This window comes from Pituophis catenifer, unplaced genomic scaffold, assembly GCF_029215685.1.
Source record: "Pituophis catenifer annectens isolate HBS135680 unplaced genomic scaffold, rPitCat1.0.hap2 SCAF_1, whole genome shotgun sequence".
Taxonomy (NCBI): domain Eukaryota; kingdom Metazoa; phylum Chordata; class Lepidosauria; order Squamata; family Colubridae; genus Pituophis; species Pituophis catenifer.
Genome location: NW_027256881.1, coordinates 239,399,296 through 239,543,474, shown reverse-complemented (window position 1 = coordinate 239,543,474; position 144,179 = coordinate 239,399,296). Strand labels below are relative to the sequence as shown.

General features: G+C 42.6%; 1 protein-coding gene across 1 annotated transcript; it reads left to right on the top strand.

The window, feature by feature from the left end:
• Window positions 1-42,537: 42,537 nt before the first annotated feature.
• On the top strand, window positions 42,538-115,929 carry LOC139327488 (acyl-CoA (8-3)-desaturase-like). Its single transcript, XM_070957327.1, has 12 exons — window positions 42,538-42,780; window positions 66,571-66,681; window positions 74,401-74,598; window positions 90,761-90,862; window positions 93,918-94,046; window positions 94,650-94,710; window positions 97,949-98,022; window positions 103,335-103,432; window positions 108,941-109,037; window positions 114,042-114,121; window positions 114,246-114,371; window positions 115,836-115,929. The coding sequence occupies exons 1-12, from the start codon at window positions 42,538-42,540 to the stop codon at window positions 115,927-115,929; spliced, it is 1,413 nt and encodes a 470-aa protein (XP_070813428.1).
• Window positions 115,930-144,179: the final 28,250 nt, after the last annotated feature.

Sequence of the window (144,179 nt, the reverse complement as noted above, 5' to 3'; positions counted from 1 at the left end):
GACCCCGCACACTTGCCAGCCGAACCGAGCCCAGTTCCGGGGAGGGAACCAGGAGACACAGGAGCCCCGTCCGTCCAGGTCGGGGACGAGGAAGAAGTGAGACTGCGCAGGTCAACTAGGGTGCCATCGGGCGGGAAAGTTTAAATCTCTGTCAGGGGCGGTGCGACTGCCGGAGCGAATATAAGGAGAGCTCCGGCAGCGCGCGGCCAGTCTTGTCTTGTCTTGTTACTGTAGCTAATAAAGTTACTAAATGTATCGAGCTGGTCACATCTTCATTTCCTGCGCCTGATCTAACACTTTACCATAAGACTGTCCTTAAAGAGTACTTGGAAGTTTCAGCTGGTGCAAAATACAGTGGCATGGACAGTTTGGGGCATGCCTAAATCTGTGCATTTACATCTCTGCTGTGTAAATTTATTAGTTACCAAATAGTTTCTGGGTTCAGTTCAAGATGTGGTGATAACCTATAAAGTCCTACATGGCGTGAGGTTGGGTTATTTGAGGGAGTGCCTCTCCCCAGTGACATCTACATATCCAACCAGATTCAATGAAAGAAGCTTGGTCTGAGTTCCATCCACCAGAGGCTGTCATCTGGCAGGAGCCAAGGAGGAAGTTATTTTCTGCTGCTGCACCCACCCCAGGGGTGAAAGGTTCCAGGTAACAGAAATTTTGAGTAGTTCGGAGAACTGGTAGTGGAAATTTTGAGTGGTTTGGAGAACCAGCAAATACCACCTCTGGCTGGCCCCAGAGTGGGGTGGGAATGGAGATTTTGCAATATCCTTCCCCCAAAAGCAGGGAGGGAATGGGGATTTTGCAGTATCCTTCCCCTGCCATGCCCACCAAGCCATGCCCACAGGACCAGTAGTAAAAAAAAATGGATTTCACCACTGACCCACCCTGTGCAATATTTTTTTTTGTATTACACTTTCTTAAAATTGTTTTTATTTATAACACAACACAATATAACAAACGCAAAGCACAAAACACATAATATATATTCCCTTTTTACAACTGTTTCATAACAGCCATCTTCTAATATTTACATTTTCCCCCAATTCCCTTTATACTATTCATTTTCTTCTTGTCCCTTTCTCTCTTATTTACACTATAATTCCTAACAAACATAATATTAATTTTGTAGATTTTATACATTGTCCTATAAACATTTTACATTTATAACTTCTCCCCTGTCCTTATTGTTCACTATTTCTGGTCTCCAGCCAGTTGTACCATTTGCTCCATATTACATAATATTTCGTATCTTCCTTTTCTTTAAGTTCTTTTTTGTTAATTTTACCCTATGCAATATTATTCCCTCCAGGAGTTCCAGAGGAGAAATGGAAAACTGAAGTCAGTTCTGAAAAGCGGAGCTGATGTTCATTATAAAATGAAAAGCTGGCAAGTAGACCAGCTCTTTGATAATTCCTCTCCTGACAAGTGTTCTAGACAGCTGCTTCTTGCCAGGTGATCACTAAGGAGTATGGGGTGGTACAGTGGTGGGTTTCAAATTTTTTTACTACCGGTTCTGTGGGCGTGGCTTGGCTGGCGTGGCAGGGGAAGGATACTGTAAAATCTCCATTCCCTCCCCAATCCAGGGGAAAGTTACTGCAAAATCTCCATTTCCTCCCGATCAGCTGGGAATTGGGAGGCAGAGAATAGATGGGGGCGGGGCCAGTCAGAATTTTTACTACCGGTTCTCCGAACTACTCAAAATTTCCACTATTGGTTCTCCAGAACTGGTCAGAATCTGCTGAAACCCATCTTTGAAGTGGTAGGGAACAATTCCCAGTCCCCTGCCATAAAGATAATTTTTATTGTAAACAGTCAATATTTTAACTAAATATCTCACACCCTGAACTCAACAGGGTGAACTGCAGATGGGGCCATCTTAAAAATGCAGCTCATTTTAAAGATATTGTTATTTTTATATCAGCTGTTTATCTGTTTGTTTGTTTGACTGAATAAATCTATCCCGCAATGACTCTTTCACATTTCTCTTTATCTCTGCAGTAACCCACCCTGGGTGCCCTGGAGTAATAAATAAAAGGCACCCTCAGGGCCAATCTCCTCTGTGGCCCTAATTCTGAGGTAATGGTAGCTGTGCTGAATAGCAAATGGCCAACTCAGTCTCCTTGCTTCCACCCTCACCCCCACTCAATACTGGTTTCTCCGCACCAGCTCTCTAGGAACTCAGGAAAATCCTTACCCTGCCCTGGGTCTGGCTAAATACAAAAAAGGAAAATGAAAGAAAAACTTTGGGAGTCCCTAGCTCAGTCCAGCTGTGGCAGGTGATAGACCAGTGACCTGCCAGCTGTGGCAGGTCACTGGTCAATTGCAGAATTTAAAGAAAAATCAACTTGATAAAAAAAAGAATACCGTTCTATACACCCACAATACACCCACAACACATAAACCAACATGTGGTTTAGACACAAAGAAGCCTAACACAATTCTAATTAGAACTAGAGCTAAAGATATAAGATGCTGTGGCACAGTGGTTAGAATGTAGTTCTGCTGACTGCCGGCTGCCTGCAATTTGGCAGATCGAATCTCATCAGGCTCAAAGTTGACTCAGCCTTCCATCCTTCCGAGGTCAGTAAAATGAGGATCCAGATTGTTGGGGGCAATAGGCTGACTCTATAAAATGCTTAGAGAAGGCTGTAAAGCACTGTGAAGTGGTATATAAGTCTAAGTGCTATTGCTATTGCTAAATAACTTCCAAGGTAAGCCCTCACTCAGAACTCCCACTAACTCCCTCAAAAAGCCACCCAAAACTCTTCCCGCCAAAACTTGACAGAACCCCATTCTTTTCCTATATTGACTGTCAGGGGTCTGATTATAGTCTGATTCTTTATTCCTGCAATAAGGAAATCCTTGGGAACATTTTCACTGGCTACTGTGCAGATGCACAATCTATATCTGTGAATTCAGAAATGACCATTCGAAATTCCTGTAAGGTATTTTTATTTATTTATTTTAAGAGGTGTAGCGTTTCCTGCCTAAGCAGGGGATTGGACTAGAAGACCTCCAAGGCCTCTTCCAACTCTGTTATTCTGTTCTGTTGAAATGTGCTAGTGTAATTTAACAAATTAACAAGAAAAACTTAATAAAACACTGGTAGTGCAATAATACATACACACACACACACACACACACACACACACACACACATAGACACACACACACACAATACAATACAATAGTGACTAAAATAAATTAGATTTTAAGAGGAGAAGAAGTAAAAAATCTAAATAATATTAATATAAAAGTAGGTCACTCTTTTAACAGATAATTAAATCTAGAACATAAAGGCACATTCTATTGTGTTGCATCACTGTTCAATGAATATACAATGAGAACAGTGCTGCTAACAACTACACACAATAATTACAGTGAGTACCAGTAACTTGTTCTTCCTGCTGACCACATTTGGGTGTTACGGTGTGCTCTGATCTCAGGATAAACAGATTTGAATTCAACAGAGTCCTCAGGAGGGGTAGGGTGGGTGGTCAGAATGATGAAAACCAGAGTTGCATTATTAACATAAGCTCCACATCATTTCTATGCTTATTGCAACCTTGCATGCATATTCACAAGGTCATGATGATGTGATACTGTTTGTTATTAAAAGAGCAAGATCCCTTGGATCCTGCTATCTGAATTCTATTGAACTGGAAACTTAATTTACACAATTCCAGTATCTTTCATTCAGTTCTGAATATGGTAAGTTTGTCACTTTGTAGCAAGAGCAAATTAAAAAGTTAGTGGACTCAAATCCAGTAGAAATGCAAATGAAGATCTTCTCAGTTTAAAATAGATACTTGTTGCTGAATATGGGAATGAGACATAAAGAAATGGCAAGGAAAAAAGGTAGGGTCCTGTGCCATGGACCCTACTGAGAATCTGGTGAAACCTACATACCATTTCTCAGAAAAATGTATTTAAATGCCAAAAGTAGCAGAAATGTAATATAGTAATATATCTGTTTCTTTATAAACCCATCTGATAATTTCAGATAATGAAGTTTGTTGAAGTTAACAAGTATTTTTGGAATCTAGTGGCCAACCTAGATCTCAGTTTCAATAGTGAAAATACAGTTCTATCTTTTTTCCCATCCAAGGGAAACAGGTGGACCTGTTCCTACCAGGTTATAAATCTCTGGTAAACTAAATTGTGATTTTCAACTGCTCTGAAGCTTAGTGTTCACATCTTTTTTTATTTAATTTAGTTCATTATTAAATTTATCTATAAAAGATAAATTAAAGAGAAATTAAATGTATCTAATTGCCTCTCTAACTATTGAGTAATTTTTAATGGAGGATTTTCTAAATATCCGGCCCCTGTGATAAACTCTTTGAATCTCTTTGAAGCTAGACATATACAAAATAACACAAGGCAATCAGAACAGAACACAATGTCTCCAAAGGCTGGATTTTATATTGCACGTGGCAGTTGCCATTCTCTCTGGGAAAAACATTTCTTTCTGACTCCCAAGAATATAAATTGTGTGAATGTTGTAGACCTTACTGCATCAGGGTTTCCTTATTTTACTTATGGATTTGATGGATTTGGCTGGTTGGAAAGTGATTGTTGACCAAAATATGAATTTTTATCTGGGACAAACTATAGAATGTGATTCCCATGGAAGGATGGTGTCAATGTGAGAGGAATGAAAAGAATATTATAATAAACTTACTTGTCCTTAACTGGATAAACACATTACCTCTGAAATTCAATCTTACCTGGAATAAGTTAGGAAGAGTTATTCCTGAAACGAGATGGATTGTTTTCTGACTTATGAAACCCAGATTTTGCTGATCATAGAAAAGCTAATGGAAGATTACCAAGGGAATCCTCAGGGCTGTGGACCCAACTGGATATTTTCAATAATCTCTGAAATATATTCAGTATTGTATGTCTTACCATTGGCATATCATAACCAGAAAGTAAATTCTAACTGAAGATTAAGCATAATCAAAGATGATCTTTACTTGAAAGAATATATCATCATCATCATCAAATTGCCATTTATACTCAGTGGAAAGTTTTTTCTCTAGTTTGTCAGCAATTTCTAGCCATTGCTTTTGAATGATACTTATGATTCTTTACTAATGCTACAGCTCAGTTGCCTGCCATAGAGGAATATATATATACGTTCCTTAGTTATTTCACTGTCTGAAAACATTCTGCTTACCAGTTTATTGAAACTGTTATTCACAGCAGCTGTCCAGCTATGCTCCCCATGGAAGCAGTTTTTATTTTACTGAATTGTATTGATTGAATCATTAGTCCTCAGGAGGATTTTGAAGTATTTTAGCTTTCCAGGCCCATTCAAGAAACGAGATGAGGTTTGTTTGTTTGTTTGTTTGTTCAATTTCTATCTGAGCTACCCATTTCAGCAAACAACTCTGGGTGCCTCACAATTCAAAAACATATATTGCAATTAAAATCTTTAAAACAATAAAAAAAACATTAAAATGTCTAATTCAAGTATGTACAAAGCAAAACATCTGGCCTGTTAACAATAAAGCCAGAATTCTATTCTAGCAAGACTTGTAAATATAAATCCTTACTGACTTTGGGGGATTATTGCATTGTTCAAGGTACTTAGTGATAATTACTGCGCAAAGTGTCTGGCCTGTAGCTCCCTGGATCCTTTCATTTTCTTTTTTCTTTTTTAAACCTGGGATATTTCATTGCTTCCAGTCATTTGGAATTCACCATCCTTCAGGATTTCCCAAAGATAATACCTAAACATTATCTAGATCTTCATTTTGCTCTTCAAAACTAGACATTTGTTCTAGAAGACTGAGTCAAAATATGAGTTGATTCAATCTCCTCTTTTGTTAGCATTTTTCTGTCTTCACTGAGCACCTATTATGCCAGATCTTCTCTCTTCCTTTTATTCTAAACCCATCTAAAATATATCATCACCCTCATTATCCTTCATCAACCTCAGCTCATTCTGGCTAGATGTATGAATTTTGTTCTTGTGAGCTGGTCCACTTTTCACCTAGTACATTTATCTTTTCTTGTTTTCAGATATTTACTAATCTTGTTATGTAGTCATATTTGCTTTTTTCATAATCCCTCCTTTTCTTCCCTTTTTGGAATGGTTTGTTTTATCTCCTTTTTCAGAAAGTCCCAACTATCTTGAGTTCTTTTCCCATTAGGTTTTCCAGATACATAAATTGCCGGTCTCCAGATACTGTATACTTCAATTTATCTGGGTCCCTTCTAAAACAAAATGTGCAGTACTGGATATAACATTCTATATATAGTTTAACCAATCCAATAAAGAGGAATTATGATTTATCTTGATCCTAACACCACCATTCTCTTGAAGTTACCTTTTTGCTGCTATATTACACTGTTTGCTTTTCTTCGAGCAAAGCATAATACCTGCAAATCCTTTCATGTTCTCTCAAGCCCACCAGGTCTCCATCAACTTTTAATGCCATTTTTCCCCCATTCATATAAAGGACTTTCATTTCTTGTTGAAATTCAGCTTGCTGAAAATAATTCTTGTCTATTGTTTCATCTTGTCAAGATGCTCCTGATATTGATATTGCTCCTGAATCCTGATATTGTCCTATATACTGTTGCTATCCTTCACCTCACATTCTATGTTTATGTTAGCTGTAAATCTAATGCACATACAGTATTTTCTAATCCCTCATCCAAGTCATGAATAAAAATACAGAACAACATGAGCCTAAGATTAAAATGGGAAGCCGCCACAGGCAATGGGCAGGCAGCCACGGGCAATGGGCAGGCAGCAGTGGGTAGGGGCTTCACATTTTGACCTCTCTCTTGCCTTTGTGCCTGGACTCCAGCTGCCCCCCCGACCGTGCCCCAGAACCATTTGACAAACACCCCCCCCCCCGCACCCTCCCCTGCTGTATGAAAGCACTGATGCTCTTCTGCCCCCCCCCAGGCTTTGGCACTCACCCTGGATCACTCCTCCCAGCCTTGTCTGACCCATCACAGGTGCCTCTCAACATGAGCGATGTCGATTTGGCCATGCCCACCCAGTCAAGTGACCACCCAGCCACACCCACCTGGCCCTTTGAAGGTGACCATAATGCTGATCCGGCCCTCAGTGAAATTGAGTTTGACACCCCTGCCATAGATGCAAACTCACTTACCATAATTGTTCAACCATCCTTTTGTTCAACTATTGGTAGCATAATCCATTTTATCTGTTGTCATCTTCTCTATCAGAATCTCATGGGAGACTTTCTTGAATGCTTTGCTAAAATCAGGGTATACTTTATATATCCATTTTTGTTCAACTAAACTAGTAATTCTGTCAGATAAGAACATGGTTGGTTGGTTGGTTAGTTAGCCAAACGGTTTGAATGTATGATTGATTGTTTTACTCTAGGATGGATCTCTTGGATTCAAACCTAGCACATCCTTTTATTTTCTTGTACAATTCAATGATTGAAATTTTTGTTGCTGATTTGGTTGACTTGGGGATTGTTGCTAAATTACAATTTGATACAAGTCTTTGACTGCTAATGCTTGGTAAAAGAAAGGCTTAACCTAGAAAGGTTCTGTTTCCATAAGACTATGCCCAAAAGACCTCTTATTCAAAATAGACCCATACCTTTCCCATTGTTTTCTCCAGAAAGAGCTGTAGTTGGCTCCTGATCTAAAAAGTTTAATCTTTAAATGTGGTATGAATGGATGGAGGATTCCATTCAACCTGCATCACTCTTTTCCCTCCCAAGTTCCTGTGAGAACTCAGAAGATGAAAATCTATGAAGATTCTTAGTCATCCAGGTCATGGTTGTCCCAAAGATACTTTTTCAAGAGGCAACTGGACATTTTTGCTTTTGTTTTTGTTTTTATTTAATTAATTTTTTTTTAATATAAACATTCCATCTTCCCTTAAACAGTGTGTTGTCTGGGTACAAATATCTCTGCGCAATAACCATCAACATTTACAACAGCATTCATTACATTGATATTAATTCTCTGCTCTTAACAATTGTAATATTGAACATAGTAAACCTATTCATTTTTCACTCTTAACATATCTTCTAATAAGAATCTAATAATAATATTAAGCCTAATAAGCTTAATAATCATAATAATAACAATCATCATATTGTTTACATCTCTATCTTATGATATTTACGGGACCGCCTGCTGCCACCAATAGCGTCCCACCGGCCAGTACGCTCTCATAGAGAGGGGCTCCTCTGGGTGCTGTCGGCCAAACAGTGTCGACTGGCGGCCCCTGGGGGAGAGCCTTCTCTGTGGGAGCACCTGCTATCTGGAACGAGCTCCCCCCGGAGATACGGAGGATCCTGGATCTACGCACCTTTCGCCGCGTTCTCAAGACTTTCCTATTTCAACAGGTCGGCCTGGCCTAACTTTTTCTTTTCCCTTTTTAATTCAAATGATGAATTTTAAATTTGTCTTAAAAAATTAGTTGTTTAAATTGTCACGGGCCAAATTATTTAATCAGATTTTATACTGTTTTTAAATTTTGTAATTTATGTGTTTTATCTGGTTGTTCACCGCCCTGAGTCCTGCAGGAGTAGGGCAGTATATAAATCTAATAAAATAAAAATAAATAAAATAAATTTTCTACTCTTCTTTAATCTCCTTCTTTTATTACCAACTTCCATTTTTATTCTCTAACCACTGATAAAATAATTCCCATATCGTATAATATTCCATTTGTTTGTTCTCCTTAATTGCAAGTGTTAATCTGTTCATTTCTGCACATTCTAATATTTTCCTAATCACCTTCTCATCAATAGGGATCTCTTCACTTTTCCAATTTTGTGCAAATACAAATCTAGCTGCAGTTGTTTTTTTTTTTAATTTTTGATTTATATGCCGCCCTTCTCCGGAGACTCAGGGCGGCTTACAATGTGCTAAGGAATAGCCTTCATCCTTTTGTATATTTATACAAAGTCAGCTTATTTCCCCCACAACTGGGTCCTCAATTTACCTACCTTAGAAAGGATGGAAGGCTGAGTCAACCTTGAGCCTGGCGAGATTCGAACCTGCAGTAATTGTAGGCAGCTGGTCTTAATAACAGGGTGCTTTAGACCACTGTACTACCAAGGCTCCTTGGTAGCTCCAGTTAATACATATATATTTAAATATGCAATATTTCAGAGTTTGCAGTAGAAATCAAATCCAGAAAGCACACAGATGAACTGATTCAGAGGATTCATTAACTTATTTATATACATAACACATGAAGTAAATTTACAATACCAACAGCAGAGTTCACAAGCAGAGGAGAGTTGCAGACTTGTTCAGACTAGTTTCATTTTAAGTGAGGCTGTAACAGCCCTGTCATGATGCCTGGTGCCTGTGGGGTTTGGGTTGGGGAAAACAGACTTTGACCAAACTCTAGTAAGACCAAGTGTTTTGGGGAGTGTGTAACTTTGAGAACCAGGATTTTGACATCTTTAGTTCTGAGTGGGGTTGTACTGCACCTGACAGATGCATGGTACAACTTGGGAGTTCTCTTGGATTTAAGAGTCCTACTCAAAGAGCAGGTGGCAATCATGGCTAGGAGAGCTTTTATGGAACTTCATGTTGTGTGCCAGTGGCTCCCTTTCCTGGATAGTGAGTCCCTGCGCTCAGTCACTCAAGCCCTGGCCATCTAACATCTGGACTATTGAAATATGCTCTACGTGGAGCTACCCTTGAAGAGTTGGAAACTTTGGAAGCTTCAACTGGCATAGAATGTAGCCACGCAAACAGTTCTTGGGATACTAGGATGGCCTATCTTACATTACTGTTGCATGAGCTGCATAGGTTGTCAATTCTGGCTTAGGACCTGGTTACTTACAGGACCACATTCTGCCACCATTTTCCTCCCACCGACCGACCCGCTCCCACAGAGAGGGCCTCCTCAGTGTGCCGTCGGCCAAACAATGTCAACTGGCAACCCCCAGGGGGAGAGCCTTCTCTGTGGGGGCTCCTGCCCTATGGAATGAATTGCCCCTGGACATACAAAGGATCCCTGACCTCCACGCCTTCTGTCGTGCTCTGAAGACCCTATTATTTCAGCAAGCCGGTCTGATGGGATAAATGATTTTAAATTGGGTTTTAAAAGTGGTTTAAAATGGTTTTAATTGGAAGTTTTAATTTTGGCCAAAGATTGAATTGTTTTAATATGTTTTTTAAATTTTGCCTTGTATGTTGTTTTATCATGGCTGTTCACCGCCCTGAGTCCTTCGGGAGAAGATTGGTATGCAAATATAATAAAACTAAACTAAAACTAAATTTGTTTCTGGGTTCAATTCAAGATGCTGGCTATCACTTTGAAAGCCCTTTATGGCATGGTTCCATGTTACCTGAGGAACTGTTTCACCACAATGGGATTTGGCGACCACAACAGGACCTGATCATCAGGCCTTGCCCAGTTCTTTAAGGCAGTAACCCCTGCTGCCCTGATGAGTGGGATTATGCTCACTGATGTTTGGGCCAGTCTTGGCTCCTCAAGTGAGTGAAAATTCTGGCAGGAGACACAAAGGTGGAATGCCTAGTAAGTGGAGATTTGTTTGCAATATTTGTATGATGCTAAGCCCCTCAGGGTTTAAAACACATTTTTCACTTTTCATTTTCATGTGGGTTAAATATTGCTCCAGTTAGGTGATTTACTTCAGGTGGCAGTCCTGAAGGTGGTAGATGGTTGGGGTGAGAATTACACTTAAGCAACTAACAGGTGGGTAAGTACCCTATGACAGTGGTGAGATTCAAATTTTTTTACTACTGGTTCTGTAGGTGTGGCTTGGTGGGTGTGGCTTGGTGGTCATGTGACTGGGTTGGCATGGCCAACTTGATGTCACTTATGTCGAGAGGCACTTCACCTGCCCTCTCGTGACCATGGGGATGCTGCAACAGTTGTAAGTGTGAAAAATAGTCATGTCACTTTTTTCAGTGTCATTGTAACTTTGAATGGTCACTGAATGAACTATTGTAAATTGAGGATACAAAAAGCTTCTTTGCTTGCAAAAATCTGCCCTAAATACCAATCAACAGATTAGAAATGCCTGGAAACCAGAGTTACAAATCTGGCAGGGTGCCAGAGCACTTTGAGGAATTAAAATAGTTAAAATGCAATGATAATTATCAGCAGCCAACTCTTGCTCATAAAGTGAAACCCTTTAGCAGAGAGGTCATTTAAGCTCTCCAGAAAGAACACACCCAGGAGAAGCAATCCTTAGATCCATTTGCACCACTTATAGATACCAGCTGGTCTCACTCACCTCATAAAATATCCTAAGGAAATCATCCAGAGTTAAGGAAAGATCACATGACCCCCGGAAAGGCAGTAAAAAAATCAGTGCCAAGCTTGCATCCTGCCTCTTGGAAGTAGACCCCAAAAGGACACTTTTAGAACCACTAAAGCAGTGAAGGAAGACCCCCTCCCCAGATAGAAAAAGCACTTGAGATAAGCCTAACTACAAAGAAAGCAATTAGCACTAGAATGTAGCAAAAAAGCAAACATAGTAGCTGTTGCTTGTTAAACCAATTACCAGAACAAATAGACACAGGAACTAGCCAGATTTCTGAAGCTGCTTCTTTTCAGGAACAGAGATTAACATTTTTCCTTCCAAACAAAGCTGAATAGGGAAAATTATCCTATCAATAAACACAGGATTAAACATCACCAAGCACAGAATTAAACTTCACCAAAAAAAAGTTTTAGACCAAAAGTCAGAAAGGGTATGTAAACTCATGTTTGAATGTCAATCTTTCTAGCTAGCCAAGAAGCCTTGCTGAATGTCACTCATCTTGGTTCCTTGTCATTAAAAGCATCTTTCCAGCAGCTCTGCTTCATTATTCAATTATTTCTTCAAAGTGCTGATTGTTGCAACAGGGGAGTATTTCCTCCCAACAGCAGTGTAAAAAGCTTAAAACAACCCTTTCCCTTTAAGAAAGTCAAGCAAAGTACCAGCAAAGAAAAAAAAGTGCCAGCAAAGAAAAGAAAAGAAAAACTCCAGAGAAGCTCAGGCGACAGTAAGTCTAGGCATACTACCAAGAATGTAATAAGGATTAATGGAGAGGCAGTTTCTGAAAGCAGGGCAATAAAGATTAGGCTAGAAACAACACCAGAATGCTGTAATTCTTTACAGGATTAACCTTGTAAAGTGGGGGAGGGAAGGAGATTTCTTCTAATAACCGGTTCTCCGAACTGCTTAAAAAATTAATTACCGGTTCTAGTGAATAGGTGCCACCTCTGCCTTATGGCCATTCTTTTGTGGAAGGTGAGAGTTACAGTGGGAGTAATTGGTGTAGAGGATGTACCCTCATTTGCCTGGACCCAGGTGCCAGGCCTAGTATATACTGCCTTATATGTCTGGTTTAACTGGCAAAAGAACCACACCACTGGGGGCCAGAAAGGTTCTGGCTGTAGAGTACTCAGAGTGTACAGGGGTTTTCTCACTGAGAACACAGCTTTTAGTGCAGTGCAGCTATGTTCCTGACTTTGTATGATGTGATTGGATTTGAGTTATTGTGAGTGCTTGGTGCTGACCAGTGGTGGGTTGCTCCCGGTTTGCACTGGTTCAGGAGAACCGGTAGTAAAAATCTGTCATCGCTCGCAGAACCGGTGATAATGGCTGGCTGGCCACGCCCCCAAACCAGTCCCCTGGTCACCGCTCATTCGCCCCAGCCGCCATGTTCATCACTGCCATGTTTTTCACGCACGCGCATCCCATTGCCTTGTAAGTCCAATGGGATGCGCATGCACGAAGAACATGGTGATGACGGCAGCAGCTTTTCCCACCAGTACTTTTTGGTGGCCTGAGGAGAAAATGGCTGGCAAAGAAGCCTTTTTGGAGGCTTCCTGGCCAGTCACTTTCCAGTAGCGGTGGAAGCTGACTTGGGTCAGCTTGCCTTCCCGACTCTGGACCAGCTATCTTGGAAGGTAAGCAGCCGAACAAAGTGGCGGTGGTGGGGAGGAAGGCAGGCAAGCAGGTGTGGCCACAGGGACTGCCTGGAAGGCAGGCAAGTATGTTGGGGCCACCCAGCTAGCTAGCTCCCTTCCCTGTGGCCCTGCCATGCTTTCCTGCCTTCCAGCCCGGCCAGTGGGTGGGTGGGCGGCCCTTCAGTCAATCGTGAAGAGCTGGAAGACGTTTCCTTAGATCTCTGCCAAATTCATTGTTGGAGCAAAATGTGGCAGCCATGAGCTGTGCTTTCCTCCAAGTCTCATCCAAAAAGCTCTGTGCAGAGAGAAGCACCTGTTTCCCTCTGCTGCCCACAGTGCTTAGAGGAAAGTACAGTTCATGGCTGCTAAATTTCACTGTGCTGAGCCAAACACTTTCCCATAAAGAGCAACGGAGAGAAACAGCCACTGACCTGGAGAACTTGTGGACTGGAGCAGCTCTGTGTGCTCTCCACTGGCTGTTTCTTCCCCTTCGCTAGTGCAGCACAGCGAAATGTAGCAGCCATGAGCTATGCTTTCCTCCAAGTCAAATCCGGAAAGATCAGGCTGGGAGGGGTGCCTTTTTCTACACACAGGAACTGCAGGGAGCCTCCCGTGTGTTGCACCCACCTCCCAGCCTGTGCCTGCACCTCCGTGCTTCCAGTGTCTCCCGAAGCCACCGCTGTTGGAGCCGCGACAGGGATGGGGGCAGCCCAGTAAGCTGGACACCTGAAAACAGTGTGGAGGTGTAGGGCGAAGGCTGGGAGGGGGGGTACAACATGCAGGAGGCTCCCCACAGTTCCTAGGCTTGTCTGGGCTGCAGGTGAGTCCACTGCCCTGAGCCAGTGGAGGCCGCACAGGGCACGGCTGGGAGCATACTAACCTTGCCCTCCCCGAATGCCAGATTCTGCCATTGCCATTGCCCCTGGCCTGCCCGGCTCACCCCCGGCTGGCTCCATGCTCATGCGGGCTAGCATAAGCATGGCTCTCCAGGAGCTCGGCAACAACAACACCAAAAAGTTATCTGGTCAGCCGGCGAGAAGGAAACTGCTTCGTGCTTTCCCTCCATTTAGATATTGTCTATCCACTGCAGGACAAAGGCCTCTTCCACATGTTTCCAATCAATATGGTTCTTGCCTAATGCCTGCCAACCACATTTAACATGCCATTCAATTTCCTTTATTGTATCACCTTCCATTAAGATGTATTAGGCAAGGTATACTTAGTGGTCTACTATGTCTAATTCTTCTCCAGATATTTTTTTTCTTTCTTTAGTGAACTTGTTAAACATAATCTGGCTCTTTTTCAGGTTTATTTTTAAGCCAAATGATTCTTCTGCTTTGGGCAGCTCTTGTATGTGTCTTTGTAGCACTTCTGGGTCTTGTGAGAAGAGAACAACATCATCTGCAAATTTTAAGTGATTTAAATAGGCATCATTGATTTTTATTCCATCTTTTGCCGAATCTAGTTTGTGAAATACTTCTTCAAGGCATGCTGAAAAAAGGATAGGTATCGCCTTGTCATATACCTCATTCTATTTTGATTTCCATTTTAAGATCATTAAGGCAAATTGTTGCCATTGTTTTTTCATATATTGATTGCAGGAAGTTTTTGTAAGCAGTGTCTATGCCTTGGTTGAGCAATGCCTTAATTATTGCTTGCTGGAATACTGAGTCAAATGCCTTTTTGTAGCCAATGAACGCCATGCCCAGACAGATGGTGTACTCGTTGTGCATCCATTGTGCTGTAGCCACTTCTGAACCCTGCCTCCTCTTTTGACTGTGCATCATTTAATGTTCTCAATATTCTTTTTGCTATTATCTTGGTGAAAATCTTGAAGATGACTGAAAGAAGGCTTATTGGGCAATAGTTCTTTAAATCACTTGGGGCCCTTTCTGTGTATAAGAATCACTTCAGCATTTTTCCATGAATCGGGTATATTTTCTTCTCTGAGGAATCTTGAGTATAGTTTTGCTGATATCTTGTGTAAACTATGACCACCGGCTTTCAGCATTTCAACTGTAACAGTCATTTCCTGAAGCGTTACCATTTTTGATTGATTTTATGGCACTTGATACTTCCTTCACTAGGATATCTGGCATTTCCTCTTTCGTGGGTGTCATGTGCAAATGCCTCATTCTTCAATGAAAGAAACATATATCCAGGAGTGTCAAGAGTTAACTCATTCTCCTCTTTATAATGTATTCCTCACTAACCACTCCCCACTTCTAATCCCGCCTCCCTGGTATAAAAGATGATGCACACTCTTTTCCCTTGCTTCTTTTCTGCAATCACTCTGTGAATAAAGAATGCCTTCTGTAAATAAACTATCTTCTATTTGAATATAAGAAGTCTGAATTTATTATTGAGTCTGATCCTCGAATTACGGCAACAGTGGGTGTTGTTACTTTTGATCTTTGTATAGCTCTGAATCAAGGGTGCTATTCAGCAGGTTCTGACAGGTTCTGGAGAACCGGTAGCGGAAATTTTGAGTAGTTCGAAGAACCAACAAATACTACCTCTGCCTGGCCCCAGAGTGGGGTGGGAATGAAGATTTTGCAATATCCTTCCCCTAGGAGTGGGGAGAGAATGGGGATTTTATGTTTTATGTTTGTTTTCTGTTTTATTTGATTTGTATACCGCCCTACTCCCGAAGGACTCAGGGCGGTGAACAGTCAAGCAATAAAATACATAAATACAAAAATTTAAAAAACCAGTTAAAATCAAATTAAATCATTTTGGCCCAGACAAATTAAAACACCCCAATAATTTAAGAACAGATTTAAAATTTATATATTAAAAGAGGGAGGAGATTAGGCCAAGCCTGCTTGATGGAATAAAAGAGTCTTCACAGCGCGGCGGAAGGTGCGCAGATCCGGGATCCTCCGTATCTCTGGGGGGAGCTCATTCCAGACGGTAGGTGCCCCCACAGAGAAGGCTCTCCCCCTAGGGGTCGCCAGCCGACATTGTTTGGCTGACGGCACCCGGAGGAGTCCCTCTCTATGAGAGCGTACTGGCCAGTGGGAGGCTATTGGTGGTAGTAGGCGGTCCCGTAGATAACCAGGTCCTAAGCTATGGAGCGCTTTAAAGGTGGTAACCAAAACCTTGAAGCACACCCGGAAGACCACCAGGAGCCAGTGCAGATCGCGCAGGAGAGGTGTCACATGGGAGCGCCATGACGCTCCCATTACCACCCGCGCGGCTGCACTCTGCGCCAGTTGGAGCCTCCGGGTGCTCCTCAAGGGGAGCCCCATGTAGAGAGCATTACAATAGTCCAGGCGGGAGGTGACGAGGGCATGAGTGACTGTGCGTAACGAGTCCCGATCCAGAAAGGGACGCAACTGGCGAATCAGGTGAACCTGATAGAAAATCCTCCCAGTCACGGCCGTCAAGTGCTCTTCTAAAGACAGCCGTGAATCCAGGAGGACGCCCAAGTTGCGAGCCCTCTCTGTGGGGGCCAGTGATTCGCCCCCAATAGTCAGAGATGGCGTCAACTGACTATATCAGGACATCGGAAACCACAGCCACTCGGTCTTGGATGGGTTGAGCCTGAGCCTGTTCCTCCCCATCCAGATCCGTACGGCCTCCAGGCACCGGGACATCACTTCAAGGGCATCGTTGGGGTGATCCGGGGTGGAGATGTACAGCTGGGTGTCGTCAGCGTACTGATGGTACTCCACCCCGAAACCATGGATGATCTCGCCCAGCGGCTTCACATAAATGTTGAACAGGAGAGGCGAGAGGACCGACCCTTGCGGCACCCCACATATGAGGGGCCTCGGGGTCGACCTCTGTCCCCCTGTCAACACAGACTGCGACCGGTCAGAGAGAAAGGAGGAGAACCACCGCAACACAGTGCCTCCCACCCCTAGCTCTTCCAACCGGTGCAGCATGATACCATGGTCGATGGTATCAAAAGCCGCTGAGAGATCTAACAGGACCAGGACAGAGGAGCACCCCCTGTCCCGAGCCCTCCAGAGATCATCAACCAACGCGACCAATGCCGTTTCCGTGCTGTACCCGGGCCTGAAGCCCGACTGGAACGGATCCAGATACGTTGTTTCATCCAGGTGCTGGGGGAGCTGTTTCGCGACCACACTCTCAACAACCTTCGCCACAAAACGAAGGTTGGAGACCGGACGATAATTTACCAACATTGCCGGGTCCAGGGATGGCTTCTTGAGGAGAGGCCTCACCACCACCTCTTTCAAGGCGGCAGGAAAGACACCCTCACCCAACGAAGCATTTATAATCCCCTGGAACCAGCCTCGTGTCACCTCCCGAGAAGCCAGCACTAACCAGGAGGGACACGGGTCCAATAAACAAGTGGTCACATTCAGTCTACCCAGAATCCTGTCCACATCCTCAGGGGTCACAGGATCAAATCATCCCAGATAACATTCTCAAGACCTGCCCCTGTCCCTCCTCCTGAGACTACCCAGTCGGAGTCCAGATCTTCCCGAATCTGAGTGATTTTGTCATACAGATATTGAACAAAATCCTCGGCTCTACCCTCCAAGGGGTCCTCCCGCGCTTCCTGGTGGAGCAGGGAGCGGGTCACCCTAAACAGGGCGGCCGGGCGATTATCTGATGATGCAATAAGAGCAGCAAAATAGCTACATTTCGCTGCTTTTATCACCACTAGGTAATTCCTAATATGAGATCTTACCAGTGTCCGGTCAGATTCAGAACAGCTGGCCCTCCAACTACTCTCTAGGTGTCTTTTCTGGCGCTTCAACTCCCTCAGCTCCTCGGTAAACCAAGGAGCTAAATGAGATCGGCGCCGGGTCAGAGGCCGCAAAGGCACGACCCGGTTCAGAGCTCCAGCGGCCGCCCTATCCCAGGCAGCCACTAGGTCTCCAGTCGGGGCATGTGCCAGAGCCTCAGGGAATGGCCCAAGCTCCATCTGGAACCTATCAGGTTCCATCAGGCACCTGGGGAGGAACCATCTTACCGGCTCCGCCTCCCTGCAGCGGGGTGTAGCGGTTCGAAGGTCGAGACGAAGGAGAGAGTGATCAGACCATGACAAGGGCTCGGTGACTATATCCCCTATCTCGAGATCACTCAACCACTGTCCAGAGACAAAAACCAGATCCAGCGTGTTTCCCCCCGTGTGAGTAGGGCCATGAATTAACTGGGTCAGGTCCATAGCTGTCATGGAAGCCATGAACTCCCGAGCCACCTCAGACGCCTCGCCCATGGACGGTAGGTTGAAATCCCCCATGACCATAAGCCTGGGGGTATCAACCGCCACCGCGGCGATGACGTTGAGTAGCTCGGGCAGGGCTGCTGCCACGTGGCAGGGAGCCAGGTACGTGATCAGCAAACCCATCTGAACCCCGTGGCCCCATTTCACGAGGAGGGATTCACAGCCGGTCGTCTGAGGGACAGTGGCCTCCCTCGGTTTCAGACCTTCCTTAATGATAACCGCTACCCCCCTGCCCCTCCCCTGTGACCTCGGCTGATGGAAGGCAAGGAAACCTGGAGGGCACATTTCAATGAGGGGAACCCCCCCCCCCCTCATGGCCCAACCAGGTCTCCGTAACACCTGCCAGGTCCGCACCCCGCTCCTGAATAAGATCACAAATGAGGGGGGCTTTATTTACTACGGACCTGGCATTGCACAGCATCAGCCGAAGGCCCGGGCCCTGAGGGTCTGTGCAACCTGGAAAACGGGTGGAGCTTTGGGGGCCGGAGCACGCCATCGCTCGTAAACAGTGAGTGCGCGCTCCCCTAACATGATATGGCCCCCTGCTCCCACCATATCTACCCCTCCCACCCACAGTATTGATATTCAAAACACTATCCGGATGAGCTCTAACCCCCCCCTCGATCCCGGGCCCACCCCCCCCACCGTGCTTCGCAGCCAGACCCAACCCCGACCCTCCCCCTTGTGGGTTTTCCCCCAAACCCACAACCTGAGTTCTAATTTGACCCTCCCCCTCCCTGAGACCCCTTAAAAATTTAACTAAAAAATTTGATAAAAAAGCCCTCAACCCCCTAGTTTTCACATGCCACCTCTCTGGGTCCCAAAGCCCATCATTGAGGTGGGCCCTCGATAACGATGAGGGCCACATCTGCGAGAGGGGGGAATCTCGCAGCGCAAGCAAATCCGCAGTCGTGTACATCTCCCAGTGCAGCGATGGAGGAAGGGAGCTTAATCAGGGGTCTCAAGATGTATCATGGGGCCATATTGTTCAATGATGTACCATTGGTATCTCTACTGTCCTCCCACGACAGTAGGAGGGTTCTGACAATTTCAGCCAATGGGAAAGCGTCCAGTCTGCCCTCTCATGGCGGGACCCTCAAAGGGTCATAGATCGAAAAGTACTTCTCCCAGTGGCGAAAGTCCTGATGTGATAAAGAACCCCTCAGCAGTTGCATCAATTAACTGACCCATGGTCAGAGGGAGATAGTTTATCAGTCAGTCAATCCGTGAGTCACGCCAGGGGCAAAGACAGAAATCCTTGGTAAAGTTTTATGCTCCAGATCGTATCCTAGTCAGTCCCGATGAAAGAGAAAAAAGAAGGGAAGGGGAAGGAGGGAAAACGGGGTGGAGAAGGGGGCGGACTCCTTCAGTCAGGGCGGATAACAGGCCCTTTATTTGGCAAACAAAGTCCCAGGAGGGGGTAGGAGGAAGGAGGTTGGTATGCGTACAAAGGGGAAAAACCCCTCCGTTGCCCACCAACCCTATCTTCCTCAGATTCTTCCGGGATAACAAGCTGCTTCCGAGCTCCAGCCCCCATTAGATGCCATAGGGGGCCTCCAGGTCCTCTGCAGCCACCACAGTATCTTCCAGGAAGGAGTCTCTCATCTCCAGACTCAGCAGACCGCTTATGCCCTCTCCATTCTCAGTTCTCACCCCCCAGCAAGCCCCTTCCACCGGCAATGGAGATGAAAAAACAGCGTCCAGTATCCTTTCCCTGGAGTGGGATGGGAATGGAGATTTTGCAATATCCTTCCCCTGTGACACCCACCACGCCCACCAAGCCATGCCCACAGAACCAGTAGTAAAAAAAAAATTGAATTCCACCACTGCTCTGAATAGAATTTTCCAATTATTTCTAACATTTTCTGTCTTGTTCTACACAAAAAGTCATCTTCATGTTTTAGTGCAAAAAACCTTCTTTCTTGTATTTATAAGCTTGCATTTTGCTCTATTAATCCCTTTGTTTTCTTCAATTGCCTTTTTCACAAGCTTCATATTAAACTGATGTGTTTCTCCCTGGATACATTTTCTTATGGTTTTGCAGTGTTCAACATGCTCCAGTTTATTATTGAAACTTCCGGTATTCTTCATTGTCAGTCATTTTTTCATTAAATTGTTATTGTTGTACTATTGGTTTGCAGCCCTGATGGGAACTTGTCAGAGTAATATTCCAGAATGCACTCCCTTAGGCTGTATTTTAAAGAATTTGGAAGATATTTGGTGGAGATCCCATGATGAAAAGTCAGATGAAGTTTTACTTCAAAATGCATGGCCTGTGTATCAGTTAGACAATGGGGCTACATAGGACCCAAAGAGAAGTTTAGACTACCAGAATATATTGCAAGAGGAATGGAAAAATAAATTTTCAAGAGGAATGGAAAAATAGATGAACTTCTATATGTAGATGCTTTTATGACATTGTGAAAAGATAAAGAACTGCAAAAATTGTATAAAATAATGATTGTTCAAAGGGTGCCAAAACAACCTAAGATTTTTAATGATGATATTCAATGTATTAACTCTTAAGTTTACAGAAAACACACAAAGAGAAATCAGTATCTACATTTTGATTCTCTCCACCAACCAAAACACAAAATGGGAGTGATCAGAACCCTTTACCACTGGGCTGAAAGTTTGCCCACCAGCAAAGATGGAAAAGAAAAATAATTAAAACACATCAAGTAAGCCCTCCGAGGCTCAGTACTTGTGGCTATCCCAATTGGGCCTTCATCAAATCCAAAAAAGGACCCAGCAGGAGCTCCTCCATAACAGACAAAGAAGAGAACAACAAACAAAGCAACATGTCATTTCATATGTTGCAGGAATATCTGAAAAACTCAGGAGGATTTTCAACCAACACAATATACATACATACTTTAAACCCAAAAATACACTAAGACAGAAGCTTTTCCACCCCAAGGATAAAAACACCCAGACACAACCTGAGCAATGTGATATATGCAGTACAATACAATGAGATGTGTATAGATCTGTACATTGGAGGAATAAAACAACTACTTCACAAATGCACAAACATAGAACAAACCCTTCAGGACAAGAGTCAACAATCTATCTGCATTTGAAAGACAAAGGTCACTCTTTTGAAGACAGCAAAGTCCATATTCTGGACAGAGAGGACTCCTGGTTTGAAATAGGGGTCAAAGAGGCCATCTACATTAAGAACGAACAGCCTTCTCTCAACAGAGTTCTTCTCTCCACCTATCTCCTGTTTAAAACACAGCCCCTTCAGCGGTTCCAAGAAGGTTCTACACCCATTTGTATTCTGATTCAGGGACCCTGAGGTAAATAAACCCCCAAGCGGCCTCAGTGATGCTCAGAAAGAGTGCTAATGACTAGACTACTGCAAGGAATATAAATCCTCCCCGATTCAGTCAGAACTGAAGAAGCTTTTTGGATAAGAAGTGAAGCATCTTCAAGAAAAAACAAAGCCCGCTTGCCTTTTGGAAAAGCACCTTGGGGACACCATGGATTTGGAAAACACACATACCTGGAAGATCAAAGAATGCAACACCTGTAGACCAGGGGTGAAATGCTCCCAGTTCGGACCGGATCTCCTGATCTGGTAGCAATGGCAGCACATGGTTCGGAGAATCGGTAGCAAAAATCCCTGCGCCGCGCCCCTCCCCCAAATGCCCAGCTGAGCCACGCAATCATCAGAGGCTTGTTTTTTTACTTTTAAAAGCATTTTTTCTACAACCTCTTCGGCCGAAAAAATGCTTTTAAAAGTAAAAAAAAAAAAGCCTTTGATGATTGGCCAAAGAGGTTTTAGAAAAAATGCTTTTAAAAGCCTCTAACGATCCCAGTTGAGTTGCCTGATTGTCAGAGGCTTCTAAAAGCATTTTTTTTTTGCAACCACTTCAGCCGAAGAGGTTGTAGAAGAAATGCTTTTAAAAGTAAAAAAAAAAAAAAAGTTGGCCATGCCCACCCAGTCACATTACCACCACCTTCACCAAGCCACACCCACAGAACCGGTAGTAACAAATTTTAGATTTCACCCCTGCTGTATTCTTGGGTTCACACTACTTGAATTCGGTAAGACAAAAAGCAAACAAAAAGCCAGAATAGAATTGGCACCATTTGTTGAAAATGTTTTACAATTTAGGCTAATACAGAAATGCCTATCTGCATTTAATACCCATTTTATCTATGAAAACACCAAAGTCACCTGAATAGCATTTCGTGCAAATTTGTGAACAAAGTTATTATAATGATTCATCCTACTGTACCTAACATTACTCTTTGTTCACTACTCTAGTGCCTGAAGGATCTTGGTTCTCTGTGATGGACTTAAAAGTTGCTTTCTATTGCATTCCATTAGATGAAGATAGTCAGGAAATCTTTGCTTTTGAACGGGAAGACTTAGAGGGATATTGTTATGTCCTTATAAGGACATCCGCCCTGATTGGCTGCCAGCCATCGGGCGGGAGATTTGAATCCCTGTCTAGGGGCGGTGCGTCTGCCGGGAGCGAATATAAGGAGAGCTCCGGCAGCGCGCCAGTAGTCTTCCTTTACTTGTTACATTGTAAATAAATCTGTTACATGTATCGAGCTGGTCACGTCTTCTGTTCCTGCGCCTGATCTAACACTGGCGACGAAGGACTAGAGAAGAGAACCTGAGAAAGACTCACGGCACGATCGCCCAACGAGCTGAAGTCACTACACCACAGCGACTTCCAGAATGGCTACCCCGCAAGCCCCGATGACCGCGCTGAACCCGTTCGACCCATCCCGGGAGAAGTGGAGGTCATACATGGTCCGATTCCGGCAGTTCCTGCGAGGAAATGGATACCAGAACCTCGACGATGAGAGGAAAAGAGCCCTCTTCCTGGCTCATTGCGGATCGGACGTCCTGGAGATGGCGATTGACCTCGTGGCACCCAGGGACATCGAAGAGATGTCCTGGAACGATCTGCAGGAAGTCCTACAGGAGCACTATGCACCTACAGGCACCCCCATCGCAAACAGGTTCACCTTCCAGCAAAGGAACCAGCGGGAAGGTGAATCCATCAAGGAATTCGTGGCAGCGCTTCGCCAAATCGCTGCCAACTGTGAGTTCGACAATGTGGACAATGCCATCCGAGACCGCATTGTTTTTGGAATGCGAGATGTGGGGCTGCAAAAGAAATTCCTCAGCCGGAAGAGGATCCCGCTGAAAGACGTCCTCGACGAGGCAACAGCGGCTGAAACGTCTGAACAAGCAGCCGCCGCAATGATAAAAGCAAGAGGGATCCATAAGATCCACAAGTCGGGCCCGACCTCATCAGACGAGGCAACCGCGCAATCCGAGTCTGATGAGGAAATGGCCGTCCACAAGGTGTCTCGCCCCCCCAGGCGGGAAGACCCACAGCATGGCGACCGGGGAGAGCGATGCGGCAGCTGCAGAGGCGACCACCCCAGGGCAAACTGCAGATGGAGGGACGCAACCTGCCGACGATGCCTGAAGAGGGGCCACATCGCCGAGGCCTGCAGAGCCACAGACCCAGCCCCGGAGCCGCCCAGACCACGATTCCGGGAAAATCGCAAAGATAACCAGAGGACATCCAAACGGTCCTCAAACCAGTCCCGGCGCGGGGAGGAGGAATATCCCCGAAATAGAACGGTGCACCAGACCACCACCATTGCTCACACAAGCGATGAGGGGACCACCAAGTTCCACGTGACGCTGCTAGCAGAGGGGTCTCCGTGCAAGATGGAGGTAGACTCTGGATCCGCTTTCTCCATCATGGACTGGCAGCACCTACAACAGCTGAAACCGGCATACAAAAGGACCCAGCTGAAAGCCCCGAAAGACAAACTTGTGGACTTTAACGGAAACCCCATTGAAATCCTAGGCAGAGCAACCATCCATGTGAAGTACAACGACTTCGATGGAAAGCTACCCATCACCATTGTGCAGCACAGCCGACCGAACCTGTTGGGCGTGGAGTGGTTCAAGCCTCTAGGACTTTCACTTCAGGGCATCCACGAGATCCGCAGGGACGAACTCGACTCCATCATCGAAGAGTTCAAAGAAGTCTTCGATGGTAAGCTGGGGAAATTTGTGGGGAGGCCAATCTCTTTTAATCTGGACAAGGGAATCACCCCAATCAGGCTCAAGCCCCGCCGAGTTCCATTTGCCCTGCGGCCTAAAGTAGATGAACAGCTGGATAAGCTGATCGCCCAGGGCGTACTGGAACCGATCGATCATGCCTCATGGGAGACCCCCATTGTGACCCCACTGAAGCATGATGGGTCTGTGCGCATCTGTGCTGACTACCGTTGTACCATCAACAAGGCGTTGGCACAGAGTGCATACCCAGTCCCAGTGGTGCAACATCTGCTGCATTCCCTGGGATCTGGATTAATTTTCGCGAAACTGGACCTGGCCCAGGCTTACCAGCAACTGCCAGTGGATGACAAAACAGCGGAGGCTCAAACAATTGTCACGCACAGAGGGGCATTTAAATGCAACCGCCTCCAATTTGGAGTCAGCGCTGCCCCTGGTATCTTCCAATCCATGATGGAACGCCTTCTCCAAGGCGTTCCAGGGGTGGTGCCTTACATCGATGATGTGCTCATCTCCGGGGACTCAAGAGCCCAACTCCTTGAAAGGCTCAGGCTTGTCCTGCAGCGGTTCAAGGCCAAGGGTTTGAGGGTCAGGCGGGACAAGTGCATCATAGGAGTACAGGAAGTCGAGTTCCTGGGCTTCCTCATTGATAGCACAGGCATACACCCCACCAAATCAAAAGTGGAAGCAATCCATGAAGCTCCAAGCCCAAAAAACAAAACGGAGCTTCAGGCTTTCCTTGGGTTGCTCAACTTCTACGCCATTTTCTTAAAACAGAAAGCCACAGTTGCTGAGCCACTCCACCGCCTGCTGGGGAAATCGGCTTCCTGGAAGTGGGGCCAGGAAGAGGAAGCGGCATTCTGGGCCATCAAGGGACTATTGACGTCCAAAAGCGTCCTCATCCAATACAGCGAGACGCTTCCCATCAGACTGACCTGCGACGCGTCGCCCTACGGGGTGGGGGCAGTCCTCAGCCACGAACTGCCCAATGGCTCGGAAGCCCCAATCGCGTACTTCTCAAAGACAATGTCCGGCGCAGAACGGAACTATAGCCAGCTGGACAAAGAAGCCCTGGCCATCGTGGCTGGAGTGAAGCGTTTCCACAAATACCTTTACGGAAGACGTTTCACCATAGTCACAGACCACAAGCCTCTTCTGGGACTCCTCGCAGGCGACCAACCAACCCCGACCTTCATGTCCCCAAGAATGACGAGATGGGCCATCTTCCTAGCTGGCTACTCCTATCGGCTCGTGCACCAGCCAGGCACAGCCATAGGGAACGCTGATGCCCTCAGCAGATGCCCATCGAAGAAGCCGGTCGAAGACCCAGCCCCCACGCTCCACCTACTCCACATTGATGACGACGCCAGCTGCCCAGTGTCGTCCGCAGATGTGGCCGTCCACACCCAAAAGGACCCCACACTCCGCCAAGTGAAGTCCTGGATCCTCAGAGGGTGGCCAGCGGAAAAGCCAGAGGAAAGGTTCAGCCCGTTCGCCAGGAAGCAGGAGGAGCTGTCCACCATAAAAGGCTGCCTGCTATGGGGAGACAGGGTGCTGATTCCAAGCACTCTGCAACGGCGGACGTTAGAAACCCTGCACAAGGGGCATCCGGGCATCGTCCGCATGAAGGCTCTGGCACGGAGTTACGTCTGGTGGCCCTCCATGGACAGAGACATTGAACAATGGGTCTCCAGATGTGACCCGTGCCAAGAAGTTCGCCCAGCGCCGCCGCAATCCGAAGTCGCGAAGTGGGAGACCCCCAGCAACCCCTGGTCGAGGATCCACATTGACTTCGCGGGTCCGATGCAAGGGCGACACCTCCTCATCGTGGTAGATGCCTTCTCCAAATGGCTCGAGGTGGTGCCCATGGCATCTACCACAACTGACGCAACCATCCGAGCCCTGCGCCGCCTCTTTGCCACGCATGGCCTACCGGATGTGCTGGTCTCAGACAACGGCCCCCAGCTCACATCCCTGGCCATGGAGTCCTTCCTGGCAGGACTGGGCATCCGCCACGCCCTGTCCGCCCCGTACAGGCCGGCCGGAAACGGACAAGCCGAACGCATGGTCCGACTGACCAAAGAGGCCCTCACCAAGATGGGCCCGGGGGACTGGCAAGAGCGCATAGACAATTTCCTCCTCACCCAGCACATCACGCCACACGCCACCACCCACAAGAGTCCGGCCGAACTGTTGATGGGCAGAAGGTTGAGGTCACCCTTGGACCGGCTGCACCCCCAATACAGCCCGGAAGTGACCGCAACCGCCAGCCGCCCGCTTCGCGCCTTCAGCAACGGAGATTCAATTTTCACGCTGAATTTCAGCGGCTCTCCTAAGTGGCTGAAGGGGAAAATTGCCAGCACAACCGGGCCCAAATCCTACATCGTCGAGTTGGAAGATGGACAGTTCACGAGACGCCACATCGACCAACTCTGAAAAAGGTGGGGGGGGCACATGAAAACCAGCCTGACGAGGGAGGCCTACAACACCCCGACGAGGTAGGCCTCCAACACCCCGGCGAGGTAGGCCTACCACACCCAGACCAGGTAGGCCTACAACACCCCGACGAGGTAGGCCTACAACACCCTGACGAGGTAGGCCTACCACACCCCTGCGAGGCAGAGCAGCACCACCCCGACAAGGTTGGCCCAGCCCACTACCAGATGCTGTCACATCGGCAGCCCAGCGAGGTAGACCGGGGCCAACCGCACGGGGGATGGCAACACCAACCCAGCCAGGTGGGCACCGGGCACGGCAAGGCCAGGGACCACCAACCCAGCCCGCAGGTAGACCGGGACCTGCCCAGAGGAGGAGCAGCGCACCCTACCAGTTACAGCAGCCTATGCCAGCCCAGCCAGGGAGACTGCAGTTCCAGGCGAGTAGACCGGGACCCAGCCAAGATGGGCACCCCACGACCCACGGGCGAGGGTGGCACACGACTCACCGACGTGGGGGACCCCCGCCCATCACAGAAGACAGCCAACAAACGACACCCCGACCCGGATGACCCCAGGCACCACCCGACGGTAGACCAGGGACTAGGGGGAAGGGAAAGCCGACAACAACCCGGCCAGGTAGACCCGCACCACCCCGGCAGGGGAGACCTCCGCCGCCCCGCGGAGGTAGTGCCGCAACAACAGCCCGACCAGGTCGACCACCACCGACCAGACGGGGTAGACCAACGCCAGCCCGACCTAGCAGACCAACGCCACCCCTGCGAGGTCGGACAACGCAACACAGGCCAGCACCACCCGCAGCCGGCGGGCCGGTCCAGAGGGCACCAAACCGAACCACCACCCACCCGGCACCAGGCCGAACCGCAACCGAACCGCAGCACCCGGGAGACCAGGGAAGAGCAAACGATGGACTTACCGAGACGCAGACGCTCTTCCCGGGTCGGAACCGAGCCACCGAGACGAGGCGACAGATCCACAGGCCAGGAAGAAGACCATCAGAACCAGCCATCCAAGGTCTGCGGTCCGACCGGAGGCGCTGGGGGTGACCCCGCTCACTCGACAGCCGAACCAAGCCCGGTTCCGGAGAGGGAGCCGGGAGACGACAGAGCCCCATCCATCCAGGTCGGAGACGGAGAACAAGTGAGACTGCGCAGGTCAGCTAGGGTGCCGAGGCGTCCTACGTACCTGCGTGACTACGTGACTTTTGTGGACGAGATTTGACAGTTCAGACTAAGGGGGGAGGAGTGTTATGTCCTTATAAGGACATCCGCCCTGATTGGCTGCCAGCCATCGGGCGGGAGATTTGAATCCCTGTCTAGGGGCGGTGCGTCTGCCGGGAGCGAATATAAGGAGAGCTCCGGCAGCGCGCCAGTAGTCTTCCTTTACTTGTTACATTGTAAATAAATCTGTTACATGTATCGAGCTGGTCACGTCTTCTGTTCCTGCGCCTGATCTAACAGATATAAAATTCAAATGTGTTGGTGTGTTTTACCTCAAGGATTTAAGAACAGCTCCACCTTATTTAGAACTGCTCTTGTGACAGTCTTTTGTCCTTGGCGGCCACTTAAAACCTCCCTCTGTACTCTCCTTCAATATGCTGATGACCTATTACTTTGTACATTGACTAAAGAAGATTGTATTTAAACCATCATAGACTTACTCAACTTTTTAGCTCAAGCAGAGTACATAATGTCCAAAGGTAAGGCTCATATTGCTCAACAATGTTATATATCTAGGTTTCATCAAAAAACAAGGAAAAGGGTGGCTTTTATCAGAGCAAAAGGAGGCCATTTGTCACTTAGCTTCCCCCCAAAATCAGAAACAACAATGTGGAGTTTGGGGAATGGCTGGGTTTTATCGTATCTGGTTACAAAAGCTTTGGAGTGATTGTTAAGCTACTACATGAAGCCAACCAAGGTAAGGATTCTGACCCTTTTGAATGGTCCCCTGCGTGTGAAAGAGCTTTCCAAGAGCTTTGCTAGGCCAGATATAACTAATTCCTGCAACCATTCATCATACAGATTAGCCTCCAAACCCCTAATCATCTTTGTTGCTCTTTTCTGTACCCTTTTTAGAGCATCAACATCTTTTTTGTATTGTGGTGAACAGAACTGGATGCAATAGTCCAACAGTGGTCTTACTAGTGCAGTATAAAGCTGTACTATCACTTTGTGTAACCTTGATATTATCCTTCTGTTTATGCAGCCTAGGACTGTATTGGCTTTTTTTGCTGGCTCATACTGTACTTAAGCAGTTGCCCACAAGGACATCTAATTCTCTTTCAGAATTACATCTGTTGAGTTAGGCACCACCTATTCTATATCTGTGTGTTTGGTTTTACTTGCCTAAATGTAAGACCTTACTTTTCTGAATACTGAATTGCATTTCATTGGATAGAGCCCAGTGTTCAAGTCTATCAAGATCCTTCTGTATCTTGAGCCTATCTTCTAAAGTTTGGCTATTCACTCCCCCAACTTGATATCATCTACAAATTTGATTTAATGTTTTATCTTGTTGTTTTTACTTGATTGTAAGCCACCTAGAATCGCCACTTGGCAAGATGGTCAGCATAGAAATTTAGTAAATAAATAAATCTGAGAGAAGCATTGCAGTACTAGATAAATAATCCTCTGGATCTCACCATGTAATAATTGCTGTCAATTATCTCAATTTTTTTATGAAGCAAACTAGACACATGGGGTCAGTTTGATGTACTGGTCATAAGGCACCAACCTAAAAACCAGGAATCTGGGGGTCCAATCCCACTTTAGACACAAAGCCAGCTGGACAACCTTGGACTAGTCATTCTCTCTCAGCCCTTGGAAGGACACAATGGCAAACCACTTCTGAAAATCTGCAAGGATCTGTCTAGGCAGACTCCAAGAATTGACATGATTGACTGGAAGAAAAAAAAATGACATATAAACATAGTGTACATTTATTTATGGTTTCTTCAAGTCATTGTTGATTTCTGGCGACTGCTTGGACTAGTCCTGCAGTTTTCTTGGCAAGATTTTGTAAAATATTTGCCATTCTCTGCTTCTTAGGATTGAAAGAGAATGACTGTCCTAAGGTCACTCAACTGGCTTTGTGTCCAAATTAGAACTAGAACTCACAGTCTGCCACAGTTTCTGGGTAAAAACTATGAAGAATGAGAACAGCCCTAGGACTGTACAGCTTACTCTGTAGACAAAAATCTTTTATCCAACAAATCTATTTGTATTTGCACTTAATTTTGCCTCTGAACCTTGTTATGCCTTTTGTCTGTTTCATGAAATTATCCTTGGATAAAGATTGATTAATAGTTACAGCTATGATCCCTCTTAAACCCTAAATTATGTAGCAGGGCAGAACAAAAATTCTTGGGCTCAGAATTCTTCAGCCCTAATAGGTATGTCATTAGCAACAGGCTCTGATTACTGATTCTGAATCTTCTGTGTTGCAATAAAATTAAAATAAATTTAATTTATTTTAATTAAATTAAAATAAATGGCAATCTGAATGTTTATCCAGCCCAGCCCTATTTGTTAAGTCCTCCTAATTGTATCAGAGTCTTTGTACTCTGAGCAATTTTCATATGGTTGAAAGAACATTTAATTATCAAACCATGGGGGAATTGTAATCCCTGACATTTTAAAACCTACAGTTCTCTATCTAGTACAGATAGAAATCAAATACACGCATTAGTCTGAATCAGATTCTGTGCATCTAAATGCAAAGCTCAAGTACATATCAAATTAAAGTACTTCTTTCTTTATCATGTGGGGTGCACCCGCCCTCTGGAATGAGCTACCCCAGGGATACGACTGATCCCAGATCTCCGTACCTTTCGCTGGGCTCTGAAGACTTTTTTTATTTCAGCAAGCCGAGCTGGCTTAAAATTTTTTAATTGATTAATTTTATGGATAAGGGGTTTTAAATTGGGGGAAGCCAATATAGATTTAATTATGTTTTAAAGTATTTTAATGTTTATATTGTATGTTTTTTAATCCTGGCTGTTCACCGCCCTGAGTCCTTCGGGAGAGGGGCAGTATAAAAATTTAATAAATAAATAAATAAACAAACAAACAAACAAACAAACAAATAAATAAGTAAATAAATAAAGTGTATATCAATAATTTATTTATTTTTCTACACAGTCCACATGGGTATGGACATTACTTTGTGTCTTGCCTGGAGCCATCAGAAAGCATAACAAGATCTGGTTAGTATTGGAATAGGAGACAATTAGATATAGATAGTGGAAAGTTAAAAAAAATCCCAGAAGAAAGCATGGGCAAACCACTTCCATGATGTTGCTGAGAAAATGCTATGGATGTGTCCATATAGTCACCAAAACTCAAACATGACTCTTGGGAATGTTTGATAAGTGTTTTTACTTTCTGCCAAATTTAAACCAAATGTCATCAAAATTCCAATAAAATGGGGGGGAAATGCTTGCAAACCTTTCAGACCACAATACTACATAGAGGCTGTATGGGTGCTGCAGTTCCATCTCTGGTCTTTATACCATACTGAATATTAATTACTGAACAGCAATTGTGGGAGATGTTCAGCTATTTTTCACATTTGTTGCAATTTGCTAAATCTGCCTAGTACAGCTGTTCCTCTTTTTTAAAAATAAATTTCAAGTAATAATGAGTTTGTCCTCCTATGCAAAACCTTTTGAAGGTTTTCATAACTACAGATGTCAGAGCAACTGGTATGTAGTTGTTCAGCTCCTTGATGGAGGGTTTCTTAGGTACTGGGATGATAGTAGAGTGTTTGAAACAAGAAACATAACACATCTCTAGTGATGTATTAAAGATGCAGGTGTAGATGGGGGCCAATTGGTCAGCACAAACTTTCAAGCAAGGAGTTACCCTGTCTGGGCCTGGTGTTTTTCCAGGCTTTTGTCTGTGAAATAGACCTTGCACATCTTTTTCTGTGATCATCAGAGGTGGGGGGCCCAGAGGGATGGAGTCAGTTGTAAGAGATATGGCTGTTGTTGGTGTATCTGAAATGGAGAGGACAGTGACAGTTGACAATAGTTTCCTCTCAAATCTACAATAAAACACATTCAGGTCATCTGTCAGTTGTTGATTCCCTTCAGCAAGGGAAGGAGGCTAGCTGTAACTAGTGATGTTTTTAAGGGTTTTCCACACATTTGCTGGTTCATTTGTTGAGAGGTGATTCCTCAGCTTTTGAGTGACAACACATTGACACTCTAGAGCATTGGTTCCCACTGCCCCACTGGGGGGCAATTTGATTTTTAATGGGGGCAATTAAAAAATGAGGTAGTAACTGAATTTTTGAAAGCCCGCTAATTGTTCTTATATATTTGTGATGAAACAGCTGTGTTTCATTTACCTATTGTTGTCTTTGTTAAAGCGCATTTCCTAGGGTCTGGTCTGAAAAGGATATCCCAGCTGGGGGGGGAGGGAGCAACTGCCAGCCAATCAGATATGTTCCCACTAAGGATCATAGGACTGGCAGAGTCTCTCTCTCCCTCTCTTTCCTGTGGGCTTTGCTGCTGGGGGGTTGCAGGGAGAGCTGCTCTGTGGGGAGACAGAGTGGATGGCTGCTGGGGGAAGCCCAGCAGTGAGGATACAAAACCAGGACCCAAGTTTAAGTAAGAAATTGTTAGATTTACAGTTATTTTTAGTCTGTGTTTTCCCAGGCCATGTTTTACAAGACTTTTCCTCTCAGAGCAATCTGGGGCTGGGACACGCATGCGTAGGCTTTGCCAGACCTGTGTGATTCACCTCCACCTACTGAACTACCAAAGCATTTCCCCACTAAACTGTGGCTCTCAAAGGGAAATTGTTTGAAAAGATTCATGGAACTATTTGATGTTCTTAGTGACTTTTTAAGTGAGAAGCCTGAAATGAAGCACCTGCTAACTGTTGATGGTAAAGCATTTGTGAGTTATTTAGTGGATATCTTTGAAAAACTGAATATGTTGAATAAACAACTTCAAGGAACCTGGTGGCTCAGCAGACTGATAGCATTGTGATTAACACCAGCTGTCTGCAATTACTGTAAGTTCGAATCTCACCAGGCTCAAGGTTGACTCAGCCTTCCATCCTTTCTAAGGTAGGTAAATTGAGGACCCAGTTTGTGGGGGCAATAAGCTGACTTTGTATAAATATACAAAAAGTATGAAGGCTGTTGCTTAATGCACTGTAAGCCACCCTGAGTCTCTGGAGAAGGGCGGCATATAAATCATTTTTTTTTTAAAAGGAACAAATAAAACTTTTGTTGATGCAAAGGCGAAGATATTCGGCTATATTACATTTATAGGATTATGTCAAAAACATATTTCTGACAAAAATTTTGACATGTTTCATTGGCTAAAAAAATGTGAGGTGACTGATGCTGCTGTACTTATCATTGTGGATCATCTGAAAATATTGGCCTCTGATTTGAAAGTGAGATTTTCTGATTTAAAACAAATTGATTTTCCAACATCGGTAGTACAGCCAGTGCTGGTGGATCTATCTGATGTTTCAATGCAATACCAAGAAGAACTCTCAGAAATGCAAAATGATGAGTCACTTAAAACTTTATTCAATATAAAAGGAGCAATGGCATGGCTTTGTGATGAGACAGAAACTAAATACCCAAATTCAACCTACTTTGCAAGAAAACTGTTGTTACCATTCCCATCTTCATATTTAGCTGAATGTGGTTTTATTTCTGTAAATGATTTGCTGTTTTTTTATTAAAAAGTTTTATCAAATATTACAATTTTTCCCATCCCTCCTCCCCGCCATCCCTCCTCCGCCCACCCCCATCCCTCCTCCACCCTCTCTCACCCCAGACTTCCCAGAGCAAATACAGGGTATAACATTTAACAAACATAAACTAAAATATGCTAACTTTCTATAGACTCCAAACTCCCTCTTGCTCTTTAACTCCCCTTTCAACTAACAAAACATAATTCAAAAAGAAAAAATAATTCTTTCTTTTTTTTTTTCATTCATAAGCTATTTGAAACTTTTTAGTCCAATATTTGTTTTGAATATAGTCACTCCATCTTCTCCATTCCAAAATATATCTTTCATTTGAATGGTCCTTCAAGTATGCTGAAATTTTTGCCATCTGTGCTAAATTCACTACCTTTAAAGTCCATTCTTCAATAGTAGTTAAGTCTTCCTTCTTCCAATACTGCGCCACCAAAAGTCTGGCTGCTGTTATTAAATTTAAAATCAATTTAATCTCTATAACCGTACAATCTGTAATTATAGCCAACAGAAAGAACTGTGGAGTAAATTTTATCTTCTTCTTGAGAATATTTTGGATAATCCACCATATTTTTATCCAGAATGTCTTAATTTTTTTACATGTCCACCATATATGATAATACGTGGCATCATCACATTCGCATCTCCAACACTTAGGTTGCAAACTTGGATACATACAGGCTAGCTTTATAGGATCTAGATGCCATCTATAAAACATTTTATAAAAATTCTCTCTTAAGTTTTGGGCTTGCATAAACTTTACATTTCTAACCCATATTTTTTCCCACATTTCCATCATTATTGGTTCTTCAATATTTTGTGCCCATTTTATCATACAGTCTTTAACTAGCTCCGTTTCTGAATTTATTTCTACCAATGCATTATACAACCTTTTTATATTCATTTGACTTTGGTCTCTAATTTGTTTTACCAAGTTCTCCTCAATTTTGCAAGATACCAGTTTTCTGATCTTCTCTCCATCTAGCTTGCAGTTGTCCATACTGAAACCATGTTTGAATTATCTTTTCTTCTCTTAATTGATTCAAAGATTTTAATTGTAGTATATCTCTTTCCTTATTAAGAAGCTCTTTATAAGTAGTCACATCTTGTTTTTGCTCTACACTTATGTTCTCTATTGCGTGTCTGGGTATTGCCCACATTGGTAACTTATCATTTAATTTATACTGATATTTTTTCCAGACACACAATAAAGCTGACTTTGTATAAATATACAAAAAGTATGAAGGCTGTTGCTTAACGCACTGTAAGCCACCCTGAGTCTCTGGAGAAGGGCGGCATATAAATCATTTTTTTTTTAAAAGGAACAAATAAAACTTTTGTTGATGCAAAGGCGAAGATATTCGGCTATATTACATTTATAGGATTATGTCAAAAACATATTTCTGACAAAAATTTTGACATGTTTCATTGGCTAAAAAAATGTGAGGTGACTGATGCTGCTGTACTTATCATTGTGGATCATCTGAAAATATTGGCCTCTGATTTGAAAGTGAGATTTTCTGATTTAAAACAAATTGATTTTCCAACATCGGTAGTACAGCCAGTGCTGGTGGATCTATCTGATGTTTCAATGCAATACCAAGAAGAACTCTCAGAAATGCAAAATGATGAGTCACTTAAAACTTTATTCAATATAAAAGGAGCAATGGCATGGCTTTGTGATGAGACAGAAACTAAATACCCAAATTCAACCTACTTTGCAAGAAAACTGTTGTTACCATTCCCATCTTCATATTTAGCTGAATGTGGTTTTATTTCTGTAAATGATTTGCTGTTTTTTTATTAAAAAGTTTTATCAAATATTACAATTTTTCCCATCCCTCCTCCCCGCCATCCCTCCTCCGCCCACCCCCATCCCTCCTCCACCCTCTCTCACCCCAGACTTCCCAGAGCAAATACAGGGTATAACATTTAACAAACATAAACTAAAATATGCTAACTTTCTATAGACTCCAAACTCCCTCTTGCTCTTTAACTCCCCTTTCAACTAACAAAACATAATTCAAAAAGAAAAAATAATTCTTTCTTTTTTTTTTCATTCATAAGCTATTTGAAACTTTTTAGTCCAATATTTGTTTTGAATATAGTCACTCCATCTTCTCCATTCCAAAATATATCTTTCATTTGAATGGTCCTTCAAGTATGCTGAAATTTTTGCCATCTGTGCTAAATTCACTACCTTTAAAGTCCATTCTTCAATAGTAGTTAAGTTTTCCTTCTTCCAATACTGCGCCACCAAAAGTCTGGCTGCTGTTATTAAATTTAAAATCAATTTAATCTCTATAACCGTACAATCTGTAATTATAGCCAACAGAAAGAACTGTGGAGTAAATTTTATCTTCTTCTTGAGAATATTTTGGATAATCCACCATATTTTTATCCAGAATGTCTTAATTTTTTTACATGTCCACCATATATGATAATACGTGGCATCATCACATTCGCATCTCCAACACTTAGGTTGCAAACTTGGATACATACAGGCTAGCTTTATAGGATCTAGATGCCATCTATAAAACATTTTATAAAAATTCTCTCTTAAGTTTTGGGCTTGCATAAACTTTACATTTCTAACCCATATTTTTTCCCACATTTCCATCATTATTGGTTCTTCAATATTTTGTGCCCATTTTATCATACAGTCTTTAACTAGCTCCGTTTCTGAATTTATTTCTACCAATGCATTATACAACCTTTTTATATTCATTTGACTTTGGTCTCTAATTTGTTTTACCAAGTTCTCCTCAATTTTGCAAGATACCAGTTTTCTGATCTTCTCTCCATCTAGCTTGCAGTTGTCCATACTGAAACCATGTTTGAATTATCTTTTCTTCTCTTAATTGATTCAAAGATTTTAATTGTAGTATATCTCTTTCCTTATTAAGAAGCTCTTTATAAGTAGTCACATCTTGTTTTTGCTCTACACTTATGTTCTCTATTGCGTGTCTGGGTATTGCCCACATTGGTAACTTATCATTTAATTTATACTGATATTTTTTCCAGACACACAATAAAACATTCCTTAATATGTGACTTTTAAAAGTCTTATCCACTTTCTTATCATATAATAAATAAGCATGCCAACCGTAAACCAAATCATATCCCACAATATTCAATATTCTTTCTTCTGTTCAATTCATCCAGTCACTAATTGCTGATAGGGCAGCTGCCTCATAATATAATCTTAAATTGGGCATTTTGAGACCTCCTCTTTCACGTATATCCTGCATTATTTTTTGCTTTATTCTCGGTCTCTTTCCTGCCCAAACAAAATTATTAATACCCTTCCGCCATATGTTCAGATTTTCATCTTTTTTAAGTATTGGTATCATTTGAAAAAGAAATAAAAACTTAGGCAAAACATTCATTTTTACTGCTGCTATTCTTCCCAACAAAGATAATTGTAATTTTTTCAAATTTTCCATCTCTCTCTGTATTTTTTGTCACAACGGATCATAATTATGCTTAAATAATTTCGCATTTGATGTCATAATATAAACCCCTAAATACTTAACTTTTTTTACTATTTCAAATCCTGTTAGTCTTTCTAATTCTTCTTTTTGATTTGTAGTCATGTTTTTAGTTATTATCTTCGTTTTCCCTGCATTTATTTTAAATCCAGATACTTGTCCATATTGATTAATTATATCCATTAAACCTACAACCGACTGTAATGGTTGGGTTAAAGTAACAACCAAGTCGTCTGCAAATGCTCGTAATCTGTAGTCATACTGCCTAATTTTAATTCCCTTTATTTTATCCGACTCACGTATTTTACTCAACAAAGATTCCAATGATTTGCTATTGAAGAAAAGAAATCGACTAGATATCACTGAACGAGGAGACGTGAGAATGAAGCTGATTAAATTGGAGCCTAATATAAAATCTCTCTGTAGCAGGCATCAAGCACCAGGATCTCACTAATTTAAGTAGATTAAAGCTGCAATCCTACCACATTTTCCCAGGAGTAAGTCCCATTGAAGGCAATGGTACTTACTTCTGAGTAGACATGAATAGGATTGCATTGTAAATATGATCTTGAGGTGAGCTCAAATTGTATTTTGAATTTGTTAGGTACCTTTATTTTAATATGCATAGTAATTAATATGATTAAAGTATTACAGAAAAAGCTTTCATTAAAATTATTTTATATTTATGCATTTCAGTTCTCTATTATATGTTTTGAAACGTTATTTGCTGTTTTTTCATATCCCTTCATACTATTATTTTTTAAGTTCCTCGGTACTTCTACTGTCTTTCATTCTTTTATATTTCTCTTTCATGGATGCCATGTTCTTTGGAACCTTGTTTAAACCAAGTTAATGGCCTTTTAGGCTTCCTCTGCAGGGTAGAAGTTCACTTTTTGAATAGTAAGAATAATGTGTCACGGGGGGAGGGGTGCATCAGAATTTTAGAGATGCTTAGGTGGGGCATGGCCAAAAAAAGGTTGGGAATCACTGCTCTAGAGAATTCCTGGAAGCCTGGCATTCAGAGAAATCAGCTAACAATAGGAACACTGGGATAAACATCATCTACATACCATTCAAAAGAGATAAGCAAAAAGCAAAAAGATCCTAGAACTTCCTTGCCAGCAATCAACATTCAGATAAACAGATTAATACTACTATCAAACAGTAAACAATGCCCCAATCAAGGAACTATTGACTCAGACAAATTGTAAATAACAGCCTAGTCAAGGAACTACCAGCACCACTTCCACCAACACTGACGGGGCAAACCACCTGTATATAAACAAAGAGAACATTAATTCCCTTCTAGCACTGATGATGTTACCTAATTGAGTAATGAAATGTCTGCAAAAAAACCCAACCAAGTTAGAGAGGACGAAGGACCCCATATTTCAACTCTGAGCTACAAATATTCTCTTCTATTAGTGCTTAAAACGATCTCAGTCCTGGGCTACAGCTGGGGAATAAAGAGAAAAATATCTGTAGTCAAGTCATAATTGCACGGTGGTCAAGATCTCATTCTTCTGGGTGATGTGTAGAATCACAAGGATAAAAATGATGTGTGGTTGGAGATTTCTTCTCTGTTCTTTGCTTTGAAATAGTTCTAGTTATATTGTAAGGAATAAGAGGGGGAAAAAAGTATCCATGTTCTTATGTGGGGGGGACTTCTAATGGTGAGGGAGAATTGTTAGAAGAAATATCCTTCTGGGTTCAGCTCCAAGTGGGGAAAAAGACACTGGAAACATGGAGACTGCTTGGAAAGATGGTTTAATGGTGGACAAGATCACATGGTTTGAGTTCCTGAACAGAAAACGGGGAGCAATGCTGAGCGTGCTTTGGTTTTATGCCCTCTCTGGCTTTGAACTTCCTGGTGCCCCGAAAGAGTATCCTGATTGGTTGTCAGACTCCCAGGGTGTGGGGGTCTTAGCTAGCCTTGATGGCTGATGTAATCTTCCCAGGTGCCATGTGGTGAGTTTCTGTTGCTAGATGGGTCCTATTGTGTTAGTTTCTGTTGCTAGATGGATCCTATTGTGTTGCAGATGATGGTCCATAAAACATGTTTCTCCATTTCTCAACCAGGGAAATATAATATTCTGCCTTTTTAATATTTCCTAAAATATTTCATTCTTCTAGGAAAGGGATGGGTGCTAACTTCCTACAGAATAAAATAAAATGAAGAGACCAAGGTAAACATAAATGGGGGGAACCAATGTTGCTATAGGGGATCTACAGATAGGAATACTGGATTGGCAGGTGGAGAGTGCACTCAAACTTTTTTTCAAAGGCCAAGAGAGTACTGTGTGACAGCAGTGATGTGAAGATGTTCCTAATTTATTAAACATTTTTCAGTTGTATTTGAGGCAGGGGGCAGTTACTTATGCTTGGTTAAGCCTATCCAATGTTGTTGTTTTCTCCCCAAAAAGCAATAAATAGTGCAGTCGTTGTTAGGTGGGTTACAATCAAATTTCTGCTGCATGATATCAGGGACATATAAGACAGGTTGAGAGAATGCACATTGACTTTACCTGCATTAAGGCTTTCTATAGAGTGCTATTTGGGGGAGAAGATTGGGCAAGGATCTAGGCATGTCTGTTTACAAAAGAGATGTCAGTATATAAGAACATTAGAGAGCAGCCTGGAAGTAAATTTGAAAAAAATGAAAAATATAGTGATTTCATAGGATCAGAAATGCTTTGGTACTTCATTCCAAAATGCCTTATATTCAGTTTCTTGCCATTTTGTTCATCTTTACTATAATATTTGCTTTGTGATGCTGCTCATGACACTTTGAAAGTGTTCACATGTGTTCACTGACCTTGAAAAGTTGGAAGAATGCCCACCATTAAGCTTATTATGGCTTACTTTGTAATAGGCTTGTACAAGATTGTTATGTGAGAGATGGAGTTTGTGATACAATTGAATGAATGTGTATGAACATGTATGTATTATGCAACAGGCCAGGCAACTAAATAACAGGCCAAGTAAATATTAGTAGGAGTGGGGTATATTTTCCCACATTCTTTGAAGCATATTTCTTGCCTTTGAATTCTTTATTTATTACTTATACCTTCTTTCCTATTGTTCAGATTTGAAAGTGCCTCTCCAGTGGACACTTTCTATTATTTTTCATGTATACGCTTATAAGCTTGTTGTTTTAATCTTTTAAGTACACAGCAATCTTTTGATTGCATCTTTAAACTCTTAATGGATTAGATGTGCTAAACGCAATGTTTCATATTTATAAATGATCTTGCAGATTATTTTTAACTCTTGCTAACTACTGATATATAATTAACTTTTTTAATGCTGTTCTATGTTGTTATTTTAATGAGAAGCCAAATAATTTCCTAAGGATAGTTGCATGGTAAACAGAAAATATAAATATAAATATAAATATAAATATAAATATAAATATAAATATAAATATAAATATAAATATAAATATAAAGGCATAGGCAGGCTAATTGTATTTTAAATAATATAACTCTGGTGTTGACATATTATTAAAATGTCTTCCTCCTTGCCCTCTTGTTTAAAAAAATGTAATTTAAATGTTGACAAAGAAATATATCAACAATCCAGTTTTGAAAATTAACCAATCTTTATGTCCTGCAAATCCACAATTCTTGATAGATTCAACATAATGGAGGTGTACTTAAAAACTATGTATGAATCATTAACATGCAGCAATTGAACCAAATTCATGTTAACAGTCTTTCTGATGTCAGCCCAAAATGTGATGAAACTAGAACAAGTCCAAACCATATGGGATAATCTTTTAACTTTTTAGTTGCATCTCCAACTGCAAGACAATTATAACCTTCTATATAAAGTATTTTCTAAGGTGTCCAGCATACATGAAACATTGAAAATTTTTAATTGTATTGATTTCATTTGAAGAACACAGGGAACAAATTTCACATATTTAAGTGACTTTCCTTTGATTTGCCAAGATAAAATATTCAAGCTTATTATTCCAGACATTCTGTACATAACTAATTGAATCAACATTCTTCAACATCCAATACATCAAATATTGAATTCTCAAGTAGAATAATCAAAACAAAAAAACCACTCTAAGGCATTTTTGCACTTCTACAAATGCTTTTAAAAATGTTTTCTCCAAACTGAATTGGTCCAAACTAATAATGCTATAGATAGCCTACTTTATCCTTTTCAAATAACTAACAGATGCTATTTTTTTTCAACTGAGATTATTTCATAGTGTAAACTATTCACTATGAATAGTTTGGTGTAAGTTTGGTGTAATAGTTAAGGCACCTTTTGGTGTAGAGCCAGTTTGGTATAACAGTGAAGACACCAGACTAGAAACCAGGAGAGTTTCAGTTCTATTTCTGCCTTAGATGCAAAGCCAGCTGAGTAACCTTGGGACAGTCACTCTATCCCAGTGCTGGGAAAAAAGCAATGGGAAATCATTTCTGAAATATTGCCAATAAAATTTGTCCAGTCAGTCACCAGGATCCAACACTGAATGGCACAAAAAAAAGCATTATATCTTCTTTGTACAATGTAATTAAAAATCTGTTTGGAATGTGTAAAGCTATTAAGTTCAATCCATTTATTAGTGATCCATCCCTGTCAATCCCTCATGACAGGCGAAGAATACCAGTAGGACGTTAGATTTGTCGCTGTAATGCTTTGACAAATGAAAAGCTGTTTCGGATTGTGCCAGTCTCCTTTTTGTGTAAGCAGGTAGAAATTCTCAACCGGTGGCATTCCAGGGATGGAGAGGAGGAGAAAAGAGAAAAACCAACTCCGAATCTTTTGAATCACAACTCAGCCTATTCGCCAAAATGAACAAATACTGGCAAAACTGATTTCGGTCCCATCACTATCAATTGGGGAATTCAAGCTTTACAGACACACATACACACAGACAGACAGACAGACAGACAGACACACACACACACACACACACACACACACACACACACACACACACACACAGAGAGAGAGAGAGAGAGAGAGAGAGAGAGAGAGAGAGAGAGAGAGAGAGAGAGAGAGAGAGAGAGAGAGGATCTGGATCTTCTTTCACTCTTCTCCGTCCCAGACTTTTCACTTTTCTAGGAAGTAGTGTGCGCATCGTCTGTCTGTGGTGAGAACATGCAAAATAAATAACATTTATGTCCTGATGACATTCAGGAAGAGCTTAACTTCCGACAGGATCGCAGATCGATTTGTGATCGAACTGCCTCCCGTGACTGCGGGGCTGAAGAAGTGGGGAGATGTTGCTTCTTAGTGAAACCAGTCAGAATAGAGCCTCCACAGAGAGACTCCGAAACTTGTTTGCCAATTTACTTGCCCTGCACGAAATCAACCTCAGGGTCCTTCATTCTTATCGTTTTGCTTGCGAAGAAATACGATTTTTATAGAACCAAGAAAAGGAGTTTGCTCCGCTTACTGCAAAAACGCTGCCAGCCTCCAACTCCTCTTTCGTACTTGAAAAGCTGAACATCCCAGGCTCAGCCGAGTTGGCGCTTTCGGTGCTTCCCTCTCCGCGTTTGTTCTCCAGGGGAGCAGCGTCAATGACGCTCTTGGCCAATCGGAGATGGAAAAGGGGGTGGGGGGGAACTCCCTCGCCAGGACCCGCCCAGTCCGCCCTCCCGATGGTGCTGAAAAGGACAGTGCCAAGTTCCCCGAAACCTCAGTCTGGGGGAGATGGCTTCCCAGCAAGGAGAAACTGGGATCAGGCGGAGGAGGGAAACTGATCCCGCGACCGATCAGTCCGGTCCTTCGCGGTGGTTTACCTGGGAAGAGATCGGGCTGCGCTCTGGCCAGGGAGACTTGCCACGGGAGCGCTGGCTGGTGATTGACAGGAAAGTCTATGACATCAGCCGGTTCCACAAGAGGCACCCGGGGGGCTCTCGGACCATGTGCTGCTACGCAGGGCAGGACGCCACGGTAAGGCGCGCGGCAGGTGGCGAGACGAAGACTCCGCTGTTTCCAGTTCCTTGCAACCGCGAATCTGTTCTGTTGGTGGTTGTTACTAAAAGGCAGAAAATGTCTAACACTTCATTATCTTCATTATCAGGCTGGTTCTTCTGCAGTATCTGTTGTCCTTCATTTGGTCTTCTTTATATTGTATTTTAGTCTCATTTTTTTCCATTGTACAACTTGGCTTTTATTATTAAAGTTTGCAGATCCTCTGTATTTTCAGCTATTAGGACAGTGTCATCATCTTAGGCCAGATTATTGATGTTTGTGCCTCCAATTTTTACAACCACACACAACTTTGTCCAAATCAGCTTCTCTTAATATATATTCAGCATTCAGGTTATATAAATAAGGGGAGAGTATATAGCTTTGTTGCACTCCTTTGGAGCCAGCCTGTTCTGTTCATGTTGAGCCTTCTTGACCAGTATGTAAGCTTCTCTCATAAGAACAGTAAAATGTTCTGGGATTCCCATTTTTGTAAGCTTATTCAACAGCTTGATGTGATTGACAAAATTAAAAGTCATTCTATGATAAATGAAGCACATGTTAACTTCTTAGTATTTCTCAATTATCTATCATGCATCAGTTATATTTCAAATTCCTCAGCCTTTTCTAAAGCTAGCTTGAACATTTGGCATCTCTTTTTCTATGTAGGGTTTTCATCTGCATTGGATGATCCCTATAATAATATCTAACCTGAAAGGAATGACCAGTGAATATGACCAAAGCATATGAATTAGTTCTAAAATAATATATTCAAGACAATGCAAGGGGGGGGGAATCCTGTATATTAATTGTTCAATAAAGGTGGTAAAGAGATAACAGGTATGAAAAAAGATAAAGGAAAAACATTTTCTCAACTCCTCTTTTGGCTCAGGGTTTTCAGAGAAGATATTTATTTCATTGAGCAATTCAGAAAATCAGGTTAAAAAATCTAGTTTCACTGAAAGGAACAGACAGAAACTGAACCCCCAGGCTAAATAGATTGATTCCAATTGTATCATGTCACTATCCAAGTAAAATTCTTGAGAGTTTACATGTATAAACTGTAAACCCTTCAATATAATAATTGTTGTAAAGCAATTACAACAGAAGCCAATATAATCTCTCCCCCGCCCTCTCTCTCACACACACATATACATCAGATAAACCAAACTTTTATTTAAAAAAAAACAACAAATAAAATATGGTTAAATCAGAATAGAATGCCCTCTGGAACAATTCAGTTTTCTACATCCTTCCAAATATGATCATTCGGATCTCTACTGGAAAACTAGTACTGCTGCTTCCAGTGGGGAACCAGAAGTAACTTCTTCAGGGATGATTTGGTTGCCCAGGCCAATTCTGTAAACCATACCATGACTCAATGTCTCTTGACTCTGAAAAATCCTGGAGAAAGAAAGTTTTCTCTAAATAACTAGAGAAGGCTAATATGTCATGATTTTCATGGTGATAAAGGGTAGAGAGGACCCCATGGAACTACAAAAAGTCAGCTTGACAGCAACATGTAGAAATTGTTTAGAACAGATTGCAAAATAATCAGTAAGTAATACCTTAAAGACAATGCAAAAATGACAAGAAACCTGTCACATGAGTGTATCTATTTGATGAATCCAGAATTGGCTTCAAAAGCATTCTAAAATTTATAATCTGTATTCATTATGTGAATGAATAGGTGGTGGCAATGTTTATCCAATTGCAGGTATTTCACAATTGATAATTATATTCTACAAATTAGAAATAAAATCATAATGATTTTGAAATATTAGAGAAGTTGAATTTAAAAAAGGAATTTAATAGAAACAAATGCAAATGTTTCATTTAGAAAACAGAAATCAAACGCACAGATAAGCACATGTAGATAATACATGTGAAAAAGATTTTGGAATTATAAACAATTATATATTGAATATCAATCAGAAAATTAAAATGGCTCCTAAGAAGGAAAATGCAATTTTAGGCAGCATCAGTAGAAATATAGTTTCCAAGTTATAACTTTTTAAAAGTCCAAATGAATGTTTCATTTATTTTGCTCTTGTGAAACTGCACTTCAACAACCAACTGCAGTATTAGGAGATGCACTTTAAGAATGGTCCAGAAGAGTTGGAACACAAAGAACTGATGTGGATGTTGAAGGAGTTGGAAACAAAGAATTATGAGGAAAGAAAGAGGGAACTGTTTAGCCTAGAGAGGAACAGTCTTAAGTGGGACTCAGTAAACAGGCTTCAGTTATAGGAAGGCTGATTCCAGCTTAATGTCGAGGAAGCAAGTGTTGTGTGAGAATGGAATTATTGATTGAGGAAAGGTGTAGGCTTCCTTTTTGGATGTCTTCAGGCAGAGACATAGGCTTTCCTGCAATCAATTCAGGCTGTTCTCAGATTGGTCCGTCTAGATCTTGAATCTTGAGCTACTGCTCTATCTGTGAGCAACTGGTGTTTTGAGCTTTTGGTGTTGTTTCCAAAGCCCTTCTCAGCTGTGCTCATGTACCGATCCCAATGGTCCTGCAGCTTTGTGGCTATAATGCCTGATAGGACGTTCCATGTTGTGGGGAGGCAGGTTATTGGCTGGTCGTTGGCTGGTGCTGGTCCCTTGTGGGGTCTTTCATGATCAGTTTTATCTTTCCTTGGGTTAGCCAGTCTTGACGGGAGCCTCCTATTAGCAGCTAGTTCATTTATACTGCTAGGCTTTTATGCACTGGTATTAGTATATATGTAGTATACACATACACACTACAGGAAGAGCTGTGGTGGTGCAGTGGTTAGAATGCAGTGTTGCAGACTAATTCTGCTGACTGCCAGCAGTTCGTTCCTGACTGGCTCAAGGTTGACTCAGCCTTCCATCCTTCCAAGGTTGATAAAATGAGGACCCAGATTGTTGGGGCCAATATGCTGACTCTGTAAACTGCTTAAAGTGGGCTGTAAAACACTATGAAGCGGTATATACGTCTAAGTGCTGTTGCTATTGCTACATATAAATAGTATATTCACATGCACACTTGCACACACACATATGCATGCACATCTGGAAACATAAACAAAAAGAACAAAGATGGCAGAGATAACAAACCCAGAGGGAAATATAAATAAAATGGGGTTTCAATCATACACACCAGAGGCCTTGGGAGTCTCAAGGGCCCTTTCATATGCAAGCATAGAAGAGCAAGAAAAAAAGGAGAAATAATGCATCCACATGTAGAACAGTAGTGACTCAGAATAAATTGGTAGCTAGATAAAAACAGTTGTGCAAAGTGTTGTGAAAGAAATCAACGATGTCTAGAAATCTGGATCATGCAGCATCATGAAGATAATTTCCCCTCCCCTCACGTTTATCATCTTAATGACAAGCTAATCTTTTAAGAATGATGGCACAATTGGAAGTAAGCCTGTAAAAGGATTATGGCTCATTCTGCAATTTGTATGTGTTATCTTCACATATGCATTTTTTTTTTTTTTTTTTTTTTGCAATTATGGTCATGTTTCCTTTTAACAGGGCAACAGTAAAACGTGCAAATGTAAAAATCTTCTTCGTGAAAAGGAATTTTTGTGAGATGAGTAGCTGAAATATTTCTTGAAGAACTTTCTTTTAGGGGGCTGAGGAAGAGGGATATCTGGTAGAGTGTCAAGAATCAAGATGATAGTCGTGACAGCATATTCAGTGCCCTCCCCCCCCCCCCTTTTTTTTTTTTACATACGTCACAATGTATGTAAAATAGATTGGGGTTTGATCATACAGCCAGAGTCACTTGCTTACTTTTTCATCCCTTCTATGCCTGAAGAAAGAGGCCTGTGTTTTTCTGGGGGAGGCTGGTTTGCAATTCAAACTGGGTGTGGTAACAGTACCATTTCAAAAGTCCTCTTGTTTATTTTGTGACAACCTGTCATTAATAACCAAATCTAATTTGCTTGTCACTAATCTTAACATGAGAAAACTGATATTTAAATAAAACGTAACTGTTCAAATGGTAAGCTTGAAGCAATAGCTGTTCTAGGCCAATAAAAAAAATACTTGTCCTGGAAAACTGCTTTTGGAACACCTAACATCTGAAGACCTGATTTTGAAAATGCTTTGGTCTCCTTCATTTTCAAATAACAAAAAGAAATATATTTTGCTCTCTTTCATATACAGCCAAATAGACATAACTATCCATCTTTTATTCCATTGCAACCCATGCTAAATGAAGGCAGCAATCAACTTTATTTGCATGCCCATTACAAGCTGCCATGACAAATCTCACTATTATTCTAACTAGTTCTACTTTAGAGATGGGCAATTTAAAACTTTCCAGAATCCTGCAACTTTTCCAGAGTACTGCTCCTGCAGTCCATAGCTGGGGATCTCTTCCTCTTGCTTCACTTTGACTGGGTGATATTTTAATTAGAGTCTCTCTCCGTGCTGTGGCCACGCCTCCCATTCCCATAATGCACCAGTCTTTTCACTCAGTCACTGTGGACTGGTGTGTTCCCTTTTCTCTCCGTGCCTTGCCTTGGATTCCTTCTTAGGGATTTTCCGTTTTAGGCTTTTCTTTCTTTCTTTTGATTAAATTTTTTCGGTTAGTGAGAGCCTTTGCGAAAGCTGCCTGGGGTGAGTGGCGGCTCTGGGGTGCCAGCCCGCCTTCCCCTGAAGCGTCTGACAGCTGTCAGACAGCAGCTAGGGATTCCGACCCTTCGGGGCAGTTCCCTTCATTATCTTCAGCCGCCGGCGTGGGCGCGAGGCTAGCGGACTGCCGTTTTGCCCCCCCACACCTTGAATTCATCATTGGCTCTCTCAGGGGCGGCTCCGGAGCTGTTGCACGGTTCGCCCTGCAGGCTCTGAGGATCGACCAGCTGACTGTCTCCCCTGGGATCGGATGCCTCTCGCCTGGCCCTTATTCGTCAGCGGGATCGCCGGAGACGTTTTCTGCGCGCTGCAGGTGGTGAGCAGTCTCGACGCCAGCGCTACGAGCGGCGTTTTTTTCCCTGCTCTTTATCCCTGGCATGTTTTCCCGCCTTTCGCTGCTGCCGCTGTTGCTGGGGCGATTAGTTTGAGTTGCGGCCGCCATTTTGTCAACGTGTTGGCGGCCATTTTGTGCGCCCCTTTTATCTGGTCGTTGCTGAGGCGTTTTACTCTGTGGCGATCGCTCCATTTTTCTTCATGTTCTCCTTGGAGCCTCCCTTTGGAACTCTTGCCTCGTTCTGCCCCTTGCTGCCCTGCGAAGCTGGGTCTGAGGGCTTGCCTGGCATCCTTGTGACAAGTCCTAGACTCTTGTCACTGGACATTGACTGTTGGCCATTGCTTAACCAGGGATTGCCCATCACCCTCAACGGGTGCCATTGCTGGTTATTTTTGTACATAGTTGTCTTCTTAGTTTCCCTTTATAAAAAAAATATATATATAATAATAAAATAAAAAATAAATAAATAAAAAATAAATAAATAAATAAATAAATAAAAAATAATAAAAAAGAAAAAGAAAAAAGGGAGGAAGACAAAGGGTTAATTGGATTGAGGCCTAAGGGAACCTTTATTGCATTTTGCAATGGCAGATTCGTATTTGTCCTCCGACCCGGAACTGGAACCTAGTCCTCCCAGAGCACAGGCCAAACACCGGTCAACCTCTCGTGGCCGTTCTGCTTCTACATCTACTGATTCTCGCCACAGGCCTTCCTTGGCAGCGGATAAGGACGCCCAGCGTCGCCACAGGGCGCTTGAGCGGCAGTATGACAGAGCCAGGCCGGCCAGGTTGGCTTCTGTCTTCCAAACCGACCAACCTTTGGCCCCACATGAGCAGGCTTCCGCAGTTCATGGGGCTGCAGCTTCCCATATAGATCCTGCCTTGGATGACCCTTGTTCCGCTCCCAAGGAGTCTTCAGGTGCTCATCACGCCCTCTCCAAGAGGACCTCTTTGTCCTTACCTGATGTTTCTGCGGTGGGCCTCAGCGAAAGCCCTCCCCCACCTCCACGTCGGGCGGAGGCGACCTTTACTCCGACTGCCGCCGGTCTTCGGGGTCCAGATGGTCAACTCTTGTCTGCTCCGCCGGACTTCCAGGCCATCCTATCCAATGCGCTGTCATCCCTGCTGGCTGCCGGGATCCAACAGACTTCTTTGCAGCAGCCTCAATTGGCGCCTATGTCTGCCACCCGTCCGGCGGCCCCGGCGCGTTCCAAGTCTCCGTCTCGGCGGGCCCTAGTTTCGTTGGACGAGTCTGACCGGGAGGAGGAGATGTTGGAAGACATGGAATTTTCGGAGGATGAGGACCTCCCTCCTGATGCTCCCGCCTTCTCTGGTTTGTTCAGACCTTTGCTTTTTAGATCACTGCTCCATAAGGCTCGCCAGACGACCAATATGGGGGTTCCAGCCGCTGATCCATCTTCTGTGTCGGCTCCTCAAGACGCGTTGTTTTCATCGTCAAAGCCGGGGAAGGACTATATTCCCTGTCCTCAACTTTTCTCTGACGTTCTGAAGTCCCCCTGGTCACAGCCAGGCTCTTTGATGGGGCCAACTACTCTGGATAAGAAGCTGTATTGTGGAGCTCCGGAGCTGGACACCTTGCTGGCACTTCCTGTGGTCGATCCCCCGATCGCGAATCTCTCCTCCACTTTGCTTTTGTCTTCAGATTCATTGGATGCCCTTAAATCAGAGGATAGGAAATCTGAACTCTCCTTTCGCAAGGAGCATCAGTCCCTTTCCTGGGCTGTTAAGACCGCGACTGCTACCTCTTTTTTTAATAGAGCATCATTACTCTGGTTGAGGCAACTCCAGGAGAGACTTCCCCCTGAGGACACACGCCTTCACCAAGATATTAATAAGATAGTGGCCGCCACGGAATATTCGGCGGATGCCTCGTTAAACTCGGTGAAGTTTGTTTCTCGGGCCTTAGCTTCTTCTATAACATCTCGCAGGTTGTTTTGGCTCAGGAACTGGAGGGCGGACGCGAAAGCGAAGTGGAAGTTGGCAGCGGCTCCTTATGCTGCTCCGAACCTCTTTGGCTCTGCGCTCGATCCTGTCCTAGTCGAGGACAAGGATAAAAGGAAGGTTATGCCAGCATCCTCCTACTGCAGACCAGAACGGCGCTACACACCTTATTTCCAGCGCCAGCCCTTTCGATCTTCGTCGGGGCCTGGGGGCCCCTATTCCCAACGTGCCTTCTTCCCTGGAAACGATCGTTCCTCGGATAGGCAGCGTTTTTGGGACAGGCCTAGATCCAACAATGCCAAACGTCCCTTCAGAGGTTCCGGCTTCAGACAAGCCCGTCGCGGAAAATGACTACGAGTTGCAGGATCCCATTGGCGGTCATCTACAACTCTTCAGCCACCGATGGGAGCAGTCAACCAAGGAGCCTTGGATTCTACGGACAGTTTCTTCCGGTCTTTCCATAGAGTTCGTGGGTCGCCCTCCATCTCGTTACGTCCGGTGTCCAACTCACCTGTCCCCCGACATGGACCGGTTGCTGCGGAAAGAGGTTCTTCATCTTCTCCTCATTCATGCAATAGAGCCGGTGCCGTTGGATCAACGTGGCAAGGGGTTCTACTCCATGCTCTTTTTGGTTCCAAAACATTCGGGGGGATGGAGGGCCATCCTGAACTTAAAGCAGTTGAATCTGTCGGTCCTCTACCGCAGATTCAAGATGCACTCCCTGGGGTCTATTCTTATGGGGATTCGTCGGGGCGACTTCCTTCAATCAGTAGATCTCAGGGAAGCTTACTTGCACGTCCCGGTCCTTCCGGCCCACCGTCAGTTTCTTCGGTTCCAAATTGGGGAGGACCACTATCAGTACTGTGCGATGCCCTTCGGCTTGTCTTCTGCCCCAAGGACATTCACAAAGCTGGTAGCGGTCGTGGCGGCTGTCCTCCGGAAGGTACCTGTAAGAGTGTTGTGCTATCTGGACGACATTCTGGTCCTGTCATCTTCCAGAAGTCAAGCGTCTCGGGATCTGGACCTGGTCATCGAAGCCTTTCAGGATCACGGCTTTTCGATCAACTTCCCGAAAAGTCACCTCTCTCCATCCACTTCTCTCCAGCATCTGGGAGCGCTGATCGACTCGGTTTGAGGCCAGGTTTTTCTTTCCCCAGACAGAGTTCGGAGCATTCGCGACTTGATTCATCTCATTCGGTCCAAACGTTCGGTTCCTCTCCTTCAACTGTCCCAACTGTTGGGGAAAATGGTCTCCTGTTTTTCCATCATGCCGTGGGCTCGCCGGCACACGAGACCGTTGCAATGGTTCCTGCTCCCCTTTCAACGCACGGGCCGCAGCGACTCTCTCCACAAGGTATCTCTGCCACCTCAAATTGTTCTGTCCCTCAACTGGTGGACAGGCCCCAAGATTCTCCTGGGGTCACACTTTCTACTCTCGAATCGGCTGACCCTGACATCAGACGCCAGCCTCTCAGGCTGGGGGGCCCATCTTCGCGATCAGATGGTGCAGGGCCGCTGGTCAGCTTCGGAGCAAAACCGGAGTATCAACCTACTGGAACTGAGGGCGATTCGACTGGCTCTCTGCCATTTTCAATCCCAGTTGCTGGGCCGTCATATCCTTGTCCTCACGGACAATATTACGGCCAAGGCCCATATAAACAGGGAAGGGGGCACGAGATCAAGAGAACTGATGCTGGAGGCCGAGAAGCTTCTGAATTGGGCCGAGAGTCACGTTCTATCTCTGAGGGCCGATCACATCTCGGGCGTAGACAACGTCCAGGCCGATTGGCTCAGCAGACAGCTGATAGACCAGTCAGAGTGGCAACTGGATCCAGACATCTTCCAAGAGGCTACCACCATCTTCGGTCTGCCCACTGTCGATCTGTTCTCCAGCCCGACGAACAACCAACTCCCGAGGTTTGTGACTCGTTACCCGTGCCCGAGGGCGGAGGCCCACAACGCGCTCAGATGCAGCTGGCCGCCCGGCCTTTTGTACGCGTTCCCTCCAGTTCCCCTGATCCCTCAGGTGATTCGGAAGTTGTTGGAGGAACAAGCGGAGCTCCTGCTGGTGGCTCCCAACTGGCCTCATCGGCCTTGGTACGCAGACCTCGTGTCTCTGTCCATCCGTCCTCCATGGGTGATTCCACCGGACCGTCTGTCTCTGCGCCAAGGGGCTGTTTGCCACCCAGATCCAGGATGGCTCCAATTGGTCGTATGGCGTTTGAGCGGGTCATCTTGCGGAAGGACCGCCTCCCCGATTCCATCATAGATACCATAAAGGCTTCTCGGAGACCTTCTACGTCACGTATATATGAGTCATCTTGGCGAACCTTTTGTTCCTGGTGTGCTGACAACCTGGTGGACCCTACGTCGGCCCAGATGGTTGACATTCTCTGTTTCCTGCAATCTGGTCTGGACAAGGGTCTGTCTCCCTCCACCCTTCATCGGCAGACCGCCGCTTTGTCTACAGTCATTAAATGTCCACCTTATTCTTTGTTGTCTCAGCATCCATTGCTCAAAGATTTTCTGCATGGGGCTCTGAATTTACGTCCCCCACCGGTTCATCGTTACCCGACTTGGGACCTTTCCCTTGTTCTTCAGGCTCTTATGGTTTCACCTTTTGAACCGCTGGGTTCTGTATCCCTCAAGTACTTGTCGCTCAAACTGGCTTTCCTTTTGGTGATTACCTCCGCCAGGAGAATTTCTGAACTTTCGGCCTTGTCAATTAGAAAAGACTTGTGTATTTTCCATGCCAACACTGTTGTCCTTCGTTTGGACCCCACCTTTTTACCAAAGGTTAACTCCTATTTTCATCGTGCCCAGGAACTAGTTCTCCCAGACTTCTGCCCATCGCCCAGGCACCAACATGAACAGGAGTGGCACACTCTCGATGTCCGGAGGGCTCTCCGTTGCTACATTCGTAGGACTGAAAACGGAAGCCCTTTTGGTCTCATTCCATCCGAGGTCTTTGGGTCAAAAGGTGTCTTCGTCGACCGTGGGTAGATGGATCAAGGCGTGCATCTCCACGGCTTATTCTCATCAGTCTAAGCCAGTTCCATCTGGGATTTTACCTCATTCGACTCGTAGCACGGCTACTACTGCTGCCTGGGCCACTCAGGCGTCAGTGTCAGATATATGCCGGGCCGCCACTTGGTCCTCGGTGACGCCTTTCATAAGGCATTACAAGGTGGACTCTTTTGCCTCCACTGAGGCTTCTTTTGGCCGTCGAGTCCTGCAGAGTGTCATTGCGGCACAGGACTCTGGAGGCTGTTAATGTCCCGCCCTTGTATTTTGAGCTTGGGTATATCCCAGCTATGGACTGCAGGAGCAGTACTCTGGAAAACGAACATTGCCTTACCTGAATGTTCCTTTTCAGAGTACTGCGACTGCAGTCCATCCCCTCCCTATGTTTTTCCTTTGGGGGGCCGTTCCAGTTGCTGGCTTCTATATGATTTTTTTTTTACATCCTTTCTGATTGTTACCCTTTTTTTGGTCGCGCCTTCGTTCAAAGACTGGTGCATTATGGGAATGGGAGGCGTGGCCACAGCACGGAGAGAGACTCTAATTAAAATATCACCCAGTCAAAGTGAAGCAAGAGGAAGAGATCCCCAGCTATGGACTGCAGTCGCAGTAGTCTGAAAAGGAACATTCAGGTAAGGCAATGTTCGTTCTAGGTTCCACCCAGTGTTGTCAGAACTGAGAGATACTGAGAGTTGGTGTTATCATCTCAATGGCCCCTGCTTCCCTGCTCATCAACACTGATTGACAGCTGATCCCTGCAGCTCCAGAAAAGATATCCAGCCCTGTTGGGAGAAGACAAAGAGGGAACCTGCCATCCAGCTAAGGCCTCTTTCAAACTGAACATATACAGCCAAATTCACATAACTATCCATCTTTGTTACTTCTGTACTGTATTGAGTGTCAGGTTCTGGGTGTTTGCATAAAGATATTCTTAATATGTTTGAATCCGGAGAATTGCAGCTTCAATAAAATATAGCATTTCCCCCCCCCCTTTTTTTTTGCCCTTGCCTCCCTTCATTAAAGGAATAAAGAAAAATAGTAGCAATCAATCTATCATATATAATAAACGATCTTTCATTTCTGATCTTCTGTTGAATTTTAGAGCAGCCAAAAAGCATTTTCTTCCACTGGTTATGCTGAGGTTTGGTCTACATTTTGGGAAGGTTTTATTTTTGATGGAAACATAACTAATTTTCTGGACAGTTAAGGATAAAGAAAAAGGCTGCTGGTTATATACAATTTACATTTAACTAATTAAAACCATGAATAATAAAACCCAATCCTATTCATATTAAACATATTTTATTCCAACATTGTTGGAATAAATATGCATAGAATTATAGGTTTCTTTACCAGATTTAAGCAGTAATTGTCAGAAGCTGAGAATCATGACAAAACTAGCTACCCTAATAATGACACATGAAATGATAGTATATATACAGGTACTCCACAGTTAAACCTCATGGTAATGAGATTACACAGGAGTGTAATCTCATTACCAGGCTTTTTTTCTGGATTTTTAGCTAAATCAGGAATCCCCAAACTCTTCAACTCATCACCCCCTTCATGAAGTTTCATGTTATTCATCAATCCCCCAAACTTTTATTGCAGGGAAATAATTTAATAAATACTATTCTGACTCATATTACTACCAATAATAACAATGACCCCTTGGATAATTTCATCAATTCTTGTGGATTAGAACTGATCACTTTGGGGAATTCTGAGTTAAACACTGTCTCTGATCAGCACGTGCCCATTTTTTCCATCTTAGAGCAAATAAAGTTGTTGAAGTGCTTTAATGAAGTTAAAGGTTTTTTTTTTCTTATTTATACATTTTTATTCATTGAAATAATAGAAAATACTTGTAGCTCAGGTTTACATTTTGGCAGTGATTTGCTCTCTGAACTTGCCATTTAGCTCCTGAACGTTTCATTAATAGGCTAGGTAACATCACCAGCAGGGCTTTTTATTCATTTTTTAAACAATAATTAAAACACTCTCAAGGATTTATTCCTGACAAAACAAAGACTGGACCAGCTGGTTTGCAAATGTGAGCATGTGCCACTTCTGCGCATGTGCATGGCCTTCTGTGCATGCACAATAGTCACGCATTATGTCAAGGCGGGTGGGCGGAGCCTTCTGCAGTTGCCTCTACTAGTTCATGTGATCTGGACAGAACTGGATGAATACCACAACTGAACCGCATCTTCTGCACATGGCGCGGCTTTCATGTGGCTCTCCCGTGCACTGCATGCACAATTGCACCATATGTGCATGCACATGACTTTTGCGCATGCAATACATGCATACAAGTGTGCATGCACAGGCGATCTCTGAAGACCAGCTGGGCACATGTGCACTGGAGGCCTAAACACCAGCTTGGGCGTGCGCGTACACGTGAGTTGGGCGTCAGCTCACGTGCCCGGAAAGATGGCTCTGTGTGCCACCTTGGGCACACCTACCATAGGTTCGCCATCATGGGTATAGACAATGACTTGTTATTTTAACCATTTAGTCATGTCTGACTCTTAGCAAATGCTCTCCATGCTACCCTATCAAGCACAGCTTCTTTCAATTATTGAATGTTCTTCTTTGTATCAGCTTTGATGGTATCAAACCAGCTTGTTTTTTGCTTGCCCCTTTCTTCTTGTTCCACTAACTATTCCTAACATCATTGACTTTTCAAATAAATTTGCATGCATGACATGACCAAAGTAAATCAGACATAGTCTTGCGATTTTGGCTTCTAATGATGTGTCTGGTTTTATACGATTCACAATCTCTCTGTTGGTTGCTCTGGCTGCCCATTATATACACAATTATTTATGCCAGCACCACAGTTCAAAGGCATCAATTCTTCTATGAGCCATTTTTAGTGTCCAACTCTCAGACTCATACATCATTATAGGGAAAACTATTGCTCTAACTAGCCTGCTTTTTGTATTTATATCAATTTTTATGCTTTTCTAGATCTTATTCATGTTAACCATTGCAGTATGGTCTAAGGTTAGTCTGTGTTTGATTTCAGGAGTACAACTGCCAAGGTGAACAGTTTTTGATCTAAGAAGCATATTTATTTATTTTATTTTATTTTATTTTATTTTGAATTTGTATACCGCCCTTCTCCCTGAGGACTCAGGGCGGTGAACAGCCAAGTAAAAACATCAAGTACAAATATTAAAATACAGTTAAATATATATATATATAAATTTGGCCCGATTAATTAAAAACAATAAACAAAACACTTAAAAACACTTAAAAAAAATTAGGCCAGCCCGGCTTGCTGGAAAAGGAAGGTTTTAAGGGTACGGCGGAAGGCACTGAGGTCTTGGATTCTCCTTATCTCTGGGGGCAATTGATTCCAGAGGGTAGGTGCCCCCACAGAGAAGGCCCTCCCCTGCCCAGTTTGGCTGATGGCACCCCGAGGAGGCCCTCTCTGTGGGAGCGCACTGGTCGATGGGAGGTCGTCGGTGGCAGCAGGCGGTCTCGAAGATAGCTAGGCCCTATGCCATGGAGTGCTTTAAAGGTGATAACCAACACCTTGAAGCGCACCCGGAAGACCACTGGGAGCCAGTGCAGTTCGCTCAGGAGTGGTGTTACATGGGAGCGCCATGCTGCTCCCGTCACTACCCGTGCTGCTGCGTTCTGGACCAGTTGGAGCCTCCAGGTGCTCTTCAAGGGGAGCCCCATGTAGAGAGCATTGCAGTAGTCAAGGCGAGAGGTGATGAGGGCATGAGTGACTGTGCACAGGGAATCCCAATCAAGAAAGGGCCGCAACTGGCGAATCAGGCGAACCTGACAAAAGGTCCCCCTGGTTACAGCCGTCAGATGTTCCTCCAAGGACAGCTGCGTATCCAGGAGGACTCCCAGATTGCGAGCCCTCTCAGTGGGGGCCAACGACTCGCCCCCAATAGTCAGTGATGGAGTCAACTGACTATATCGGGATGCCGGGAGCCACAGCCACTCGAATTCTCGAGTTAATTCAATTTCCTCCTTGTTGATTTTAAACATTTCATATGCATCTTTAGCTGTTGTCATTATCTTTGTTTTCCTGATGTTAAGATCCAATCCTACTTTTTTTATTTTTATCTTGTTTTTCCGGATGATTTTTTTCCAGGTCTTCCTTATTTTCAGCCAATTGTGTTGTATCATCTGCGTATCTCTAATTATTTATGGTTCTTCCCCCAATCTTCACTCCAACATCAGGCAATTCCAGGTCTAATTTTCACATAATTACTTCAGATTGAACAAAAATTTGTCATAAAATTGTCACAAGTAAATGCCCTACCTGCACCAGAGCCTGCAGAGAGTATAGCACTGCAGGGGTTAACACAAGCTCACACGCAGCCAGCCCCCTTCCCAAACCACTCCTTACCTGAGACTCTGCCCCATGGGTATATAAGGTTGCCCCTCACCATTCCAGATGCTTCTCCCAGATGTTACTTGACTTGTACGGATAAACCTGTAAATAAAAGAGATTGATTGAATGACTTGCCTATGTCCATTACTGGGCCTGATCCAAAGATTCTGTAACAAAAATGCTTCCCTGTCTAACTCCCTTACTGATGCTGAACCAATCTGTGGCACCATAGACTTCTCATTGTTGCATCCTGATCAGTGTACAATGATCTGATAAGTCTGATCGGATGGGTTGGGACATCAAGGTCACACAAAGCCTCTCATAGCTTATTGTGTACTACACAGTCAAAAGCTTTCCTTAATTAATAAACCACATATATAGATCCTTTTTTTTTAAAATTTGATTTATATGCCGCCCTTCTCCGGAGACTCAGGGCGGCTTACAATGCGTTAAGCAATAGCCTTCATACTTTTGTATATTTATACAAAGTCAGTTTATTGCCCCCACAAACTGGGTCCTCAATTTACCTAACTTAGAAAGGATGGAAGGCTAAGTCAACCTTGAGCCTGGTGAGATTCGATCTTACTTTTAATTGCAGACAGCTGGTGTTAAATTACAGAGCTCTGTCTGTTGAGCTATCCAGGCTCCCTGGATTGTCCTTTTGACAGTCATGTGCTTTTTCCAGAATCCATCTAATATTGATCTGCAATGTGATCTCGAGTGACGCGCCCCTTTCCGAAGCCAGCTTGTAACTCTTGATTGATGATATTCTGTAGCCTCTGTTTAATGATCTTTAACAGAAGCTTGCTTGCATGAGAAATCAATGCAATCTTGCAATAGTTGGAGCAGTTCCCGGCAGCACTTTTCTTTACCAGTGGGATTAAAAACATATTTTTTCCAGTCCTGAGGCCATTAACAAATAGTCCATATCTCTTGATGCAGGGCAGTGATGATGTTAACTGGCACTGGTCTTAGTAATTCCGCAGATTCATCAATAACCAAGACTTTCCAGTTTAGTAATTTCTCCATAGGCCATTCTACTTCTTTTTTCAAGATGCTTCATTAATTATTAATTGGACTGTCATCATTATCATCTTGATGGTAAGTCAAACTTCTATAGAGTCATTCTGTATATTATTTCTGTCACAAGTAAATGCCTTATTCTCCATTATGTAAATAGTATATGAACAGGATATCAGGGGTTAACTTATTCTTCACTTCTTAATGTATTCATACTTCACCACTCCCTTTTCTAGCTCCACCCATTGTATATATAAGGAGCTGGACTCATCCCTTCTTTGCTTCTATCTGTGAATATTCAGTGAATATAGAATGCCTTATGTAAATAAAGAGAGATATATTTGAACTCTTAATTCTCAAATTATTTATTGAGTCTGATCCTGAAAATATCGCAACAATCTGGTAGCAGAGGATGGTTGAATTGACTCAATAAAAATTTAAATATGTCTAAAAGAGATAGGCCCAACACCAGGGCATACAGCAAAGAAATGGAAATGGACCAAGAAATAATCGATGAGTCCACAAATGCAATTTCAAGAGAATCTGAAGAATACACCACAGAAGACGAAGAAATAATAAATGAAGATAATGACCAAGAGGAAAACGAAATAGAAAACAACGAACTCAGGTCAGAGATACTAAAACTTTTAAAAAGCCAAAAGAGCGATGAAAGTCTCATTGCGAACCTCCAAGATATACTAAAAAACAACGGAGCAGCGAGAGAAAAGCACATCGCTACTGAAAAGCCAAAAGACTCAAAAATAGTAAGTGAAATGCTTACAGACAAAGTCGCAGTGAAGAAGAAAGGCAGCGATCCCACGCTAAATTTCGAATGGCAGCCATCTTGGTTTCAACAGACACCCAAGGTGAGCGAAGTAGAGCCAATCAGAAAGCAAGATTCAAAATTTCTGGCGTGAAAGGCCTTACTAGATAAAGTAAATAAAAAAGAAAAAATATATACCTCAGAAGAATCAGAATCAGAAAACGAAGAAGATTCATCAGACATACAAATAAAGTCAGCAATGAAAACGCTTTTTGCTGCATTTGGACCGAAACTGAAGATTACCAAAAAATCAACCAAAAAACAAGCAAGCAAGCCAGAGCCTCAAAATTTACCCGCTCCTATCCAGACAACGAGAACACCGACACCCGAACCCAGAGAGCCCTGCAGATACCACCCCACGCCGCAGACTGATCCAAGGACCAGCGCCTTCAGCAGAAGGAAACGAGCACCCGCTATCACCAGGACTCCCAAGATCGAGCCGGAGACTGATTCATCGGAAGAAGAACAAAGCGAACGAGCTGCAGCAGCGAGAACCTCTCACGATGACTCCAGGAACGAAATGAGCAACGCGCATGCGCAAAACTACGAGGACGACCCAGGAAGACATGAGAGGCGGAGAGAATCATGTAGACTCGTCGCGAGCATTCCCACGCCGTTTTGCAATTTCCAGCATTTACGAGACCACGGACTACCCCCGGTTGTAAGTTGTAAGTAATGGACCCAACAATGTTGGGAATTTACTCAGTGACTTCCCAAAGCTGAGGATAGATGGCATTAATTTGCAAGAATGGTATCAGCAGCTCCAGGTTGTCTTTATGAAAGAAAACTTATTATTTTTTATCACTAATCCCCCAAAAAGACCTTGGACTCTAAAGTTAGATTGCCTACACCATAGAGCATTTTTCTTGTTAATTTCCAGTGTGTCTCCTGCCATGTATCACAGCATTAAGCAGAATCTGACTGTCTCAGAAATTATTCAATTTATTTCACAGTGATAGTGTAGCTACTACCACAAGAATGTCTAAAGATTTCTTCTCTTCTAGGATAAAGCCAGGGGTTACCATAAGTGAACATTTAATATCTTTAAACAAAATTAGAGTAGAACTGCATTTAAGGGGGGAGGTGATTTCAGATCAAACGATGAAAAGTGTTATCATCAACTCACTTGACCCATCATGGGATAATTATATGTCACATTTAGACACAATCAATCTAGGATACTTATCCATAGAAAGTCTATCCAATAAGTTAATAGCTGAAGACAATTCAAGGAGGAGTCGCTCTGACAATCATATAGAACACAAACAATATAGAAAGGTAGCATTTCAAGAAAGATATCATGAAACATTTAGATGCCACAATTGTGGGTCCAAAGAACATAGTAGGAGGGATTGCCCTAAAATCACAAGAGAAAGACATAGATCAGAATACAGAAGTAAGTACAACAACAGACAGTCTTCCATTGATAGACATAGGTATAGAAGTCCACCTAATTATAAAGAACATAGAGGGGGCAGAGATAATTCAAAGGATAGGAAATCTGGTTCACTGAATGGACTAAACAAACAAGACAACACTAACATACAACAAACAAAGAACAATAATTGGCTTATTGATTCTGGAGCAACTAATCACACTACTAATAATAGAAATATATTGTCTTCATTTGTAGAGGATAAATTTGTAATCAAAGTAGCTAATCAAGAAAAAGTCCAAGTAATAGGTAGAGGGAATGTAACCTTACCTGGTCTAGGAAAAATAGAGGGGGTATTACTAATACCTGAAATACCTCATAACATACTTAGTGCCATAAAACTAAGCAGAGATTCTGACACTAACATTGTGTTCTCAAAGGGAAAAGCAACATTAGAGAAAAATGGAATAGATATAGGTACAGTAATAGTCAAAGGAGGCCTACCTTATTTAATGACAAAGGAGAAATGGTTACACAACATTGATTCAAATATGGAAGATAGCATTGAGATAGATAATGGAAACAACAGTAACAGTGACAATGATGAATGTGAAGTAACCCACAATCACAAAGATACACACAATGAAAAAAAACCTAAAATAGGTAAGCCAATTCACGATGAGTGTGCTCATATTTTACATAGGAAGTTAGGACATGCCAGTTTTCCTGTAGTACAAAAGATGACTGAACACGCAGAAGGTGTTAAAATAAAAAATTGTGAAAACTATTTGGAATGCTCAGTGTGTAAGTCTACAAAGCTAAAAACTAGTCCCAGACCTAGAAGATCAACAAGATCAACCAACAAAATTTTTGATTTGGTACACATGGACCTAGTCGGTCCGCTAACACCATCAATTACTTACAAAAAATGTTACTTTCTAACCATTGTAGATGATTATAGTCGTTATGGATTTGTTTACACATTAAAACATAAAGATGAAACCTTTCAGAAATTTAAAGAGTTCTACAAACGTATAGAAACACAGCACAATATTAAAATAAAGCAAATCATGACAGATAGGGGATGTGAATTCATGTCTAAGGAATTCTCCCAATGGCTAAAGGACAAAGGAATGTTACATTACACATCTAGCCCATTTTCCGCATTCCAGAACGGAGTGGTAGAGAGAAAGAACTCAACATTACAAACCATGATTAGATGCACATTAGAAGATGCTGGCTTAGGCAAACAATTCTGGTCAGAAGCCCTACAATATTCTAATTACACACAAAATAGAACTTGGTCCAGCATTGTAAATAAGACACCATATGAAGTAATGTATAATAGGAAACCAAAATTAGCACACATGCACATATTTGGAGTCACTGCAGACGTACACATACCTAAACAATTAAGGCGCAAAGGAGAGAACGTATCCAGAAGACTTAGATTTATGGGATACGAGACAGGCACAAAAGGATACAGATTCATCGATAATAATAATAAATTTATAGTTTCCAGAACGGCTGTGTTCCATGAACAGGCCAACTGGTCTAAAATACATCTTAATGAAATATTCCCAAACACCAAACCAGATACCAAAATTCAAAGAAAAAGAAATATAGAAGAACACGGTAACAACATGCATAGAAACAAAACCAAAACATGGACAAACAGCCAACACAAAATAAAGACAGACTCTAACAAAAAAAGAAGCAAGGTATTTACATGACAATGATAGTAAGCATGAAAGAACAATCAGAAGTAGTAGAAATCAAGTGCCAAACAAATACAAAGATTATGTAATGTATATGGATGGAGAATCAACAATACCTAATACATATGAGGAAGTGTTAAAACTTCCTCCTAAAGAAAAAGAAAAATGGGAATCAGCAATGACTAAAGAGATGGATAGTTTACGAGGGCTAAATGTATTTACACCTGCAATTGCACCAAAGGACAAAACCATCATTGGCACTAGGTGGATATATAAAATTAAAAATTTAGAGGGAGGCAATACACTATACAAAGCTAGATTAGTTGCACAAGGTTATGCACAGAAATATCCCGAGGATTATACAGACACATACTCTCCCACAGTTAGAACAGAGAGTGTCAAAACAGCTCTAGTTTTAGCATCAGCACTCAATCTCAACGTGTTCCAATATGACATACAGACTGCGTATTTACACGCAAAATTAGATAAAGAAATATATGTAAGAGCACCTCACAGTCAATACACAAACAAAAATGAGACTTGGTTATTAAACAAAAGTTTATACGGGTTGAAACAATCTGGTAAACGATGGTATGATTGTTTAGTGAAAGTACTTAAAACTATGGATTTCAGTGCCACTACTGCTGACAATTGTTTCTTTGTAAAAAAGGATGGTGATTCCATAGAATTTGTATTAATCTATGTGGATGATATTTTGTATATAGGTAAACATAAAGAGAGGAGAGAAACATTTGTAACAAAACTAAATGAACATTTTTCACTAAAATCTTTGGGTAAAGTAAATAAGTATCTTGGCGTTCAAATCAGTAAAACCAGAAGGGGATTCAAACTTTCTCAAAGAGATAAAATCATAGAGCTCTTGAATAAATGTAATTTAAGTAATGCTAAGTCCTGTGACACTCCCATGCAAACTGATTTTCTAAGAAATGCAGACGAATCATCCCCTGAATTCAAAGACAACACATTTTATAGATCAATCATAGGTTCCCTTCTTTACATTTCTAATTGGACTAGACCTGATATTGCCTTGCCTCTCAACTTATTGTCCAGACATGTCAGCAAACCAACACTATACCATTGGGAAGCTGTTAAAAGGATATTAAGATATTTGAAGAGTAGTTTAGACTTTTGTTTGTTATTGGAACCTGATAATATCAAGGAGCCCATCCTCACATGTTACGCCGATGCGGATTGGGCTGGCGATACTTCATGTAGAAAAAGCACATCTGGTTATATATTTCTCCTTAACGGTTGTCCAGTTTACTGGTACACTGGCAAACAAGATTTAGTAGCTACTTCAACAACAGAAGCAGAATATGTTTGTCTATCTAAAGCAGCAAATAACCTTGTATGGTTTAATGACTTACTTTCAGACATTTGGAAAAAACCCACCTTACCATTCATCATGCATGAAGATAATAAAGCTGCTATCGAAATATCTAGATCTGATGCTATTGGACAAAGATCCAGACATATAGATATAAAATTTAAACATGTGAGACAGTTTTCTCAGGATGGATTTATCAAAGCAGTTCATTGTGAAACATCAGAGCAAATAGCTGACATATTAACAAAGCCTTTGCCATCCAAGCAACATAAATATTTGACTTCTAAGTTACATGTTTTATATTGTTCTGAATCTGAATGTAATTGGTGTGATATATCGAATCGGCATTTAGAGGGGGATTTGTCACAAGTAAATGCCTTATTCTCCATTATGTAAATAGTATATGAACAGGATATCAGGGGTTAACTTATTCTTCACTTCTTAATGTATTCATACTTCACCACTCCCTTTTCTAGCTCCACCCATTGTATATATAAGGAGCTGGACTCATCCCTTCTTTGCTTCTATCTGTGAATATTCAGTGAATATAGAATGCCTTATGTAAATAAAGAGAGATATATTTGAACTCTTAATTCTCAAATTATTTATTGAGTCTGATCCTGAAAATATCGCAACAATTTCCATCTGTTCTTGATCTTCTGCTGGTTACTTAGTACATTCCTGTTGTGGTCCTTGCTGTGCTGAAAAGCTGGATCACATCATTTTCACTATGGCAAACATGACCTTGCTACGTCCCTTCCTGTTACCTTCTTCCAGATATTGACACTACTCCTCCCACTGTCTACTTTTGTCTCTCCTGGCTTCATGTTGGAAAATTGAATTCAGCTTTTTAATTTTGCCCTTATTACCTTTGTCTTTGGCTGCCCTTCTCTGACCAGCTATTTTGATGGTGTCATCAGCCACTTGTTGTTTTCTTTGGATTTTGGCGTGACACATACTTTCCACCAATTTCAATGATCTCTCACCACTGTTCATTTGGATCTTTCCCTTCTATATTCAGTGATTCAAAACTATTCTTAACATCTATGGCATGCATAGGTGAGATGTTGTTCAGATTGATTTTTGGGAGGGGGGAATACCTTTTTTCACTTTGCAAAATTTGAGCTTCAGTTTAGCCACTAATTGCTGATGGTCTGAGCTACAATCAGTACCAGGAAGTGTTTTAACAGATGCAGCTGAACTTTTCCAGTGTTGTTGGCATAAAATGAAATCTATCTGATTTTTAATGTTGTCCATTTGGTGCTGTCCATTTACCGTATTTTTCGGAGTATAAGATGCACTTTTCCCCCCTAAAAGAGGGTGAAAATTTGGGTAGTCTTATACACCGAATGTAGCCCCGCCCACGAGGCCAAAAACATGAGGCACAGAGGCGGCGATGGTCTGTGGCAATCCCTGCAGCCTGGAACAGCTGATTGGGGGTATTCTGGGAGGGCGATCCACCCACCAATCAGCTGCTTGTGCTGAATCAGGCTGCAATAATGTGCTGAAGCTGACCTGGCTGTTCACTATTTACTGTAAGGACGTGTCAGAGTTTGCAGCAGCAATCACATCCAGAAAGCACACACAAGTAACTGACTCAGCAGGATTCAATAACTTCTCTTTATATATTGAAGTAAATATACAATAGCAGATTTTCCAACTTGGTAGTAAATACAAGCAAAACACAAGCAGAGGAGAGGATTTTCAGTTTCAGTTTTAGTTTCATAGCTCAGCATAGCATGCAGTTTTAGTACAGAAGCCATGCCCAGGCTCCTTGCTGTCTCCTTGTTGTTCACACAGCAAATACTGTTTCAGTTTCCAAACAACCCTCAATTCTCTCACACACTGACAGGATGCTAGCCAGATGAATACTGATGTATGCTGGTAGGCAGAGGCAGACTTTTTTTTTTTCTTATTTTCCTCCACAAAAGCTAAGGTGCGTATTATACTCCAGAGCGTCTTATACTCCGAAAAATACTATATATAAATGTTGCGTGTGTTGAATAAACCATGTGTTCATTATGCTGAGATGATTTTCCTGGCAAAAATTGCACTAGGCAATCAACAGCTTCATTCTATTCCACTAGCCCGAACTTGCCTACTGTACTTGAAACTTCTCCTTGGCCTACTTTTGCACTGAAATCGCCCATAATATACAAAAGATCCTTTTTGGTATTTGCTTGAGAGCACATTGAAGCTCACTGTAAAAAAGTTCAATTTCATCATTTGAGTCTATAGTTGGAGCATAGATTTGTAGTATGGTGATATTGACTGGCTTGACTCAAATTTGGATAGATAGTATGCAATCACTTATGCTATGTAATTCTCAACACATTTAGCTGCTTGTTTGCTTACACAGAATGCAAATCCTTTACATTTGATATTGTTTCCAGAAAAAAAAAACATAAACTTGTCTGATTTGAACTGACCACTCCCTGTGCAGTATAACTCACTGATTCCAAGGATGTCTATATTCACTCTAATCATTTCTCGTTTTACAATTTTGAGTTTCCCAAGGGATATGCCCAGGGGTGAAATGCTCCCAGTTCGGACTGGATCGCCTGATCTAGTAGTGATGGTGGTGGGTGGTTCGGAGAACCAGTAGCAAAAATCTCCGCCCCCCCCCATGGCCAGCTGAGCCGTGCAATCATCAGAGGCTTTTTTTTTACTTTTAAAAGCATTTTTTCTACAACCTCTTCAGCTGAAAAAATGTCACCAAGCCATGCTCACAGAACCGGTAGTAACTAATTTTACATTTCACCACTGGATATGCCTCTAACATCCCATGATCCAATTCGATATAACATTGTACAGTTGTGGGTAACTCTTTCATCATGGGCCACATGGGCTTCCTGAAGGCTTTCCTCCAACAACATCATAAAAACTCTGACTACTAAAAGCTAGTTCTTGCTCTTCTCCAGTAGCTTGTAGGCTATCATCCAGCCTGGTATTCAATCCGAGTCATGTTGACTTATTGCCATAAAGTGTTTTAGTGATAATTTTTGCAGGATAGTTCACCACTGCCTTCTCTAACACTTCCCATTTTGGAGGGCTTGGGACTGGCATATGGTTGATAAATCATCTGAGAAGAAAGGTAAGAATCAAATATAATCACTCAGCCTAAACATGTTTCTTCCAGGTTGCCGTTAATTTGGTTCTTTATTATAATATTTTTTTTTCTTTATGTTTTGCCTTTAGGATCCTTTTACAGCCTTTCACCTTGACAAGACTCTAGTAAGGAAGTACATGGCATCTCTTTTGATTGGAGAATTGGCACCTGATCAGCCCAGCTTTGAACCCAGTAAAAATGTAAGTTTGGAGACAGAAAATTGAAATAGTGGCTTATGGTGCTAAACTGCATACCCTTAAATATTATAGGGCTTGAGTCAAAGATCACTTTTGACATTAAAACTGATCTGCTATTTAGGCCAGGAAAATATTTTTACAAAGGTATTCCTCAGTCTTTCTGCATTGTCCTTGTATTTCACTACAATCTCTTGGCAATTATAAAAACAGTAAAAGTCCATTTCCTTCAGCAGACTTTTAATTATGAAGTGATCTTAGTATCGGCCACTCCATTCCCATCCACTCTCCACCTCATTGCTCTGAAGCTGCACTTGATTCTTCCCAAAGATATCCAAAGGATATCTTCACTATCACTCACATTCAGCCTCCTCTCATCTTTCTGTCTGCTTCCACTAAGCAAGCAGGACTTGGATCCACAGGTGAGAATAACATGGAGAGAACCCTGTTTGTTTCTTTAGGCTCCACAGATTCAAACTGAACCCAAATAACCCCACAAAATGAGGCTTCTGTCATCTCAACAAGACATATCCAGCTAGTGTCCAATGTAGAGTGAATGTACACAGTTTTACCCTTTTCATCCTCCAGATGTAGAGCAAACTCATTTTATGTCCCATCAGATGATTTTCTATCTGATTTTGCCAGACAAGATCCATGGTACTTTTAAAAATGCAGTTGGGCAATAAGATTGGGCAAGTAAGCTCAGTTCTTTCAGGCTGCCTTCCTCAGCCTCCACTTGATCAATCCCAGCCTGTCTTCTCAAGATTATTAAGCAGGTGGTTGCAATGCAGCCTCAGAGAGTCTGGAGAAAATGGTTTATCTGGATCCTTTTCAGTCAGGTTTCAGACCTGGGCACGGCACTGAAACAGAATTCATCATGCTTGGGAATGACCTGTGGTGGGACTTCTGGCCAATTGGTATCTAATGATGTAACCTGATGGAAGTCATTGAATGGGCAGCTTTATAAAGTGATTAAAGTAGGTAAATAGAGCCCAATAACAGTTCCATAAATATTTAATCAGAAATAATAATTAATATTAATTCATAATATCAATTACATATTTTATAACAGTAATAAAATACTTGCCATGTTCCAAAAAGACAGGTAAGACTCCAAACGCAAACGTGGTTTGTTAATTTGCTTACTCCCCTTCTGGAATAAATTGACAATCATGAACACAATGAATTTCTTGTTAGAGCTACTTGCCCATGCTCCCCATCACCTTTTAATCACTTTAATCACTAAGCAACCCCACCCATTCACACACGCAGCTTGCTCCCATGTGACCCAGAAGTGAGAAGAATCCACCATCCACCTGCCATTTCAGTCTCCTCAGTCTCAGGCTCCACAGGCTCCTCAGTCCTTAGACTTGTGGCTACGTTTCTGCTCCACTGGCTGCCTCCCTGCTTGGCCAGTCCTCAACGGAGATCCAGGATGGCCTGTGATAGCGACAGCTGCCTCCCAGATGCTGCCGCGCCATCGTCGGTGACATAATCACCATGTGACCACCACCTCTCAACTGTTTGGCAGCTGCACGACCCATGCTCAGTGTGTCCTTGGGCAGCTGGCCCGTTTCAGCTATTGCTGGTGCTGCCACTGCATCTCCACTGCCTGAGGAGGTGAGTCCTGACTCAGTGGCTCAGTAGCGGCTCCTGGGCATTGTCAAGCAGTGGTCTCTGGTCTGGCGGCTTGATGTACAAGTGTGAGTTCAACAGTTTTTGGAGCACTTGCCCCAGCAGTTTAACATGTTCCTCCATGGTTCAAGTGTATATGAGGATATCGTCTAAATAAACGAGTACCCCCTTATACAAGTGTTCATGCAGGACCTCATTAATGAGCTGCATGAACACTGGTGGTGCTTCTTGCAACCCAAAGGGCATAACCCAAAACTAATAGCTCCCCAGAGGGCAATTAAAGGCCGTCTTCCACTCATCTCTGGCCTTGATTCTGATCCTATAATATGCCTCCCAGAGATCTAACTTAGTGAAAAACCACCCTTCCAACAACCTGGCCATCATATCCTTTAACAGAGGGCGGGGGTACAGGTGTTCCACACACACATTGATTTCCCTGAAGTCAACACACAAACACAACACTACCCCCATCCCGGTCTTTCTTCTACCTAAATAGGATGGGTGCCGTCACTCGGGACCTAGCTGGCTGAATGAAGCACCTTTTTAGATTTTTCTCAATGTAGGCTCTCATTTCGGCCAGCTCCGGGGGGGGGGGGGGTGTCATCGAATACATCTTGGGTTTTGGTAGTGTCACCCCGAGGAGGATTTCTATGCCACAATCAGTGGGATGGTGGGGAGGTACGATTTCGCACTCCCTTTCGCTAAAGACATCCTGCAAATCTTTATATTCTCTAGGGAAAGCCAACTCCCCTCCAGAGTTGCTCTGGGTGGGAATACTTCCCTTGTCACAGTTCACCTCTGGAGTGTAGGATAGCCCTTTGTGGGATGGTGGATTGGGCCTTAGGCCTATCCTTAAATGTCGGCAACCACCCCCCACCATATTGTAGGGCCCCATTTGTCCAGCCAGGCCAGGCCCAGGACAATCTCCTCAGTTATTCAGGGAACCACCACAAAACGCAGTACCTCCCTATGTTGATCGATTTCCAACACCACCTTTTTGGTAACATGCCTGGCTGGTTGGCCTCCCAACAAAGACCCATCCATCTGCTCCGATCGGCCTGACTAACCTCTGTAGTCCCACCCGCAATTCAGAGGCAACAGCCTTGCTCATGAGGCAACGTCGGTGCGCCTCCAGCACCATCTGCACTACAAAGGGCTTGATGGGCATACAAAGCATCAGATCAGCCTCCCCTTTGCTCCCGCTGGTGTCAGTGCTGTCCATCAGAGCAGATACCTCTTCCACCAGGCTTGACTGGACCATCTGGCGTGCCCCATGGAACTTCTCCAGAGTGGCTCATGTATTCTTTTGGGTGGATCCTCGTTTCATGCTAGTAGGGCCCAGGGATGCCTTGGAACCCCCCTTGGAGCACTTGGTGGCCCTGTGTCTTGGCTTCCCACAGCAGAAGCACTTTGGGGTGGGGCCCTCTCTGATACCATCATGGGCTGCACCTGGGCAGAGGAAGGCTGGGTTCCTGGGACAGCACTGGTGGTCACTGGCCTCATGGACTCCAATCCCTTCTCTGTCGTTTGTCCTGAAACTCGACGTCCAGCTCCATTATAGCCTGGAACCAGGCTGCCAGCCTGGGGGCCAGTCCTTGGCATTCACAGACTTGCCGTGAAGTCCGATCAAGCCCAGCCTTCAAGTGGTACACCACTAACTTCTCAGGCCACCCGCGTACCTTTCCAATGAGCCACCTGAACTCCTTGATGTACTTGGATACAGGCCTCCTTCTCTGCTTCATCTTCAACAGGTCTCCCTCAGCCTGCTGTGCCCTGGTGTTATCCTCAAACCTCTCCAGGGGGGGGAAGAGGCCCATGTCCCCTAATTCTGCAGCGTGGTCGCCATACAAATCGGCCACCACTCAGTGGCTTCCCCCTCCATGACTGCCACCACCACCATGACCATATCCCATTGGGACATGTATAACCAGCCATATCTATCTATATGGTTCAGCACCTGCCCAAGGAACAGGGCCACTTTCTCAGGGCTTCAATCGAATGATGCCCTCACCACCGGCGGGTCCCAGTGCCCTATGGGGCTATGGCTTACTGTTGGGCCAACCATAGCCTTGGGGTCTCTTGCCTTCCCCCTGCAGCTCGTAGGGGAACCTGGTTGCTCTCATCATCTCAGGGGTTGGCCTCTGGGCCATCCCTCCAGGCCTCATAGGGACATCCCATGCCAGGCAGCCTGAAATGGCTGGGCCCCCCCTCGAGCAGCTGGGGCACCTGGGAGGGATGACTGCCCACCCCAGGCCCCTGCCAGACACTGCCATGGCCCTGCTCCCTAAAGCCAGCCACCCCATACATCTCCTACAACACTTCAATCATTGGTTACCCATGGCGGTGGAGTAACTCCAGTCGTCGGAGATCTGCCGCTCCTGCCACTGGGTGAAATAGGCCCTTGAGGGGGTGAGTAGCAGACCCTGGGGTGGAAAGGCCTGATAGTCCACAGTCCTGGAATTGCCAAACCACCATTCCCTTGCTTCACCTTCACCTTGTCCAGTCTCTGCCTGCCTTTGGTCATCCACTGGCTTCTGCCACCCTAGACATTCCTTTGGCCAGATGACCACAGGGGCCTCATCTGCTGGACCCAGTAGGGCCTCCAGTACAGTGACCTCCATGGGAGCTCTGACTCCTCAAAGTCAGCAGCCTCCAACCCTGGCACAGCACCAAACGATTCCAGAGGCAAACATGGTTTGTTAATTTGTTTACTCCCCTTCTGGCACAAACTGACAATCACAAACGCAATGAATTTCTTGTTAGGGCTACTTGCCTGTGCTCCCCACCACCTTTTAATCACTAAGCACCACTCCATCCACTCACCTGCACAGCTCCCTCCCACGTGACCCAGAAGTGAGAAGAAGCCACCATCTGCCTGCCATTTCAGTCTCCTCAGTCTCAGCCTCCTCAGTCCTCAGTCCTTGTGGCCATGTCTCTGTTCCACTGGCTGCCTCCCTGCTGTTGTGACCTAGGCTTACTGAGTCATTACAAGATACAATTAGTCCCAAACAAATCTATTTTATTGTAATAGCTGAGAATTATGTTCATTCCCAGCTGAATCCCAATTAGTTGCAAAACAAGTCCTTTGGAAGAAGTCCCTCGGGATAATCACCAACCTTTACCATGTTTCCCCAAAAATAAGACCCTGTCTTATATTTTTTTGAACCCTGAAATAAATGCTTGGCCTTATTGCCATGCGCTTAAAAGCCCAATTGGGCTTATTATCAGGGGATGTCTTATTTTGGGGGAAATAGGGTATCTTCTTTGATACTCTGCCAAAGGCCTTACTTGGCAAAGCCCTACAAAGTTCAGAAACAAACAAGAGATGCCGACTGGAAACAGAGATAGCAACGTTGCTTTCCTGCAAAAAGGCCCAAGTGCCTTTGTCTCTCTTTTAAGCCTTATGGGAGGAGCCAATCATCTTCTGGCCTTACTCCCAAGTCATCCCTTTTGCTTTAGCTGCTCTTGCCTTCTGGCAGCTCTGCACATGCGTGCACTAGGAACAGGCTCCTCCTGTTCCTTTGCCTCTCTGCTCTCTGACTCTGTGGGCTCTGGAGTCTGTACATCACTTCCTGCCCTGCCCTGGCCCCATCTCTGCCTCTGACGCAGAGCCCTCGCCCTGGCCTTCCCCAGACTCCAGGACTGCCCATGTTCCTCCCCAGACTCCTCACTGTCCAACTCCGCTGCCAGCTCTGCAGGCTGCTGACGGATCACAACACCTGCTTGGCCAGTCCTCAATGGAGATCCAGGATAGCCTGTGATAGCAATGGCTGCCTCCTGGCTGCTACCGCACTGTCGTTGGTAATCGGCATGTGACTGCTTCTCAGCTGTTTGGCATGCTTGGTGTCTCCTTGGCTGGCTGGCCCATTCCGGCTATCACTGGTGCTGCCGCTGCATCTCCACCGCCTGGGGAGGTGAGTCCTGGCAAGACAGCAAGGTGGGCAGCTCTTGAATGGGTGGGCATCGTCAAGCAGTGGTTTCTGGCCTGGCCGCTGACTGGTGGCTCCCCAGTCAAATGGTAGCTCCAGGCCAGCCAGCCGGTACGTCAAAGTTGACAATACTACAGTTAAGAACATATTACTTAGTGAATTTAGAATACATTACAAATGCACTATATAAATAAATTTAATGAACAAATATATTACAATAAATATATGAACAAAAATAGTGCTGAATAACACAACACTTGGTATTCTTTTAAACTAATAATAATAGCAATAACTATTAGATTTACATACTGCTTCATAGTGCTTTACAGACCTCTCTAAGTGGTTTACAGAGTCAGCATATTGCCCCCAACATTTTACCTATCTCAGAAGGGTGAAGGCTGAGTCAACCTTTGAGCCAGTCAAGATCGAACTGCTATCTGTGGGCAGAGTTAGCTTGCAATAATGTATTCTAACCACTGCACCACCTTCAAATGGCTTCTAGTAACACTTTGATCACAAATTAGTATGTGCATTGGAGGAGTCTATAAATTGGTGCCATTTTGTGGACACTCAAAGCTATATCAATCTGACATAAGTGAATTTTGCTCAATTTTACAACCTTTCTTGCCATAATTATTAAGTTAATCACTGCAGTTGTTAAATTAGTAACATGGTTGTTAAGTGAATCTGGCTTCCCTATTGACTTTGCTTGTCAGAAAGTTGCAAAAGGTGATCATAGGACCCTAAGACATTGCAACCATCATAAATATGAGCCAGTTGCTAATTTTGATCACATGACCATGGGGATGCTGCAACAATCATAAGCGTGAAAAATGGTCATAAGTCACTTAAGTCACAAGTAACTTTGAACAATTGTTAACTGAATAATGAAGGATGATCCATATGTTCCATGCATGGGTTGTAAATTGTCTATCAGTCTATATATCTATATCGATATCTTTTTTTAAAAAATATAGTTTTATTCAATGTTTTTAACCTTTAAAATCACAATTACACTTTTACAGCTTTCCATTATCGGAATTTTTTTCTTAATTTCAACTTATCCATCAGCCTAATGTTTTATACATATACATTCTTATTTCTTAATTGCTTATTTATATAATATATACAATATTTACACATCTACTACACTCTAAATATATATTGTTTCATTTTATTGTCTTTCCTGTACATTCACTATACGTTGATTTTAGACTTCTTTTCAAGCCAATTATACCACCTATTCCATGTCTCATAATATACTGTTTCCTCTCTGTCCCTTAATTCCATCATTAATTTGTCCATTTCTGCACATTCTAGTACCTTTTTTATAATCATTGCACTTGATGGAGTGTGTTCTTGCTTCCAGTTTTGGGCAAATGTAATTCTGGCTGCGGTAATTATATGGAGCATGATGTATTGAATTTCTTTACTTATATTTCCTTTTATTATACCCAGAAGAAATAACTCTGGTTTGATATCAATTTTTTGTTTAGTAATTTCCTCCAACCATTTTTTAATTTTTGTCCAATATTCTCTGGCTTTGGGACATGTCCACCACATGTGGTAGTATGTCTCTTGTTGGTGGTTACATTTCCAGCAGTTTGGTGGTCTATTGGGAAACATTTTGGCCAATCTCGCTGGGGGTAAATGCCATCTATAAAATATTTTGTAAATGTTCTCCTTCTGTGCGGCCGACATCATCATTTTATAATTTTTTTCTCCATAATTTTTCCCACTGCTCCAATTCAATATTATACCCAAAATTTTTAGCTCAAATTATCATTGTTTCTTTCACAGTTTCCTCTTCCATTTTGAATTTAAGAAGGCAATTTTATGTTTTGGTGATCATTTTGTCATCAATCCCTGTTAATATTTTGTCCATTTCTTGTTGCTCGTTTTGAAATCCATATTGTTCTGAATCTTTTTTATATCTTGTTTGAATCTGTAGGTAAGGCCACCAATCTATTTATCAAATTTGAGTTCACACAGTTTTTCTGTGTGAAAATGAGTAGTTTGGAGGGCAATTCTTCTGAGAAAATGATAGTTTGGAGGGCAATTCCACCAAGAGGTCTTGATGTTAACTGTTGAGGCCACTAGCTAGCTATTCAGTATTCATAGAGACAAAATATCTGCAAATTTGTTGTGTTGTTTTTCATAGAAATTATTAGTAGAAGATTTTCGGGAGCTGCTATCCACTGTTAAAATGATGGGACTCTTCAAGCCAAACAAAGTCTTCTTTTTCCTGATGCTTCTGCATATTTTACTACTGAATGCTGCTGGCTGGTTTGTGTTATGGCATTTTGGGACATCTATAACGTCTTTTGTTATTGCCACAGTATTCCTGGTCTTTGCTCAGGTAATTTTCTTGATTTTATTTTTAGCAAAATTACATTTTCCATTAGATGGGGTTCCTACAATACAAGGTCTATCAAATAAATTAAAAGAAAATAATTTATCTGTAAGGAAAATAACACATATTCAGTTGTTATGGGCCTTCAAGAGTTTGCTCTGAATTATTTGGAGGACGAAGAGTTGAAGAAAACTAAGCAAGTTAGTTGCCCAACAAATGAGTCTGCCAACAATTTATTTTATTCAAAAGGTTAAAATAACAAAATCCAAAAAAGACAAAAGAAAAGAAAATTAAACAGTGACAAAACAAAATTAAACATAAACATTAAACAAATGTGAATTTAAAAAAGGATAAAAATACATATTATTCTCCCTAGTTAAACATTGACAAAACTATTCCAACAATAATAGCTTCCCCTCCTTACAAAGCAGGTCCAAAATTTATAAGCTTCTACATCTATTTGCAGTCCAATTGACCTGTCGTATCTTACATATATGAAAGAAAAATAGTTAGCAGGTTAAAGAATAGAAAAGTTAAAGTTCAAAGCACTACACCAAGGGTGTCAAACTCAAGGCCCGCAGAACAGGGGTGGGTTCTACTTACCTTTACTACCAGTTCACAACGGAGCCACGCACGCGCGCTTGCTTCGCTCGTGTGTGCACTCTTTTGCGCAGAAGCATCTTGATGACATCAGGGTTGGTGGGCGGAGCCTCCCACTGGTTTTACTACTGGTTCTATAGAACCAGTGCGAACCGGGGGCAACCCACCATTGCCGCAGGATGGATTTAGCCTGAGGGATGCTTAGATCTGGCCCATGGGGCCGGTTTGGAAATATCAAAGGACCACCCCGTGGTGCCTCTGCTGGCCAAAATGGGCTGCGAGGGGGCCAAGCACAGCCTCCATGGCCCATTTTTGGCCAGGAAGAGTGCTGCAGGAGGCCATGGAGGCCGAAAATGGGCCATAGGGAGGTGGGGGTGCTGCAGGAGGACTGGCTTGGACTGGATTATAAGTATGTGGCCTCAAATAAGTGCCTGATCTGGATAGAAAACATGTCAGGGCATTTATTAATCCCATGTTTGGCTCTGGGACTAATTGCCCTGGTTTAGAGGAGATGGGTCGTGGCTTATTCCAAGTTGCAATAATCTGAAAAGAAACGCGAGGAAGGTTTCTAATAAAACTCATTTATTTGTTATAAAGAAAATAAAACACCTCACTAACTAAGAAAAGTTAATTGTTACATTTTTGAAAAGTAATTTTCCTGCCGGTCCAAAGACGGACCTTGCTGGCAGGAGAACAAAGGAAAGAGAAAAAGAAGCAAGTGAAGGAATGTGGGTGGATGGACATGCGTAGTAGCTTCTGATAACAATTCTTGGCAAGGTACGGAGAGTCAGATAGTCCAGAAATAATGAGCTCAGCTGGTAAATAAAATAACGCAGTGACATTCCCCTTCTTTGCCAGTTGAGCGAATATCAGTACATCATCAAATAAGGCACATCATCTTACGCAGATACTCGTGTTGAGCTGCTGGAAGTGGTTTGTTGAGCATATCAGCAATTTGATCATATGTAGATACATATTGCATTTTGACAAAACCTTTTTTCACTAAATGTTTTATGTTTTGATAACGGATGTCAATGTGTCTGGACCTAGAACCTGTAAAATGAGATTCAGAAATATAAACCACCGATTCATTGTCTTCCATCACGGTGATTGGTCGGATCGGGTGTGTCCAGATATCTGTGACTAAAGCATCAAACCAAGTTAGGGAATTACATGCATCTGAAACACAAGCATATTCAGCTTCAGTAGATGAACAAGAAACAAAATTCTGTTTACGTACTTGCCAATAAACAGGACATCCATTTAAGAACATCATATAACCTGAAGTACTTTTACGTGATTTCTTATCACTTGCCCAATCAGAATCTGCATAACAACATAATTCTGCATAATCAGTATGTGTTGGTTCTAACAATAACTTCAAATGTTTGGTGTATTTTAGGTATCTCAGTAATTTCTTAATACATGTCCAATGAAACTGTTTTGCCTTACCTACATGTCGAGATAAGAGATTAACACTAAGTGCAATGTCGGGTTTGGTCCAACTACTAATGTATAACAGTGACCCAATGACTGAACGATAAAGTGTTTGATCCTCGAACTCAGGACTTTCTTCTTGTGTCAAGTTGTGAAAATCTGTTTGCATGGGTGTCTTTGTTGTGTTAGCATCTTTCATGTTGCAATGATGCAAAACTTGTTCAATTTTATCTTCTTGTGAAAGACTAAACCCCTTCTGTGTCTTTTCAATCTGAACACCTAAATAAGTGCTAATGTGACCTAATGATTTCAATGTGAAGTATCTCTGCAAAGCTTTGGCAAAAATTTCACTCATTTGCTTATTTGGACCAATATAAACAATATCATCAACATAAACAAGAACTATCTCATATGCATTGTTAGATCTTTTTGTGAACACACACTCATCAGTTTCGGACTTAATAAAGCCCATTGAATTTAGTTTGTCAGTAAGACATAAATACCACATTAAACCAGATTGTTTCAGACCATAGAGACTTTTGTTTAGGAACCAGGTATCCCCTTCTTGCTGTCGGAATCCTGGAGGACTTCTCACGTAGATCTCTTCGTCTAGGTCTGCATGTAGATAAGCCGTGTCAACATCAAACTGGAAAACTTCTAAACCAAGGATAGTTGCAGTTGCTAAAGCAATTTTTACACTCTCAGTTCTGACTGTCGGTGAGTAGGTATTTGTGTAGTCCTCAGGATAACGTTGAGCGAAACCCTGAGCTACAAGTCTGGCCTTGTACAATGACTCACCATTTGGTTTCTTTTTGATTCTGTAGACCCATCGTGTGCCAATGACCTTTTTGTTTGCTGGAGGTTTTGCAGGTGTAAATACCTTAAGTTTCTTTAGACTGTCCATTTCAGCCTGCATTGCTTCATACCATTTGTCTTGCTCTGAATCAGGGAGCTGCTTGATTTGTGTGAAATTATCAGGTGGAAGTGTGACATTGCAAATCAAAGGCAAGGGTGCTTTTGTCAGTTGCCAAGAATATCGTTGTGGAGGGATCCCTTTTGTGGGGCTCTTGGAACGTCTCGGAACAACTGTCCAGTCTTCTTCTGCTTCGTTCTCATCCTCACATTCGTCGCTAGCGTCAGCATCCGCGGCTTGCGAAGACGGAACATCGGGTTGAGAAGAATCAGTGGAATCTTGATCATCAATCTGCGTGGCATCAGCAGTATCATCTCTGGAAAAATAAACTCCAGGATCATTGGAATGAATCCTGGACCAGTCAATATCTTCCTCAAAATTAGCAGATTGGGAAATCACAATTGCATGTTTAGAGTCAATAAATTTGCTCCATTTTGAGTTATCATTAATACCCATAAATCTCAGTCTCTTTGCTGCTGGACCTCCTTTTCTTCTTTGAGCTAAGGGAATGTTCACCATAGCATATGAACCAAAAATATGGATGTTTTTAAGATCGGGCTTGTAGCCATACAACATGAAGAAAGGAGTCTGATTTATTACACTGCTCCAAGTATGGTTGACAATGTAATTTGCGTACTTGATAGCTTCACCCCAGTATATCTTACCAAGGTTGGCGTCTTCTAGGAGACAACGCATCATGGTTTGCAGTACCTCTCCGTTGTGAGCCGATGTGTTAGGGGGTGAAGTCTGATGAATAATTCCATTCTTACGCATCCAGTCCTGGAAACGCTGAGACATGAACTCGGCACCACGATCACTCTGGATTCTGGCGATGCGAACTTGGTGTTGGGTAGAAACAAGGGTTGCAAAGTCTTTAAAGATCTGAAAGGTCTCTGATTTTTCTTTCATAGGATGTACATATCCATATCTAGAATAATTATCAACAATTGTTAGAAAATATTTTCTACCACCAAATGATGGCGGGAAAGGACCAACTATGTCAATGTGAACCAAATCAAAAATGCGTGTTGACAGGCGTGTAGCACGTTTGGGAATGGCTGCTGCTTTGGATTTGGCCTTCTTGCACAATCCAAAAACACCTTACACCCCTTTAGATCCAAATCTTTTGCGAACTCCGGCATCTTCCTAAGAACATGGAAACTGGCATGCCCCAATCTTCTATGCCATTTGTGGATACACCTGGAATGCAAAGGTTTACCTGTTAGTGAATTCTCAACATTAACATTTTTATGCGGAACCTCAGGCTTGCTCTGAGCAACCTGTTTACCAATTCTATTTTTGTTGGCTTTAGGAGCCTTAGGAATAGTAACAGGATCTCTCACTGGAGCATCTCTATCTGGGCCTATGCTCTCCCTTTTTGGAGTTTGCATACTTGCCTGTGTTTGTGTTTTAGGCTTTGGCTTTAAGTAATAAACACCACCAATTAATATGGTTTCAGCAACAATATCTCCATCTTTAACTATGTAACTTGCTTTTTCAAGGTGGTGAACTTGGAACTTTAACATTCTAGACAAGTGACACTGACTAAGCAAATTACTGGTTGCTGTTGGTATGTAATAAACATCAGGAATGAATGCATCGAGCTCTTCAACATAAACAGTTCCTTTTCCTTTGACCTGACAAGGATGATTTGAAAAAGAATAAAGTTCACGTAGTTCTGGTTCAGGCTCGTGCATTTCTGTGAAAAGTTCCTTTCTGTAGGTAACATGCAATGCTGTACCACTGTCCAAAGTCCACAGGAGTCGTCTGTCGTACTCTGGTTGAGGTTGTGGATCATTGGTTAAAGCCAATGTGGCGAGTGGAGTTTGTGGATCACGCCGGGGACCACGACGACCTTGTCTTCCGTCTCTGCCTCTGCCTCTGGAATCTGTTCCTCTGGGCTGGTATGTGACGGGAGCTGGAACTCGTTGGGGACAATCCCGGGTGGCATGTCCCACACGATTGCAGGTGTAGCATCTTGGCATCCTTGGAGCATAGGTCCTTCCTCGGAAGGGGCGCCTAGCTGGAGCTCTTGATGCGGGTGGTCCTCTCAAGTGTGGCGTAGCTAGCATGAATGCCTCTTCTTCAATTAAAAGTCTACAAACATTGTCCACTGTGCGTTGAGCAATAGGGACTTGGTTAATTTTTGTAACAGCATCTTTCCATTCATAATTCAAAGAGTTAATAATGATGCTGATCATTTGAATATCTTCAATGTTATGGCCTCTTTCTCTCAATTCTGTTCTCAGACCTTTCAGTTTGGTCAAATGTCCTCCAATTTGTTCAATCTCGAACTGTGGAGTTCAGACATGAGTAAACATGAAGATTCAATTGAGATAGGCCTGTAGCAATTTTCCAATTCAGCCCAAATTTGTCGGGCTGTTGTGTTTGGTGGAAAAATGACCTGCAGTTCAGTATCCATGGACATCAATAATGTTGTACGAGCCCTTATCTCTAAATCTCGTATTGCAAAGTCCCATGGTTGAGCAGGTGGGTTAAATACCATACAGTGCGTGCCTTCTCTAAGAAGCAATAGTGTAATCTCACTGACCCAGGCTTTGTAATTGTGTCCTGACATTTTTAGTTTTGACTCACCAGTTAGTGGAGAGACAGAAAATGCCTGGTAAGGAGCCTGCACTTGGTATGCTGGCTGTGCTGGCAGGAATGCCTGTGGTATTTGCTGTGCCTGTTGTGGACCTAAAAATGGTCTTGGTTGTGCCATTGGAGGTGGGCCAGGAGGTGGCCCTATTTGCACTTGTGGCTGGGGCACATATGCAGGCATTTGTAGCTGCTGTGGCTGATGCACTGGAATCTGCTGTGTTCCAGTTGCCATTTGTGCTTGAGCTGCAATATTGGCATAACCTGCTGGAGATGCAGTCATTTGCCTTTGCTTTGTTCCATCTAAAAGGGCACCAACACCGCCAGGGGGTGTTTGAGTTTGGGCCTGTGGAAACACTTGTGGCGTTTCAGCTTCCTGTAGTAAATTACTTTTGCCAGCAGATGGTGCTGCACCTTTGGGCAGCTTTGCAGACGTGGCATGTTTATATGTAACTTGATCAGGGAGACTTTCATGTGACGTGTGCAGTGCTCTTTGCCTTAATTGGCCTGACACAGGATCCACCAGGGGGAGTGTCTTTGGCTCTGGAGAAGAAGGCAATATGGCGCTTTTTGAAAAATTTAAGTCACGGGATTCTTCCTTATCATGCTCAAGCATAAACAAATCTCTCTTAAATCGAGACAGTTCATTTTCATAATATTTTACATGCTCACGATAGGATTTGATGGCCATCTCACGCTGGGTGAGCTCAGGGCTTTGAGAAGAGTAATGAATTACTTCTCTCTCTGCGTGGGGGTGAAAAAGCTTTGCCGTTTGTGGAAACTTTCTTGGCCTGGCACCAAGCACATCGTAATCTGTGGGCTCTGGTAGAATAGATTCATAGCATGCAAATTGAGAAGAAAAAGCTACCGACCTCAGTCGCAGTTCATTATCTTCAAAAGCAGCTGTTCTGATATCTGTCCTTTGATGTGTTTCCGAAAGCATTTTCAGATCTTCTTCACCCATGGCACCTTCTTGTTCCAATTGCGTAGCCGTAGCAAGAGGCTGGAATCTTGAAGGCGTTACTATCTCCTGTTCTTCTTCCAAAGAGGATAAAGCTCTGTGCTTCATTTTTCCTTTTTTCTTCTTCTGCTTCGGCATCTTAGCAAAATAATTAGCGTACGTCAGTAGCTAAAAACTAATTGCCTATGCGCTCTTATCAGAAGTAACAAAACAAGGAAAAAGCCATAAATCAAACCATCCTCTGCTACCAGTTGTCAGGGCATTTATTAATCCCATGTTTGGCTCTGGGACTAATTGCCCTGGTTTAGAGGAGATGGGTCGTGGCTTATTCCAAGTTGCAATAATCTGAAAAGAAACGTGAGGAAGGTTTCTAATAAAACTCATTTATTTGTTATAAAGAAAATAAAACACCTCACTAACTAAGAAAAGTTAATTGTTACATTTTTGAAAAGTAATTTTCCTGCCGGTCCAAAGACAGACCTTGCTGGCAGGAGAACAAAGGAAAGAGAAAAAGAAGCAAGTGAAGGAATGTGGGTGGATGGACATGCGTAGTAGCTTCTGATAACAATTCTTGGCAAGGTACGGAGAGTCAGATAGTCCAGAAATAATGAGCTCAGCTGGTAAATAAAATAACGCAGTGACAAAACACGCAACATCCATCCCTGTCCTACTGTCTCCATTTATATGTACTCCTTTTATGTGTTTATGGCTATGTTTTGCTTATTTATATCCATTTATTTGTGCCATTTTTCATGTGTCCATATTTATGTCTATACTGATACTGTTTCCTTGTATTTGTTGACAAATAAATAAATAAGTATTCTATGTTAATTCTACAGTTTAATGTCAGATTTTACATACTGTAGGTCCATTTAATCTACAATCAACTATCTATTCTGTATTCTATACTGCTCAAAAAAATAAAGGGAACACAAGCAGAAGACATCCGAGATCTGAATGAATGAAATAGCCTTATTAAATACATACATTGTTCTTTACATACAGTAGTTTATACACTGTTCAAACAACTAAAGGGAACACAAAACTACTGTATGTAACGAACAAAGTATTTAATAAGGCTATTTCATTCATTCAGATCTCGGATGTCTTCTGCTTGTGTTCCCTTTATTTTTTTGAGCAGTGTATATTCTATATTCTGTATTCTATTCTGTATCTATATTTGACATCCATTTCTATTTACTACTCTGGAAATTTACCTCTGCTGTTAGATCTTGTATTATCATGTTTTTATGCTATTGTATTTTTATTATTAGTTGAATAATAAAAATACAATAGTATAAACAGTGTTTCTGCCTGGAAAAGCAATTTACTATTAAACAATGGGGTATAAATTTAGAAATAAAAAGTTTGGTGGAATATGAAGAATAAGTAATAAATGTTTGCCAGTAATATCTGGTAGAAGAGATAGGAAAATGGTTATAGAACTGTGGAAAGAAAGAAGGGAAGGGAGAAAAATGCATCTTGAGCCTGTGTCAAACACTCACCATGGCCACGCCCACCCGGCCATGCCCACCATGACCACGGCCAACTCCGGTCACCACCACCCCAGCCCTCCAAGGTCAAACATATCCCTGATGCGGCCCTCAATGAAATCAAGTTTGACACCCCTGGTCTACACGGTTTCTTATTTACCACAAATCACCACAATCATTATCTCTGAGTCCAGGATCAAATACCTTTGTTTGGTTCTTAATAGTGAAACCTTTCCTTTGGTTTTTAATTGGGAATTTTCCCAACAATTACATCTCATTTCCAAAGTTCATAACTCTCTGTTGTAAATAACTCTGCAACATCTATTGTTGAATAATTCTCCTTGACAACACAAAATTCCTCTTGCCAAGAAAGTCCAGTCCAACCTTGATCATATCCATTATCTTAGAATTTATTATATTTGTATTCTCTGGCGCGCTGGTTGGAAGAATCCAAGAGCATGGGTAATATCCCTCAGCTTGCCTGAAAATACTGAGTGTATGTCACTTTAAGAACTGTTGACTCCTCCCCCGGGGACTGGCTGAGGCTCAGTTCCTTTCACTCAGTGCAGCCTGAACGAGTGTTTTTTGGAATTTCCTCCTTCTTCGCAATCCAATTCATTATACCTTCCATTTATTTCTCCTACCTCCTTCTCCTTCTAAACTGTGAGTTTTTCCTTCGTTCTACACTGACCGATCGAGAGACAGCAGGGATTTAAAGGCTTCGACCTTCCAACGCCCCTCCTGGGCTTCTCCCTGCCGCAGAGCTCTCCCTGCCACCTCGGCATCTCTGTGCGCCTGGCTATTCGATCTATCTAGCCCTCGCCGCCGAGCTCTGCCTTTCCATCGGCATCTCTGTGTGCCTCATTACTCGGCCGGTTGGGAGACGTGATTCTTTTTCATGGCCTGCTATCTCTGCCACCGCCTCCCTCTGCCTTCGCCTGAACGTCGGGCGGCATCCGAGTACCTACCCGGTTGCTCCGTGGCACACTCGGCAACACCTAGGGAGGCGTTTGGAGCGCTTGTCAGTGCTCGCACGCATCGTCGTTTTTTTCATGAGTGGAGGCGATCCGGCAGTCCTGCAGACGCTACCAGCAACCGAGAGGCCTCCCAAACCGCAGTTTCGGGAGCGACGCCTTGCAGGAAGTTTTTTCCCACGCGGCCGCCATTTTGGGATCATCCGCCATTTTCTGCCTGTTGCCTCAGAACCGCGCCTCCCCAGCGCTCTTCGACGGACTTCCCATCAGCCCTCCACGTTCGTAGGAGCCTACTGTCTCTCGTGGTCTTCACACCAGTTTTGTGAGACTCTTCTGCCTTAGACTACTCTCGAGTAGTCCTTCTTCTATATAATTTTATTGGGACTTTTGACTGTTCCTTGCCACCCAAGCTTCCCTTTGTGCCTGATCTGTCCCAGCCTTTTTTTTTTTTGAGAGTTTTTTCCTTGGGATAGTGACCTTTCATCCGACCTGGAACAGGTCCATAGTCCTCCTAGGGCCAAGTCGTCTGAGCGTTCGTCTGGGAAGGAGCCTAAGAAGACATCCAAACGATCATCACGTTCGTCCAAGTCTGTCACCTCTAAGGGCCACAAATCATCCTCGGCTGAGGATAGGGCCGCTAAGCGCCACCATGATGCCCTAGAGCGTCAATTTGAACAGGCGCAGCACAAAGCTCACACCCCCACGCCTCCGGTCAGCCTCCCTACAGCTGAGCATACATCACCACCTCACCTCACCTCCTTGGCCCCTCCAGTCAATCCCCAGGGGCCTCCGTCCGGGGTCGATCCTGCAACCCAGACGCTCAGCACGATCAGCAGGCTGATTTGACTGCTCTGCCTTCAACTTCTACGGCCGTTTCTCAGCCTCCTTCTACGCATCGTATGCCAGAGGCTATGTTTACGCCTACTGCGGCAGGCCTCCGTGCTCAGGAAGGCCCCCAGCCTACCTATTACGATATTCAGGCGATGATCACGTCTATGCTTTCCAGAATGATGGCAACTGGTTTTCCTCAACACATGCCGTCTCAAGCCCTTCCCTGTCAGGGAACTTCCCATTCATGCCAACCTGACATATCTAGACCAGCTATCCACCGTCCTGAGGCCGATCCCTGCGACTATTCCTTACGAGAGTCGGTTCACAGTGACGACTCCCAGTTTGACTATGAGGAGACAATGGATATGGAGCTCTCAGATGACGAGGTCGAGTTGCCTGAGAAGCCTGCCTTTACAGGTCTGTTCCAGCCCTCCCTTTTCAAAGCCTTACTTCGCAAGGCCATTGCTACCACACAACTGGTTTCTTCCAAAGCCTTACCTGAGAATGAGGGGGCCTCCAACCCTCATGAAGCCCTCTTTGCTGTACCACAGCCTGACCAGGAATTCATTCCCTGCCCGCAGCTTTTTTCCGAGATCGTCCAGCGGCCCTCTTCCCAGCCAGGAGCACTCGCAGCGCCCAATGGCATTGATAAGAAGCTATTCTGCTCAGCGCCCAGTCTTCAGGACTTACTTGCGCTTCCATCAGTGGACACTACCATTGCTGTGTTGACGTCTTCCACAGTCTTATCCAACGACATTGCGGACGGCTTGCGTTCCGAGGACAGAAGGGCTGAACTAGTGTTTCGAAAGGCTCATCAAACAGCAGCCTGGGCCATATGCGCCGCCACGTCGGCGTCTTTCTTCAACCGGGCTTCCCTGATCTGGCTCCGCCAGCTTCAGGAGCGACTCCCACCTGATGATCGGTGCCTCCACCAGGACGTTAACAAATTGGTGGCGGCCACAGAATACTCCGCTGATGCGGCTCTCGCAGCGGCCAAATTCGCATCGCGCTCACTGGCTTCCACCGTTACTTCTCACCGTCTCCTGTGGCTGCGACATTGGCGGGCTGACGTAAAATCCAAATGGAAGCTTGCCTGCGCCCCTTATAAAGGGTCACGGCTTTTTGGGGAAGCACTGGATCCTATTCTCATAGAGGATAAGGACAAAAGGAAAATCATGCCGTCCTCTTATCGCAGAGCAGATCGTCGCTACCTCCCGTACAGTCAACGTTCCTCCTTTTGGGCCGAGCCTGGTCCCAGCACCTCCTCCACTTACCGTCCCTCGTCTTTCTCTTATGACCGCACGACCGACCGGTCGTCCTTTCGGGACCGCACCAGACGCCAGCAGCCTTCCAAATGCCCCTTTCGTGGTGGTGGCTCTAGACCCTTCAGGAGAGGGAAATGACTGCTCCGGGAACCATCCTATAGGCGGCCCAATTTTTCCACCACTGGTCCCGCACGACGACAGACGAATGGGTTCTCCAAACTATCTGTCTAGGCCTCACCCTAGAATTCTCTTCATGCCCACCGACTCGATTCATCCGATGCCCGGTCTCCAGCAACCCCGAGAAGAGATGCTTAATGTCCTTGGAAATTCAACACCTTCTGGACATTCGCGCTATAGAGCCGGTTCCCACCGAACATCGTGGGACCGGTTTCTATTCAATATTTTTCCTAGTTCCAAAGAACTCCAGGGGCTGGAGAGGGATATTGGATTTAAAAGAGCTAAACAAATTGATCACCTACCACAAATTCAAAATGCAGTCCCTCCATTCGATTTTGGCCTCTGTCCAACGATCAGACATGATGACTTCCATTGATCTCAAGGAGGCCTACCTCCACATACCGGTCAGGCCCTCCCATCGGCATTACCTCCGGTTCTCTTACGCCAATCAGGACCTCCAGTACAGGGCCATGCCGTTCGGCCTCTCGTCTGCTCCCCGGATCTTTACGAAGGTCTTTGCAGTTGTAGTAGCTTCTCTACGGCTCATTCCCATCAGAGTGCTCTGCTACTTGGACGATATCCTTGTCTTGTCCGAATCCCACCTGAAAGCTCTCAAGGATCAGGAAGTAGTGCGAGACACCCTGCAACAGCACGGTTTTTCCTTAAATCTGGCCAAGAGCCACCTGCAGCCCACCAATCGTATCCTTCATCTTGGAGCCATCATCGACTCGGCCTCGGGTCATGTCTTTCTGGCCCCGGATCGTCGTCTGAGCATTGCCACGTCGATTGCACACATTCAGTCCTCCCAAACTGTTTCTATCCTACAACTGTCACAGCTACTCGGGAAACTCATCTCGTGTATCAACATCGTCCCGTGGGCGTGTCTGCATTCATGTCCCCTCCAATGGTACCTTATACCATACCAGAAATCTCTGGACAGCAATTCCAAGTCGCGGGTCCGGCTACCGGGTTCAATCAAACGGTCCCTTTGCTGGTGGATTTCCCCCGCAATATCGAGGGGGTGCATGTTTCAGGAACCCAACAGAATCACCGTGACAACAGACGCGAGTCTCCTGGGGTGAGGTGCCCATCTGTCCACCAAGATGGCCCAGGGCCGTTGGTCTCAAACGGACCTACAACACGATATCAATTGGCTAGAGCTGAGGGCCATACACCTAGCCCTACGGCATTTCCAGCCCGACATCCAGGATCGCCATGTGCTAGTCTTAACGGACAACATCACGGCCAAAGCACATCTGAATTGGGAAGGCGGCACCCACTCCAAACTGCTACTGGACGAAGCGGTCTCCCTCCTCTCCTGGGCGGAGGAGAACATTCTTTCCATCTCAGCCCAACACATCTCCGGAACGGACAATACCCAGGCGGACTGGCTAAGCCGTTCCCAGATCGATCATGCAGAATGGCGCTTGGATCCGACCCTCTTCCAGGAGCTATCAACCAGATTCGGCCCTCCTATCCTGGACTTGTTTGCGAGCCCCTGCAACACACAGCTTCCTCGCTTTTTCTCCCGGTTCCCCAGTTTGGGGTCCAAAGGGACGGATGCTCTCCGGTGCTCATGGCCCCACGGCCTGCTGTACGCCTTTCCCCCCTCTTCCTCTCATCCCGAGGGTGGTACGCAAAATCCTGTCGGAGGGTGTGGAAATACTTCTAGTCGCCCCGCACTGGCCACGTCAGCCGTGGTATGCAGATCTGCTGGACCTGTCAATCTCCCGGCCCTGGAGAATACCCCAGGACAGGGTCTCTCTCAGCCAGGGGGCCGTCCTACACCCGGAACCGGAATGGCTCCACCTGGCCGTCTGGCATTTGAGAGGGACCTCCTGAGGAAGGACAACCTTTCAGGGCGGGTCATTACCACCATGCAAGCCTCTCGCTGAGCTTCTACTATCCGGATTTATGAGGCTACCTGGCAAGCTTTTCATCGATGGTGTCGCAAGAACAATGTCGACCCGGCCAGGGCCTCCGTCCCTGTTCTTCTTGAATTTCTCCAGGACGGATTGGACAGCGGCCTGGCGCCAAATATCCTGAGACGGCAGGTAGCTGCCCTGAACTCGGTTTTGTCAAAATCACCGGACCATCCTCTATCTTTGGATCCGAGAGTTCGGACCTTTCTACGAGGGGCCACCAACCTGTGTCCGCCGGTGGTCCACAGATATCCATCACGGGATTTATCGTTGGTACTCCAGACTCTGATGGCTCCACCCTTTGAGCCTCTGTCTTCTATTTCCCTTCGCTTCCTGACCCTGAAAGTCGCTTTCCTCGTGGCGATCACTTCGGCAAGGAGGGTCTCTGAGCTCACGGCTCTGTCTATCCGCTCCGACCTCTGTATCTTTCACACGGATAGAGTCGTACTCCGCCTGGACCCCGCCTTCTTGCCCAAGATTAATTCGCTCTACCATCGCGCTCATGAGCTAGTCCTGCCGGATTTTTGTCCGCAACCTCGCCATCGCAGAAAAGCCCAATGGCATACCCTCGATGTCCGGCAAGCTCTCCGGCATTACATCAAGAGGACTTCTCCGTTCCGAAAGTCGGAAGCGCTCTTTGTTTCTTTCCTACCCGCCTCCATGGGACACAAGGTCACCTCGTCCATCGTTGGGCGGTGGCTCAAAGCTTGCATCTCTACGGCTTACACCCTTCACAACACGGTTCCACCTGGATGCATCCTGCCACATTCAACGAAGAGCGCCTCGACATCAGCTGCGTGGGCCACCCAGGCTTCCATCCTGGACATCTGTCGAGCAGCCACATGGACTTTGCTTATGCCATTTGTACGTCATTATAAAGTTGACTCCTTTGCCTCAGCTGAGGCGTTCTTCGGACTGCGAGTTTTGCAAAATGTCATCTTGACTCCAGCCACCCAGGAGCAGGCAGCCTTCCCTCCCGTCTGATACTTGCTTGGGTACATCCCACGCTCTTGGATTCTTCCAAGCAGCGCACCAGAGAATGGATGTTGCTTACCTGAACATCCTTTCTGGGCGCGCTGCTGAAGAATCCAACCCTCCCTATTCGGTTTCTGCTTCTTGATCCCGGATGGACTTGACTCTTCGTTTGTGCTATTCTTCGTGAAAGAAACTGAGCCTCAGCCAGTCCCCGGGGGAGGAGTCAACAGTTCTTAAAGTGACATACACTCAGTATTTTCAGGCAAACTGAGGAATATTACCCACGCTCTTGGATTCTTCAGCAGCGCGCCCAGAAAGGATGTTCAGGTAAGCAACATCCATTCTTTTCAATCTTTTCTGGCAATTGTATATTTTTCAAACTGAACACTTTCTTTTTCACAGACAGCAACAGATCAGATTCCAATTCCTCAAATTGGAAATCGGGTCCAGTTGTTATTTCCTGCCTTTGGATATCTTGAGTTTCCAAAACTGCTACTGACACATCAAATATTTTTTATGTTTTCAAATAAAGCCTATACGTTAGAGAGCATTCTTTTTTCAGTTACCTCCCAAAATATTTTGTCTCCTTTTAGAGGCATGAGAAACACAGGACAAGAAAAGTAAATAAATCATAACAGCTTCCCACAGGGAGAGTCCCCCTCCTCCCCTTAAAGAAAGGGAAATTTAAGAGATAAATATCAAGGCCCTTTTTTTAAAAAAAAAGAAAAATGCTAGAAGGAACAAATTTTATAGTATAATACAATAGACCTTAGACTTACATACTGCTTCACAGTGCTTTACAGTGCTCTCTAAGCAGTTTACAGAGTCAGCATATTGCCCCCAACAATCTGGGCCCTCATTTTACCCACCTCGGAAGGATGGAAGCCTGAGTCAACCTTGAGCCAGTGAGACTCCAACTGCTGAACTGCTGGCAGCCGGCAGTCAACAGAAGTAACCTGCAGTACTGCATTCTAACCATTGCGCCCAGCAGTGAAATCCACTTACCTTTGCTACCGGTTCGGGAAAGAGGTGCAGGAGTGCGCACCTCTTCTGCGCATGCACAGATGGTAAAAAAGGGACATAATGACGTCCCGGCGGGTGGGCAGAGCCTCCCGCCACTGGTGCTACTGGTTCGGCAAGATGGATAGAACTGGGGGGATTTCACCGCTGACTGCACCAGCACCACTATCCTGTGTAAATATAAGTCCCACCATAACTTCTTTATGGTTAAAAAAAAGTTTAAAATTTGATATCAATAATGAAAGAACAGAAAAAAAAATTGTAAAAATCCAGCAAGGGATTATAAAATAGGCCAGGAGGCAACTAGTCATAAATGAAGAGATTGTAAAGCTTCAAAAATTGCAATTAAAACCCTGGGATATGAAATATGAGCAGCTGAAGGGAAAAGGTGGCAAGAGACCAGACCTTCCAATCATTCCTTACTGAAAATTGCAGGCATCTAGACTCCTTCTTCATCAGTGCACAATTGTCTGAAGTTCATCTTGGGTCCTTCTTAGTCTCACCTTCAAAAAACAGGGAGCAAAGCTATGAAATAACCAGCTCTGATGCAAAATCAGCTTTTTGTCATTGGGAGAAAAAGAAATTCATTTCCTCAGCATGCCATCATGGAGGCGGAGCCTGCCCAACAAATGATTCTTTAGAAAAGAAGGATATTGTGTCCATCTCATCTTATACCTCAAACAGGAACAGAGCATTAAAAAGCAGCCATATCTTCCCACTGTCTATCACAAAATACCAGATATGTTTGTGGGAGGTAGTTTATACCTATGATTATATTGTAGAAAAGCTTTCTTGTGCACATCCTGTTTGGAATGTTTCTTTGGGTGGCTGCCCCTTTGACTGAATAAAAAATCCTAGAATGAACTTTTATTTTAGCTATGCTATCAATTCTTTCATAGCTATTACAAACACCATTGGATATAGTGGGAAAGCTCCAATTCAGGAGTTGTAAGAGTGACACAAAAGGTGATCCTTCTGTTGTGAATCACCCTTTTCTTTTAGTCTCAAGCAGGCTGGCTACAACATGATTTGGGACATCTTTCAGTCTTCAGTAATCTAAAATGGAACCACCTTTTTCATGAATTTGTGTTGTGCCATTTAAAGGTAAGTAAGGTATATTATTCTTAGAATGTTCCACAGAATTGAAGGGAAGGAATGTGGAATATTGCAAATATACATGAAAACGTTTCATCAGTAAATATCAAATGTGTTGTGTTATTTATAAAGGTGTCAAATGGGATTCTCACTTTCCCATTCCCACTCAAAAAACACAGAGAGTTCTCATGTTAAATCAAACTATTTGTTTGTCTACCTCATTACTAACTGCAGACCAAGAATGGAATTTCACTTATAATAAACAAGATGAATGTGCAAATTAACTGAGAACCAATCCACATTTAAGATCTGAAGATGGCAAGATTTGATTCATATAGGACAGCAGTTCCCAACCTTCCTGGCTCCATGGACTGGCATCGGCAGTGAGGAGGGAGGGAATGGTTTCACATGACCAACCTAATCGCCTTCATGCCCAAATGAAGCTTTGCGCTCTTGCCTGCCACTTATGCGGCCCAGTTCCCAACAGGCCGCAGTCCGGTACTGGTCCACAGCCCAGGGTTTAGGGACCCCTGTGATAGGAGATCAGAGATCAAGATCCATGTCAAATAAATTCAAGAAAGTTGTCTTTTTGACTTGAATAGGAAAGCATCAAAATGCTTATAGCTGTTTTATTTGGGGTACAGAATAAAATGAAAATAACAGAGATAGTAGATACCTCTATAAGGACATCAACACTGCAAAATTTGAGATGAATAGATTGAAAGGGTTCTATAGAATTGTGGTATAAAATGTGAGGTATTCCTCTTCTACTGTTTTTAAGGCAGAAATAATAGGAATGAAAAAGAATAGCATAGTCTCTCTGTTATCCAACAATATAGAGCAATCATACTGAAATAAAACAGAAAACACTCTAATCAAATTTAATAACCTAGAAAAAGCAGGTTATGTGCTATTGTGACCACTTAAAAAAAAAGACTGAAGAATGTTTCTGTATGAGAAGGAGAGTCAGAGTTGGGGGAACAGAGTCAAGAGAGGAATCATCCTGGAGTCGTTATGTTCCCACAAGCAGTCCAAGTCCAGCCATCCTTGAATTCCATTAACTCTTATCCAGTGCCAATTTAATGTGGACCATTAGTTGATTAGATTATATATAGGCAGGAGCAATAAAGCAATAAATGGAATTTAATGTGTGGTCCTAATTCTTCATATGTGACAGTTTTCATCCAATTTTCCATATCATCATTTTCCCCCCTAATTTTTAAAGATGGTTTTTCCTATAAAGTCAATTTGACAGGGGAAAAACAGTCAATTTTTTAAAGTAGACATTCTATTCCATGAGTTTCTAACTAATGTAATTGTTTCCAGAGGCACCAGAGTTTGTGTATATTTAGATCCTAATACTGTCCATCCAACCAAAGATGCTGTATATGTATATTCCAAGGTTGCCCAAATTGGAAAATTAACCCCAATTGTTAGCTTTCAGTATTTAATGCTTGACAATAGGTAAGCATGATAGTTCCAGATTCTAAAAACTGAATCCTCTCTTGTTAATTGGAAAGTGTAAAGAGATTCTCAAAATCAAACCACATAGAAATTTTCTAAAGAAGGAATTCTGAAAATATTTTACAGATTTTTAAACTGGAATTCCTCTTAAAATATAAATTAATCTGGGAATATCATACATTTTGAGAGCATTCACCATTTTCCCAAAGGGTAAGGTTTAATGATCCCCATCTATTGATATCTGACGAAACATCCCTCCCACAATTTTATTTATATTACATGTTATATCTTTTGATATATATATTTAATGGATTTGGTGCAAATATGGAATTGATATTTAGTGGATGGGTAACTCAATTTTCACCTATTGGAATCAATTCTGATTTGGACAAGTTAATAGAATATACTGCTATTTTGCATCAATACTAAAATAACAGTATGAGGTTTAGAAATAAACAAAAGAATGTGGGCATTTGTATTCAACTGGGTTATGTTGTCTAATAGCTTTAGCCAAATTATTAAATATTAATCATTAAATTTATTATTAAATATTGATTGAAGCATTAATTAATATAGGTATTAAAAAGCAAGGGTGAAAGTGGACATCCATGTCTAGTTTCTCTAAATAGTGGAAAAATTGGAGAAAACATATCATTAAAATTTACTTTATATTTTCTTTTTATGAATTCCAAGGGATTTTAAAATCTATTTAATACAATAAACATGTATTGTTTGTATATTATATGAAAAGCTTTTCAGCATCTAATAATGAGATTACAAATCTTTATTTTACATCTCCAATTAATCCTATATTATCTGCTGCATGCCTAGTTTTTATTAACCCTGCTTGATTGTTTTAATAACTATTTGTAATCTATTTGCTAACACTGCTAAAATCTTTGTATCAACATTAGCAATGAAATCAGATTAGAATTAGCATGCTAGGTATTATCTTCACCTGTTTTTAGTACACCTGAAGATAAGCTGATTAAATGCCAGTGATAAAATTGCTTGATCAATAAGGCTGATTAAATACCAGTGACAAAGGAGGGAAAATACTGGACCCAAAGCTAACAGGGATTTTACTACAGGTGAGTCAAAGAAAAATAAGAATAAAATGATGTGGAGGCAAGAAAAAGCAAGACTCATTAAAAGTGAGACAGAGCAGAATAAATGTAGGTCTCTATTTTGTTTTCTGTTTCTCCACACAGGTGAAAATCTCTAAATACACAAATAACAGAGCAGCACCTCTTCCAGTGCTTTGACAGGCAGGGTTTTTGAAAGGTGATAAAATTCATTTGCCACCTACTCATGTTAATATCAGAGAACTCATTACAATACTCACATTTCCCCCAGTTTTGTCCATATAGGCAATGAATGTTTGAGATTCTTCAAAGCTAGAAAGCGCAATTAATCTTCAAACTGTTTTGAACCTCTCCAAGATAATTCAGAGTCAGCTGATTCAATACCTCAAACCTATTTGAAAAGCTGATTCAAAGGTTCAATGGAAGCTCCTCTTCAAAGCAGAATTCTGTGGTAGTAAATAGTCAAGTAATCTTTTAAAAGAGCCTGAATGTTTTCTTTCATTCTTCCTCTAAAGGGAGTTTCAGCTAATTGGTGGACTTTGCACCATTCCCAGCATCATGCTAAGCCCAACTGTTTCCAGAAGGACCCAGACATTTCATTTCATCCCGTTGTTTTCTCATTAGGGGAACCTCTTTCTCTGGAGGTAAGAAGCAACTGCTTAGATGACAACTGATTTTACTGAACCCTGACCATTCTCCTTTCAGATCAGCGTTCAGAACAGAAACAGAAACTCCCCAGCCCTGCCTGATCCCCCAGAGGCACTCCCCCCCACCCCTGATGCGAGCGACGTTGAACAGGCCACGCCCAACCTCACCACGCCCACCCATTGGACTGTGATCACCTGGCCATGCCCACCCCAGCCACACCCACCCAGTCCCCCAAGGGCAACCACAATGCTGCTGCAGCCCTCAATGAAATTGAGTTTGACACCCTGATCTAGTGTTTCTGCTACCAAAAGGGACAGCTTCCTCTCCTGGCTAAAAAAAAATCTAAGTTTAAGAATGCTCTTTCCGAATTTATATTGCAGGACTTAGTTCAAAAGCACTCTGCCATGTGTTTCTGCATCTGAAACTTTGAAAATAAAGACTGCAATCTACTTTAACTACCATAATTACAGTCTATTCTTGTGACAGCTGAGTATTTATTTTACAGAGCAACTGAAAAGGATGTTATAGAAATGGAGCCTTAAGTTATAATTACCTAGTGAAAGTTACTTGTTTTTTTCATGACTTACTTTCCTTTACAGTTGGGTTTGCAGAAAAAGAAATACATGCCTTATAACTATCAGCACAAGTATTTTTTCTTCAGTGAGTATCTGATTTTTTTCCCCTACCTCCTGCTAAGTGAAAATGAACTTTTTCTTATGTAAAAAAAACAACTTTCACAAAAAAACTCTGGATCAACTTTGGATTCTTATCTTTTCCACCATGATGTTCTGTCCCCGTCCCACACGCACAGACACCAACAGACATTCAAGAGTTAAAGACCAAACCAGCCGGCAAAATCCTTTTCCTTATGATAAAGGAACTTGGCAACAACCTAGTGGCTGCCTGCCAAGAGTTTATTACTTACGAAGAGGAGAGATAACTTCTCCCCGCTTCTGGTACATCAAAGGAAACAGCTCAATAATTACAGAGTCAATCAAGTCCAGAGATAATCCAGCAAAGTCTATAGCAAAAGTCCGGCAATGCAGAATGGCATGGAAGCTTTCAGCTTTGTTCGTCACAAGGTTTGACTGGCCACCACGCTCCCTTTTATATCCTGTGGGGTGTGGTCCAGTGACTCAGCCTAATCTCAGGCACGCCTTTTCTTCTGTTGCATGCGCTTATCTCTGTGACGCTGGCATGGATCCAGCCAAGACTCATTACCCTCATCACTGTCCACCTGTGGCAGCGTGGACGTGCTTGGCCCCGGTCCTATCTCTTGCCCTTCGGCGGATACCGAAGGCATTGCCAGAGAGGAGGGTCCTGGAGAGGGAGGCCTTGCCAACTCCTCTCCTTCACTCTCAGAGTCCTCTCCTGCCGATGACACAGGCTCAGGTAACGGAGCCACAACACATGAGCTCATGGACAGATTACATATGCATTCTATATAATGCCCAGCACAGTGCAGATTAATAACAACCTTTGTTATTAATGGTAAGATAAAGAGGAGGAGGGAAGAACAAGAGCAGAGGCAGCAGAGAATGAGGAGGAATTCTTTCCTTTCTCAGAACACACATGAGTTTAACATACATATTTAAGGTGGAGCTAGGCATCCTGATTCTAAGTCCACATCTTCAAAAACAGACTATGCCTAAGTGCAAAGAGAGAAATGGAAAACCAGAGAGGGTACTGCACTTTCTGTTGTGACTGCTCAATTATTTGACGCTCTATAGCAGAAGCGTCAAACTCAAGGCCTGGGGGCTGGATCCGGCCCACAGGGTGCTTAGATCTGGCCCGCGGGCCTGCCCTGGAAACAGCTAAGGACTGCCCTGCGGTGCCTCTGCCAGTGAAAACAGAGCCCAGGCTCTGTTTTTGGCTGTGACGGCCTTCTGCAACCCTCTGCCAGTGAAAACGGAGCCTAGGTAAACCACGTGTGGCCTCCCTGAGCTTCATTTTCACTGGAAAAAGAACTGCAGGAGGCCATCGTGGCCAAAACTGGAGTCTTGATCAGTGACATCAAGCTGGCCACACCCACCCTGACCTTGCCCCCAGCCACACACACACACTAGCCCCTTGAGGTCAAACACAACCCTGATGTGGCTCTCAATGAAATAGAGTTTGACACCCCTGCTCTATAGGCATGACTGAGGACCATCCATAAACAAATTAGAGTGGAAGAAAATTGCCATGGAAGAGAGACAGGAACATAATGGAGAAGATACTCCATCCTCTTCACCAGCAGTTGTTTTTCTTTTTGAAACTACTTTATTCATTAGAGCATAAATGATGCCTGCTGGATTGAACCCCTACAGCCCATTCTCACAATAACAAACCAAGGCAGCCCACTGGTCTTCATTCAGACAGGCACACTGCCATCCATGCTAATAGCCATTGACTTCCATGAATTAGTCCAACCCATTTTTGAAGCCAACCAAGTTAGTGGCCACCAGCACCCACTGTTACAGCAGTTCAGAGGGAACCTCTGTCTTAAGATTTTTTTTAACTGTCTCCAATTAGATTGACTCTTAAGTCTGAGTCTCAAGAACTATAAAAGCCCTGGACTCTGAACAAGTGTTTTTTTTTAAAAAAAAAAAAATACTATAAGGGTTAGGGATAGTGGTGAAATCCAAATTTTTGTATTACCAGTTCTGTGGGCGTGGCTTGGTGGGCGTGGCAGGGGAAGGATACTGCAAAATTCCCATTCCCTCCCCACTCTGGGGCCAGCCAGAGGTGATATTTGTCGGTTCTCCAAACTACTCAAAATTTCCACTACCGGTTCTCCAGAACCTGTCAGAACCTGCTGGATTTCACCCCTGGTTAGGGAGATATTTTATTTTGAAAGAAACCCAAGATATAAAAGTAAAATGTGAAACTTACAAGTTTATAAGTGAGTGTTTTATATTGCTGCTACTTTATATTTTATACTATAAACTATACTTTATATAGTATACTTTATGTAGATTACTTTATATAGCATATTTTATATAGTATACTTTATATAGTATACTTTATATTGTTGCTATTTCTATATTGTTACATTAATTACAATTATTGTAATGGTTGCAATTATTATACTCTGTTTCAATATCACATTCTATAGTACTATGTTTTCTTCTTACAAATAAAATGTTCTGCCTTAATTCCTCTCTCTGGAATTTCCTCTCCTTTTTTTTTCTTCTCCGTTTTTGGTCAACAACTAGATTACTTGCAACTTTTTTTTCTTGTGCCTCTATGCTTCTTTTCCTCAGGACTATTCACCTCCACCCCCCGAAAAGAAATCACCTTTTATTCAACTGATTCCAATATAAGAGAATATTTGTAGTTCAGGGTGGACTGTGCGGTCCTTGGACCTCTCTGAGGTCAGTAGTTTTCTTGCAGACGTTTCATTACCCAGCTATGTAACACTACAAAGTAGTGCGGTTTGCTCTCTTTATATATACTAGTAGCTTGTTTTAGTTTTTATATTGTTGTAAGTTGCCCAGAGTAGAATTTTACAAGATGGGCAGCTGTGCCCCTTATAAATGAATACATAAACACTTGAAAGCAGGTCTCACTGGATTAACCAGGGCTTGCTTCTAAATAAATTTAAGAAAGTATTGTCCACTTATCAACAGGAATAACAAAACTTCTTTTAACTCATTCAAATGTATTTTAGTCAACTGTTTCTAATAGAGCCGACACAAACAGCTTGAGTGGCACAATTCAGGCAGTGTCTGCCATGTACATGTTTTGTGGTTTGATTTATTTTTGATGATGAAATTCCCAAGTACAATTATAATGTTTCCAAAATGTTAAATACAAAACATTTGAGGACTGTGACTGATGCTTCCTGTTTCTATATATCTCCTTTGTGTTTAGAAAGGACAATTAATGGCTACATGCATCTTGTTTCCTTCTGCAGCATTGCCATTGCTTGTAATGCCACTTTTTCAAGCTTTCTCATTCTACTTTATAGTCCAACGCAAACTCTGGAGGGTAAGTATTCAAATAATCCATACCAAATATTAAAATAGTAAGATTCCCACCCACCCCCATGATAAGTTTCTAGATTTATAATTTTATTTCCTTAAGAGGGCATGAAAAGGCTAGACCTGTGATGGTGAACCTATGACACACGTGCCGTAAGTGGCACACAGAGCAGTGGTGAAATGCTACCGGTTCGGGCCAGTTCGCCCGAACCAGTATTAAAAAATAAAAGCTTTAAAAAGTAAAAAAATGTTCTGACGATTGCGCATCGCACAGCTGATCTTCAGAACTTTTTTTTCCTACTTTTTAAGCATTTTTTTTACTACCGGTTCTCAGAAACAGTAGTTAAAAATGCTTTAAAAAGTAAAAAAAAAGTTCTGAAGATCAGCTGTGCGACAATCAACTGTGCTGTGTGATTTATATTCACTAGAAAGCAGAAAATCCTGCTTTCTAGCGAATCTAAATCGCGGGGCACAGTTGTCCCCCGCCCCACTCTTCTACTTACCTTTGCAGACTCAGAAAAAGCTTCTTAGCGCCTGAGGTGTGCATGTGTGCAAAGTGCGAGTTTGGCACACATGTGCGCGTGAAACAAACTGGTAGCAGATTTCAGAGCATTTCACCCCTGAACAGAGCCATCTCTCTGGGCATGCAGAGCCGTCATCCATTGCTCTTTCGGGTTCTGGCGCGCTGGCCAACTGGTCTCATGCATGCGAGAGTGCCAGAAACCAAAAGAGCAGCAGTCCGGTGTGCATGCATGCGCCGGGAAGATAATCTTTCAGTTTCCGGCATGTGTATGCCCAATGGCCAGCTGGTCTTCATGCCCAGAAGAGCAAGGGGAGCAGAGCTGCCAGCCAGGATGGGCAGGCCAGGGCTTTTGTCCCTCCCCACCCAAGCAGGCTTCTTGTGCGGCCCCAGCCCTCCAGCCTGCTGCACCGATGCGCGTCCACGGTCTGGAGCACCCGGCCAGCTCAGGTGCACGGGGCAGTGGGGCAGCGTTTGCTGGCTGGGTGGATGGCAGGGCCCCCATCCTCTGCTCCTGCTCCTGCAAGGGATGAGGGGGCGATGGCAGTTCTTGCACTGCCGCTTCCAGCTGGGATGCTGGAGCAGCCAGGAGGAAAAGGAGGAGGAGCTGCCATCAGGGAGGCAAGCTGCCTCAGCAGGACCAGAGGAGAGCACAGCATGGAGATGCCTCTGAGGGGTAAGAGGCATGTCGAGCCTGCTGGGAAAATGGGAAGGCACCAGTGAGGGATAAGAGGGGGGCTGTGCTGGCTTGTTCTTGGTGGCAGGCTGGGAGGAGGGCACTTCATCCTGGCCAGAGTTGGGGAAAAGCTCTCCCACCTGCTGGACCCCCAAGTCGAGCCCTGGGAACACCAATGCCCCTTACCTCCAAGGCCAGGAAGGGGACCCAGCTTTCCAGTGGAGAGAGGTAGCATTCCTTGCCCAACTTTCTCTCCCTGTCCAGGGCTGCGGAACCCGGTTGTCGGTGGGGATGTCCTGCAACCCTGACAGGGACCAGGGGGTGGGCAAGTGGGAGGGCAGGGAGAGGCAAGGTCCCTCAAAAGCAAGGCAGAGCCAGTGCATGCACACTGGACAGCTGGTCTTTGCGTGCACGTGCACGCCAGAAACCGGAAGACCAGGTGGCCGGTGCAAATGCACGTGCTGGAAACCAGAATATCATCTGCTTTTCCGGTTTCCGGCGTGTGTGCATGCACTCCCGTTTCAGCACTCGGTGCCAAAAAGTTTTGCCAACTCTGGGCTAGACAATTTTAGGAGCATATAAAGTTGGCATGGGGATATTGTTAATAGAAAAGTCAATGCCACCCAATTCTAAAGTGCTTCCCAGATGAACTATTGTTGGCTATTAAAAGGCCTTTTACGAAGAAGGCATTAGATTTTTGTCTAAGGAAACAAACATGTAGAATGCATGATGGGGAAAGTTGGAGGCATAAAGTTGGACAATGACATCGGTTGAACTAAGAATGTATAAGAATTACAATCCAACTTTCTTAAGCAGTGATTTTGAGGCGTTTGATTCAGAAATGATTTATGGTGGCTGGAATATAAATATAAAGGTATGGTTCATATTTCTTTTTTAAAAAAGAACTAGGGGGATTAGAAATGGGGTTGGACCAGTGGTGGGATTCAAGTAATTTAACAACTGGTTCTCTGCCCTAATGATTTCTTCCACCAACCACTTTGCCAAACTGCTCAGAAAGTTAACAATCGGTTCTCCCGAAGGGGTGCAAACTGGCTGAATCCCACCACTGGATTGGACTTATTTTTTTCTAATAAAGAAGATGGCAGAAGAGACTTTTCCAGCCTTATTTCATTTCATTTCATTTTCATTTTATTTTCATTTTATTAGATTTCTATACCGCCCTACTCCCGAAGGACTCAGGGCGGTGCACAGCCAAACAATAAAAACACATACAATACAAAATTTAAAAATAGAATAAAATCAAATTAAATAATTTTGGCCCCGACAAATTTAAAACCCCAAACTTTTAAAACCAATTTAAAATTGAATATATAAATACTAAAAGATATTTAAAATTTTAAAAATCTTTTATAAAAGAGGGGGAAATTTAGGCCAGGCCGGCCTGGTGAAATAGTAAGGTCTTTAAGGCGCGACGGAAGGTGCGCAGATCTGGGATCCTCCGTATCTCTGGGGGGAGCTCGTTCCAGATAGTAGGTGCCCACACAGAGAAGGCTCTCCCCCTGGGGGCCGCCAGTCGGCATTGTTTGGCTGACGGCACCCGGAGGAGCCCCTCTCTATGGGAGCGTACCGGCCGGTGGGAGGCTATTGGTGGTAGTAGGTGGTCCCGCAAGTACCCGGGTCCTAAGCCATGGAGCGCTTTAAAGGTTGTAACCAAAACCTTGAAGCGCACCCGGAAGACCACCGGGAGCCAGTGCAGCTCGCGCAGGAGAGGTGTTACATGGGAACGCCATGTCGCTCCCATAACCACCCATGCAGCCGCACTCTGCGCCAGTTGGAGCCTCCGGGTGCTCCTCAAGGGGAGCCCCATGTAGAGAGCGTTGCAATAGTCCAGGCGGGAGGTGACAAGGGCATGAGTGACCGTGCGTAACGAGTCCTGATCCAGAAAGGGACGCAACTGGCGAATCAGGCGAACCTGATGAAAAATCCTCCCGGTCACGGCCGTCAAGTTCTCTTCTAAAGACAGCCGTGAATCCAGGAGGACGCCCAAGTTGCGAGCCCTCTCCGTGGGGGCCAATGATTCGCCCCCAATAGTCAGTGATGGCGTCAACTAACTATATCGGGACGTCGGAAACCACAGCCACTCAGTCTTGGAGGGGTTGAGCCTGAGCCTGTTCCTCCCCATCCAGATCTGTACGGCCTCCAGGCACCGGGACATCACTTCAAGGGCATCGTTGGGGTGATCCGGGGTGGAGATGTACAGCTGGGTGTCGTCAGCGTACTGATGGTACTCCACCCCGAAACCACGGATGATCTCGCCCAGCGGCTTCACATAAATGTTGAACAGGAGAGGCGAGAGGACCGACCCTTGCGGCACCCCACATATGAGGGGCCTCGGGGTCGACCTCTGTCCCCCTGTCAACACAGACTGCGACCGGTCAGAGAGAAAGGAGGAGAACCACCGCAACACAGTGCCTCCCACCCCCAACTCTTCCAACCGGTGCAGCATGATACCATGGTCGATGGTATCAAAAGCCGCTGAGAGATCTAACAGGACCAGGACAGAGGAGCACCCCCTGTCCCGAGCCCTCCAGAGATCATCAACCAACGCGACCAATGCCGTTTCCGTGCTGTACCCAGGCCTGAAGCCCGACTGGAACGGATCTAGATATCACTTTTATTTAAAGTGATAATCTGCCATGCACTATAGACAAGCACCCTAATTAAAAATGGCTGAAATTTTGTGAGATAAAATTTCAAAATCTCTAACAAAATCTCTATATTCTCACCTGATATCACATAAACATGTCATAAAATAATGAGGGTGGAGATTCATTCTCCAAAGTTGTGGGTTGGTTTCCAAACATTTTGTTATCAGGCTAGATAATCTTCAGCAGAGTTTAGGGGATGTTATTGTCAGTGTTCTGCTTATAAGGGTTTTGTGTGGTCAGAAGGTCTTGTGATGGTGAGATCACATCAGGTCAGGGTCACATCAGGTCAGGGTCTTGTGATGGGTGGGTCACATCAGGTGAGGTCATTGGGAGGTGAAGTGCTGGTTGGGGGGGTTGCACGGGCTGGTTGAAGGTCAGTGCTGTCACTGGTTGATTGTGCTTTTGATTTGAGTTCTCAGGGGTTCATAGGCTGGTTGTAGAACAATGTGTCTGTTGATGGAATTGCTTATGGAGTTCCAGGCTTTGATAAACTCAAGTGTGAAGGTGGTAGTGTGGCCAATGATTCTTGCATTGCTCCAATTGAATTGGTGCTGTTGGTGTCAGTGTGGGCAGAGATTAGGGATTTAGGATCGTGACGATCGACTACCAGCTGGTGTTCATGGATCCTGGTTTTCAATTGATGTAATGTTTGTCCCACATAGAATTGGTTGCAATTTTTACAGTTGATTTTGTACTTTCATCCTACTGTATCTTGTCTTTAGTTCTGGATAATTCCTGGTGGAGTGTGGCTGTGGGTTTGCAGGCTATTACTATTCCTAGAAGTTGAAGAATTCTGGCTGTCATTTTTGACACCCCTTTTGTGTATCACAAGATCTACTGACCACATGAAACCCTTATAAGTAGAAGAATACCAACCTTAACATCCCCTAAACTCCACTGAAGATGTTACCTAGCCTGGTAACAAAATGTTCAGAAACCAACCCACAAGCTCAGAGAATGAACCTCCACCCTGAGCTACAAATATTTACCACTATTGCAAACTGAAAATAATGTTTTTAAATGAGCTCAAACAGATCTATATACATGCAACATTGCTGCTTACAACCACACATGGTCTCTTGTATTGATAATCACTATATAAAAAGCTTGTCTTCCCTGATTAATTTTTAAAAACCCTTATAGCAATATGCAAAGAAACTTCTCTCCTTCTCCATCACTTTCTAGAATGATGTGAGCTCAAAATATTGTACTTTTTTTTAAAAAAAACAAGCATACTTAATCTTGTCTAGGGAATTTTTCTATGGGTCTTTTCAATACATTAAATCTGTCAAAAAGAAGCCAGGGTAGAAATGGTTTTGTCAAAATGGGCAGTAAACAGAGCAGAGTTTCCAGACAATATACATCTGGATCTCAGTAAGATTCCATGGAGGGTGTCTACTTGGAGCAAGAAAATATGCTATTCTAATGCCCATTCCTTTTCCTTTTTTCTACAGGAAATGGCATGGACTCTGGCATTTTATATCCGATTCTTTATTACCTTCAACCCCATATTGGGATTCAAGGGTGTTTTGGGATACCACATTCTTGTGATGTACTGTTCATCTTATGTACTGTTTTCTTTGTGTTTCACTAGTCCTTCACAGACTCTGACTACTCTCTAGATTATTCTACCCCAAACTTGTCCACTTCCATATGTATGGGCTTCAACTCTACCATTGGCAGTAATAACTTTGCTGGCTGGGGAATTCTGGGTGTTGAGTTGAGTGCCCAGACTGTGGAAGGCTGTTCTGAACTTACCCCCAAAAGTCCCCCTCATTTTTAGGACACCCAAACTCATTTTCTTTCTGTTGAGGACTGGTGCACATGCATTCATCACTTATTGACTGCATCATACATCATTTTATAATCTGCATATGTGATTCAACCACCTGCTTTGATGTAGCTCCATGAGGTGAAGCAGTCCTCAGTTCTAAGTGCCATATTGAATTGCCTGCCTCATAGGACAGTGGTTTTCTACAGGTTTGAGCACAGGAAGACAATAGGGACTAGCCAACTTTTTCCCAATAGCGGGAGAGTTTTTCAAAGGATACTAAGTTTACAAACAGCACTTTCTAATCACTTTCAGAAATTGCTGATTAACTACTTCTAAGCTATTAGAATGACAAGTTTGAAAATGCTGGATAAATTTGCCTTTCATCCTGAACAAAAGAAAGATTTAATTATAAGCTTAGAATTTAAAGAATCTGAAATAATCATCAAAAAGTTCAATATGATTTTGATCTTAGAAAGTAACTAATGGGCTAAAGGTCCAGATAAAATTGGACCTAAAATGTTAAAACTTTTATAATAAGATTTTAGAATTAATTATAAACTACAAGCATCTTCATGTGGAAAATAGATCCTGTTTTGGTTTTTACAAAACATAATACAAATGAGTAATTTCATGATTTCAAAAACTGGATACAAGAGGGGACTAAACATATTTTTTTTTTATTGAAAAAGTTTTCAATTACAAATTTTCCCCCCTTTTTCCCCCCCTCCTCCCTAACCCCCCCCACCCCATCCCCCCTGTGACTTCTTCAAAATAAAAACCTAGTACATAACAGATTATATAATATTTTACCATCCCCTTACTCCCCCCTCCAAATACTGACCCTTACTTCTAGTGATATTATTAATATTATTACTTCCCCCTCTTACCAAACACTTCAAAATAACATTCCATTATAACACTGTATGATAACTTCTGATTTAACACAGTAATATTATTATAACTCCCAATTTATCGATAGTCTGCCCTTTTTTTTCCCCTTCCCCATACTTATGTCTGTATATTAATATAACATTTCAAAACAACCTTCCACTTTAAAACTATATAATAAATCCTACTTTAACATTTAATCTTTTGCATATATTAATATAACATTTCAAAGCAGCCTTCCCCATGAATTCTAGTTTTACATTTATTCTACTCTATCCATTTCCTCCACTCCCATATATATGTCTCTTAAGCATCCCTTTTTTTAATCTATACAATCAATACACTAGCCTGTCTCCACCCACTTTCCTACAAGATTACCATGCACAACAATTCTTAATATCTTTATTCTTCTGCCCATCCTACTAAAAAAAATATTCCCTTATATAAACAAAATCAATGACTTTAAATTTATAATCCATATAATATCTTCTTTGATGTCTTTCCACTGGATTGCTGACTCCATCATCCGGACTAGGGTAACATAACATCCCAGTTGCAACAGAGTATTCAAAATCCTCAGTTATCATCTGCCCCCATCAGTAATGAATATCTTCACATATATATATAAAAAAAGAAAACAACCACCCGAGTGACTTTATAATTGTAATCCATATCTGTAATAGTGGCTTTCTTCAGGATTATTAATTCCCATTCTCATAATGGGGTAACATCCAGATCTTCTGCATGCCCCAGCATAACTCTCTTGCCTTATAGCTCAACATAAATATAATACGTTAATCAATAAAAAAACCCAAAAATAGATAATTCCAATCCAACAATTCATAGGCCCTTTTCACATCCCAAAATTACAGCATTGCAGAGGTCTGTCACTCTCCTCAGGATGATATCAACCACTACTTCGCCTCATCCATCTTTTCATATATTCAGTCATGTATTTTTTCAAAGTAACTGGCTTTACTGTTGCTTAGTTTAGAAATTTTTATTTTTGTGAGACCTGTTTCTTTTTTTCCTTTCTTTTTGTGGGTTAGCTCTCCATCCTGATTTCCTTCCTGCCAGTTGTGTATCAACTGGTCGATTTTCATTCTGTTTTATAACTTGATCCTGTTGGTTTTGCTTTTGTGAATCATGTTTCTTTTCTGTAAGTTGTATATCAATTGGTTGGTTTCCATGGTTATCTGTAACTTGGCGAGTCATCACGTTAGAATCCGATGCCACTTCTCTCTTATTTATAAATAATCCATCTGAGGTATCTGAAGAATCCAAAGGCAATTCATCTGCAAAGGCCTCTGTAACTCGATATTTTTCGTTTATTTCTAGCTCCTTCTGCTTGTCTTGTGTTGTGCATAAAGATGTTAAGTTCATTTTTAAAAAATTTTGATAAAATCCTTCTGCTTTTTCAACAGTATTTAATTGATATCTTTCTCCTTGATATCTCAATATTATACCAATTGGAATATTCCATCTGAATAAGATATTTCTTTTTTTAAGCTCAGCCACCAAGAAGCCAAATTTCTTTCTTTCCAATAATATCTTAGGCGGGAGCTCTTTATAAATCCAAATCTTTCTTCCAAAAAATTGCAAAGTAGACTTAAAGGATTTCTGCACAATATTATTTCTTATATCTTTATCTGTAAAATAAATCACCATATCTCTAGGCAATTGCCTTTGCTTTGCAATCCAGGAGTTTATTCTATAAACTCTATCGATCCTACAAAGTACCTCCTCAGGTTGAACCTTTAAAATCCCAGCCAGAACTTCAGAAGATATTTTTCTTAAATCCTCTCTGTTATTTTCATGTAATCCTCTCAGTCTGATCGCATATTCAGTAAAATTATATTGCATCAATAAAACTTCCTTTTCAATACATTGCTGTATATTTTCTACATTACAATCAGCTTCCATTTCAGGTTTTTCTTCTAAACTATTGTCTTGAGTATTTATCAAATCATTCTCAATTTTTTCTATTTTATTTTCCAAATTGTCTTCAATTTCCTCCACTTTGGACTCTAATAGATTAGTATTTGTATCCAGCCTGATCATAAATTCTGAGAAACCATTAGCCATTTTTAAAATCTTTTGATGCAAAATATCAAACTTTAATTGCACCTATTCTTTAGTTTCCTGCTTAAATTTCTCAAAGTTCTGATTCATAATCTCATCCCTTCTTACAATCTCCTCCAAAAGAAATTCAATTATATTAAAATCAGTTTTCTGAGACTGTAAGTTAAGAACTTGTTCATATAATTTGTGGATGGGGGAATCCCCCCCCCCTGCTTGTTTGTCCAGCTTTATAAGCCTAAACGCCATATTTCCACACAGGCAAACTTTTTAGAAAAGAAAAAAAACCCCAAGCCTCTTTCCAAACAGGATCCGTATCAAATCAAATCTCCAGGAAGGAGAAAACACAAAAGTGTAGCTTTTTCTTCAAATGTAGCCAGGAGCATTTATTCCGCTACTTTGTGGCTTAATAAGAAACGGAAGGACTTTCCCTTTTCAACTTCTCTGCTCCAGTTTCAGCAGTTGCCATTTTAAAAGACCTTTTTTACTTTATTGAATATCCTTTGCAAAATAAGTATTAATACTTGCAATTTAGGGTCCAGGTCCAGATCCAGATCTCATCCTCTTTGATTAATCTGTTAGTTATCTTGGAAAGCTTGTCTTCGTAGCCTTGCTCTGCAAAAGGTCTCCCAACACCCGGAGCAAACGGCGAGTGCTATAGGGAGCGTCATCTGCTCGCCCCCAGGAGTAAAAAAAAAACTCTGGGGGCTACGGAGAGCTCTACCTACACTCACCTGCTCTGTCTCACATTTCCTCCTGGAAATGGAGTTTTTTGAGCTGCCTTTCCGCTGTACAGGCGGCTCTTTACAGGCGAAGGGGCTGGCGGTCCCAAGGGACCGTCTGGTGGCTACGAAGAGCAAACCGGAAGTCTGGGGACTAAACATATTAAGTAGTGGAAAGATATATAGGACTGCAGGATAGTACAAAATGTTATGAAAATAAAAACACTGAAGGAGACTTTTAAAGAACAGAATTAGAAAATAGTAGCCATAATATCAATGTCAGTAATGATGATGCTTTAATGGATAAACTATGTCCAAAGCATGAAGAAATGTCATTTTTAAAACAAATTTTGACAAAATGGAGATGGTATTGAAATTGGATTTACACCTGATAGACCAAAATAATGAGTTAGAAAAGGATGTTTCACAGGAACTTTAAAAGAAACTGACTGAGGTTTTAAATTTTAAAAATGAAATACAAATGACAAACCAAGAAAGTTATGTGGATAATTTTTTTTCAACTGGAATTTAACAAAAGTCTTGTTAAAGTCTTGAGAAACTTTGTGTGATAGGACAAAAAGAAATGAAGAGAAATAAAATCTTATGACAATATTTGAATGAGCTAAAGATTAAGTAAAAGGATTGAATATAAAGTTGGCTTATTTGATCAATGTTAAAATAAGATAAGTTATTATTTCTGACTCTTTTTTGACTTTCTGCTGACACAAGACAAAAAGAATAATGTTTTAAGAGTTTGTTTATAAATAAGATATGGGATGAAGAGATAAATGTTTGTAACTTTATAGAGTGTGAAGAGTTACTAAATTTGTTTATACTTATTGTGATGAAGGTTGGAAGTAACCTCTTTATATGCTTCTTTTCTCTTTATTATATTCTTACTTTTCTTTCTTTTTCCTTTAACTTTTTACTCCTTCTCTCTATTCCTTTTTATTCTTTGAGTTTATGCTGTCATTTAGAAATGATAAGGGGCATCATGAGGGGCTAGAGGGAGTAGCAAGAACAACCTCACCAATTTGTCTTGCTCTAAGAGGGTCACCCATTTGTCATTATACATCTATCTGGGATATAGCCAAGCCAATCTGTAGTTTCCATTCTGTATAAGTTTCCATGGAATCTGATCAACCTTCCAAGTATGTCCACTGACTCAGAAAAACTGGGGCTCCTGATCTTGGATCTGACTCATTGTTGCGGGGGGGGGGTGTTTCAGTTGGACAAGTATTGGTTTCCAGAGAAAGGCATCATTAGGTCTAGTGCAGCAGTCCCCAACCTTTTGGGCTGTGCAGACCGATGGTGGTGTGGGGCAGTAGTGTGTGTGGTGGTGGTGGCAGAGGGAGAGGGGATTCACATGTTCAACCTAGTCCTGCACATGTGCAAATGAAGCATCATACACTCACCTGCCTCTTCCATGGTCTGGTTCCCAACGTGAGACAGACCAGTACCAGTCTAGTGGTCTAGTGAATGACTTGCATTCTAAGCCTAGCAAATAAACCAATAAATTGTCCCATTGTTCTATTTAATGGCTGGTTTGTGTAGATATAGTTTCACTTCCTCACTTTGCCTCATTTCTGTCTCTCAGTCTTCTTGACAGTATCTTATTTACATGGATATCACAGACGAGTCATCTTCCTATGCACATTGATCATGATAAAAACATGGATTGGTTCTCTACACAGGTAAGAGAAGTCTCCAAGATAAAATAGATGGCTGTACTGTATATGATTAAACTCTAGCCTGTCTGTATAATTTTATTACATGCACAATAACTCACAGAACCATAATAATCCAATTACCACAGTACCAAACTATAATTTGCATGTGTGAAAGCTAAATTCATTTTCAGAAGTTATTTTCATCTATTATTTTTTGATAACACTTTTTCTATGGAATGGTAAAGTTTGAATTGTGTTTAGAAATACCATGCCTTTTCTTACAGAGTATGGTTGCCCTCGTTTTTGTTTGAACTGTATAAAAATGGAAATGAGATGAGCGGAACAACTATCCTTTGGCCTCATTTTAAGATAATAGCACTAACCAAAAGAGAAAACAGCCTGTGCAGGAATCAGTTCTCTGTTTTCCATTCCCAGCATGAGGTTTTCATCCAGATCAGGACATTCTTTTTAGAAAAGGAGGCCTGTGAGTTCAAATCATACCAGACAACTTGGTTCAGTCTGGAATAAGTAAGGGGAAGATTTGAAAGTAACTGTTGAAAAGAAATGTTTCACAAAATGAAAAATAGACTCAGCCTTCCATCCTTCCAAGGTAGGTAAAATGAGGACCCGTTTTGTGGGGGCAATAAGCTGACTTTGTATAAAATAGAACACCACTTAGGGGGGGCCAAAAGCCCTATTAAGCAGGTATATACAAAAGTACGAAGGCTATTGCTTAAAAGTATTGTAAGCTGCCCTGAGTCTCCAGAGAAGAGCAGCATATAAATCAAACTAATAATAAACATATTACTAGAATTACATTTTAATTCTGTCAGAGTTTGCAATAGAAATCAAATCCAGAAAGCACACACAGATAACTGATTCAGCTGGATCCATTAACTTCTTTATATACAGTACATAATAACAGATGAAGTATTTAAAATACCAATAGTTGATTCTTCCAAGGTGGTAGAAGTTAGAGGCAGGATACAAGGCAGGAGAGAACAGATAGTTTCATTTCAGCAGAGCAGACAAGCATGCACAGACTGCTTAGTTTCAGTTTCAGTTCTCTGCACAGACTCAGAAGTTGCAGACTAAGATACGCCCTGGCTCCGGTCTATCTCCGCTCCCAATTGGCTGACTTAGTTGCTATGCCTATTCATTGGCTGTACTTGTTACCATGTCTCTGCCAGTTCATGGATATTCTAACACTCCTACCTTCATGACTGGAAGAGACATAAATTCAATTACTTTAATATTCTTCAGATACCTGTATTTGAAGACCCACAATCACAGTTCCCTTCAAATACCTGAGAACCCTTTTACTGTGATACATCCTTTGTAATGAAACAAAGATCATCCACAAATGCTGATAATTAACAATCCCTACCTTGTAACTTTCCAGTGTATATGCAACCATCAGCCTTGCAACTCTTGAACCCAAGACCTTCAATGCATTATCTAAAAATATATTCCAATTCTTGGCTGACTGCTTCAGCTCATAAATAGCCTTGTTCAACTTGTACACGGTGTTAGACTTTTTACTTTCATACCCTGGTGCTTGAACCATGTAAATTTCTTCCTCTAACTCTGCATTGAGGAATGCAGTGGTTATGTCAAAATGCCAAATTTTATGGCCATATGCCGCTGCCAATGCTAGTGCGAGTCTTATGCTTTCACCCTACAATTGGCACGAACTGTAGTGCACATTTTTCAACTGTGAAAAACTTTGTGCCACTAAGGTATAAACCTTGATTTATATTGTATCTCATTATTGTGCAGTTTTTTTCTTGTACACCCACTTGCATCCTACAGCTTTGCTACCCTGTGGCAAAATCATAGATGTGAACATTTTATGTTCATCCATGGATTTCATTTCCTTGTCCATGGCTTCTTTCCACTTTACTTGTTCTATTTTAGGTAATGCCAATACTTTCTTATAGTTTCTTGGCTCATACCATACATTATACACTTTTACTTTACTAGCAGAATACCTGTCAGGTGGAATCCTCTTGTTCTATCGCTCTGACCTGCGTGGCATTGACTGCTGCTGTGTTTCAACCCTTTCTTGCTTCATATCTTTTCCAGCCTCTTCAGTTTCTCCTCCCTGAACGCTGACACCGTCACTCAGTGAGTTACAGTCACTAAGTGAGTTACCATCACTAAGTGAATCACCATCACTAAGTGAATCATTCTAAAAGTTTGCATCAATTCTGTTCCAATTTTGCTCTGCAAAACTAGCAGACCAGGAAATCACTATTCTTTTGCTTCCATCGCTAAAATGATAGCTTTTTGAGCCTGGCCCATAGACCACTAACCTGAGCTTTCTAGCCTTTGGTTGTCTCTTTCTTCTAACTGCTTTTGGAATATGCACTCATGCATTGCTTCCAAAAACCCTTAAATGTGCAAGAGATGTTTTCTTCCCATATAGCACTGCATATGGAGTATCATTAATTGATGAACTCTACAGCCTATTGATTAAATAATTAGCAGTCAACATGGCTTCATCCCAATATGATCGGCTCAGACCAGAGTCCTCCAGCAGCGAGTCCTTCATGATTTGTAAGACTCCATTCTGTTTCTCAACTACACCATTCTCAGCTGCTGTATATGGATCAGTGTATCTCTGTTTTATTCCTAATTGTCCCAACCACTGTTGAAAACTTGTTGACAAACTTCTGAACCTCTGTCGGTCTGCAGCTGACATACCTGTTGTTTATATTTTCTTTCCACAAAGCTTATCCATTACTTAAATTTCTGTAGCATCTCTATTTTACTCTTTAGTAAATAGCAGAACCCATATAGTCATCTACAATGACCAGCACATACTTTGCTCCTCTCACACTGGCTTGTAGTGGCCCAACCAAATCTGCATGTACCAGTTCTAGAGCTCTTGTTGTCTGCCTTGTGCTACACTTGCTTACTGGGAACGTCTTGGACTTTGATGATTTGCATACTGCACAGTCCAAGTATGCCTTATGTCCCTTTAAGTTCAACCCTTCTGCAAACTGTTGCAAAACTCTGAAGCTGGCATGGCCAAGCTTCCTGTGCAAAAGCCTGGGGTGGATTTATCCCAGAGCTCCTTAGCCTTCAGGAAACATTCCATCTTTGCACCCCAAATAATATAGTTCTTCTGCCCCTTCTGAGGCAGAGAGCTTTCCTTAATTTCAACAGCCATCCTGCAAGCAGGTTTCTCATCTGCCTGGTTTCTCACACGGGCAATCTTTCAGCTTAATTACAATTCAGTCTTTCTGTGTGCTCTGGGCCCTTAAACTGTCAGAGTTTGCAGTAGAAATCAAATCCAAAAAGCACACACAGATAACTGATTCAGCTGGATTCATTAACTTCTTTATATACATAATAACAGATGAAGTATTTACAATACCAATAGTTGATTCTTCCAACGTGGTAGAAGTTAGAGGCAGAACACAAGGCAGGAGAGAACAGTTAGTTTCATTTAGCAGAGTTTCATTTTCATTCAGCAGAGCAGACAAGCATGCACAGACTGCTTAGTTTCAGTTTCAATTCTCTGCACAGACTCAGAAGCTGCAGACTAAGACACACCCTGGCTCCAGTCTGCCTCAGCTCCCAATTGGCTGACTTAGTTGCTATGCCTATTCATTGGCTGACCTTGTTACCATGTCTCTGCCAGTTCATGAATATTTTAACAAATTCTGTGTTTTCAAAACTGTACACTGGTGACTATCAGATTTGATACAAATGAATATTTAAACTCTACTATTAGGGTAATATACCATATTAGATGCACCTACCTTTTTTGTTTTTTAAGTTTTTTTTATTATTTTTTAGACAAACACACATACAAACATACAATGTATTTTCTTTGAACAGAGTGTTTGGCTGGTTCACAAATTTAAACAGTGTTTAGTCATTTCAATTAAATTTACAATTTCTATATTTCCTTTTTGCCATATTTACTCCTCATCTATTTTTTTTAAAAAACCAATATTATCCTTCATTCTCATCTCTAATCTTAATCAAATTCAATTTTTCCCTTCTATTCTATATTATACCCCTTCCCATTGTCATCTATTTTTATATCCATCCTCTCATTGGTTAATTATTTAATATTACAATTGTTTAATACAAATTCAACATTTTTATATAAATCAATTAGTTATAACTATGTTTTTTGTATATTAATCAATATGAACATGAATATTCCAATTATTTCCATGCAATCCAATTTCTTACAAATCAATTAATTATATTTACCAATAATAATAAACCAAATAATTTTCCCCATATATTCCTCCAAACCACAACTTAACCATTTCTGCTTTCAACACAATATACAATTAATAGTATCTCAATTATTACAATTCCCTAGTTAAATAGAGCTTTTTTTCCTTTGTGTTTTAAAATCTTGAACTCTCCTCTTTTGCTCTAAATTTCCCATTGCTTGCACCTACCTTTTTTGGTGAGAAAAAAGAAAAAGAAATCTCTCTCTGCCTCATTTTGTCACGTTGCAGCAAAGAGCCTGCTTTACTTTCAGTTTCATTTTTTTCAGCATAGCTAGGGGAAAAAAATCTGCTCCAGCACTTTTTGCAGCAAGCAGGAGAGCCCTGCGCAAATCAGCTGAGAGCAAATCAGCTGAGAGTCGGGAGGCCGATCTAATCAACTTGTGCTAATTAACCTATGCTGAAGCTGAAAGGGGCTGTTTTTTCTTGCTGTTTGCTTGCAAGAAGGTAACTGCTGCGAGGCACAGGCCAAAGGGTGGGGGCCAGTGGGTGGGCAGGGCTACATTCAGTGTATAAGACGCACCTAAATATTCACCCCCTTTTGGAGGGTAAAAAGGTGCATCTTATACTCCGAAAAATACGGTAATTTAAGATTTCCAAAATTCAATATATTTGTCTAGAAATACTAGTTATATACCAATACATACAAACCAACACGAATATAAATATAAATCATGGACAAATATAAATATAAATCATGGATATTTGCTTGTTCTTTCTTTGTTCACAGTATGTCTGGATTAAAACTTGTCTTTCTCTCTTGTCCCAGCTTCAGGCAACATGCAATGTGAATCAGTCTTTTTTCAATGACTGGGTAACGGGGCACCTGAATTTTCAAATTGAGCACCAGTGAGTACTGATTTAAGGCAATAAGACAGATTTTAAGCTATCAGTAAGAAACTGCTTCATAGTTCGAATAAGACAAAAAGATAGTAAAGGATCACAACTTCTTTGCCTTCCTTTCTGCCTACAGTCTCTTCCCTACGATGCCTCGGCACAATTTATGGAAGGTGGCTCCTTTGGTGAAATCCATGTGTGCCAAACATGGCATTGAATATCAATCAAAACCCATGTTCACTGGCTTTGCTGACATTGTGCAGTAAGTATCAGACTGCAAAGACTATCAGGTCAGAAGAGGAATTGGGGATCTAGGAAACATTCAATATATAAAGGTTAACCAAACAGCAAATCAAATGAAGGATCTGCATGGTTTTGCTCTCAAGAGTAGGGGAAAGGAGAACATGCAATTATATAAACATATTCCTGAGTGTGAAGATGTCAAGTGAACACTAAGTCCTCAGAAGCGATCTGGTATGTAAAGTATGAAATTGTTAATGAGGACCAAGATTTTGGATGTAAATTCAGCAGGTTCTGACCAGTTCTGGAGAACCAGTAGCAGATATTTTGAGTAGTTCGGAGAATCGGTAAATACCACCTCTGACTGGCCCCACCTCCATCTATTCTCTGCCCCCTGAGTCCCAGCTGATCGGAAGGAAATGGGGATTTTGCAGTAACCTTCACCTGAAGTGGGGAGGGAATGGAAATTTTACAGTATTCTTCCCTTGGAGTTGGGAGGGAATGGAGATTTTATAATATCCTTCCCCTGCCAGACCCAACAAGCTACACCCACCAAGTCATGCCATGCCCACCAAGCCAAGCCCACAGAACTGGTAGTAAAAAAATTTGAATCCCACCATTGATGTAAATCCTTTAAGAAAAACAAGCCTAGTATCAGAAAGGGAGAAATGCTAATCATTAAGCATGTATTCTATCACATGCTTCTTTTATAAAATTAGTTATTATTAAACAATTAGTTATCAGTTAACATCAAAGAGCCATTGATACATGGTAGATCTCAACAATACAAGCAGCATTTAAGTTGGTAATATTTTGATAGGAGCCATCAAGAAAAGGATGTAAGTTATACACTAAAGTTGCAAAAAGCCCTCTAGAAATAGGCAATAGAAAACTATTTCAATATTGCTAGCCTGAAAATTACATGTCCAGGTAGGCAGACATGTAGGCAGATTCTGTCCTCTCCCTACCACCATGTCCTTGCAATTTGGGTGCTTGGATAAGGTGCTACTTTATAATAATAACATAAGTCCATAAAACATCAATGCAAGCTAGAGATTCCCCAAAGCCCCACAACTTTAATCTTAGACTGTCTACTGTTGACCTCACCCCATTCCTAAGAGGTCTGTAAGGGGCGTGCATAAGTGCACCGACGTGCCTTCCATCCCTGTGCTAACAACCCCATTTATTCATATCCATTTCATGTATTCATAATCTTGTATACACTTATATCTATTATCTTATACATGCTTGACAAAACAAATAAATAAATAAAATAAATAAATAAACTATCAAGACATGTCAAATACCTAAAAGGAGAAACAACAATCACTGAGAGATTTTTGTGCTGCTCACTCTGTCTTCAATATACTGCACTTATTCTGAATTCAACCCTCTGCTTGAATCAGAGACATGATTTTTCTGAATAGGTTTTAATTCTCATAGCAATGAAGCAGGACTTACTTTCTGTTTTGTTTTTTTCCCCCAGTTCCTTGAAGGTTGCGGGTGAAATCTGGTTCAAAGCATATCATTGTGAACAGAAAATACAAAATCCTACAATCTGCCTTCAACAAGAGGAGTGAAGAGACATGATGGATCTGAGATGGACCTGACAGGCATCAGGCATAGAAAACCTAAAGTAATTTGTGGATGAAAGAGAATGCTGAAGAGACTTTTGGTCTCAGCTGAACTTTTGGCATGGTCCTAATGAATATAAGCATTGCAAGTAATACATATTTTCTTTCCTGCTTCTGAGTCTTGGATGCATCATAAAGATGTAGGAAAGTTTCTCAAAAATGTTCATTGAATTGCTCTGTTGCTGTTTTTCCCCCCCACTTGATCCCTCTTTTTCAATGGTCAGAAAAATAAACTTAATAGCTGTTATAGTGCATCCTGGATTAGGGAATGAGACTAAGCCACATCAGCAGATACAAAACATACTGAAGATGCTAAGAAACCACTTCATATTTCTCTCATTTTGTTTCATCATTTGGAGACTCCAAATCACTTACCTGATGCCTATCTTGCCCAGAGCTTCCAGTGCTAATATAAATATTAATATTTCTTCATTAATAAAAAGAGAAATAAAAAAGTATCTTGTACCAACATAGAAATTTATATATCTCACAAAGATGACCATGCATGATTATATAAGCTTCTCCTTGGGTTGGGAAGGGTGACAAGTTTCAAGTTTATTAGATTTCTATTAGATTTCCCGAAGGACTCAGGGCGGTGTACAGCCATATTAAAACACGTAGATTTATAAAATTTTAAACCAATTAAAATCGAATATAAAAATTTGGCCGGCGAATTAAAACACACATACACCCATTTTAAAATTCGTACTAGGCCAGTCCGGCTTGCTGGAACAGAAGGGTCTTAAGGGCGCAGCGAAAAGTACGCAGGTCGGGGCTAAGACGAAGCTCTAGGGACAATTCATTCCAGAGGGCTGGTGCCCCCACAGAGAAGGCTCTCCCCCTGGGTGTCGCCAGTCGACATAGTTTGGCCAACGGCACCCTGAGGAGTCCCTCTCTGTGGGAGCGTGTTGGCCAGTGGGAGATTGTTGATGGCAGAAGGCGGTCTCGTATATACCCCAGTCCTAAGCCATGGAGCGCTTTAAAGGTGGTAACCAACACCTTGAATCGCACCCGGAAGACCACCAGGAGCCAGTGCAACTTGCACAGGAGGGGTGTTACATGGGTGCGCCGAGTCGCACCCATAACCACCCACGCGGCCGCATTCTGGACCAGTTGGAGCCTCCAAGTGCTCTTCAAGGGGAGCCCCATATAGAGAGTGTTGCAGTAGTCCAGACGGGACGTGACAAGGGCATGAGTGACCGTGCACAGGGCATCCCGGTCCAGAAAGGGACGCAACTGGTGCATCAGGCGAACCCGATAGAAAGCTCCCCTGGCCACGGCCATCATGTGATCTTCCAAAGACAGCCGTGCATCCAAGAGAACACCCAAGTTGCAAGCCCTCTCTGAGGGGGCCAAGATCTCGCCCCCAATAGTCAGCGATGGAACCAGCTGACTATATCGGGATTCTGGAAGCCACAGCCACTCGGTCTTGGAGGGGTTGAGTTTGAGCTTGTTTCTCCCCATCCAGATCCGCATGGCCTCCAGGCACTGGGACATCACGTCAAGGGCATCATTGGGGTGGTCCGGGGTGGAGATGTACAGCTGAGTATCATCAGCGTACTGGTGGAACCTCACCCCGAAACCACGGATGATCTCGCCCTGCGGCTTCACATAAATGTTGAACAGAAGAGGCGAGAGGACTGACCCTTGCGGCACCCCACATACAAGGCGCCTCGAGGTCGACCTCTGCCCCCCTGCCAACACAAACTGCACACGGTCGGAGAGGAAGGAGGAGAACCACCGCAACACGTGCCCCCCATTCCCAACCCCTCCAATCGTCAGAGCATGATACCATGGTCAATGGTATCAAAAGCCGTTGAGAAAGCTAATAGGACCAGGACAGAAGAGCAACCCCTGTCCCGAGCCCTCCAGAGATTATCAACCAATGCAACCAATGCAGTTTCTGTGCTGTGCCCCGGTCTGAAGCCCGACTGGAATGGATCTAGATAATCGGCTTCATCCAGGTACTGGGGAAGTTGTCGCGCCACCACACTCTCAACAACCTTCGCCACGAAGCGAAGGTTGGAGACTGGGTGATAATTTGCTAATACAGCCGAGTCCAGGGAGGGCTTCTTGAGGAGGGGCCTCACCACCGCCTCTTTCAAAGAGGGGGGGAAGTAACCCTCACTCAAGGAAGCGTTAATAATCCCCTGGAGCCAGCCTCATGTAACCTCCCAGGAGGCCAGCACCAACCAGGAGGGATATGGATCCAATAAACATGTGGCAGTGCTAAGTCTCCCCAGAATCCTGTCCACGTCCTCAGGAGTCACAAGGTCAAACCCCTCCCAGATAACATTCTCAAGACCCCCCTTTGTCATCCCATCCGGATCTACCCAATCAGAGTCCAGACCTTCCCGAATCTGAGTGACTTTGTCATGCAGGAATTGCACAAAATCCTCAGCCCTGCCCTGCAAGGGGTCTTCCCTCGCTCCCAGATGAAGGAGGGAATGGGTCACCCTAAACAGGGCTGCTGGGCAGGTCTCTGCAGACCCGATAAGAGCGGAAAAATAGTTAAATTTTGCCACTTTTATCACCACTAGGTAGATCTTAATATGAGACCTCACCAGTGTTCGGTCAGATTCGGAGCGACTGGCCCTCCAATCACTCTCCAGGCATCTTTTCTGGCGCTTCATCTCTCCCAGCTCCTCGGAAAACCAGGGAGCCAATTGATATCGGCACCGGGTTACAGGCCGCAAAGGCACAACGCGGTCCAAAGCTCCAGTGGCCGCCCTATCCCAGGCGGCCACCAGTTCTTCAGTCGCACCATGAGCCAGAGCCTCAGGGAATGGCCCAAGCTCCATCAGGAACCTATCCGGGTCCATCAGGCACCTGGGACAGAACCACCTAATTGGTTCTGTCTCCTTGCGGCGAGGTGTAGCAATTCGAAAGTCCATGCGAAGGAGGGAGTGATCAGACCATGACAAGGGCTCGATGACTATATTCCCTATTTCCAGATCACTCTGCCACTGACCAGAGACAAAAATCAAATCACATGTCCCCCCCATGTGAGTAGGGCCTTGAACTAACTGGGTCAGGTCCAAGGCCGTCATGGAAGCCAAGAACTCCCGAGCCGCCATAGACGTTTCACCGACAGATGGTAAATTGAAATCCCCCATAACCATAAGCCTGGGGGTATCAACCGCCACCCCGGCTATCACATCAGGTAGCTCGGGCAGGGCCGCTGCCATGCAGCAGGGAGCCAAGTACGTAATCAGCAGGCCCATCTGCCCCCACATGACCCCACTTTACAAGGAGGGACTCACATCCGGCTATCTGAGGTACAGTGGCCTCCCTCGGACATAGACTTTCTTTAATAATAACCGCCACCCCCCCCGGCCCCTACCCTGAGCCCTCAGCTGATGGAATGCCTGGAAACCTGGTGGGCACATTTTAACAAGGGGCATCCCCCCCTTCCGGCCCCAACCAGGTCTCCGTAATACCCTCCACATCCGCTCCCCCCTCCTGAATAAGGTCATAAATGAGGGGGGGCTTATTTATCACGGACTGGCATTGCACAACATCAGCCAATAGCTCAGGCCCTGAGGATCTGTGCTACCTGGGGAACGAGAAAAACATTGGGGGCCGGAGTGCGCAATCGCTTGAAGATAGCGAGTGCGCACTCCCATAACATGATATGGCCCCCTGCTTCCGCCATGCCTGCCCCTCCCACCCACAGTACAAATCAAACAGCCATCATTAGATCGAGCTCTAGCCCCCTCCCTGGTGTTCAACCCTGCACCCCCAATGCCGCAATCCCCTGTCAGACCTGGCCTCGACCTTGGGGGGCTACCCCCCAAGCCCCCCTTGGTTGCCCCCAAACCCCTTAAAATGTTAATTAAAAACCCATTTAAAAACCCCCTTAATCTCTTCTTTGAAGCATGCCATCTCTCAGGGTTCCAAAACCCTTCATCAAGATAGGCCCTTGATAACGTGGAGGGCCAAGTCTGCGAGAGTGGGGAGTCTCGCAGTACAAGAAGCTTAGTCTTTGTATACATCCAAAGCTCTGGGATGATGGTATGATATGGCCTGGGAGTCCACCATGATGATCCAACAAGTCCAGGGAAAGAAGAAGCCGGGTGTAGCTGGCAAAGTCTCCACTGACCTCTCACGACAGTAGGCAGGAGTCATGGCACTCCGACCACTGGGGGGCAAACCTCCAAATCATCCTCTCATGGTGGTTGGCCAACTGGCCATGGAGAAGCTGGAACAACCCCCCCGGTGATGGACGCGCAGTGCAAAACCAGCTCCCTCAGTACACCCCTATGTTGCATCTCTCCAAACAGCAATTGAGCAAAGATGGAAAATAAGGCCAGTCCACGAGGGCTCAGATGGCGGGCGTATCAGGGAAATAAAGGATGGATACGGGCAGGGGCTATTTCCATCTGCTGGGAACCAGCAAGGCAAGAGTAACCGTCACAAGGCCTATAAACCGGCCGGGGGGGAGGGGGAGGGTCATACGAGGTGGCCGGGTAATCACCACTCCGCCAACCTCCCGACCCCCTCAGGCTCCCCAGTTCTTCCGACGGACCCTACCCTCGCCACAAGGACAAACTCTTCAGGTGTTAAACGCAAAGGCCTGCAGCAGTCCCAAAAGTTCCTGAGTTTTTTATTATGTGCTGGAAAGACCCCACCACCGCAGTAATCTTCGTCCAATGTTACCACCTAACTCCCAGCCATCCCACCAAGCAGCCGCAGTGGCGGCGGTGGCAGCAGCATCGGCAGCGGCACCATCGTATACCTCAGCGACCACCTCGTTGCTGCCAACAAGCAATGCCGCCATCGCCATTGATCTTCTCCTGTTGATCTTCTCCCATCAACGCCCGCCATCTCCACCCAGGCATCCGGGCTCCGCCGATGAAAATGCTGCTGCCAATGCCACTGCCGCCACCACCACCGCCCCAACCGCCGCTGTCCGGCAGGCCATCAAGCCAGGGAAGCTGGTCGATCAAGGTTTGCCACTGCCGCCCACATGCTGCCAATGCCGCCGACCTGCCCTTCCCGCAGCACCACGGCACCGCGACAGGAATACAAGCTGAGAAATGGGACCATGGTAGACAGTTTTGCTGATGGAAACCCAGGGCATAGTAGAAATGTGTGTTCAAGTCAGTGCTGAAATGAAAAGAGAAAAAGAAGCTGGTTTCATGAGAGTGTAGAGGAAGTGGTGTTTTTCAGTGCTTGCAACATGCTAATATACCAGCACTGCTTCACAGCCGGCATCATGATATGGCCAGGGATATATGTCCAACAGCAGATGCAAGGTATAATCATGGTTGTGAATAAAGCTTATAATAAACACAGGATTATGATTTTTCAAATGTCCAGCCAGAACTAGCAAAAATGATACATTAGTATTAACAAAACAATTATGAAAAAACTGAAATCAAGCTGCTCTGAAAAGTACTAACAGGGTGAATAGAACATACTCTAATTTATTTTGGATTAAGAGTAAGACACCAAACAGAGACAAAGAATTTGTATTTTGTATACTCATCTGGAACACTTTTTTAAAATTAAATAATTATTAAAATGGATAACAGGAAACAATTGAAAGCCCAATTCTATGCACTTATGCACAAGTGGGACAACTCAACAAAGGTTATTTCTAGATAAAATTAAAATCCAAAATATATTTCCTAGGATAAACTTTTCCAACTTTCAGAGATACTGGATTCCTTCTCCCACAATCTCATTCTTTGGGCTTGTTCTGTGGTGATTGTGAGAGTTAAAATCCAAAACATCTGATCAGCACAGTGCTGCAAAAGGTAGCTTAAAGAATAATTACAGGTGAATTTGATGGAATGTATTTCTGAATAAATAGGGCTGGTGTATTTTTATATGGTGTTCTTAACATTTCTGTTCAGTTCTTCTGATAACATTCTTAAATTATTCATAATATTTTATTTAGAATTCTGCTCAATAGATAATATTACCAAGATAACAGAATACATCAGAATATATGTATTGATGTACTGTATTTTTCGCACAATAAGACACTCCGGACCATAAGACACACCTAGCTTTTGGGGAGGAAAACAAGAAAAAAAAATCTGCCTCTGCTTCTGCCTCCCAGCAATTTTCCTCTTTGCAGCAAACAGCAAACAGCCTGGTCAACTTCAGCACAGCCTGATTTAGCATGAGCAGCTGATTGGCAGTTGGATTGGCCTCCCGGAATACCGCTGATCAGCTCTTCCAGGCTGCGGGGATCCCCAGTGCTGCCACCCATCACCGCCTCCATGCACCCCATTTTTTGGCCTCTGTGCATCCCTTTTTTGGCCTCCACACGCCTCATTTTTTATCTCTGTGCGTCCCATTTTCAGCCATCCGTGTGTCCTATTTTCAGCCCATTCCAGGTGGTGGCCGCCTGGAGTGAGCTGAAAATGGGACACATGGAGGCTGAAAATGGGGTGCGCAGAGGCCAAAAATGGGGTGCATGGAGGCGGCGATAGGTGGCAGCGATGGGCGGTGACAGCAGTGATGGGCAACGGTGATCCCCGCAGCCTGGAACAGCTGATCAGCAGTATTCCGGGAGGCCGATCCAACCACCAATCAGCTGCTCGTGCTAAATCAGGCTGTGCTGAAGCTGACCAGGCTGTTTGCTGTTTGCTGCAAGGAGGCAAATTGCTGGGAGACAGAGGCTGAAGGGTGGGGACCAGCGGTTGGGTGGGGCTTTAGCAACACTCACTCTATAAGACATACAGACATTTCCACCCAAATTTTTGGGGGGGTGCATCTTATAGACCGAAAAATATTTTAGCATGCATGCATTGTATATTAATGCCAATAATAAGAACAGATAAGAGACATTACATAGCCAATAGTTTAAAAAAAAAACTAGCAGGCAAAGCAGATTTCAACAAGACCTAATTATGGCTAAAAGCAGGAAAGTTGAGAAATGAAATAGAGGGTCTAATTCTAATTGCACAAGGCAAGGCCTCAATAACAAATGCATACAAAGCCAAAATTGAGACGACGGCAACAGACTGCAAATGCTGCCTTTGCAAAGAAGGTGAAGAAACAATGGACCATATAGTTAGTTTCTGCAACATTACACAGACTGCTAACAAAATACAGCATGACAAAGTAGCAACAATGGTGCATTGGAATTTTGCAAGAAATACTCTCTGCCTGCTCCGATGCCACTGGACATATCAGCCACTTTACCTCATGAGATGGGCAGACTAGCTGGTCTGAGCTCTTCTGCCTCGGTCACTATTGCGCTGAGCACTGTCGCCGCTGTATCTTCAGCAGACTGGCTCAAAGAGCTCTCCTGCCATGGCAATGATTGCGCTGAGCTCTCCCATGCTCGATGAGCAGTAAGGGAGGCTTCCTGTCGTGGCTGTAATGTAGTCTTTAGCGCTGTTGCCACCATCCTCCTGCGGAATGAGGCAGCCCAGCTCTCCAAGAGCACTCCTGCCGCGACTAAGATGATGCTGAACTCGGCAGCTGCTTTCCACATATAAATGAGGCGGACTGGCTCGTCATGAGCACTCCTGCCACGGCTCTTCTGGCGCAAACAGCACTCACCACAATCAGTGTGTCTGGATGAACCAGACAGTGACTGAACCCCTTTCTTCCTTCGCCAATGATTGCCAGGGGTTGCCCATGACAGACAAGACCCCCTCCACTAAGCGCGGGACTGGCAGGGGCCTCAGCTGATCGTCAAACCGGCAGGGAGGAGTACCAGCAGATCGGAAGACTCCCCGATTGTTCCACTAGCAATCACTGAGCCTCGCTCGGTAAGGAAAATAAGGACTTTCTGTCGATCGGTGTGAAGAAATTCCAGGAATGGGTGAGCCTCTTTTTCTCAGTTTCAACTTGCTGGAAGACCAAGTCGAACTGGGGAGCACCCAGACAAGGGGGGCGTGGCCAATAAAAATTGACTCAGTCTCCAAGCAGAGAAGCAGAGTATTACCCAATCCTGGATGATCTTCCCCACCACAATGGAGAACTGGTGGGATCATAAAATAGACAAAGTAATAGAAAAATGTAGAAACTGAAGTGCTCTGGGACTTTAGAATATAAATAGACAAGCACCTGTCACATAACACTACAGACTTAAGTATTATTGCTAAGAAAGACAAAAAAAGTCTGAATAGCAGATGTAGCAGAATCTGGAGATGGCAGAATAGAAGAGAAAGAATTGAAGAAAATCACAAAATAGCAATTAGCAATTAGCACTTAGACTTATATACCACTACATAGTTCTTTACAGCCCTCTCTCAGCAATTTACAGAGTTAGTATATCTCCCCCCACAATCTGGGTCCTCATTTTACCAACTTCAGAAGTATGGAAGGTTGAGTCAACCTTGAACGAGTCAGGATCAAACTCCTGGCAGTGGGCAGAGTTAGCCTGCAAAACTCCATTCTAACCACTGTGCCACCAGGGCTCTTATAAAAGATAAAATATAAAGACCTGCATATGGAAGTAAAATGACTGTAGCAAAAGAAAGGAAAGATAATACCAATAGTAATAGAAGCCTTGGATGCAATCCCAAAACATCTGAAGCACTATTTAAATACCATCAATATTGACAAAAATCACCATTAGCCAATTGGAAAAGGCAGCTTTATATGGAAAAGGTTACATCCCATAAAGAAACCTTTAACATTATTAAACAACAATCTCTGTCTATTTCAGGTCCTTAGGAAGGACTCAATATGTGGATAAAAATGCCAAATCCAATCTAAACATCTGGCTGACTGTGCAACCAATCATAATAATGTCAAAAATTTGAAAAACAAATGACACACATTTTGCAATATTAGCAAAGCTAGATGTTTTGGAAATATGATCCTTCATTTTCAAAAACACCCTATTACAGGTAATCCTCCAGTTACAACCATTCATTTAGTGACTATTCGAAGTTACAATGGCACTGAAAAAAGTGACTTATTACCATTTTTCACATTTACAACTATTGCATCGTCTCCGTGGTCATGTCATCAACATTCAGATACTTGACAACTGGCATGTTGTGATGGCTGTTGTGTCCAGGGTCATGTGATCACCATTTGTAACCTTCCAGCCAGCTCCCAACAAGCAAAGTCAATGGGGAAGCCAGATTCACTTAACAACCATGTTACTAACAATTGCAGTGATTCACAACAATTGTGGCAAGAAAGATCATAAAATGGGGCAAAAATCACTTAACAACTATCTTGCTTAGCAATGGAAAATTTGAGCTCAGATGTAATATAAGACGAGGACTACCTGTAACATTTTTGAAATCTGATCTGTGTTTTTTTAATCTAAATGACTGTTTTTAAGAGTTAAAAAGATGAGATTTATTTTTAGAAATGCAGTACCAATTTAGCTCTTTTTTCTCATCAAATCCTTATATTGAACACAAGAGGTCAGCAAAGAGCTAGAGAACTGCTATTTACAGTTTTATACATATTTGTTTTAGATTTTTAAATCTTATCCACTTTGGAACACAGGAGGACAAGGAAGGAGCTGAAGACAGAGAGGCTTTTACTGATGTAATTTCCAAAGTTTTGCCATTTAAATACATTGTACAGGTAATCTAAACTTGCAACTGTAGTTGAGCCCAGAATTATGCAGGTCATCAAGACTAACATTTTTGTGGTGGTCAGTGAAGGAGGCAGTCATAAAACTAGCCCAATGGTCAAAAAAACATAATAAATTGCAGTCATGTGACCACCTGATGTTGCAAAGAGCCATAAATACAGGCCAGTTGCTTGGTACCCAAAATGCACTCATGTGACTGCAGAGAGGAGGCTCATCAGAACTTCAAATCTGGGTCATAATTACAATTTTATTGCAAGAAGATTCTTGCAGAAAGAGTAGTGAGACAACTTAAAGGCAAACAAATGTCCATTCATTTAATAAGCTGCCCACGTCTTCCATGTCTCCCCAATTATCTAAATTCTTTAAATGCAATCCATGCACCATGGACTATTCTAATTCATCTTGGCTAGCTGACAAACCATGTTGAAATTTGTGTGCTCCATGCTATATAATAATACATCAGCCAGTAAGGAAGCATTTCCTCCCACATGCTACTCTGACTGCTAAGTCTAATAATATCCTACCTGGTACTGTAGACACATGTTGAAAATGAAGAAACTGTTGCCTCTGGCCCTGTATGCAAAGATTCTGTCCAGCATCTCAAAAAATAGAGAAGGTATTAGCACATCTCTCCTTGGTTTCTGAGACGTGCAAGTTAACTTGTCAGCGAAGGTATCGCTTGCGATTTGAGGAACCAAGCATTAGCAATGAAACTTCTCTTTGTGAACAAAATGAGTTTTCTAATATAAGTTTTAAAACATTAAACTAACATCCTAGCCTGAAATAATTATGGAACAACAAATATTTGAATTTATGCACTGGACAATCAAATTAAGATTCTAATTAAGTTGCTAAAGGATAATGCATGGTATATAATGCAGCTGGTAAAATTGTAGCTTGCTTAGATTTTTTTTTTATGTATTCATAATGCATATTAAATCATGGTTTGTCCCATGCCATTATTAGCTTTTCTCGGTTATATTGAGAAATATATATCAAAATTATTCATATAAGAGTTAGAAATTTTAAGAAAATATTAAGAAAGGAATTTGTGGGTTGAGGTGCATTTTTGTGAGAACTGATGAATAACTTGATTTTCTAATTCCTCTCTTGAGGAATTTCATGTTTACATTCCTGAACTTTTGCGCAGGTATTACCAATGATAGGATTGATGAAGCAATCAAAATAATAAAGTCGTTAGATTGCAGACAATTTTCTCTCATACTGTAACTCCCTTCAGTGTCTTTTTGTAACTGTCATAATGTTTAGATTGCTAATTATTAAGCATGTTTAACATCTCATTTTATTGATTATAACTGTAAATTCTCACTGAGAGTTCATTTAACTGTAAACTGTCTAGAGTTACCCTATGGTAAGAGGGACAGATAATAAAATAAAATAAAATAAAATAATAAATAAAAAAAAATAAATCTTTATGTCCCTCAAAAAGCAGGGTTAAGATACCCAAACCTGAATAAATTACCCAAAACTGGATAAAAATTTATTTATTTCCTTGGATAACAACACACAAACCATTGCCCAGTCACAACAGGAACGTTTAAACTGACTTAAAGTGTTTTACCTACATTGGGTAAAAAATACTTTCTGATAAGCAGTTTGGGCAATACTGCTTATTAATATTATCAGTAAGAAAAAGTTTGGGAAGTACTGGTTTAAATTCACATTCAACTGTTCAGATTTTAAATTAGCGTTCTTTCCCATCTTCTCTTGATACAACTGTGGGTATGAGGTGGGATAAAACAATAACAGAGTTAAAGAGATCTTGTAGTTCTTCTAGTCCAATCCTCTGCTCAAGCAGGAAACCCTATACCATTTCAGACAAATGGTTGTCCAATCTCTTCTTAAAAACCTCCAGTATTGGAGCACCCACAACTTCTGGAGGCAAGCCATTCCACTGGTTAATTATTCTGTCAGGAAATTTCTCTTTAGTTCTAGGTTGCTTCTTTCCTTGATTAGTTTCCACCCATTGCTTCTTGTCCTGCCCTCAGGTGCTTTGGAGAATAGGTTGACCGCATTTGTGGTAGCCTCTCAAAATACTGGAACACTACTATCATATCACCCCTAGTCCTTCTTTTCATTAAACTAGACATACCCAATTCCTGCATTCATTCTTCATATATAATAGCCTCCAGTCCCCTAATCATCTTTGTTGCTCTTCTCTGTACTCTTTCTAGAGTCTCATCTTTTTTATAACGCAGCAACCAAAACTGGATGCAATCTTCCAAATGTGATCTCACCAAAGCATTATAAAGTGATAACTAACACTTCACGTAATCTTGATTCTATCCCTCTGTTAATGCTGCCTAGGACTTTGTTGGCTTTTTTGACAGCTGCAAACACACTACTGGCTCATATTTAGGTGATTGTCCACTTGGGATTCCAGGATCCCCCTCACAGTTACTACTATTGAGCCAGGTACCACCTATTCTATACCTGTGCATTTGTTTTTTCTTGCCTAAGTGTAGAACCTTATTTTTCCACCATTGCATTTCATTTTATTAGATTGAACACTCATTGAGTGTTCAAGCCTGTTGAAATCCTTCTGTATCTTGACCCTATCTTCTTGGGTGTTGGCTATTCCTACCAGCTTGGTGTCATTTGCAAATTGGATGAGTTCCCCTTCTATCCCCTCATCTAAATTGTTTATGGAGATGTTTTGCATTGCAGATTTCAAATCAAATCAAGTTTATTAAAGTCAAAGATCAGAGACCAGAACAAATAAAAATACCTGGTATCTCTTGGCTGCTTAAAGCTGCTGTAGGTACTCTTCTTTCCTTCCAGTTGCTGAAAATTGCCCAATTTTGGTTCTTGGATGGCCAGACATCTGTCTTCCACTGAAATGTCTGCCTCTATGGTTTTCAGGTCTTTGGTGTGGGAAAGAGAGAAAAGAGGGAGAGATAGGTTAACACTAGAACTGATTGTTTTGAAAGAGCTCTAATCTTTTTTTTTTTTAATTGCAAAAGTTTTACAATTACATTTTCACCCCTTTTCCCCCCCTCAACCCACCCGAACCTTCCCAACCTCCCTAACCCTCCCTAACCCTCCCCTCCCCCCAGACTTCCACACAGTATACTCATATCAAATAAAGAAAAACCCTCCTTGCAAAGTTTTATAATAGACTGCAGTCAAGCCATCCGTACCAGGAGCTTTAGCTGTTTTTAATTGTTTAATTGCTACTATTATCTCCTCCTCTGTTATAGGATAATTCATTCTTTCCTTTTGTTGGTCAGTAATTTTTATAACTCTTTTATCATCTAGATATTTTTCTATAAGTCCATTCTGCACATCCTCTTTAGCATATAATTTAATATAATAATCCACAAAAGCTTCTTTAATTAATTTTTGTTGAAAAATTTCTTTCCCTCCAATATCAATACTATCAATAGTCCGTATACTCTGTTTTTTCCTCAATGTATAGGCCAACCATCTGCCCGGTTTATTAGCGTTACAAAATGTATTATGCTTCGCATATTGTAAGTTTGTTGCAACTTGTTCCGCCATAAGCATTTGAAATTGGTCTTTCAGAAGTTTTATAGCACCACGTATTCTTTCATCTGTTGGGTTTTTAATAAATAACTGTTCTTTGTTCTTTATTTCTGCTTCCAATTCAAATCTTTTCTTTTGTCGAATCAATCTGTGTTTAGAGTTCATATAAATAAGCACCCCTCTCATATAGGCTTTGCTTGCATCCCACACAATTTCAATTGGGGTACCTTTATTCAAATTTATTTCAAAAAATTCTTTCAAGTGCTTTTTAAGTTCTATTATATTTTTTTCATATCTGAACAAGTTCTCATTTAATCTCCAAGAACGTCTTTCAGTCTTGCCTGTCTCAATTTCTATCCATACTGGGCTATGGTCAGTCAAAGTTCTTGGAAAAATCTTTGTTCTTTTTGTCTTGATAAGTAGATCATCTGACAACAAAATGAAGTCAATCCTAGAGAAGGATCTGTGTCTGTCAGAAAAAAAAGTGTAGTCCAATTCATTTGGATTATGTATTCTCCAGATATCTTTTAATTCCAGGTCTTCTTTCATATCAAAAAAGGTCTGTGGTAATCTAATCCTGGACTTCGCCAAACTCTTTTTATCTAATTTGGAGTCAATTACTCCATTCCAGTCTCCCATGATTAAAATAGATCTATAATCCCATTGCAGTATTTTAGTATGTAACATTTTGTAGAAGTGATCCTGTTGTTGATTGGGAGCATAAATTCCAATCAGAAGAATTTGGTCATTTGCTGTAAGCAACTCAATTGCTACAAACCTTCCATCTTCATCTGCTTCTATAACTTTAGCTATTAACCACACCGTTCTTTTTTTGCGAAGTTGAAGATATAAAATGTGTTCCTAATTTGGAATTTATCAAGTAATTTTGATCTTGAGTTGTGATATGTATTTCTTGTAAACAAATTATATCATTATTAAATTGTTTCAGATATGCAAATAATTTCTTCCTTTTCTGTGCTAAATTCAACCCATTCACATTCCAAGATAAGCACTTAATCGTCATCTTTATCTTTCTGGAGCAAAGAGCAGAATAACCGAATATCTTCCAGAATCTTCGGTCTCACTCCCCCCATGGCTCCAGTCTCTTGTGTAGTACTCTTAGCTCCCTTTTTATCTTGTCTTTCCTGTTGTTGCTTTTCTTTAAGTTGCTTAGATTTAGCTCGAGTTATACGCTGATCCTTTACTTCAACCATCCGAATCGGGTCCAAAATTGGAGAAGATAGCAACAAAGGCTCATCCAAAAAACCTCCTTCAGCGCCCTGCATTTCCTCTGGTTCCTGCTTAGACTGTTCTTGCAATTCTTGTTGAAGTTGCTGCTTATCACTCTCCTTAATCTCCAGAACTGTAGATGTACGTGGAGATGGTGTTCTTTCTTTAAGGATAATAGTATAAAAATGCTCCGCCTTCTCCACGGTATTCAAACGATGTCTTTCTCCCTTATATCTCAAAATTATACCAGTTGGGGCATCCCACCGAAATGGTATCTGTTGATTTTGCAGTTCTTTAACAAGAAAGCCAAAATCTTTTCTGGTTTTCAGCATTTTAGGTGGTAGCTCTTTATAGACTCCAATTTGTGAACCCCCCACTTGCACAGTAGTATGAAAAGATTTTTGCAGGATATCATTTCTTATTGCTCTGTCCGTAAAATATATGACCACATCTCTAGGCAATTGTCTTTGTCTGGCCACCCAAGAATTCACTCTGTAAATTTTATCTATTTTGAAAAAAACCACATCAGGATTAATTTTTAAAATCACAGCCAGAGCCTCAGCACAGACCTGTCTCAAATCCTGTCTGTCATCTTCTCTGATCCCTCGAAGCCTTATTGCGAATTCCATTGCCCTGAATTGCATCATAACAATTTCATTTTCAACTCTCTGCATTTTATCATCAACATCTGAAATTTTATAATCATTGTCTTTCATCTTAACATTGACTTTTGATTTAAATTCTTCCACTTTAGAATCAACTTTAATAATAAATTCTGCAAGGCCAGACGCCACCTCTGATATTTTTTTGGTCACCTTGTTTTGATTCTGTTTCACCATGTCTTTAATTTCATTAATTTCCTGCATAATTTCCTGTTGAGACTTTTGGAGTTTATCATCTATCTCCTGTTGGGATTTTTGAAATTTATCATCCAAAGCTTTAGAAATAAATTCTTTTAGATCTCCCACATCAAAATCTTTTTTCTGAGTCTGTAACTGTTGAGCAGGGGGAAGCTGCGTTGCATGTTTATGTGTGGGGGATCCCCCCCCTGTTGCCTTCCCTTCTTGCTTCTTTGAGGCCATCCTGCCACGTAGACTAGTTTTTCTGAAGAGGGAAGTTCCTTTTCCTTTCCCACCTCGACAAAGACTTCTAAAAAAGTCCCCCAGATTTAATCAAATAGGAACTGGAGTAAAACAAAATCAGGTATTAAAAAGGGAGAGGTTTTTCTCTTGTTTCTCTTATTACAGGCGAAGCAACTTTGTAACAACTTGATAACTTTGTAACAAAGCAAGATGACATCACCAGTCCACACTCACTAGCTCGTTAGCTCTGAAGCCGAGCGCCATGTTTTTTCAGATCACTTTCACTCGTTCGCTTTCTCAAGTTAATGAATCAACAAAACGTTATACTTGCAATTCAGAGTTTCAGAGTCCAAGTAAATTTTCGCTGCTTTATGAGGTTGGTTTCTTTTCGCTTTGAATGTTTCCTGCAGCCGGCTTGTTCTGCTAAGGCAGAATCGTCCCACGCCGCCCGGAGCTTCAGCAGGTTGGAAGGGAGCCGCGCCTGTTTCCTCCCCAGAAACAATTCCCTGGGGGGTTACAGGGGCTCGACCTGTGCCCTGCGATCTCTCTTCCAATAATCCTATGGATTTTGAAGTTTTCGAGCCGCTTCTCGATCACGAAGCGGCTCTACAAGCGGCGGGGCTGGCGGTCCTTCAAAGGGCACCGCCGTCGCTGAAGACGAGGAAACCGGAAGTGTTGGATGAGTTCCCCTTCTATCCCCTCATCTAAATTGTTTATGGAGATGTTTTGCATTGCAGATTTCAAATCAAATCAAGTTTATTAAAGTCAAAGATCAGAGACCAGAACAAATAAAAATACCTGGTATCTCTTGGCTGCTTAAAGCTGCTGTAGGTACTCTTCTTTCCTTCCAGTTGCTGAAAATTGCCCAATTTTGGTTCTTGGATGGCCAGACATCTGTCTTCCACTGAAATGTCTGCCTCTATGGTTTTCAGGTCTTTGGTGTGGGAAAGAGAGAAAAGAGGGAGAGATAGGTTAACACTAGAACTGATTGTTTTGAAAGAGCTCTAATCTTGTACTTAAACATGGGACAGAAAGTTAATTAAACCAGGAAAGAAAGCTGGTACTGCCAGCTGTGTGTTATTAATTCTGCCTCTAGTAAAGGCATTATAGACTTGTGCTACTTCCACTAAGAAGGGATTTTACTTAGCCGTAGTTTTTACTATTTTTATTATGTTTTGGAGTGGAGCAGGGAGCAGGGCGTGATAGTTTGCCTATCATACAGGCTTCTTCTAGATCAGGAGTGTCAAACTCAAGGCCTGCAGGCTGGCGGGATGCTTAAATCTGGCCCCTGGGGCTGGCCTGGAAATAGCAAAGGACTGGCCCACGGTGCCTCTGCCTGCCAAAACAGAGCGCAGGGCGCCACGCGTGTCTCCCTGCACTCCATTTTTGGATTGGATGGCCTCCTGCAACTCTCTGGCAGCCAAACTGGGATACAGGGGTGGGCATGTGTGGATGGCGTCCTGCAGCACTTTGCCGGCCAAAAAGGCGCATAGCCTCCCTGTGGCCTATTTTGGCTGGAAGGGTCCATCCTATCTCCCCACTGCCCCCCGGCCAGCCCGCAGAAGAGAACTACAATGTTGATCCTGCCCTTGAAGAAATCCAGTTTGACACCCCTGTTCTAGATGCTGCCAACCCATTGCCACCCAGCACTGCCATTCTCTTACAGCACTATTTGAGGATTGAGCTTACTGTTTATCTATATTAAGAACAATTTGCAATAATTTTCTTTCTATTTGCTTGCTTTTTTCTTTTAAAAGTTATATCGGTACATACATTTATATAACTTAGTAACTTAGAAATCTGCATCTTATTTTTGAACATAATTAATATACAGCCCAAGATCAATTGTGTGTGCCTTCAAGGCAATAGTATTGATTTAAACTGTTAAACCAATAATGAGGCTGGACTTTAAGACTCCACTCCTCCATCGCAGGGAGGTGGAGCCGATTAAGTGGTTCTGCCCCAGATACCTAATGGACCCTGAGGGGTTTCAGAAGGAGCTTGGGGAGATACCTGACTCCCTTGTCCACAGTCCGGTCGAGACCCTAGTGGCTGCCTGGCATAAGGCGGAGTCTGGGGCATTGGACTGGATTGCGCCTTTGCGGCCTCTCAATGGCAACAGATCCAGGAAAACTCCCTGGTTCACTAAGGAGCTCCGGGAGATGAAGCGCCAGAAGAGATGTCTAGAGCGACGCTGGAGGACCAGCAAATCCGAATCCAACCGAACACTTTTAAGAGCCTTTGTTAGGACTTACTTAGTGGTGATACGGGTGGCAAAATGTTCACATTTTTCCACAATTATTGCATCTGCTGATTCTCACCCAACCGCCCTATTTAGGGTAACTCACTCCCTCCTTAAGGTTGGGGGAACGGAGGAGCCCTTGCAGGGTAGAGCTGAGGAATTTGTACAGTTTCTGTCAGATAAAATCACTCAAATTCAGATGGACCTGGACTCTGATTGGGCAATACAGACCGAGATGACATGGGTGGGTCTTAGTCCTATTATGTGGGAGGAGTTTGAGCCAGTGACTCCTGAGGAAGTGGACAAGGCTGTAGGTGCGATGAGTTCCTCCACTTGTTTGTTGGAGCCGTGCCCCTCCTGGCTGGTTTTGGCCAGCAGGGAGATGACACGAGGCTGGCTCCAAGCTTTAGTTAATGTGTCCTTGAGGGAGGGGTTCTTCCCGCAGCCCTTAAAGGAAGCGGTTGTAAGGCCCCTCCTCAAGAAGCCTTCCCTGGACCCAGCAGGATTAAAAAACTTTCGTCCAGTCTCCAACCTACCCTTTGTGGGAAAGGTTGTAGAGAAGGTGGTGGCACTTCAGCTCCTGCGGTCATTGGATGAAACAGATTATCTGGACCCTTTTCAGTCCGGTTTCAGACCTGGCTATAGCACGGAAACTGCCTTGGTCAAGCTGATGGATAATTTCTGGCGAGCCTGAGACAGGGGTCATTCCTCTGTCTTGGTGCTACTTGACCTCTCAGCAGCTTTCGATACCATTGACCATGGTATCCTTCTGGGGCGACTAAGGGAGCTAGGAGTGGGAGGCACCATGTTGCGGTGGTTCGCCTCCTATCTCTCTGGTTGATCACAGTCGGTGCTGGTAGAAGGACAGAGGTCGAACCTTAGGCCCATCGTCTACGGGGTGCCTCAGGGCTCGGTCCTCTCTCCCCTCCTATTTAACATCTACATAAAACCACTGGGTGAAATCATCCGACAACACGGGGTGGGATTTCAGCAATATGCTGATGATACCCAGCTGCATATCTCCACCCCTCGTCAGTTCAGTGAGGCAGTAGATGTGATGTGCTGGTGCCTGGAGGCTGTGAGGATCTGGATGGGAGTCAACAGGCTCAGACTTAACCCAGACAAGACCAAATGGCTCTGGGTATTGCCCCCTAAAGACTATTTCGATTGTCCATCCTTGGTTCTGGGGGGTGAGAAAGTGCCCCCCTCAGAACGGGCTCGCAATTTGGGTGTCCTTCTAGACTCACAGCTGAGACTGGAACAACATCTGACAGCTGTAGCTAGGGGGACCTTTGCACAGGTTCATCTGGTGCACCAATTGTGACCCTACTTGGATCAGGAGGATCTCCTCACAGTCACTCATGCCCTTGTCACCTCACGGTTGGATTATTGCAACACACTCTACATTGCAACACACTCTACACACTCAAGAGGCTACCCTTGAAAAGTGTTTGGAGGCTACAGTTGGTCCAGAATGCAACCGCGCAAGTTATAGTGGGTGCGCCTAGATACACCCACATTACACCAATTCTCTGCGAGCTACACTGGCTCCGTATTGATCTCTGGGTGCAATTCAAGGTGTTGGTCATTACCTTTAAAGCCCTATATGGCTCAGGGCCAGGCTATCTTTGAGACCGCCTTCTACCACATAGCTCCCAGCGACTGGTAAGATCCCACAGAATCGGTCTCCTCTGGGTCCCGTCAGCTAAACAATGTCAGCTGGTGGGCCCACGAGGGAGGGCCTTCTCTGTGGCTGCCCCAGCTCTCTGGAACCAATTACCTCCTGAGGTCCGGACCGCCCCCACCCTATTGGCCTTCTGCAAAGCGGTGAAGTCCAGGCTCTTCCGGCAGGCCTGGGGCCGTTGATCTCGTTATAATGATCTTGCAAGACCCGGCCACGAATTCGAGTGCATGTGTTTTAACGTCTTTAAAGTTTTTAATGTTTTAATGTTTTTCTTTTTAACATTTTAATGGGATTAATCTCATTGTTTTATTCTTTGTTGTAAACCGCCTAGAGTCCCTTGGGAGTTGGGTGGCATAGAAATGTGACTAACTAACTAACTAACTAACTAACTAACTAACTAACTAACTAACTAACTAACTAAATAAATAAATAAATAAATAAATAAATAAATAAGCCTGCTAAATGAATCCAATGCCGTGCTTCTATCAAATAATAAAAGAGCATATATTCCATTTCCTATCCAAATCTTAAAACACATAAATATAAAAATGTTTATTGTTGACAAATATGATACTCACACTGATACTTCCTCTTCCTGAGGAATCGTGTGTGCACAGCTGTTCAAACAAAGAATATTTTCATTTATAAAATGCCTTGTAGCCTACTGTCATTAAAAAAAATTAAATACTTCACAGCAATTTGGTTTATGATGCATTGGCTATAGGCATATATAAATCTGCTGAAATACAATGATACATTCTCAGTTATATGAGAACTTAGCATGTAGTGACAAGTCTGAAGCATTTGACATAGTTTTTGCTTCTTCTCAGAGTTCCTATCTGTTATTAAAATTAATGGCAAAGCAGCTTCCTGGTATTTAGCATACTCTTCTCTAATAGTGCACCACATGAACCGGTAGCGGAAATTTTGAGCAGTTCGGAGAACCGGCAGCGGAAATTTTGGGTAGTTTGGAGAACTGGCAAATACCACCTCTAGCTGGCCTCAGAGTGGGGTGGGAATGGAGATTTTGCAGTATTCTTCCCCTGGAGTGGGGTGGGAATGGAGATTTTTTTTTTTAATTTGATTTATATGCCGCCCTTCTCCGGAGACTCAGGGCGGCTTACAATGCGCTAAGCAATAGCCTTCATTCTTTTGTATATTTATACAAAGTCAACTTATTGCCCCCACAAACTGGGTCCTCAATTTACCTACCTTAGAAAGGATGGAAGGCTGAGTCAACCTTGAGCCTTGGCGAGATTCGAACCTGCAGTAATTGCAGGCAGCTGGTCTTAATAACCAGCTTAATAACAGGGTGCCTTAGACCACTGTACTACCAAGGCTCTTTTGCAGTATCCTTCTCCTGCCACGCTCACCAAGCCACTCCCACCAAGCCACACCACATCCACCAAGCCACGCCCACAGAACCGGTAGTAAAAAAATGTGGATTTCACCACTGTGTGAAATTATTGAGTTATCCAAATATGTTGCTGTTTAACAGTATGACTCCCTGGATGATTTCATTGCAAAGACAGCAAATTCAAATGCATGCATGCAGGCATGCAATACATTAGGCATAATATTAAACATGTTGTAGATATGTAGAACTAGAAGACGAAATGAAGAAATTGTGAAAGGCATCAACTTCAGTGATCCCAATCATTATTAGATAAATTTATGGAAGGAATTCTATCTTCCAACTACCATAGAATATATACATCTAGTATGTATTCTATGGTAGCAGATATACAATCTGAGGTAGTTATCCCAATTTGAAGCCCTCTAGATACAGTATCTTGGACTTCTATAATTCCTAGACATGTTTTTGGTTTTGTTGGATAGAAATATGAAAAATAAATCTAAATTATGTAGAAGACACTAAGCTGGGCTAAATACTAAAGCAAGTGATGGCAAATCTAGATATTCTTCATGAAATTGATTTTCTAAATCCATCTGAAGCAAGATTTATTTCTGGTTTTAATATTGAAATCACTCAAGTCAGACATAGAGGAACACAATCCTATTGATTCTCCTGGATCTTTCAGTGACTTTTAATATCAGAACATTTTTCATGAAGGTCTGGATTAAGTGTAGGTGGACATATTTGTCTTTCTTTTGTTCATATGTGTATAGCTTTCTCCATGCTGAGGGACTTTCACTTTTATTTATCCCCCATCTAGTTTTAAATGCCACAGGATATTATTGTGTGAGATCATTCAGACTGTTAAAATAGAGTCATCATTATGCACATGGCACATAACATTATCTTGCCTCTTTATCAAATTCATGAAAGTGCTTAATCAGTAACTAAACTGCAATAATAGATAGGATCAGAGCAGAGGTGGGTTTCAGCAGGTTCTGACCAGTTATGGAGAACCGGTAGAAGAAATTTTGAGTAGTTCGGAGAACCAGTAGTAAAAATTCTGACTGGCCCGGCCTCCATCTATTCTCTGCCTCCCAAATTCCAGCTGATCGGGAGGAAATGGAGATTTTGCAGTATCCTTCCCCTGCCATGCCCACCAAGCCACACCCACATAACCAGTAGTAAAAAAATTTGAAACCCACCACTGGATCAGAGCCAAGAAACTGAGACTTAATCAAAATTAGAATGTTGGTAGTGCATGGTTATATGCTTAAGGGAACGCTTATTTGACCTGTTCTGGAAGGAGATGCAGTACCTGAGGACTAAATTGGTGTCTGAGGGATGGCTTCCAGATTCATCTCTGACACTAAATAAATGAATGACCGTGTGAAATATCCTTTAATAACTAAAGTGTGGCCATACTTGGATATAGATAGGTTTAGTATAAAATCTAGAATATAGTAACTTCTTTTTTAAAGTATAGTATTCCATTGGCTTATATGTCGGGCTGCCTTTATGTGGTTTAGAAACTGCAGCTAATACAAAAAAAAAGGTCAGTTCCAGACCTAAATGCGGTAATATAAAATAAAAGTTACCAGAGCATTGACTATGTAGTCAAATTTTCTGTCTATTAAATATTTCAGTGAAGCTATCCAAAACCATTTCGAGTGACCAAAGTTACTAAATCTCCACTGACAAGAATAGATCAAAGAATATCCCTAAGATACATGCCTTCTTCCGTGGGAGTGCAACATCCTCCAGAGCATGCTATGTGTCACATTCCCAGACCAAGGAGCTTATAGTCCATAAAACCTTCCGTTACCGGTAGGTTTTTATATTATAGTATGTTGAAGTGCCTGTACCTCTATTCTGATCTTTTTTCTTCCCCACCCCCAAACAGGCTGAAGAAGCTACTGTCCTTGAGGCTATTAAAACAGTATTCATTCCATTATTTTTTTATCATTCAACCCACTTGATGATGGATGTTTAGTAACATATTTGATTACTATGCTAAAGGTAAACATAAAGTCTCTTTTGAAATAAACTCAAATCCTGTTAATTTCATTTCAAGTAGTTTTCTTGGCAAAATACAGAGGTAGCTTGTATTGCTTTCTTCCAATATTTTCCCCCATTTCTCTATGTAGCCTTTAGCTTTGATATTCCTTGATAATCCCACACCAAACACTAATCAAGCCTAAGACCGCTTTATTTTCTGACCCAAGAGAAGGTCAGCCAGGAATTGCAACTGCTGAGCCTACGCCCAATTTTGCAAATCATCTATGTACTCCTGAGCTCTGTGCATTATTACCAGAAAGTAAGTCTCACCACAATCTCTAGGAAATATGTTTAATGATAGAGGACAATATCTGTAGCTCAGGGTTAAAAGCAGCACTGATGATTTTATCTAGTTTGGGTAATGAAATCTCTGCAAGTGAACAGCCAAGCTCAGAGAACAGCAAGGATCTCTCAGATATGTTTAAGAATACAGATGTAGGAATAGCTGCATTTATGCCAATTAGTAAATCCTGAGCCTTGCAGTAGATCCTAAGGACTTACAGAGATTTGAGAAAAGGTCAATAGAAGATGCAGGAAATGTTAAATAACTATTTTTTATTTCGTTTTTGGATCCCTTTCTAAAGGTGATAATGCCAGCACAGTTAAAACTGCAGTATATCTTAATGTGGACACTACATTCAATATGGCTCCAGGGAAATCAAGTTCGTTTCCAAATGATATAATTTGGAGCTAACTTGAATCTTATGTTCATTAATTAAAATGTTTACCAATTTTATTTAAATTTTGAAAGCTGAAGTAAAAACAAAAGTCATGCAGATTGTCTCTCTTGACCCAGAAACTAAAGAAATTATTATGAAGGTAGGGATAGTTTGGATTTTGTTCAATTACTTTAGGATATATCAATTATTCACAACTGTACTGACATTAATTTTTGCATTTTTGTTGTATATTTAATAAAGAAAAGCAAAACAAACAATTATCTATTTGACAATATTTGTAGTTTTGTTCTCAGAGTAATGATTTTCCTGAAAGAATGACAAAACATCAAGGAAGTAAGAAAAGATACAGATCAGGATAATTTCAAAAGCATGTTCATCATAAATACATATTTCAAATTCTCACTTACTTTGTTCCATAGCATAAGTCTTTTTATCCATTTTAAATCTTTCAGATAACCGTAAATGGGAAAACCATTGACAACGATATCTTTTAATGCTTAACTGTTCTCATGATTTGATTTTAAATTTCTTGTGATAACAGAATAACAGAGTTGAAGAGACCTTGGAGGTCTTCTAGTCCAACCCCTGCCTAGGAAGGAAACCACTTCAGACAAATGGTTATCCAATATCTTCTTAAAAACTTCCAGTGTTGGAGCATTCACAACTTTTGGAGGCAAGTTGTCCCACTGATTAATTGTTCTAACCGTCAGGAAATTCCTCCTTAGTTCTAGGTTGCTTCTCTCCTTGATTAGTTTCCACCCATTGCTTCTTGTCCTGCCTCCAGGTGCTTTGGCGAATAGCTTGACTCCCTCTTCTTTGTGGCAGCCCCTGAGATATTAGAACACTGCTATCATGTCACCCCGGTCCTTCTTTTCATTAAATAGTTGATAGTTTTCCAATAAATCAGTAAATCAACCATTCATCTTTATCTGCCAGTTCTCTTCTGTGATATGCTTCTTGAGCTGAGATTCATAAAGATATCTTCAGTCATAGACTGAAATCTTTTAATAAAATTATTTCCAAGGTTTATATGTTCCAGAAACCTAAAAAAAAAACAAAAAACCATGAAGGCTGCATAACCGTTTAGGGAATGTTGTAAATCTCTTAGGCCCCATGCCACTTGACACACAATCAATCACATGAAATTAAATTCCTGCAGTCTTCTCATGAAGAGCAACTCTTCCAGACCACAAGTGGCTGATCACTTCATTTTTCCTTCCTCTGGAAAAAATGTCAGCCAGAACCATCTCCTGGCTGGCAATTTCAGCACTGTGCTGTCTCCACTACAGAGTTGTTCTCAGAGATGTCTAACTGGTCACAACATTTCACCCAGAAATAGCTACAGAGAGACAGAGTAGACTGCAGAAAACTTTCTACAGATAGGACCCATTTAGCAATCACAATTGGAAGTGGCAACTCAGTTATTAAGTGAAGCAGTTGCTAAGTGATTTCACAACTGGGTTTACAATCTTACTTAAGCTTTCCTTTGCTTTAAAGATCTGAAAAGGTCGTAAATGCAAGTATTGGTCACAAAGTTACTTCTTCATCACAGTTGTAACTGTGAATGGCCAGTAAATGAGGACTACCTGTAGATGCTACAACCATCTCAAGTCTGGCTAGAGATGAATAGAATCATTCTAGACCCTGCCAATATTTGACAGATCTGAGAGGTCATTCACTGAAAATGGATAATTTTGGGGAACTAACAGCAGGGGGAAATACTCAGCTATGCCAGAGATGTTCCATTTGTTAACAGTAAATTTCAGTATAAGGGTAATATAACTGAAGTAGTATTAAGTTCCTAAATTAAATCACTGATAAATGGTTTCTGATATATTATTCATAATCACAGATGCTGGCATATGCTTCAAACAAGACTTCCCAGAAAAAAAGATTTGTACTGCATTTTGCCAATTCAGGACTTGTGTACAGGTAACAGAGAGAGAGAGATATATAAACATAGATCATATTCTAAGCATAGCAATCCCACTCTATTTATTGCAACATTATATTTACATAACTGTAATGAGAACTAGGTGGGAAGTGAGAAACACTCAAATTAACAGATTAGAAAGATGACTGACACTTGCATAACAAGAAACTGAAATACTATAGATACAATTTACCTAAACAATTCTTCTGTAACATTACTGTAAATTGGTTTGTCCTTCTCTTTTTCATTGGCTGGACATTGTCTATGGAGATTCTCAGTTATTCAGATCATGGTTGTCCCAAAGGTGCTTTTTCAAAAGGCAATTAGACTTTGTTTTTCCTTCAAGATATCTTCAAGGGAAAACAAAGTCCAGTTGCCTTTTGAAAAAGCACCTTTGGGATTGTTGGACACTGTGGGGGGGGGGAAACCCTGGTATTATATAGGTTTGCCTTTGACAGTATACTGTATAAGGAGAGGAAATGAAATATGCACATTTCCCAATTGTGGGGGACCACAATTCATTTATTAAGTTTATTTATTTATGGGGCTTAGAGGCCACAATAATGAATTGAGTAGTATACAAGCCTTTGCTGGAGGATAGAAATTGAACAAGAACTTATACATACAGAGAGACACACAATTTTACTTCTATAAATTAAATTGCTACAATGCTTTTAAGTACTATAAATAATTTGAGCTTATTCCTACTATACCTACCATAGTCTTATCTTACACTACAACACACACAGGGAGCTTTTAACAGTTTCTTATCTGATTTGCTCCCTACCTTCTTTACATGTTACATATCACTGCTTTATTGTGCTCACTTGATGAAACAGCTGTTTCATTTTGACACTTGGCACTTTTAGCCTAAACAAGGAAAGAGAGAAAAATAATTCTTTTCTGAATTTCCTGGAATTCCTGAACCTACTCAAGATTTCCAGAATGCAGACCGGTGGTCTAGCTGAAGGGTTTCTGGCAAGGGATGGGCTGCACCTCAGAAAAACAGGAGAAAATGTACTCGGAAAATGACTGGCTCAACTTATCCACAGAGCTTTAAACTAAAACTGAGGGGGGGGGGTTGACTAATCTTTAGGATCTTTAGGATCTAATCCCAAGCATAAACTCCAAGATAACCAATCAGACAAGGAGGTAGGGAGTGATGGAAGGAAGAAAAACTCAGATATAAAGTAGGGGATGTAGGAAGCATATCCTGGGTCAGCCATAAAGGATTCATGCCTATACACTAACACTCAAAATTGGGGGAACAAACAGGGTGAACTTGAAGTACTAGTGTATGAGAGCAGGTATGATATAGTTGCCATTACCAAACTTGGTGGGAGGAAACTCATGACTGGAATGTACTGATGGAAGGATACAAACTGTGCAAAAGAAACAGACCTAACAAAAGAGAGGTGGAGTTGCATTATATGTAAAAAAGAAATTGCAACACCTCTACAGAAAGGCATAAAACCAAGAATGAAAGCCTCCTTGAAAGAATATGGGTTAATATAAAAGGAAAAAAGAATGACATTGTAATGTGTATATTTCAGACTGCCCAACCAAGCAGAAAAAATAGATGAACTTTTTGTTAGTCAGTTCACTAATGTATGTAGGAAACGCATCACAGTAGTAATGGAGGACTTTAACTACCCTGACATCAACTGGGAAACAAACTCTGCATTAAGTGAGAGATTGAACAGGTTCCTTATGAGATTAGCTGACAACTTTGTCATCCAAAAGATAGAGAAGGGAACTAGAGGGTCAACTATACTGGACTTAAATCTTACTAAGAGAGATAAAAAGATAGCAGGGGTTGAAGTTGCAGGAACTTTGGGAGAGAGTGACCATGTCATATTGAAATTCAATAGAATGCGGATACAAGAAATAGAACATCTTAGAGTTAGTGTTTTACAGTTTAAAAGAGCTGACTTTAACAAACTTAGAGAGAGCTTGGGAAGGATTCCATGGATGAAAATCTTAAAGGGGAAAACAATTCAAGAAGCTTGGGAAATTCTGAAAACTGTGATTATAAAAGCCCAGTCCAGCACAATACCACTGGAAAAAAAAGTAATCCAAGAAGAATCCAGCATGGTTACATAAAGAACTCTCTGATAAACTGAAACACAAAAAGAATAAGTATAAAAAATAGAAAGAGGGAAACATAACTAAGACAGAACACCAGCATATAGCCTGAATGTCCAAAGACAAAAAGCTCAGAATAAACTAAGACTTGCAACAAATGTCAAAAGTAATTTTTAAAAGTTTCTTTCAACATCGAAAAAACAAGAATAAAGTCAAGGAAACAATCAGTCCACTAATGGGAGAAGATGGCAAGGAAGCTGCTTAATTCATTCTTTGCATCTGTCTTAACGCAAAAGGAAAAAATAGCCCATCTACCAAAAGCAGACTAGGAATATAAATTAAAAGACAGACTAGGAATACAAATTAAAATAAGCAAGAAAAGGGTAAGAGAATACCTGTTCACCCTAGACAAGTTCATATCACCAGGACCAGATGGATTACATCCCAGAGTTCTGGTGGAGCTGGCAGATATGATCTTGGAACCATTGAACCATATCTTTCAAAGAACCTGGAGCACTGGGGAACTACCAGAGGAATGGAAAAAAGCTGATGTGGTTCCCATCTTCAAAAAAGGGAAGGAAAATGGACCCAGGTAACTACAAACCAATCAGCCTAACATCAAGATCATAGAAAAAATAATCAAGCAACAGATCTGCAAACACCTAAAAGCAAGCAAAGTTATAAGCAATAGCCAACATGGGTCTGTCAAAAACAGATCATGTCAAACAAATCTTATTTAATTCTTTGATAAAGTGACTAAATTAGTGGAGCAAAATGCTGTGGACATAGTATACTTAAATTTCAGCAAG

Coding starts and splice junctions, on each gene's coding strand:
- LOC139327488 (XM_070957327.1), top strand. CDS start 42,538: ATGGCTTCCCAGCAAGGAGAAACTGGGATCAGGCGGAGGAGGGAAACT. Junction 74,599..90,760: donor TATTCCTGGTCTTTGCTCAG/GTAATTTTCTTG, acceptor CTTTTCTTTTAG/TCTCAAGCAGGCTGGCTACA. Junction 114,122..114,245: donor AATTTTCAAATTGAGCACCA/GTGAGTACTGAT, acceptor TTCTGCCTACAG/TCTCTTCCCTACGATGCCTC.